Source organism: Diadema setosum, chromosome 7 (genome assembly GCF_964275005.1).
Source record: "Diadema setosum chromosome 7, eeDiaSeto1, whole genome shotgun sequence".
NCBI lineage: Eukaryota > Metazoa > Echinodermata > Echinoidea > Diadematoida > Diadematidae > Diadema > Diadema setosum.
Genome location: NC_092691.1, coordinates 24256937 through 24401115, shown reverse-complemented (window position 1 = coordinate 24401115; position 144179 = coordinate 24256937). Strand labels below are relative to the sequence as shown.

General features: G+C 37.6%; 4 protein-coding genes across 4 annotated transcripts in view; 3 read left to right on the top strand and 1 right to left on the bottom strand.

The window, feature by feature from the left end:
• Positions 1 to 26244, top strand: part of LOC140231128 (scavenger receptor cysteine-rich domain-containing protein DMBT1-like) — a 32163-nt gene extending 5919 nt beyond the window's left edge. The window contains exons 4-9 of the mRNA XM_072311280.1: positions 7680 to 8009; positions 9131 to 9448; positions 15183 to 15191; positions 21037 to 21357; positions 25060 to 25377; positions 25847 to 26244. Of these exons, the coding sequence (XP_072167381.1) occupies positions 7680 to 8009; positions 9131 to 9448; positions 15183 to 15191; positions 21037 to 21357; positions 25060 to 25377; positions 25847 to 26244 (1694 nt within the window). The remainder of the gene's footprint in view (positions 1 to 7679; positions 8010 to 9130; positions 9449 to 15182; positions 15192 to 21036; positions 21358 to 25059; positions 25378 to 25846) is intronic.
• An 8389-nt stretch (positions 26245 to 34633) lies between these two features.
• Positions 34634 to 40625, top strand: LOC140231127 (G-protein coupled receptor 54-like). The gene is made up of 3 exons (XM_072311278.1): positions 34634 to 35011; positions 36657 to 36792; positions 39925 to 40625. The coding sequence occupies exons 1-3, from the start codon at positions 34634 to 34636 to the stop codon at positions 40623 to 40625; spliced, it is 1215 nt and encodes a 404-aa protein (XP_072167379.1).
• Positions 40626 to 54304: 13679 nt separating this feature from the next.
• LOC140230467 (endophilin-A2-like) lies at positions 54305 to 113415 on the bottom strand. Its single transcript, XM_072310622.1, has 10 exons — positions 113226 to 113415; positions 97356 to 97424; positions 83643 to 83715; positions 83064 to 83207; positions 78942 to 79075; positions 74122 to 74188; positions 66022 to 66122; positions 64219 to 64322; positions 58497 to 58636; positions 54305 to 54555 (listed from the first exon to the last, which is right to left on the bottom strand). Exons 1-10 carry the CDS (start codon positions 113268 to 113270, stop codon positions 54359 to 54361), a joined length of 1074 nt encoding a protein of 357 aa, XP_072166723.1. The 5' UTR covers positions 113271 to 113415; the 3' UTR covers positions 54305 to 54358.
• Positions 113416 to 114067: 652 nt separating this feature from the next.
• Positions 114068 to 139677, top strand: LOC140230466 (uncharacterized). The gene is made up of 13 exons (XM_072310621.1): positions 114068 to 114190; positions 115627 to 115695; positions 116180 to 117078; positions 117752 to 117808; positions 118293 to 118534; positions 119251 to 119332; positions 130294 to 130491; positions 132810 to 132907; positions 133545 to 133725; positions 135176 to 135247; positions 136001 to 136105; positions 136980 to 137316; positions 138245 to 139677. Exons 1-13 carry the CDS (start codon positions 114127 to 114129, stop codon positions 139513 to 139515), a joined length of 3675 nt encoding a protein of 1224 aa, XP_072166722.1. The 5' UTR covers positions 114068 to 114126; the 3' UTR covers positions 139516 to 139677.
• The last annotated feature ends 4502 nt before the right edge of the window (positions 139678 to 144179 follow it).

Below are 144179 nucleotides of genomic sequence, written 5' to 3'. Positions count from 1 at the left end.
TATACGGCACTGGTATAAAAAATAAAATCGCGCCCCCATAATTATGATCAGTGCATGAAGAAGCTCTCTACGTCGCACTTACTGTGCGGACGTGAAAATAGCCCAGTACGCGTAGTAAACAACTCAGGCGACGCAAGCTAAAAATAGATTGACTTTACGCGCGCTACTGCGCAAACTCAGAACATGTTTTTTTCCTTTGAACGTCCGCGCGTCTAAAATCTAAAGCTCCCTAATGTACGGTGAAAGCGGCGCGAATCTTGGTTGACTTGCTCAATATCCGTCGGATTGATTCCCTTTTCAGAACAGTACAGAGTGCAAAATTCGTAGGGCGTACACGTGTATTGATGACATCCTTTGTTTTCTTTGTGTCCTTATCGTCTAAGATGCTGTTTATATAGATCAGTCTCTGTAAAAGTAGAGAACCTGTTGTTTTCAGCTTCCATGTTTAAATCTACCGCTGAAAGTCTAGTCCCACACAGATAAGTTGCTGGCATACCCAGCGAGAATCGAGAATAACGATTGTATTGAGCAAAGCATATCGCGGTTGTGGCGCAATCGCGTCGATAAGATGCGGGATTCAAGTACTCGATGATTAAAGTGAGGGAGCAAAAACAGATAGTCACATCGATAGTGGATTATCGTTTGCAATCGTTATATTTTGCGTGCACTATAACTTTTGTCATGCACTGCCGGCCTGTATCATAAGTATGTATGCTATTTTATATACATATATATTGCATGAGCGTATACGAGTATGACGATATGGACACAATTAACAAAGATTTATATACAGGTATAAATATATGCATACAAGAAACGCATTTAGATTATTTAGAAAAAACGGTGTTAAAAGGATAATTAAAAGTTAGCCCAAGACTAGTGCAGCACTAGTCGATATACATTGGGGGCAAAAAGATAAATCAAAGCATATATGTTGTACAAAAACTGTAAGCTTAGTTCATAATAAAACGCATACTTTATCATCAACCCTTTTAACAAAATTAATGACATGTTGAGATTTTTGCCCTTTGTGTATATAGTATACGAAATTGTTGATACTGCAAGTTTAGGAAGATTATAAATATCCATTATTTCTAGATTGGCGAATAAATGCCTAGAACTTGTTCGAAATGGAGAAGATGTACTTGTTCAAACTGCCATTTTCTGTGCAAGTAATATGTAATTTAGATGGTTTTGTAAACACTTCCATAAACTTCAATTCCATAATATACAGTGTGATTGTACAGAGAATTCATACAAAAACACGACAATATGTCTAGACACATGCATGATATCGTAACTTAAAAGTAAACCGATTTTGCGCCAAATGCATTTATCAATATATCAGTTTGTGGTCCTTCCACGTCAAGGTGTCATCAATTTGAATTTCTAGAAAAGATGAGACACGAACTCTATATATCTATAACTGTTTCAGAGGTTTATTTTGATTCTTTTTTTTTTTGCTTCATTTTGCAAGAACATGGTCAAGAGTATAAAATGGCCAAGAGTATCAGATTATGTAAAGACTTGCCGAAGACAATTTTTTGTTATGATTTCTGATCAAATTCAATGAGTGAACCAAAAGGCATTTTTAGAGCAAGAAAGACGAAAGAAGGACATTAAATGTCTCATGGAAGGCAAGCTGACAACCGTCCTTAATATAACTATAACTATAACTGGTTGAACGTTCGTTTTATCACAATCAATGGAAATTACCTTTGCTTGGTAAGACTTCCGACTGCTGAGTCTGCTGAATGCATGTATCGGTAATCAAGAGAACATTTCTACATCTTGTCAAGTTGACTTGATATAAGAGTTAGAAATAACGGATATGAATATGTATGTTAATCCGAAAATGAAATTTTCACGAAACTTGGAATACTTTAATATTCCGTACAAAGGTCTTTATGTCCTATTTAACTTTAGGTTTTAAAATCAACTTGAGTTTCAAGTATATATATTCAATCACCAAAAAAGAAATTAAACACTTTGTCAAGTTCATATTTTTCATAGAAGATTCAATGAAAATCATACCATATAAAAGCTAATTTAATTGGCTATCAACTTAGCTGGTCAATATAAAGGAAAATTTATTTTACGCATTAGTGAACACCTTCGTTTTTGTCCTCAAAAGCACATAAGTAAAAATTGCACGTGTGTGTATATATGTATATAATATATATATATATATATATATATATATATATTGTAACAAAATGATATTTATTTTGTGTAGTGTGTAGTGCATTTCATTTGGAATTTATGCGAAACCATTGTTAGAGCGAAATTTGTTCATAGAAATTCAGTAACACAGTGTAGTCGTGGTTACTTTGTGCTGATTTATACATGTAACAAGCTATACATTCTAAAAGAGTGTTTGAATTGTTCCTTTAAGTCAGTCTTCTGTATTGATGATTATTTGTCAATTAGTGGTTTTTGTGGAGATTCAGATAGTGATAAAAAGTATGGATGATAAATGCAGCGATAATTCCTACAATTAGTTCAGAGTTGTGTTACAAAGGTTTGACACATACATTTAGCATTGTGTGTGTATACGTGTGTATACAGGTTGGCCATATGACATATTTTAGACAATTAATGTTAACTAATTAGTAAACATGATCAGTTATGGGACTGAATATGGTGTTGATGTTTGATGTAAATGATTTCAATCAAACTGTGAAGAGTTTAAAGGGATAGCTTAAGTCTGTGTAAAAATAAAGAAAGAATAAAGGAAATTTTAGGGGAAATTGATAACCATGCTTATAATAATTCCACACAGGTACTAGTAGCAACCTGATACCATCCTCGGGAGAATTTCGTGCATAAAACAATTCTCGCACTGTACTCTATTCAAACACTCTGTCCAGAGAGGAGGAGGATTGAGACTGAACTTGTGTCTTGTACTCGAAAAGATGTTCCAAATGAGAGCATGTACACACTATACCTGTAAATAAACAAGTTGGTGTTCCGGTACATCGCCTCGGAGGTTGTGATGCATTTGAGTTCAGTACAAGATAAGTATTGGTTGGAATGAGTGCTGAATGCCGACGAAACTAAGATGCCCACCGGTGGTTCTGCAGCAGATGACAACTCATCCAGCAGCCTTTGCGAGCATTCTCGAGCGGGCTTTGCTGCACCGTGGGATAACTGAGTATCTGGACGGACGTCGGAGAACGAAGTTCAGAACTTTGGAAGGAACAAGTACGTCCCACGTACTTCCAGAACAGACGTCGGAGAACGAAGTTCAGAACTTTGGAAGGAACAAGTACGTCCCACGTACTTTCAGAACAGACGTCGGAGAACAAAGTTCAGTACTTTGGAAGAAACAAGTACGTCCGACGTACTTCCAGAACTGACGTCGGAGAACGAAGTACAGTACTTTGGAAATGAAAAGTACAAAACGACGTACTTCCAGGGCGAACGTCGGAGGACGACGTACTCTAGAAACGACGTCAGGAGTGAGAGTGAAAATTCACTGGTCAGTGTGTCGGGTGAATTAGATGTGAGAAGTGAGAATGTGCCTTTGAATCAGATAGTGTGAAGTGCAAGGTGTAGACTGGTGACGTACAAGTGGTGGGAAACTTAAGGTTTTATCCTCTTCATAGAGTGATCGTATATTTCGATCAAACGGACGGTCGGCTCGGTCTGCATAAGTGCCAAGGCCCCGTTGTTCGCTACAATATCTTTACTTTCTCGTGTTTGATAACAATGACAATGTCAGAAATAGAAGGCCCCAACAGTATCCCTACGTTACGTAGGTACTTTATTTGTTGGTACCAAACACAAGTTGGACACTCTGCACATCTATGCTGCGAAGCTGGATTTGTTTGGTTGTTGGAATAAAAGTAATCTCCAGTGAGAGATATGGCAGATGCCTTATTCCATCCTCGTCTTTAGCCGCGGTCACACTGGTAAAAGATCGAGATTTATTAAAGATCGCGATCTTTTAAGATCAAGATCGCGATCTTTTAAGATCAAGATCGCGATCTTAATTATCGTGATCTTTAAGATCGCGATCTTAAACTTTGCGATCTTTTGCCAGTGTGAATGCGGCTTATGGCAACATTATGTTCCTGTCATCAAAGCTAATAGCACTGTTAGGGAGTAGAGGGTAAGAGGTAGACTATGTCTTTTGACTATTACAGAATTATCATGCAATGCCACACAATTTGGCGTGTTAGATGAATATGATGGAGGTTTCATGAAAGAATTATCGATTGCGATGTTAAGTTAAGGAATATTAATGTTTCCCATGTTTTATTTCAGTAAAGGACATTACTCGCCATCACATACTAAAATTGACAGAGGTGATGAACACAAGTCTCTCATTGAGCTGTGTGCAAAATCTTCACCTGGCGTCCCTTTTTGACATGGAATCTCACAGAATAAGACGCGTCATTTTCGTTTGAATTGTTTTAATCTTGTAAAAACAACGCATTATTTGGGAAAGAGGTTGTGGTTGCTGTTAACAAAATCATCAACCAACAGCAGGATTTGAAGGATATCTCTGTGTGCGAATTTGCAGAAGAGTTGTGAGAAAATGATAAGACATTCAATTTGTGTGATTTCGATGAGGACATGTGGAAGTGTAAATTCGATGATTTTTTTTATTCATGTCCAATCTATACTCTTTACCTATAACTATTTTATTTAATGCGCTAATGTTAATCTGGATATGGTGTTAAATTGCCCGTTAGATATACACGCGCACTCACATTTTTTCGCAAGATTTTTTTATAACGTTTGCCGCTCGATATAATTATGTTCGAAACACTGTAATGAAAAAACCAAGAAGAATATAAATATCATTTACATTAAAGAGAAATGTCGGTCTAATGGTGATAAGGCTATCTTACCGCATTCCGTCAATATCTAATGTCACTTTACTTTTCAGTCGGGTAAATACGTCACTCGCTTTGTTCTCTGAAATTAATGGACTACGCAATATTCATAATTATGTTTTATGATTTGGGTTATTCTTTAACCATTAAGATGGCGTGGTATAACTCTCCTCTTTGATAGCAATATCGTAGATGAACCGATAACTAACGATGAGTCCAAAGGCCTTGTTTACCCATTCAGAAACGCAGGACGGTATATTCCATATCCATTGCGCCCCGACTGGACTACTGTTCATTATTCTGTATCTTGTAAGCGAAAATTGTAGTTCAGGGACAAAAGTCTAACTTGCCATCTCCAAGACAAAGGAAGACACATTAAAACCAGTTTGAAAAGTGATTTCTTAGAGTGAATACCATGATGCTGCATTGTGTTCTAGGAGTTGTTTTGGCTCTCTTCGTCGAAGGAGTAAGGACACAAAACGGTGAGTTATTCTGTACACTCACTATAGTAAGTGGTTTCCACTAATTGGTAAAAGGCTAACACCTACTGCGAGTAGCACGTCCTGTTGATCATGGCTTTAGGATGTACGCAGAATATCGAACCAAATCATAATTGGTCCACAAGACCCACCCTTGATGACATTAATTTCTGACTATGATTCACTTGTTATTTCGACGGTTTCTAACTGCGACGGTTTGTTATTCTCTGATGCCTTATTCCAAACGTTCGATTTTATCGGGATCAATATTCACTCGATCCAAATAATAAAGCTAGAGTTAATTCCTTATACCCAAAATAGGGGTTCGTGAATCCAAAAACACAATGAAGCCTGAAAATGAAATCGGGCTGGTGTGTGTGTGTGTGTGTGGGGGGGGTATTTATTTATTTATTTATTTATTTATTTATTTATTTATTTATTTATTTATTTATCTATTCATCTATTTATTCATTTATCTATCTATCTATCTATCTATCTATCTATCTATCTATTGCAAATCTTTATACAGAGTGGCCTGATCAGCGTATAAACAGCATATAAGATGGACAAACAAGTTTCAAAATGACATAAGGTAGACACACGTCAAGCATTCCGGTTATACTTACCACCATCATAAAATTGTGTTGCCTACTCCATCTCCACCCCACTCAAGGGTTATCTGCTCGGGTATTGTCTGCATTTGAACAAAATCCCGACATTTCAAAGGAGGGGCAAAATCAACTTTGACGGAGGGATATGGCTGCAGGCTTTTATAGACATACGTATACCCCCTTTACACATACAAGCATGCAAATACATACACCCCCGAACACACGCACGTGCGAACTGGAAAACTGTCGGCGATATCTTTATCGTTATTCCCAATTATCATCATACCAATAAATCAATAGAGGTGTTTCCCCCTCTTCCTTTGGCTCCTCTTCCTCCTTTCCTTACCCTCATCATCTTCATCTTCCTTCTTTCTTTTCTCCACCTTTTCATCCTCCTTCCCTCCTACTCTTCATCCTCATCCTCATCCTCGGCCTCATCCTCATCCTTATCAGCAAGATTTACCATGCACCCCCCCCCCCTCGTCTGACATGGGTGTATACCAACTGCAACAAATAAGCATCAAAATATATTGAACACTTGATCCCAACTTCCGCATCTCACTTGATCAATTTCGCAAGCAATGCAACTATAGAATGAAACAGAGTACTCTTGTGAATCCGGAGAATTCTCTCAAGCCGGAAAAGATTGTAAAGTTGAACTAAGAAATCTTAAATGTCAAAAACACATATGTCCATTATTTGTATTGACTCGAGGTATTTTAGATTCAATCTGCCGAAAAACAAAGACAACTATTAGGATATATGCGTGATGATTTACGTTCATATCTGCAAATATATTTGTTTTGTAACGACTTTATTGTCATTGAAAAGATTCTTATCCACTTGGATGATGACAAAAATTACAAAATTTGGCAAACACTTCATACATACCTATGATATATATATAGTTATATATACATATATATATATATATACATAATATGTATATCTATCTATACATACATTATATATATACATGTATATTATATATATACATGTGTATATATATATATATATATATATATATATATATATATGAAGAAATAAACTGGTAATGCCTTTTTTTTTTTGCCAATAAAGAATAATTTTATTCGACTCAAATTTTCAACGGTCTCCGCCTTCTTCAGGAGTCTTGACAATGACGGTATCAAAAGAAAGATACCGTCATTGTCAAGACTCCTGAAGAAGGCGGAGGCCGCTGAAAATTTGAGTCGAATCAACTCTTCCTTTATTGGCCCAAAAAAAAAATGCATTACCAGTTTATTTCTTCATTACTTCATGGAGCCAATACGTGAATTCTCAACATGTATATATATATATATATATATATATATATATATATATATATATATATATATATATATATATATATATATATATATATATATTATATATATATATACGTATATATATATATTATATACATATATATATATTATATATATACATTATATATATATATATATATATATATATATATATATATATATATAAGGGCGCGTGTGTGTGTGTGGTGTGTGTGTGTGTGTTTAGTGTCACCCATTTCACACCTTTTTGGGTTTCTTAATGCTATAGTAACTACTAGTATATATACTGCAAATTGGTCAGTGTGGAAATCCTCCAAAACAGCACCAAGACACTATAACTTGTAGGTCAGAAAAAGTGGAAGAGTATCGCTCAGACAAGATAATCAAACAACATAAGGACGTTGATGTGCTCCTAATGTCCTCCTATTGAACACACAGAGGGTGACGTCCGTCTAGTCGGTGGTCCTACTGATGCGATAGGACGGGTGGAAATATTTCACAACTCCGAATGGGGAACCGTGTGTGATGACAGCTGGGGCATGAACGACGCGGAAGTCGTGTGCCGTCAGCTCGGCTACAGCGGAGGCGCCATACGGTACGCCGACAACGCGGAGTTCGGCCAGGGTGACCGGTACCAGCCGGTCTGGCTCGACAACGTAGGCTGTACGGGACGCGAGGAAAAACTAATGTATTGCAGTCACCGGGGATGGGGCAATACCAACTGCCTTCACAGTGAAGACGCCGGAGTGGTTTGCGACACATCTACTGGTAAATTCTGTATTTTTATTTATTGACATATATTTAATTGGATTTTCTGTTTTGTTTGTTTTAATCGGTTTTCCCAGTTATAGTTGGTCTTAAAAAAACATCCGTATTTTAAACTTCCCCTAATCTGATTACTCACGGGACCTGCGGCTGTACAAGCTAATGCTTTTACGCAGGCCCCATCATATTTTTTCGCATCATGACCACAGTTTAATTCGCATGCATACAGACCTTGTGTTTATACCAAATCAAACTTCTGTACATTCCGATGAAGTCTCATCTAAATTATGTTTTGTATAATTTTCGTATTTATATACTTTATTGTGATATATGTGAGAAATATGAAAATAAATTGAAATGAAATGAAAAATCGACGGTATCCTGTCAGTTATCCTCAGCTTAACTAACATAGTCCCGTTGCTTGTTCCCCATAATCATCTCCATCTTGTATTGTACCCATTCGTGTAGGTACCCATTTTACTTTTTCTTTGGTACCCACTGAAGGTAAAATACAGTAAATAGGCCTAAAGATCTGGACTCTACAGGAGATCTTGATCGAGTCCAAAACTTGCCGGGCTTGTACGGCCGTAGATATGTTTTACCCTCTTGAGTTGTCTGGACCCGGGTGTACCATACCATATGTGTCTTATAATCATTGCAGTTCCACCGGGAGAACAGTACTTACTCAAAGTTACCCTGGTTAAGATCAAGATGATTTTACATGACGCTGTATCCTCATCATCTTCACTTACGCGACTATTGGACAAAACAAACATTGTTTGGCTATCACCTTTGATTCAGAATGACCAAAGGCTCGTTTCAACATGGAAAATCAAGACGGTCGTAACTTTCAATGGACCGAAATTCGGCATTATTAAGGCCTACTCTCTCGCACACCGTATTAGGTGTTACACACGATATTGTTCGTTTCATCTATGGTTCCTATAAAAGTCAATTTGTGAATTTTAAAGATCAATCAAACAGAATTAAATGATTCCCTGTCCGATGACATAGGATACGGAAGTCATAAACATCAATATGGAAGTGATATGAAATTATATTTGATCAGTTTCCCGCGATGGTTTTTTTTAACTTCCCTCCCCCCCCCCCCCCCTCCATTCCAGGCTACGAAGGTCAAGTTCGTCTGGCGGGAAGCAGTGTACCATACAATGGCCGCGTAGAGATCTACCACAGCGGTGTGTGGGGCACGGTCTGCAATGACCGTTGGGGGTCCAACGAAGCCAGGGTGGTGTGTCGTCAGCTTGGGTACCCGGGCGTTTACGACTCTCACACTTATTACGGACAGGGCACTGGACCTATTCATTTAGACGATGTCGTCTGTTCTGGATATGAAAGCGAGCTGTCCGACTGTTTGCACGATCCCTGGGGACAACACAACTGCGACCATTCCGAAGACACCGGCGTGCGCTGCTCCACATACAGTAAGTAGTGTTTTTTTTTTTTTTGTTTTTTTTTTTCAGAGGCGTATCACAGGAATTTTGATTGATAATCTAGAGCAGATAACAAATATTAATAATGATAAAAGTAGCCGCAAAAAAAAAAATGTCTGAAGAATATGCGATAAAAACTGGATCAAATGAAACTGTTGTAACACCTTTTATTTTTAAGTGGATGTTATTCGATGGCGTATTAAATGTCGGTGTTACATTGGTATTAAACGTTTTCTCGACAGCACACAGAAGACCACGATGACAATTGATATACATGAACAATCCAGCCTCTTTATTCAATCACATTGATGTTCGCTCCAGAATCATAATATTTCCGGCGACGATGGAATATACAAGATTAAACAGATACAGTATTTGATGTAATAGGTACTCCCTATCTGACAGTCATAATGTATCGCCCCTAAAGAGAGATGGCAAGGGAGACCAGCGCTATGTGTCTTTACCCGAAGAGGGTGAAAGAGAGACCCCTTTCCAAAAGCACATGGTCATATTTATAATACATGTATACTAGAAGGAGGGGCTTAATCTACGATATTCAAATAGTGGGATACAAATTATAATAAAACAAAGGTGTAGGTAAATAGTGACCACGGTTATCCATGGGTCACTGACACCAGTGACTCACATTACATGATGGGGATGATGGGGGAGAAACTTAGCACTGGTAGACAAAGGGGAGACAGGTTATCAAGAAATGTTTATGGGAGAGGTTAGGCTCCTAGGGAGGTAGGGTGTGTAGACTGACCACATGATGTGATGACCAGTCGGGTTAGACAAAATTCTGAGAATAAAAATGAAGGAGTTTCCCCTCAAGTCTGTAGTGGTTGAAGCTTAGGTTTTTAGCAACAACACTCTTCCATTTGATATATTACACTGTCAAACCTCTAAACTATTCACACCCTCCTTCTCCCCGCGTTTTATGTCTTTTATCAAAAGGAATGATATGATGCAAAGCATTAACAGGGATCCATATCTTTTTTTACAGCGATGTATAATCTCCATGAAAAGGCATCAATCGCATCAAATCATCGCTTAAAGATATCACGAATTTCATTCTCTGATAAGCTGTAAAGTATGATAATTCTGTCCAGCTTTCTCCTTTTTTTTTTTCAAATTAAGAGTTCATAGGCCTATACTGTGCCGGTTAGCACTATACCCCAACTCTTGATCATTATTACTCCTCGTTGCCTGATTCCAAACTATCCATTAAAGCAGGTTGTTACAGTTAGTCATTGATGTTTGAGAGCTAAGAGAGAAAGAAATTAAAGGGGGTGGCTAGTAACCGATCAGTGGGAATGCTGAGGGATGATTGTTCCAATCCTTGTTCGATTCATTTAAGAGTACATTATATATCTACTGTTGTATGAAAATTATTTGCATCAGAACGGTGTCATAATTATTCAAGTAATGTGCAGATTAATGCCCCGTCACTGACCAGGCACGCTAACCTGGAAACATTAAACTGCACATTACTTGAATATGAGACCATTCTGAAGCAAATAATTTTCACACAACAGTAGATATATAATGTACTCTTAAATGAATCCAACAAGGATTGGAACAGTCATCCCCCAGCATTCCCACTGATTCCCACTGATCAGTTACTAGCCATCCTCTTTAAAGGGGGAGACTGACTGAATAAACAACTTCGTTTTTTTTTCTGTTAGCATACTAGTATTAGAAAAGGGGAAGTCAATGTCTAATAAAAATGATCACTGTTTAAGATTCCTACTCAAGGGAACCATTAAGAACTAGAAATGTCGCTTTGGCGACTGGTATGCCTCCGCCATAATGCATGATTTTCCCAATAGGTCTAGATAGTACATGTGGACACTGTGTGATTACATTTTCACAAAATTGGTAAAATATTGGAATGACAAGTTTGTCACAAATGTGTTGAATGTTCACCTTCCTTGACGTAGGTTTAATTGGATGAATAGGAGAGCATGTATCTAGGGATTTAAGGACTTTAACTTGACTTTGACCCATTCATACATTTAGGCATTGAGTAATTTTCAAGGTACAGGTGTGGAGAAAAAGTGCAATTTCTGAATTGAATAGTAAATTGTTACCATTTTCATCTGGCCCTTGACCCTAAAATTCATAAGATAATTACTTTCAGGTAGAACATGCATAATATGTACTAAGTTTCAAGGTAACTTGAGCCACTTCCGAGATATGGAGGAAAAAGTTAGTGCAGCACTTTCACTTGATCTTTGACCTTTTGACCTTTGAGGCAAAAAGAGAAAAAAAAAAACTTTCCAGAGAATTTCTATTAGGTTACACACGCATACACCAAGTGTAAAAAAATAACCCTGCTGGCATTGCATAAATATGAGGGTAATAGTAAAATTTTGAAGGGTTGCACTTGACCTTTGACCCCTGACCTTTGACCCCATGAACCCTACATTCTCTAGATAATCACTTCCAGTCAGTACATGTATATACTATGTTCCATGAAGATACCTTGAACAATTTTCCAAGGTACGGAGAAAAAAAAGAAGTTTTGATATTTTTACTTTTCCTTTTGACCTTTGACCTTTGACCTCATGACTCAAGCTTTCACCAGAGAATCTTAATTGGGTAATACATGTATACACTAAGTTTCAAGAAAATCTCTTCAGGCATTCAATAGATATGGTGGAAACAGTGAAATTTTATGTATTTGACCCTGACCTTTTGACCTTTGACCTCATGACCCAAACTTTCACCAGAGAATCTTAATTGGGTGATACATGTATACACTAAGTTTCAAGAAAATCTCTTCAGGTATTCAATAGATATGGTGGAAATAGTGAAATTTTATGTATTTGACCCTGACCTTTTGACCTTTGACCTTTGACCTCATGACCCAAACTTTCACCAGAGAATCTTAATTGGGTAATACATGTATACACTAAGTTTCAAGAAAATATCTTCAGGCATTCACTAGATATGGTGGAAATAATGAAATTTTATATATTTGACCTTGACCTTTTGACCTTTGACCTTGAGCATGTGCACCCAAAAGTTGATAGGCACAACTTCACCCCCTAATACACATACATGCCAAGTTTCATTAGGATACCTCAACAGGTTTCGATAGTTACCTTGTCCACAAAATTCATTACGGACGGACGGACGGACAACCCGAAAACATAATGCCTCCGGCACCACTTCGTGGCGGAGGCATAAAAAAAAAATCCCATCAGAGTTAAGTGATTTTTTTTTTTTACTGCTTGCCAAAAACTTTGGAAACGCATAAGTGATCATGGTATGTCAAGCCAAAGCATGTTCATTTATTAAAAAGATAATAGATAAAATTACATCGTCACTTACTCTTCATGTAGCACTGCTTGATATTACATTCTGCAAGATTTAGGAATGCGCCGAGTAGGCACAGTGGTTTCTAGCTCTAAGATAATGGGTTGTATTTACACCAACAGCACTTGACGATACTAATTAGTTATTGAGTCATGCATTCAAAACAATCTTGCATAATTTAAGAGATATAGATTTATATACAGATAGATTGGCAGTAGTGTATTGGCTATTATCGTTAAGTATATATTTCCTTTTTAACTGGCACATGACGCGTCAACTTCTTTGATCCCACTACAAGATTAATCTTCTACTCTCTCTCTCTCTCTCTCTCTCTCGCTATATATATATATATATATATATATATATATATATCACTGTTTCTCTGTCTAACTATCTCTCACTTTATGAAAACAAGACACTTCGTCAGAACTGTCCATTGTGTTCCCATCCTTTTTAGGTGGCATGCAGGCTTGGCTGATATCAGTGATTGTGATCAGCTCTATCTTTTTCTTTGTGCTGGTCGTGGCTTGCATCGGCACTGTGTGCTCATCAAAGAAAAAGAGGAAGCAGCGAACCCAAGCTGTAGATGTCAGAAACGCACACGGCATGGCGACTACTGACGTGACCCTCTACCCCGTCGGCGTGCCCCCAGCTGGATCCGTAGCCCAACCTCCACCGAGCTACACCGCGACAATGGCGCCTCCGACTCAGCCACCTGCAATGATGGCTTCCTACGCGTACCCTCCACCTCAGCAATAAGCAGTGCTTTGCCGGGTGGACTCATCCACAATCCACAGTCCACATAGACTATAACATAAACATCCATACACAAAATACACTTACATGTTATACACGTGCGTCTGTATGCGTATTTTGTGCGTCCATCCCATTTAATATCAGAATCATACTCGTATTTGGGTTTTTTTTTTTTAACCTAGAAAACGTGAACATGTATTCCACATCTGTATTCAAGTGCGTATATTCTTATAACGTTTCTGAAATACGAGTCCACATGGACTGTACATAAACATCCATACACAATAATAATATGTTATACACGTGCGTTTGTGTATACATGCGTATTTTGTGCGTCTATCCCATGATCAGAACCATGCTCGTATATAAACATTGTTATCTAACCCAGAAAAAGTGAACATGTATTTCACATCTGTATTCAAATGCGTATATTCTTACAACGTTTCTGAAATATGTATAATTGTAAAGTTAATTAATCTGAATTGTCATCTGCAGCTTTTTTGTTTAACTTATGTTTGGTTTATTAAAATACATCCATGGATTTGATGAATCATCTATAATTAAACATTTTACTTATGTACCGGACCGCCAAAACTTGTGGCAAATGTTTTTACTAAATAGGTAAAACAATGCTGAACGAATCACGTTTTATACATGTACCTATTCCAATTCACATTAAATGCATGTAGAGTTTCTTATCAAAGATGTCTCCTATTATATAGGCCTACAGGGTTAAATTATGAATAAAAATTATTCAATGAGTTTTCATTGTTCTCCTGTCCGCACGACCGATTCAATGAAGTCAATAAAATCACTATTCAAACCTTTCTAAACTCAAGCTTATAGATATGGTTACCTACAACAATTTCCTAGCTTTATTTACAAAACATTTTAGTAATGCCAGTGTAAGCAATAATATGTATAGATCAAAGAGTTGAACACCAATCATCTTCTGAAATGCAGGTTTTGCCCTCTTTCATTTTAGGTGGATAGAATAGACCTTATACACTGAAGATCACAAAATAAATGTCGGCCCTATCATGTAGGCCTATATACGTATGTGTTCGTGTGTGTGTGTGTGTGTGTGTGTGTGTGTGTGTGTGTGTGTGTGTGTGTGTATGTGTGTGTGAATGTGAGAAGTTCAACCCATTCAAGCAGAGGATCTCATTTTACTTTATTTTCAAAGAACAGAAATCTCGATAAATTGATTATTAATGTATTGATAGTCTTAAAGGGAATGGCTAGTAACTGATCAGTGGGAATCAGTGGGAATGCTGAGGGATGATTGTTCCAATCCTTGTGGGATTCATTTAAGAGTACATTATATATCTACTGTTGTGTGAAAATTATTTGCTTCAGAACGGTCTCATATTCAAGTAATGTGCAGATTAATGCCCCGTCACTGACCAGGGACGCTAACCTAGAAACATTAAACTGCACATTACTTGAATATGAGACCATTCTCAAGCAAATAATTTTCACACAACAGTAGATATATAATGTACTCTTAAATGAATCCCACAAGGATTGGAACAATCATCCTCCAGCATTCCCACTGATTCCCACTGATCAGTTACTAGCCATCCCCTTTAAAGATGGAAAACATAAAAAACCGAAGTCTTGCAATAAATCCGTTAGTATTTAGGAAACTCGTGTGCGTGTTGAAAGTCCTCAAATAGGGTCATAACATTACTGCGAAATAACGATATCTCGTGTCTCATTTTCCAACGTGCGTGGACCTGGTTGTTTCCTTTTACTATAGTCTTATGTTTGGAGTTCTACACAATGAACTGAAATTTCGAATTTAAATCGGATCCTACAACGTATTGCAGTTTTGTCTATAATTTCTCGAAAATTCCACAGTGAAACCATAACAAAATGTTACTCTACTTCATTATATAATTATTTAAATCGGCTTTAATAACCAGAGTAGCATCTAGCATAGATTGCTTGCCTTTTCAACAGACTGGACAAAACATTTGAAAGAAGCTGTATCGAATTTCCACATGTTCCCATGAAACGGCATTATCGGTTATATGATCACACATGACATTGCAGAGAAGATAAGGTGGTATGTGACACTATACGTCACTTAACATTATTTTGTTTATACATTTTAAATCAATTCTCAAAATGACAGGAAGTGATGAAGCATGGCATAGATTCGAGGGTATTATATCAATATGACAATATTAGAGGGTCGACATGAAATCTTCAATTGGAAACTTGCAAACATTTTAAATCAATTCACAAAATGACGGGAAGTGATGAAGCATGGCATAGATTCGAGGGTATTATATCAATATGACAATATTAGAGGGTCGACATGAAATCTTCAATTGGAAACTTGCAAACTGTGTATAAAGGTGATCTATTATGAATATATCGAAACGTATACGTTTGTGTATGTGTGTGTGTGTGTGTGTGTTGTACATGAATTTACGGAATTATAAGAGGGGTGAAATATAATCATGTAGCTTGACCATGACAAGTAAGTGATACACCAACTTTTGTAAAATGATGAAGACCCATGATGTATGCAATTATTTGAGAGGCCCTCCTTGCTAACACACATACTTTGTTTGATAAGTACTTTATTTTCTGCAAATCAATATACATAAGTTACATAATAATGAACATGTGGGGAAATATACAAAATTAATTTAAAACAGAGTCGTTTGACTTACATAAACAACGATATAATAGGAAATTAATGATAATTATAATATACAGTATGCATGTCTATGCAGCAGGGATTACAATAACAAACTTAATCGCTATTGTAGTTAAGAAGCGATTATGCAGAGGGCCGCCATTGTAAGCATTGCTTGAAAAAATGACCGGCCCGAGGACCCACACATGCACACACACACACACACGCACACACATACGTAAACCAGCTAGTTTATATGTGATCCATTTGCACGTATATGCTTACACATAAGTCATGAGCCAAAACGTTTGATTATAAGGATGTTGAAAGTTTACAATACTATTGACAACGCGCATGTTTCGGACGGAACGCAAGAGCACAAACACGTACATACACACAAACATGGTGGAATATTGAGGATGAGATGAGGAGAAAGAAAGAAGGAAATCCCTGATGTCATTAAAAGCTGGGTTGAATATATATTAATGATTAACATTATGTCCGCAAGGCGGTGAGACAAGCCTATTATCTCCACACGTGATCAGCGGTTTGCCATTAAGCAATACATGCACTTAGTCATCGCAACTCGCAATCATGGTGCTACTCCGAGGTATTGACATTACGTTCATTGCCTTCCCAATCAGGGCTTGGTTGGGGGGGGGGGGGTAGTAGAAGAAGTTTTCTGCGTCCACAGAAATTGAAGACTACAGAGGTCTATTGTCTTCACACTTTGCGCCTTTAATGATTGTTGAAGAATAGAAGCGTTCCTTGGATGGACTAAATTACTTCGTGGGGAAATTCTCTTAAGATTTTATAGTACAAATTCTATTCACGTGGTCAACGTCAGAACTGAATGCAAAAGGATGTTGGGTTTTGTTTTGTTTTTTCCTTTTATTTCTTTAGGGGTCCTTTCAATCCATGATTAGACTGTTTTCTCAAGGAGCACGGAAGATCTTTTTTGTATGTATATCAAAGTTGTTTGAAGTTGGTGATCAGGCACCTTCCTGAGAATGAATATTTCAATAGTGTAGTCATCACTGTTCATACGATATAAAGTGCTCATATAAGCACTTTATGTTTCCCCGAGGACGTAAAAGATATTTTGAGAACACGGAGATAAGTCCTTCTTTATACGCATCTACGCGTCACTATATTATTCGTTGAAGAGTCAGGCATGCAGACCTTTATTTGTCCTGTCAAAAGAAGGGGTGTTGCAGGTCGAAATTTGATTTTGTATTCTGATATTCACCTCTCTTCACGAGGGACATTGAGGACATTCAGGAGCTTAAAATTCATGATCCGTTTGTTATGTTTTACATACCTGTCCATTATTTTCATTTCCAGAATATCCTCTTCTATAAGCGTAGCTCTACATTATTATCTGAAAGAATAGTTACAGTAATGATAATATATGCATCACACATCAACTTTTATGTCTATTACTGGGAGAACATGGTCATGGGAAGGTTTTCGGCTAAAAAAAAAGTTAAATATTTCTGTTCATACATAAACACAAATCACTAAGACAATGCCTCACTGTTTAATACAGTATATAGACTTGTTATCAGGCAAGTACAATGATCAGACGCAAAACTCTGTATATTACAAGTACATTTATTTCCACAATTTTCAAAACACTTTTAAAGGACTTTTTAATGCAGATCTTTGATTCTTATGAATTATTTATTTCTAGAATTTAAAGAAATTGCTTGATAAAACAAAGACAGAACATAATAATTGTTAAAAGGTCTACGTTGATACAAGTATGAAACACATTTCTTATAGTACAGACATCATTGTGCTATTCTCATCTATATAGAGTCATAATCATTTTGTGAAAGTAAACAATTCAACATAAAAAACACACCTAAGAAAAAAGCACCTAAGATTCTCCATAATTACGCTGTACCTTCAAGTACCACCAGTCGTTATGATCATCCTTGTTGCACTACATTTAACATCATTATGCTATAAGATCGAAGGACTGATGAGTTAACAGGCTTCAGTTGCTACCTTAACCCATCGAAGACTAGTCCTAAGTATAGTCGGGAAGATGTCTGTGGGAAATGCGTGTTTTAGTGAAATCAGTTTGTCCTCAATGGGTTTAAAGGGATTGTATTATAGTATTGGTTGAGGTGAGGATTCAGCTTAAAACTTTTTGCAAGATACTTAGAAACCATTGCATGAAATGTTAAAGAGCATACAATTCATAAGAAGAATTCGAAATTTATTTGATAAAAATCGGTTTTGAAAGGGCGGAGACATCCAAAAACAAAGCAAAACAAAGCGATCCTGATAAAAGGTGGGTCCCATATTTTATTAGGATTGTTTTGTTTGGGATATCTCAGCCATTTCAAAACCAATTTTCATTTGATAAACGTTGGATTCCTTTTAGAATTATATGCTCTTTAATATTTCTTAACAAAAAAATTTGGAACCTGAAGCCACATCTCAGCTGAAACTGCACCATCCCTTTAACTTAAAAACGTTTGTCTCTCAACCTAGCAACACTCTAAATTCCTTAGATTGAAAAATATTGTAGTCAGGGACCAATCTAAACGTTGGATTGAAGTTTTCAATCTAATAGAGTTAAAATTCAGTCTTCTTCGATTGAAACTTTCAATCCAATTTTGGATTGGTCCCTGACTACAATCTATTAGATTGACTGTCAATCCACGATAGGCTACCATTATGATTCCTTGAGGAAGGGGAACGATCAACACTGAGATAGGGAGGTGGACAACCTATTTGTTTATGATATGTTATTGTGTAATCTTCACTCTGGCCAGTGGTCAGTTGGTCCAAAGGTTATGTTTGCCCACAATGAAGACTGCTTGATGAGATGATGGAAAATACGTCATAAGAGTTAGGGTGTAGTTACGCACCCTCTTGGTTAATTTGTTTCACTGGTCAGTTTAAGACACCTTTAGCGTATATACTAGTATACAATACGTCATCGAGGAAAACACAACGGGGTGAGAACGCAGCATCGTGGAGGGAATCAACATGGCGCGTTTTGGATTCATTTGGGCTTTGTTGGCGATCACTGCTGGAACAGCATCTGCTCAAAATAGTGGCAAGTTTATCATTTTGTTTCATTTTCACTGCATGATATACGTGGACGTGGGCTTTTGTCTTGTTGTTAAGGCTAGGTCTGTAAACCAGCCATGTCACTGTAAGAGAAATTGAGCCATTGTTATAAGATATGCATGTGCCGTGAAACTAGGACGGCGAGAATATTAACGGACCCCATTTAAAGATGTTATTTCTGAAGTTGAATTCCAAACGGGCAAGACAAGCTTCTTTACCAATAGCCCCGCTTCTTTATAGACTATTACTTCTGGTTAGGCCTAATTAGGATGTAAGATTCTCTCAGCAATGTTTTTCGATATACAACAACGGAAAACCGACAATAATTGATTGAAAAAGCCACATCTCCACTTAGTTTCAATGACTTGTATAACTATTAAAGTGAATCCAGAGATTTGTGTAAATCTGTCTCAACTTTCTATTTGATTTACTTATTTTAGATTTGTATAATTCATTTTTTTTTTCGTGTTTTGTTTTGTTTTGTTTTTGTATCTATATGATTTTTCTTTTTACCTTAATCAGGCTTTGCTATTGAATTTTTTGTTATGTCACTATGTTTCTTGTCGTGTTTGTGAATGCTATCTTTTGTTTTGTATTATATTTTGTTGTACCATTTATACCATGCAAATTGATACCTGTATATACGAACTCACTGAAAAACAGTCCTTAGGCTGATAGTGTTTTTTTTTAAACCGTATAGAAATAAAACAAACAAACAAACTTATTAAACTAATTCGCTTTGCCGTTGCTTCAGATACAAATTGCCTTTTAATTGGTTATGTCTCTCATCTTCCCTTGAAAAGAATAATGAAGTTTACAGAAAATTACTCTACATTATTTAACTTAACCTATAAGAGTTCTTCTCTTACAAGTCTTCTAATACGATAAAAACTGTCTTATAAGATTAAATTTGTTAGGAAGTACGAATTTAGTCAACAATCACATTATTATGTGACGTCTTATACATTTTAATTTTTTATTTTTTATATTGAGTATTTTGTTCGATAATGCAAGAAAAATGAAAAGAAAAAAATGAAAGAAATCAAGTAAAGAGTACATTCAAACAAAGAGAGCAAAGTACAACGTTTAACAACTTTCAAGTTGAACATGACGAAATTAACGATTATTATTTACACCTTTAAATTCGAAGAACCTTCACAGTAAATTCCTCCATTACGTTCCGGTTTGTTTGCACAAATTACTACTAAATAATGATAATTTATGGAATGAAAGTATTTTTTTTTTACATTGACTTCGAAAAAATCGAGTGAGAAAATATCATAGTGAAAACTTGTGTGTCAGTCTTGATATAGCGAATCCGAACGCTACATGTCACAATCTCAGTTTTTAGGCGTATCATTATGGGAGTGTGTGTTGTATCACTGTTGTATCACCTTTTCATGTAATTGTGACCCTTGTGACAAGTTTCTTATCTTTCTTCTCTATATCAACGTATAGCACTTGCCACTTTGTTGTATTACAGATTAATGATTCACATCATTACCGCTTTGTAACTAGGCATAATGGGCACCGTTTTATTAAAAGATAAAATCGATTTTAAATTTCCTTACCACACAGGCTGCCATAGACTTACAGTTGAAATCAACTTTATAATCAATTTTAACTCTTCATAAAACAGGGCCCTGGTCATGTTGAAAATGTGAACAATGTCGATTTGACTATGAGAGATATTCATTATATGTTATTATGCCATTTCCTTGCTTTAAATGAGAATTGACGTTCTTGTCTCTCTCAGACGGGGACGTTCGTCTGGTTTCAGGCAATTCGGTAGACGAGGGACAGGTCGAAATCTACCACAACAACGAATGGGGTACGGTGTGCGACGATAATTGGGGCATGAACGAGGCAAATGTTGTTTGTCGTCAACTCGGCTACCAGTACGCCCTGAGACCCACCTACGCTTCGGAATTCGGCCTCACGACCAACCCGTACCAGGCGATTTGGTTGGACAACGTCGTGTGTTCGGGTTACGAGGCGAAGTTATCCTACTGCAGCCATCGAGGATGGGGCGTCACAAACTGCGTTCATAACGAGGACGCGGGTGTCGTCTGCGCAAGTACATCCGGTAAGAAATGATTTTTAATTGTTATTATCATTTTGAATCTATTGATTTTGAGCCCTTTCAGATTTGCTTAGAAACACGTTCCGTGCCAATCGGGTACATAATTATAAAGAACATAACAGAGTTGAATATTTAGTTTCCCCGCCGACAGTCGTTGCCCGAACAGGTTTCTAAAAATCAAGTTTGGTCGGTTTTGCTTTGCTCTGTTGTCAGCTTTGAGTGCGCGTAAAATGGAGCATGGCTCGCATTATTTTGCATGAACTTGAACCGCCGTGGACTGACTTAACATTCCCTGACTTCCAAAGTTTGGAACATGCTTTAGATTTAGATTTTGTGATAACAAACATGCAGTCATTGCAAGTGTGAAATCTCATGTCCCTTCTCTGTGTTGCTCAAAACGCACCAGATTACAATGCGGGACGTATTTTTCAGTGTGTGTATGTGGGAAGGGGGGTCGATGGCACCTCACCCATGCACCACCATCTGCTTCGACTGGAAGAGTTCTCTGGACAGAGTGCAACCCTCAGAAATTCATGGGTTTTGTTGTATTTCTTTTTTCGATTTTCCTTTTTCGGCAGAGCCATAAGTGCAGGTTTACCATTCATTCATCTTTTCTTTATTTTGTTGTTATTACATCAGATTCTCAAAGTCATGTAAAGTATTTGCGTATATCTTTCGATGAGCAAAGTGAATTGAAAACGTTTACCAAGACAGAGTCACGTGGTTTTGTTTGTTTGTTTGTTTGTTTGTTTGTTTTTATGCATATGACGTGCCTAGATATGCTTCATATAAGCTAAATGTATTGTCGAGATTCTTACTTCTGGAAGGCCGCCCAACTCGGGAATTTTGGATATTTCCGTTACTCTTCGGCAATCGCGTGTACACAATATAGACGCAATGCCCATGCTACGTTTACACCATGTGCCCGAAACGTAGTGCGCCGTGGGATTTGATTTGATTTATTTCTGCATTTTTCACTAAGTATATACAACGTAACAAACAATTTTCCAATACTAATCACATTATTTCCAACACAAAATGAATATGATTATAATCATTTAAAATAATGAAATATTGTATCGGTGAATTATAATCATACAAAAACAATTGGAAAATCACATTGCTTGTTCAATCGAATTAATACATACAAAATACAGGAGACCGTCGTCTTAAGGTGAAGCTTGAGTTTGATGGCGGCCTCTGGAAAAGCACATGGCTTGTACTTCTTTACAAATCATTTGATACATATCAAATTGTATAACCGAGTAGGGTATCTTCAAAATACACCAGTACAAAGGTGAGTTAAGGTGCAAGTGCATATTATGTGCAGTTTTGTTGTTTTATTATTGTTAATGCTAATTTTTCAAAAACCAGGTGGATTAATTTTCATTAAAAAAAAAAATGATACGCATAATCTCGGGATCTTCTCCATCTTCCCCTCCGCAGTCAAGTTTGTTTGTTTGTTTGTTTGTTGTTGTTTTTTTAGAGCAGTGAAAACATATTTCTAATGTGCTTGCACCGATATATATATATATATTTTATTATTTTTTTTTTTTGCACATACGCATTAGAAAATCGAATGACTGGTTGTGTGAAAAGCGCTGTTGTTTTCAGTTGGGTTACGCCGAAAATGCGAAGTATTACAGCCCCCTCCCCCCCCCCCCCCATCAACAACAACAAAAACAAAACAAACAAGCACACAAAACACAACAAGAGAAAGAAAAAAAAAAAGAATCGTCGGAAGTGTGACAGTCTAAGAGCATTCCCAATCGTGGTTACTTCGTGTTTGTTTGTTTTGTTTGTTTGTTTGTTTGTTTGTTTGTTCGTTGTTTTTTTTTGCATAATCGATCAAGTATACTCGTGCAACAGCAGTGTTCACCGATCTTCCGCGCTACGAGTGAAGCGTATGGAACTTGTTGGAAAATGCGTTGATTTCTGTGGCACGATAGATAATCAAGTAACGTTTTACCCATAGGCCTAGCTGCAATGCTGAACGGGGAAGGTTCTTCTGAATAAAAGCCGTTTGCATACGATTGAAATTATTCTGCACTTTTTATCTAAAAATACTCCAAAATAACTCATCAACCTGGCAAATCGTGTCAGCCAATAAGTTTCTTGATAGACCCTTTCAGTGTATCGTTTCAAGCTAAGTCCACATAGTGCGAAAAATGAATAGTGCTCTCCTATGTGACGTATAAGAACTATATTCTGGGCTTTTAAAAAGACTTGCTAAGATCTTTCGCGGCCTGTTCCGGTGGGATCTGTCCTGTGACGTGTCTCATCGTGCACGTTTATGATCAAGGTTTGACACGCTCTTAATGATTCTGCCAAGGCTTTCTTAGGATAAGATGGGGACATCTTGCAGCTCCGGAGCACGTATACGCCCACGGCAAGGCCTCCCAAACAAAATAGCAATCTTTCTAGACGATCTCGGTCATCATGGACACCCAAGAAGAATTTACTATGAACAACAACAACGCAGCAGCTCTACTGTGATTTTAGCAGCGACTGCTTTATCAACCGTTGAAAAAGAAAATGACATTGTAATCTTATTCTCAAATAATATTCACCGTAGATTTTGTGAGAATAACCTTTGCAGAAATAATGATGGCTGCAACTCGACCAAACCAGAGATACTTGTAGTTGATTGCAGCCCACGTACGTTCACAAAACAGATGAGAAATTATAAGGCACTGTGTCCTCGTAGTTTGTTTGTTGTTTTGTTGTTGTTGTTGTTGTTGTTGTTTAGTCAATATAAAGAGCACTTGACTTACCTCTTCAAGAGGGCAGGAGGAATCGTATCCGTCTCGTGTTATCGTACCTGTGTGTGTGTATTTCCGTGTCTTTAATCTTATTCTATTGTAAGTTCGATGTATTGAGTAGCCCACATTCTTACAAGCTTGTTTTTTTTTTTTTATGTGGGTCCCTCTTATGTATTGACGCTATTATTTTGAACAATATTTATTAGTTTACCAATAAATCATAAATATTTTTTTAATACATTGTACACGTGTACGTTTTGTTTCTTTTTAATCTGTATCGACAACAATAATATATCAGTGAAAATAAGATTTCATTTGAATTGAATTGTATATGTCAGTAACAATAAGTAGAATGTGTTTTTGTTTTCTTGAAAATAGTAAGTTTTGCGTGACTACATATTTGTATTTTTATAACGTTTTCCATATAAAACTTTACAAAAAATGTGTAATCTTCTAGGTGGATAAGGAATTGTCCAATTTTCCCCAAACTTTCAGTGATTATATAGTGTTTTACTAATATTGCTACATTCATTCAATCCACGTGCATAAAGGGATCGTATAGTTTTGGTTGAGACTTAACTTCAGGTTTTCATCATTTTTTTGGTGAGATAGTGAGAAACCTCTTATGAAATATGACAGAGTATGTAATTCCAAGAGTGATTCAATGTTTATTTGATGAAAAATGGTTTTGAAATGGACGAGATATCCAAAACAGAGCGATCCTAATAAAGTGTGGGACCCACATTATTTTAATTACGATCGTTTTGTTTTACTTTGTTTTGGGATGTTTCAGCTATTCCAAACCCGATTTTTATGAAATAAACTTTGAATTCCTCTTAAAATGGTATGCTCTGTACTGTTTCATATCCCTATTTCTCCACCAATACTGTACTATCCCTAACTGAGTTTCGTTCCCCTTCAACTTGCTCCATAGGATACGAAGGGCAGATACGCCTGGCTGGTAGTTCTTCGAGGGACCGCGGTCGTGTGGAGATCTACCACAACGGCGAATGGGGCACAGTGTGTAACGACGGTTGGGGATACAACGAAGCCAAGGTGGTGTGTCGTCAATTGGGTTACGTCGGTGTCGCGGACTCGTTCGTTTACTACGGACCCGGATACGGACCCATTCACCTGGACAACGTCATCTGCTCTGGCTACGAGAACGAGCTCTCGCAGTGTGTCCACAATTCATGGGGTTACAATAACTGTGATCATTACGAGGATGTTGGCGTACGCTGTTCCAATCACAGTGAGTATTTTCTGTGATCCGTCACATTTCATTTTGTGGATAGAGTGGTGCAAAAATGTATATCCGGTGCATGAATTTGAATAATGACCCGGTCAAATGGCGTCAATGTGATGTCATAAATCAATCAAACTTGAATTGTATTTGAACTGAGCTCCCCTCCCTTCCCTACCTATAGTTATTATTTTCCGATGTAAAAACTTGAATCCGTATTTGAGCTAAGCTTCCCTTCCTCCCCTACCTTGTTATTCTTATTTTCCAATAGAAAGCAATTCACTGTTATTACACTGTACCAGGTTAAATTCGAAACCAATAGAAACCAATTCACTGTTATTACACTGTACCAGGTTAAATTCGATAGAAATGCAAATAGCTACAACTACTGAACAATATAAGAAGTCCCAAACCTCTGGTGGATGATATGGAAATGATATAATGACGTTTTGTATCTGTATAATCACCCAATTTTCAGCCGGTATGCAAGCCTGGCTGATATCGGTCATCGTCATCAGTTCCATCTTCGGCTTCGTGCTCGTTGCGGCCTGTATCGGCACGATGTGTTCATCGAAGAAAAGGCGGAAGCAGCAGACTGAAACCGCTGTCGTGGAAGTCGGCGGGAACCCTACGGCAGTCACGGCGATGGTGGCCTCCCCAGCTGTTCAGCCCTACCCACCGACGGGTCCCGCGACGGCCACGGTGCCTGGCGCCCCACCACCGAGTTACAACATGGCCATGGTCCAGCCGGCGGTCCCTGCTGGACAGCCGCCGGTGATGATGGCTTCCTATGCTTATCCTCCCCAACCTCAGGATGGAGCAACTGCTCCAATCCCGCCGGGTGTCACTGACAACAAGACCCCATATCCGCAGTAAAATGTAGTGCCAGTGTTGAGAATTTACTGTTCACACGATTTCTACTTGCGTGATCATAACACCATTATATACAATAATTTCAAAGGGGATCTTTTGAAATACCATTCGAGTATCTTTTTTTTTTCCTCAAGCGGCCAATCAAATCACTGATCATCAGAATCAAAACCTACAAACAACTTAATTGTTGAATTAATAAGACCATCTGTACATTATCATTTTGTACTTCTCATCCCCCTCTTCTTTCAAAAAAGAAAGAAAGAAAGAAAGAAAGAAAGAAAGAAAGAAAGAAAAAGAAGTCAAAAGACATACGCTTTATACACTCCTATGCACTGATGTAATTAAAGCGGGCGTATGAACCAAGGCCCCGGAAAAAAATTATCTAAAAAAAAAAAACACACACAAAAAAAACACAAAACAGCGCATTGCGTATGCGAGCAAAACGTCTTAGACAACACTAAAAATAAGAGGTGAGTTTTGTCACACAATGTAAAAAGTGTTAGTACGCACTCACACACACACATACTAAAACAGCAACAAAATGTGGCATATCTCTTCAATACGTAATTTTGAAACAAGAACAATCCACAATGATTTCAATGATTCTTGAGTCGGTTTATAGTGTAGGCTCCTACGCTCTGTTGTATTTTTATATCTTATAATCATTGTCATGTGCTATGTAATGTTGAATACACTACGATTTAAAAAAAAAAGTCTCTGACATGATTCCTAAAATTGCGTAGATCTAGCACAAAGAAGAGTGGTAATCATGCACTTGTTATGCAGTTTCCAAGCCGATACTCTTTCAGAAGAATGCTCACGATTGTGATAGTTATTTTGAACACACATCGTATTTTAACATAAGAATTTAACATTCCTGTGAACAAGACAGTTAAAAGAACATGTTTCCTGAGGAGCCGTGTATCTACACTATATGTATTATAAACCATACAGTCATTGCCACTCGTTGTGTTTGCACTGTGTTTGATGATAATTTTGTCCTTTCCGCTCAGGGCCGGAATAGTGGAACGTTCATTTTATAATATGTTCACGTTGGTTTGATGGATAAAGTAAAAATTAAAAAGTCTCAACTTATAGTAATATCGGACATGAACTACAAACATGTGAAACAATAAAGTGTCACGTTCATGAGTCTAAAATGTTTACCTGTATAGCAGCACTTTTGCCTTTATCATTAAGGGCCTCCGACATTCCAAATTTCCAGCCCTTATATTTTACCTCAAGCTGTAACTTACCATGGTAAAACGGAGTACTTTACTTACCATAGCACTATGACAAGACCGCCGTTTTATGCACATCATGGATATATCAAATACAATTTTGAATACGCGACAAAAGCTTTTACTTATTTCCGAATTTGTATAAAGCACTTTTACAAAATATATTGTACAGACAATAAGCCAGTTCGGGGTTAGCTCATGTACAGATGGGTACAAATGACCTTTCTTCTTTCTCAGTTGATAGGCACTTCACTAGTCTTCAAGCAACAGAATGCATTAGCTTGCCCAACGTAACAATTCAGGGAATTCATCAGTCATGTTCAAACGAAGGATGTACTCGCGTAGACCAGGTGATCAGAATGATCCATTAAGTGACACTTCGGAAAACATCTATCTATTTTGCACTGAATGCAATGACAATTCTTCTTCTATTGATATTGCCAAGTACTGCTTTTGCTCCCAGGTGGATGTGATAGCAAGCACCACTTTAATACAAGGATTACTTGAATAATCATTGCATCACAGATGCTTGTCTCAGTGAATTTAAAAACCAACATGCTCTGCTGGTACAAATGACCTTTTTCGGCACATGCTCAAAGTGGAACCCCGAACTGGCTTATTTTTGTCGAGTGCAAAGACATGTCTTACATTCGATGATAAGCTATCTAGAAGCTGTTTAAATCCTGGAAAAAAACCCAAATATACATGCGATTTGATATCTCTTCATAAAACATGGAATAGGGCATTTATGAAATGAGAATTTTTGTATGGAGAATTTATATAAGCCCATACCTTGGTAGATGGAAATATTTTTTTTTTTTGTCAAACATTTAGTTGTGCTTTGTGTCACTTAAAAACAAATTTATTTCTTATCATATTCTGAATCTTTAGTTATCTTGCACAAATTGCAAAAAAAAAAAAAAAAAAATACAGTGTCATGAGGACCCGAGTACTACTATGTTACAAATAACGTCGTTTCTTGTACTTCATAGTCATGTTCTACTTCTTACCAGCATTCCTTCTTTTGTCAAATATAGTGATGAATGCAAGTGAGATAAGTCTTTCAATAAGAATCATTATGACTCTCTCTCTCATAAAGAAAAAAGAAACCCGAGTGAAAATGTCCACTCTTGAAGGAGTGAATAACAGAATTGAGTGAGTTTAGAGTGAAATTGGAGTGAATTCTGAGTAAAAATGTTTATTTTAACTAATTTTGAGGGATCACTAAAAGATTTTTTGAGTTATCCCTGAGGTCACTCCAAAATAAGTTAAAACACATATTTTCACTCCGTTTTTGTTTTTTTGTTTTGTTTTGTTTTTTGTTTTGTTTGGTTTTTTTTTTTTTTTTTAGAGAGAGTATGTATTCAAAGAATTTATATTCACAGTAGTATGATGATGATGAATTTTGATATCAGTGAAAGTGATTTGGTTGTGAGTACGGGGCGTAATAATATGAGATTACGGGCTTTGCGAATAAAATGGGAAACAATAATTCCTGGCATGCTTTCCAAGTTCATTTGGCCGGGTATTACAATTCTCGGTGTCACCAATACATAGGTGCCGTGCGCAGAGGAGCGTTTTAGATGCATTATGGGATAGCTCAGGAGAAAAACTTGCCCCGGTTTTTGGTTGCACATAGTACATGCGCTCAGATCACGTTCACCAGTGGGTATTTTTTGTTGACGATTTCTTCGCTTTTCAACATTACTCGTACTGTGACCAGCACATTGAAGCCTTGCAGTAGTGAATCATGACCGTAGTGACCACAAATCGGCAAAATTTATAAACTTGCAACTCTTTTAAGCTGAGTTGCAAGAAAAAAAAGGGGGGGGGGGTAACAACGGAAACGCAGACAAATACATGGTAACTCCCCTGTTTTCTGCGCATTGGCGATACCGAGAAGTACTATGCAACCTTCGGGCAACAAGAAACAAAGACCAGCAAAGCTGATTTTGATGTTGGTTCAGATGCATCTGGCAAAACAAAGCCATCACATAATATTGTGAGAACATTATACACGGTAATAGGCATAATGAGCTACCATCTGCCATGATTGACTGGTGCGATAATGGTATCAGCTTCCCCATGAGGAAATGAAAAAATAATGACCATGATGACTTTCCGTTTGATGGCTATTAATGGCGTCCTTCAAGCTAACCATGATTTCGTTGTTTGTTGTAAATGTTTATAGATGTTGAACCGCGATCCAAAGAGTTCGTTGAGAATAAAAAGATGAACCCAGAAGGAAAACGTGTCACACAAAGCAGTCTCTCGTTATGAGTAGTCATTCAGATTATTACGTAATAACTCTGAAATGCCATCGCCTGCAGAAATAATGCAGAAATGCGGAGGAAGACCTAGAATGTAAATCATTGCCTATAGGAACGTTCAAATGTCACTATGTGGTAAATGGTCAAAATGAGCCCATTATTACACATCAATAGTTTGAGATTTTACACAACAACTTTATGTATGTAATATGTATGTGTGTGTGTCCTGAAAAAAAAATAAGAAAGAAAGAAAGAAAAAACAGAAAAAAAAATGAATTCCCAACCTGTGATGTTCCATTATAAGAAGCATTTCTCGCGTTTTCTCCACAGTCTCACGCTGTCCCGTCTTTTGATTAATTCAGTGTCCCATTCTTACAGATGATTTTGTCTAATGATAGTAATCAAACATTCTTACTGAGTTTACTGACTGCAAGGGCATCATGCTCTGTATGGGTTGCTCGTCATCACTGCTTGCCAAATTGACCAAATTGGTTTTCAATTTCCGCAGTTTCTACTTGATATTATTTATACGTAATTAACCAAAAGTGATATACTTGCGCGTCATCATATCAAAGAGTACTCTCTAAAAAACAAAAAAAGAAAAAAAATGAGCGAAAATATTCACTCTTGAAGGAGTGAATACAAAAAAGAGTGAATATTGAGTGAATTTTGAGTGAAAATGTTCATTTTCACTCATTTTGGAGTGACCTCAGGGATCACTCGAAGATTTTGGAGTGATCCCTGAGGGCACTCTGAAACGAGTGAAAATGGACATTTTCACTCAAAATTCACTCCAGATTCACTCTTTTTTGTTATTCACTCCTTCAAGAGCGAATATTTTCGCTCGATTTTTTTTTTTAGAGAGTACGAGTGATTTTGTCTGGTGGCTCTGTTGCCCCCCCCCCCCCCACCTCCAAAAAAAAAAAAAAGGCTTACAATGGATTGTCTCTCTTTGAAATGCAACTGCCGTCGCAAAGGGCAAAGGTAAAGGCAAAGATCGTTTTGGGATTTTGATACCAAAGTAGGCGTACTTTGGAAAGAGAGCTATTTACGTGATGCTTCAGTTTCAGTTTAGTTTAGTTTCAAATTTCTCAAATAATATATAAACAGTACTTTGTGATGACACAAAATGGATAACATGTACAAGACAGATCTCATTAGAATAAACTGAGCAGAGAGAGAAAGAAACATCAAGGAATCCTACGAAAAGCTAAAGTTTGTAAGAATTGCAGGATTCCAAGTAAAAATATATGCATACCAAATGATTCGAAACTGACCAACAACAAAAATTCGCATGAAAGCACAACAACAACAGCGGAAAAGCATCTTTGTTTATCATTGTTTGACTGTGGATAATTTACTTACATGAGACGAAACATATTTCGTCTATACTGGGATATTTGAATTGAATTAAAACCACATAGTCACGGTTAGGGATGTCGTATCATGCATGATAAAACAATGTTTTAGAACGTAAAGGCACTGAATGATTAAGTAATGAGGTACTTTTACTATAAAGAATAGGAACTGATTTGCCAGAAATGTCACATAATGAGCTAAAACAACTTTCAGCGCTATATGAAATTAAAGAAACAGAGTAAAGAAAAAAAAAACACCATTACTTTTGGATAATCAATCACTGTCAATAGATCAAACAAGCAACAATGCAAAATGTTGGCTTTTCACAATGGTCAGGACCGGCGCTCGGGGGAAGGGGGGGGGGGGGGGGTTAAGGCCCCCTTTTTTGCATAATACATAGCAATACATGTATTATAGGTTTAAACCGTGTGGCATCTCTCACCCCCCCCCCCCCCCTCCCCCCGACCTTTTTTTTTTTTTTTTTTTTTTTTACCCCTGAAGTGTCATCATAAAAGTGCGGTAAAAAAAGTGCGGTAAGTTTTTATTTTTTTTATTTTTTTTTTTGTTCGTCAGCCGATCAACCCCAAAAGTGGCACCAGAAAAGTGTGGTTAGGGTATCTTTTTATGTTTTATTTATTTATTTATTTATTTATTTATTCATTTATTTATTTATTTATTTATTCATGCATGCATTCATTCATTTATTTTCATGTTTACCAGTTTGTCAAACACCGTAGGGCCACTAGAAAAGTGCGGCAAGTCTTTATCAAAATCATTGATAAGGCCCGGAAGTAGCACCAGGAATATAAACTGCCCCCCTACTTTTATGTTTATTAATGTCTTATATCATTTCGGTTTATAACACCACATATTTAACTCTGCCATTGCATGCATCGTCTGCCTCATCGGAGACGCGCCATTCATTTATATATATATAAAAGTTTGACATTCTTACAGAAAAACTAGTACTGAGAATAAGAGCAAAACGTTTCTTCAACTTGTTTTCCTTCTGTGAAAAGACCTATCTTCAAAGAGAGCTCTCGAATTCAGCTCAAAAAGATAGCTACAAACTCACTCCGCTATATTATGGACTAGAATTAAGAAAGAACTTATCTTGATATCCTACCGTTTCAACTCCAGTGAGACGTGCGTAAAGTGAAAATTTTCCCCAGCCCTTGACGATATTACATTACCGAGAAAAGTCGGAAAGCTGTAAATGAACTCGATGCTTGCACCGTTCAAATACCACCAATAGAGACACGATGCATTTTTCATTTTTCAGTGAAAAGCAGACATCTAACAGCATACTTGAATAGACACAAGATCAAAATGTATTCTTTGCAACGTTGCTTTTTTGTTGTTGTATGAATATCTTTGCCCGTAAGAGTCAACCTCATCAGAATAAGTGCAGAATATAAAATGTAGAGATAACTTCATTGCTCCCCATTAAGCAGCTTATCTCGGAGTTAGATGTGAAATACCGGAGATAAGCCTCTGTATAGACATTTTTTTCTGTCATATACCGACAAGTAAAAAGATGTGGGAGACTGTTACTATATTGTTCTTCATTCTAAATATTAGAAATGACCACGCAAATAATTTATTCCACGTCAACAAGAAGTCATGGCGTATTGACAGACTTACTTTGATATAAGGGTGAGTTGCTTGTCACCGTTTTTCCCTATTTTCCTTATTCAGCTTTTAAGAGCATCTTCCATTGAGTCAAGACAAGGTTCTGTTCTGATAGGAGCCAAGGCTCAAGAGGTAATATTCATTCGATTTAATCTGATTAGGGAGGAAGCTGCTTTAAATTTCTGACAGAAATCAGCCGATGTATTACGTAAGTTCACATCTCATGAAAGTTTTAGATTTTTAACGGCCTTGATAACTTTGTGCCATTACAAAGTAAGAGGGAATTAATGCAATAGATAGGTGCAGCATGCAAAATAAAAGCTGGTTGTAGATTTATGACATGCTTTTACATATCGCAGTCGACTGGGTTTATTCTGCGAGACTCAATATATTTCATTTTAGCTTGCACACAAACTTCATTTGTAACATACATCCACAGATCAAGGAATAGTACAGATCAAGGAATAGTAACAAAAAATATTTGAAAATTCAGTGTAAACAGATTTTAGATGTATGTTATTATGAACAATGTTCTGATTTCGTGCCATTATTTGCATACCCAAGTATTTTAATGTATTCTCAATTTGTTGGTAATGAAATAAAAACAACTTAAACTTGAACTAAAACAGTCTACAGTGTGTCATATTCATGTTGGAATATCAAGATAATAGGCCGAGAACTTAAAGAAAGGCAGATGCTTGCGGGGTAGGTCCTTAGAAGAAAAAAGTTGAACTCACTCACACACGCATACACACACTGCACGCAAGTACATCTGAACACACATACATGTACACACACACACACATACACACACACACACACACACACACACACACACACACACACATATATATATATATATATATATATATATATATATATATAGGTATATCATGTATATTAATGGATAAGATTTGGCAGATGCATGTATATTTCACACTCACTGACAGTGTTATTGTCAAAGGGCAAAGGGTAAACTGATAGCTGTATGGGCCCTTTTATCGTTTATGGATTACAGATAAATATATAGGCCTACATATTTATATAAGTTCTAATAATTTCCTTTTTAGGGGGCTAAGATTTAAAAAAAAATGAAATAGAAACTATTGTGATCGGGTCAATGGTGAATTGCAACTGTCTGTACTGTTCGCAGTTTTGTACTCTTAGGACTCCTTCTCATAAGATTTGTATTAGGGTCTATTTTGCATTATTACAGGCCCGACTCATAAACGCCTGCGTCATGTAACATTATACAATAAAATGAAAAGGTGAGAAAACACTTCAGAACATACTGCACATTTAATATCTTTACATTATGATTATGGAGATGGATTTTCAAATGAGTGTGATTGGCAGAAATTAATCAAAAGATCCAAACAAATAGTACACCCATTTTTTTTTTTTTTTGGGGGGGGGGGTGTAATTACAGTATTATTTTTGTCATTTTTTTTTTCCATTTTAGATTGTCTTCATCATATACTGTGAACAGAAAACTAAAGTTTGTCGAAAGCTAACGAGAAACTTGATCTTATTGGAGCATCTAGAAGGAAATCAAATTCGAAAACGCATGCGCGCGGTTAGAAGAGCACAAGCATGGACAAGTTATATCCCTGATCTAACAGAGCGCGAACGCACCTCATCTGATGGAAACCCAAGCAGCTTATTGGTCAAGGAAGAACGGAAGAGCAGTATACTGTACTCGGTCGTCTCACGTCTTGATATGAACTGCCGGCCTGACGACAAAACGCTTGGTGAAAAAAATAGTGTCTCTGCGGCAAGAGCGCCAATAAAGAGCGAAAGAAAAGGGAGAGTTGATTTCTCTGAGGATCACTTCAACGCTTCGACGACATCGTGCAGGGTGTAGTCCACATCTTATCAATCCCAGGCAGCATGAATATGACGTCCACAGCTGTCATCGAGACAGTCAGTTTCGTGGATTTCCCAAACGAAACGGGACATGAAGTTGACGATGGCGGCTATTCCGGCGGCCACGGTGGACACGGATACCCCATCATACCCGAAATCGCCCTTGTCATTCTCAGGTTCGTCAAAATTTTCGTCGACAGCGTCGGTATCGTTGGCAACACCGCGGTCATCATCCTGGTCGTGTTTTGCCGGGACCTGAGGACGACGGCTAACTACCACTTTCTAAACATGGCGCTGGCCGATGTCGTGCTTCTGCTCGAAAATATTTTGACGCAGATCAGCTACCTCATCAATTATGACATCTTTTCATCGTGGATGTGCGTGCCTAACTACCTGCACACGGTAAAGTCCTGTATCAGCTTTCATCGTTTACAATTTGCTTATTCCATTCAGTTCATGATCCTCGCTGCTAAGTAAACCTTTATTATAAATCATATTATTGATTTATCTTTTGTTAAGCATAATTATATGCATAACGTTGATGCTGGAAACTATTACAGTTTGACACACACATTTGTTATGCTGTTGTTATTACAGAATAACACAAGATTCAGCATGTTGATACTCGCCAAATATAAGTCCACTCTTATGAATAAATAGCTCAGTAATAGCCATACATGTTGGCACTTTGATTTTGTCTTTGTTGTCAAAATGGAAAGCACACATTTGCATTATGCTTACTTATCTTTGTCTGCTTTGTCGAGCTCTTGCAATTCCATTTTCTTATCAATTTTTACTGTTTCTCATATTGATATTTCAAGTGTATGTGTACATTAGATGCAATAAACTTGATGAATTATGATACTAGGGTATACTAGAAGGAAGCTAGCTCCGTGAAATCCTCAGGGTGGGATTTCACGGAGCACGCGAACGATTGCGCAAGATTAGTTTTCGGCTTCATTGTCAGAACACATTCGGAGAAAAACTTTTCCGAATGTTGGATTCTGTCATTCGCGTCCTTCGCAAATCGTTCGCGTGCTCCGTGAAATCCCACCCTCCGGATGGATGTATCATCTCCGGCATATCTTTCGTCAAATACGAACTATGATATTAATTTCCCACTTTTTTTCAGGGTTTTTATAATCATATTAACATGCGTTATCAGATAATATTTCTTGGACCCCATGGAAGAACAGATCTATCATGTTGATAGATCTGAAATGGGCTATCCACCGTTACATGTTATCATCATTGTCCCATGTCAACTTGTTTTCATTGTATTTTGACACTTCAATCTTGATTCATGTTTTAGTTATGTCATGTTCAACACTGTTTATCTTGTATATGATTTTATTGTTTCGGAAATAAAACAAACAAACAAACAAACAACAACCTTTTTTTTTTCAAGTTTGCAATATACTAACATGCGTTTAACAAAATGATATGTATACGATTGTACTTTGTATCAATCTTTCTTTTTTTTTCGTTATATAACCGAATGTATCATAGCATATCATGCTATCATTTTTATTTGAGTAAAAAAGTAACCACCTCTAAGGTACTTCCCTATTTTTGCACACAAAACATAATGTAATAATGATAATGTCACAATAGATTTTTTTTTTAATACATCCCTACACGACCTCCAAAAATTTTTGTTGCCAAGATATTACAACATTGCAACAACTTCATGTAAAGAAAATAACACTTTCATTGTTTTCATTTGTATAGAAAACAAGGAAATCAATAATAGATTTGGTGTGCAGGTTGATTTTGTTTAATGTCAACTTACAAAACTGAAAATCTCAAAACTTTAATGAGTGATCCTTTACTGGAGAAAATATTTTTCAAATTAAAATAAGCAAGATATCAAGAAGATATTAAAGTATAATAAATTGCCGACAATCTATATGAGCAAAGCGGGTAATATTAATGTCACTGAACATAAAGATACAAAAGTGAATCCTTTTAACCACACCAGAAGGCAAATAAGTGCATTTAGGCCTAAATATGATATTTTTCGGTCCGTTCCCGGATTATGTTGCAGATGACAGTCCAGACGTCCTCCCTGACCCTCTCGGCCCTGTCTATTGACCGCTACAAGCTGATCGTCCATCCACTGAAGAACCTGCAGGAGCGGACAACCATGTCTGTTCTCTCCTCCCTTGTCGGAGTGTGGCTGCGTAAGTGCACACTGAAAACTGCCGACTGAGCTACACTGAAAAACCTAGGTCAAGCAATCAGGAGGTCTCGGGTTCGAATCCCGATGGAAACCCTTTTTCTTTGCTCAAAGTTTCCTCTATCTATCCTTTTATTTTGTTCTGGTCAGTTTTCCCTAGACGTTTGTTTACATTATACATAAAAAAAAACTGCATCACTTCGCCGATCCTTCGCATTATCCCAGAGTTGATTTACATCATTGAATTAATGTGTGGGACACATACACACATTATAGCTTCTGACCACCCGAGCTAAGAGAATCAAGGGTTATGTGACAAACACTGTACTAGGGCTTTCTGTAGGTTATTCGGTAGGGCACCGGTCTAGCAATCAGGAGGTCTCGGGTTCGAATCCCGATGGAAACTCATTTCTTTGCTCGAAGTAGTCACGATTCACCATGTGTTTCTGGTCAGTTTTCCCTTTGTTTCTTTACATCTTCAATTCAATTTGCTTTCTTCAATTCAATTTGCAAATCATCTTCAATTTTCAAAACGCATCATATGCACAAGGACAAAATAGATACACTGGAACTGTTTAGCATTTGAATCATTATTTTCCTTCTGTATTTTTTTTTTGCTTTTTTTTTTCTTATTCATTCAAAATGAATATGTCTCCCTAAGTAGATAAGAAATCAACAGTGATTGGTGAACTATAGCGCTTGTCACACCCTAAAACAGTGCTATACGAATATCAAGATTAGACATAATTATCCATATATTCATATGGATGGGCAATCAAGGTGTCGCAAACTCAGGGATATCATGATACAAGTGTAATACGAAACGTGTTGATACTATTCTCACTATTATCTGGGGGACGTCACACCGGTTTATTCAAAAAAAAAATGTGATTTCGTAATTTATTATTATTATTTATTTCGTGGGTCGTTACATGGCTATTTTCGGTAACTTTAATTCGGCAAAAACTCGGTAACTTTGGCAATTTTTTTTATGTTTGTATTATGATAAGGAATCACACACACACACATACATATAGGTGTATATTATATATGTATATAATTATAAGAAGAACGAGTCTCAAATACGCCATGGATCCAACAAGGTTTTTTATTTACAAAATTTCCAGCCTGCCTCAGGCCTTCGTCAGTGTAGTGTATATATATATATATATATATATATATATATATATATATATATATATATATATATATAGTAGTTGAGCTAATGACGGGCCGAAAGCTTGACAAATAAAAGGGAGACTAAGATCGAGAGCAACGTCCCGCCTCAGTCCAATTTCTTTCAACTATATGCATCCAACAATGCGGCACCGCGTACGTTCGGGACCCAGGGAACTATTTCTCACATTATATATAGTAGTATATATATATTATATATATATCTTATATTGTAACTTTTACAATATATTCTAAACATATAATTTTTATATATTTTATTAATATATTTATGTAGATATATAATGTATATATTGCATATACTATATACAGTAATATATAATATATATTATTATATATATTACATATATATAGTGTAGTGTAGTATATATATATATATATATATGACAACAAAGAAAGTGAAAACTGACCAGGAACGAATGAGATATTAGTGACGACTTTGAGCAAAGAAAATGGGTTTTCATCGGGATTCAAACCCTAGACTTCCAGATTGTTAGACCGGTGCTCTACCGACTGAGCTATAATGAAAGCCCTAGAGCAGTGTTCGTGCCATCATGGTCTCATAAACCCTAGACGAACACTGTACTATAGAGCTTACCAGCATATCAGTATATATTAAAAGAAATACCTGTCTTAATCCTGGTTACAGTAATATGTCAAGTAGAGAAGGCCTTATTCAATCCCTTATCAGGCTAGTTTGATCATGGACCTGTATTGTAGGTCCATGGTTTGATAAAGAACGTGAAACAAACGAAAAAACCAAAAACAAAATGAATACACGCCAACAAATAGGACATTAAAAAACAAAGCATGTGGAAATATGCATTTTCACACTTTTAGCACAAAGTAGCAACCACACATACAATAAGCTAGTACGTGGTTCCACTTTTGCTCGTGAATGGAAAGAGTTTGGTATTAACATTCATGTTGAATTTTAAATTTAATGAGATGAGAATCTGTGATATATTGCTTATTCATGACTCTACCGACAAATCATGACACATGGTGCTTGCCAGCATATCCATCTCACATCAACAAAGTGTTCATAAAAGCCTAGTATTTGGAAATAATGATATAAAATGTTTGTTAGTGCAGTCAGTGGGAAAAAAAATGAAATTGATGGTTTCCCAAAGTGTTAATTGTCTGGACATTCTGGTCGCCTATACAGTAATAGTATCCGCAGATTTATTCTTTGTTTGAAGATGAGTTTCCCAATATTGCGTCTGACGAATCTATTGACATCACTTTGAAAGCGAGCGAAGTGCAAGGTCGTTTGGGAAACGTGCAACAATGAGCTGATTACCAACTGGCTTTTTAGATTGGGTGATGTTGTCACCTTCAAAGATCCCGCGACACTTCAGTCCAATTAAATGGAGACTTTCATAGGTTCTCAGAGGAGTTCCATTTCAATTTCTAGTAGTGATCATTGGAGGAAAATACATCTCTCTGTTCAAAAGGACATAACAAAGAATAGAGCAGCAAGTGAAACAAAGAAAACATACAGGTTCGTACATTATATTTTGACGAGATAGATGCAGTATAATTATGAAGTTTACCATTCTGTCTGATGATTTGATCGAGTGAAAGAGACCAGTTTACTGTAATGTGCGCAAATTTAGAGATATTTTTCGTCTAAGGGCGTTATAGGGGAAAAAAAAAGATATTTGGTAGAGTAAACCACCCAAAGTATTTACTAACTCTCCCAAATGAAGGTGGATTATGTGCATAGCCTTCGAATTCTATGCTGCTAAATCGATCAATGGATATTAAATTGAGAGCTAGATTTAGAAAATGCATTTCGCCGACATGAATGCGTTAATCTGTTGCTTACACTCTTTAATTGGCTGTGCCACCTTGCACGGAGGTAGTGTAGGACTTTGCAGAAAACATACCAATTTCATTGTTTGCATGTCTGTCTGTCTGTTTCTCAATCTCCAACCAGTGTCACTCCTTCTGCATGCTCCGGTACAAATATTTTCAACCCGGGTCGGAAAGTACTGCATGACGCTGTTGCCATGGAAACATGGCAGTCTCGTCTACAAGATCTACACACTGCTTGTGCTCTTCGTCATACCTGTCCTGATAGTCTCCTTCTGTAATTATCAAATCGCCAGGAAGCTGCGGCGAAAGCGACCAGGCATGTCGCATGGGACATCAGTAGTTACCTCCGCTGCCTTGTTCCAGCGTACTCATGACGTGGCCGTTTCAAACGCTGACGTTGAATTCCGGCCTCCTGCTTCAGAACCTGCCGTCCCAAGTGACGCAAAGCCATCGGCTGCTAAGAAACCTGGACGCGCTCGCAGCATGCGCCTGGTAATCACCGTGGCGTTACTTTACATTATGCTGTATCTCCCGTTTTACGCCTTCTACGCTGCATCAATCATTCCTAACGCCCTACCCCGGAAGCTGTACTACGAAGGCCACGTCTACGCGAGTCTATTGCTTCTGATCAACAGCGCCATAAATCCCTATATCTACGTGCTTATTGGCGGCAATTTCCGGCGCCAGATATGCCAGTTACTGCCGTGCTTACGTCGCAAGAAGACAGCGGACAATAAGTACATCGATGACTGTAGCAAACAAAATCAGTTCTCAAATGGTATCACAAACACCACTAGCCCGGACCTAGAGAAATCAGAATAGAGTCCAAAATATAATTCATCAAAATAGAAACTAACATTCCTCTGCACAGTGGAGAAGAAAACAGCAACGCTTTAATAAGAACAGCTTAAAGGGATCGTACAGTTTTGGTTGAGACCTAATTTCAGGTTTCTAACATTTTTTTTGGTGAGATAATGAGAAATCTCTCATGAAATATGAAAGAGCATGTAATTCTATGAGGAATTTAACGTTTATTTGATGAAAATTGGTTTTGAAATGCCTGAGATATCCAAAAAAGAGCAATTCTAATAAAGTGTGGGACCCACACTTTATTACGATCGTTTTGTTTTACTTTGTTTTTGGATGTTTCAGTCATTCCAAACCCGATTTTCATCAAATAAACTTTGAATTCCTCTTAAAATGGTATGCTTTGTACTATATTATAAGTTTTTTATTGGTATCTCGCAAAAAGTTAAAAGCCGAATTCTCATCTTCACCAATACTGTACCATCCCTTTAATCCGCAAGAAGATGAGACAACAAACCAAGACAGGAAACATACAAAATAAACAGGAGGTCAAAGATCTTTTTTGTCCTTCAGCAGCCTCTTTTGTGTCTCGATTTTGGACTAAATCGTTCGTCGGTATAAGGAACAATTCCTGATGGTGATGTAAACGTAGTCTTTGATACGCATGTTAGCATGCTGACAAGAAAGTTCCATGGCAGATCATTGGTCGAAGCAAGATGCCAGACATGAAACCACACGAGTGGGGCTCCACTACCAAACATTTCGCTGAAGTGATACATCCGCCAGCTTGACACAATAATCATGCGCTATAAGCAGCAATGGACTCGGGACTTACAAGTTACCATGGGCGTTTCATGCTTTGATGAAAATAGTTGGTTGGAAACATTGTTATTGCTTTATGACTTTTTGAGTAATCTATTGAGTAACTCAATGATCTGGAAAATCAGCAGAGACCAGCAGTTCATCATAGTTTTCTGTATAATATACAATATATCATATATAATGCATAATATAATATATAGTATATAGCATATAACATATAATATATATATAATTCATAATATATGATATAAAAAATGTACATATCATATACTATGATAAATCATCTTGGTAAGTAATGCATTTTTCTCTCTCACGCTCGCATTCAGATTTCTTCATTGTTTCTCTTTATATCCTTTTGCATTCAATGACTAAACACCCTTTGTTTTTTGTTTGTTTGTTTGCTTTTTGTTTTTGTTTGTTGCAATGCAGTGCATATCAGGTAAGAAGAAAGAGCGTGTATAGCACTACAACGATGGCAAAATCAGAGCGTTGTTATGATGTTGTTAGAAATAGTTCATGAAGCGACAATTTGCAAAGTTTGGGTATTTAAAAAAAAAAGGAATTACAAAACATTCGATCGGTCGCATAAAATTATCGTCGTGCACCAGAACTCTACAGTTAGGAACAGTCGTGATGTATTCTTAACTCCTGCAATTGATGTCATCATTTTATGCCTTGTGTTTTCAATACTTGATTGATTTAAGCAGTATCATCAGTATTCTGTAATTTCCGTGTTTGTTGTTCCTGTAAGCACAAATCACTTGTGTAACAATGGTGCATACTCTGTCATGATATTTGTATATTGTATATACGCTATATATAGGCCTATCAGTAATTGCAGTCACGCGTATAGTGTCGGATATTTTCAGTTTCAGTTCAGTTTCAGTTTCAGTTTATTTTATTTCGACACGGTCACTCACTTCAGCCAATGGCTGTTCCTCAGTGAGTCCGTGAAGAGGTAAAACAGATCAAAGTAACATGATACAACATTTTATACTTAGTATACATAACATGAGAGATAAAAACAAACACAATTATTATACACTGTAAAATCTACGACACATCAAAGAATACTACAATTTATACTGAAATAATACCATAAAATCACTTACGCATTAAAAGAAAAAAAATATGCATTTGTATATACAAACATGTGATAAATGAAAAAGAAACGACAAAATAAAAGAAAATAAAGTGGGACCATTCCAATATATAGACTTAATACACATACTCATCATAAAACTGCAAGTAATTATCTTAAAAATCCTACCTTTGTATAAAACGTATCTATTGCACTTTTGAATGCAGCTAGAGAAACACTTTGTTTAACATCGCTTGGCAAGCTATTCCACATTAGGGCACCACGATATGAGAAACTGCGTTTTTTAAAATTTGTGGTTGGTTTGGGTACATCTAGCTGGAGGGTTGTCTTCCTCAAACCATACAAATATTGTCTATTTTAGTGTATATATAGCCATATTATGAATACAGATATGATTGAATGATGTACTTGACGATTAATATGATACGCTGTGCACCATGGTTAAATATGCAGAAAAGAGACAAGCAAGTATTTCTTCATATACAGAATATGAAGAAACATCCTGATACACAGCTACCAACATAATATTATCATTCTCAAGGGGGAAAAAAAAAAGAACGAAGAGATTATTCTATAACATCGAAAGGAAAATATTGGCACTTAAATCAAATTTAGCAAAAAAAAAAAGTGTTCACTTCAAACCGTGATATTATTTTCTTATCTAGGATGAAGGAAAAAAAGCGTTCTTATGACTAAAACATATCAGCTGACGGCTTCTCATTTTTAAGGCGCATATACTATTACTTACCAGCATTCTGAATGAGCTGTATTAAGGTATGCCTTACGTACGTAGTCACCAAAAGCGTATAATTATGATAATCAGTGTCATGATGTAGGCATACAGATAATGTTATCAGAATAGATGTATTCTTAAATTGTTGAAACTTATTTGATCTGGGCCCCGTTGCAAGAAAGTTGCAATCAATTGCAAATAATTGCTAATTTTGAAATAACCATTCTGATTGGCTCAGGGTCTGCCCTATGAAGAAGACATACATGCAAAAATGATTTTGATTGGCCAGTGACAATCAGTTGCAAATTGCGTTTAAACGCAAAGTTTCTAGCAACGGGGCCCTGATCTATTCGTTTGTGTGAATTTGCAATAGGCCAATGTGATTGAATGAGTATAGTGCACATTACAGGGCTGTATACCGTATAGAATTAAACATTCTTCCCTCTTTCATGTCATTTCCTCTAACCACTACCTGGCACGTCATTATCTCAAACATTCTTTTTTCCTCATAACTTCTGTTTCATTTCATCTTCTCCCCCCCCCCCCCCGTTTTATCACTACTACGATGTCACTTTTCAATGCCATAATGAGGGAAAACAGGGATATAATGACGATTGCATAACAGATCACGACTTTCATTCCGAACATGATGTTAGCCAATGTTCGTGGTTTCCCGCGGTTGAATACACAATAATGTCTTTATCTATATGCACTCATATCTTTGGATCACTGAATGAATCACTTGTAATAGTAGCCCTAGTAATATCAGCCTACTTATTTTCCTCTTGACATGCTCCTGCCACATTACTAGACATCATGATTATTTCCCCTTCCTATCCATATAAAAATGTTTATCAAATGTTCTTAATGTAGAATATTTTTATCAATACATTACACACTAATTCATCATTTACACACTGTATATCTGTTTGAAAGGGTGCACGTCATGAGACCGACACCCACGAGTCATAGTACAACCTACGAGTTATACAGCCAATGAGTCATATACAGCTTACGACGATAAGCAAACAAGGCCCACGAGACCGATATACTAAACCCCGTGTTGTATATCTGTCGAACTCGTGTGCTATTTTTACCTAGTGTCGGTCTCATGGGATTTATTTGCCTAGTGTCGAACTCGTGGGCTGTAGGACTCATGGGTGTCGGTCTCGTGGGATGACCCCGTTTGCAAGCCGCTACGATGATGAACACAAATTAGTGTACCATAAAGTCACTTCAGTGTACCACTTTATAAAACTTTGTAGTTTGTACAAGTTAATTGCGATATTGAATATTACAAGTACTATGGCAGCATACAGACAGTGAGATATGAGTAAATTATTTGAGTCAGTTCCGTGGTAGCTGCCATTATAGCAACTATCGATTATTGCAAACCCCTTTACGAAAATGATTTCGTAATTTCGATTACAGATGTCCCAGAATAAACTAATTCGGAGTTAGCTCATGGGCACATTGGTACGAATGACTTTTCTTTTTTCTCAGTCGGTTAGGGGTACACTCGTTTTCAGAGCGACATATATGCATAAGCCTTACATAACAATTTGTGAGATTCATCAGTCCTGTTCAAACAAAGAATGAACTTGCGTAGACCAAATAATGACCAGAATGTTCCATCAATTAACACTTGGGAATGCATACATTTCATTTTTACACTGAATGTATTAACAATCTCTTTCTATCAACATTGCCAGATACATCGTGCCACTTTTGCTGTCATGTGGATGTACTGAAAAGCACAATTTGTAAGGATTACACGAATAATCATTACATCACAAATTCTTATCCCAGTGAATTTCAAAACCAACATGCCTGTTGCTACGAACGACCTTTTTTTTCTGCTCATGCGCAAAGTGAAACTCCGAAGTGGCTTCAAAAATTTAATTTCCTGGAAATCGTCTGGTATTTTTCAATTTATTATCTTATTTTCATCATGCAAGACGATATTATGATCTGCATTGTATATTACTTGTTGCTCATTCACTGCCATTATATATATATATATATATATATATATATATATATATATATATATATATATATATATATATATATATATATATATATAAAAATAACCGTCTCTATGAGCGCTTCAGAATCCCCGGACAGTATCATCCTTGCAGAATTATTATAAAATACTCGTGTACTGTATTATTGTCAAGAGGAGAGATATAATTTTGGTCTTTTGTGCGCAGAGATGATGGTAGTGTGTTGTTTGTAAATTAGATGTTCTCCTTGGTGCGTCTGTGTTCTGACAATGGTAACTGGTTGTGCCGAGGGAAACTGATATTCAACGCAACTTGTGCACTGTTTGAACTATAAGATTGTCCCTCACTCCCCTACCCCTATAATAATTGACCAGTACGCAGGACAAATACAGGCGGATATAAGCCCACTTCAAAGGTATTCTAACGGCGCAGCCTGATTACAGTGTACATGCAACGCCCCCTCCCCTTTGAAATAATGATAAAAATGCATAAAATTGAAAATAAAATCCATTCCGGGGAGCGTGAAATTCATAATCACCGAACGTGTACTGAAACCGCGTTTGCCGGAAGTCATCGTGTCGCCCTTTTAGGGAAATAAAGCCACCATATACGAGTGACATGGAAGAAGAAAAAGAAAAAAAAAATAGGAGGAAGAATTAGGGGCCAACGACGAAAGGGTGGAGGGAGATTGCACAGATATTCGTTGTGAGCGTGTCACGATACCGCTTGTAAACAAGCTGGTAAAAGTATCGCACACACAAACACGCACACACACGTATGGCACGCCATTACAGAAAAAAAAAAGAACCATATGTTATACAAAAAATGTATATCATGTTAGTACATAATCTACTGTACATGTAATCAAGGGGAAAATATTTTATATTCAACATGAAAAGTTTCACAATAAACAGTTAATATTCCGCAAGAATAATTGTTTGTATATTATACTATACCAAGAGAAACTATATATATATATAATGTTACACACACACACACACATATATATATGTATATATATATATATATATATATATATATATATATATATTATATATATATATATATATATATAAATATGCGTTTTGTTATATTTAGTGACCTATTACACATTTTTTAAACAAAATGTAGAATACAACTTTATTTTTATTTTTTTGTTGTTGGTGGAATGAGGAAATTTGATTTCTGAATCTTGGAGGTTGTATTTGGATGTACATGTATCTAGTATTTCCTGACAAGGGTCACAAAGAAATATAAAGTGCAGTGTCAAATCATTGGATATGATATGTTTGGATGTATTTATTATCCTGACAAGAGTCATGAAGAAATAAATGCAGTGTCGAATCATTGGAGAAGATATCAAAAAGTCAGTTGTCTGAAAATATGTGATTTTACAAGAGGAAGCGCATTCAAAAAATGAAACATGGAATTTCAATGTTATTAGATAATACGTTCAGGACTGCGGTGATAAAGGTAACCTCACCCCCTTGAGTTGGTAACTGTGCAATGTTGTACATGCACCAATCTAAATTTCTTTGGTACTTATCTCTGTCTCTGGAAAAAAAAAAGAGTTCATGTTTGTTGGACAGAAGTACAGTATAAAAATGTTGTTCCAACTCCTTTCGAAAAGTGTGCAGGCTTATTTTTACCATTTATTTAGACAACTTGATAAAAAAGGATCAGTATGTTTAACGAGAAATGTGTGTTCATTGTCCCTTGTGCATATTGCTGATCAGACAGGAGTGCATCTGTAGCATTGTTACTCTGTATAAAAGGGTTTACTTTTCGCGAATTTCGCGAATCACAGTTGGATCGCGAATTTAACAACACACGAAAATGTCTTTGGTGATAGTGCATTTACGTTGGACGTTGGCGTCACTTTGCGAAAACAATCTGCAAAAATGTATATGACCTTTCCATTTGCGAAAATATCTGTACGCAAAAATAACAGCATATACGGTAATTTGCCAACTCTGTGAGAATGGCACGAGGATTCACCATCGTAACATTTCATCATGAAACAAACGAGTGTCATCCAGTTAACATCACAGTCCGGACGACAAAATGAAGGTTACCTATGATATGCTGCAACCTGGGCTGTAAACAGCACTGCAGTATTTTGGGGGCTGAAAAAGCATTCTGCTATTTTTTTTTTCTTTTTTTTTTTTTTGGGGGGGGGGGGGCCAGAGAAACCATATTTTTACCTTTTCCTGCAACAGACGTAGTAAAACAACAATGTACTACAATTTGGAGACCAGTATTTCTGTGAAACTTGCATTTTTCTTGGGCCAAAAAACAAACAAATACAAAACAGTGCTGAATATTGAGAAAAAAAAGTAGCAAGTGGCATCTCTGCATTATTTGCCGACTTTACCTTGTGTCATAACCTTCTTAGAATTCATACAAGTTGTCAATGAAATATTTCCAGCATTCCTACAACAAAAATTTGTTTTCTAGTACATTCTGTATTTGTTTTTACTGAGCTTCACTTCTTTTTAAAAGAAACTTTAACGGCTGAGCAAAGAAATTGTCCATGTGAAATAACTGCAGCAATTCTGCAACACAGACTTTGCTCTTTTCTTGTTTGTGCTTTCTACTGAAGTTTGGTGTTTGGTTTCATTTGAAGAAACCTATCATGGCTGAGCAAAAGGTGGGGGGGGGGGGAGGGAGGAAGAGAGACAAAAACAGGGAAAATAGGACAAACAAACAGATAGCAGCACACTGACAAGGAAGCATAGTAAAAGTTAAGCTGCATAATTTTACGGTAAACACCCATGAACGCCGGAGAGAAGACACAGTTTCCACAAGCCATTTAGTGGGTAGATGCAGTGCCACTTTATACAGTACCATACAGTAATGAATGGCGGACAAGCCACCTCACAGAATTCCTCATTTTAGCCATGTAAACACAAGTAATATCATTAAAAAAAAAAAAATCACAAATCACTTGATCATCCATTATTCAATTTTGTCTCATCAATGAGGACTCTTGCAGTACACGGAAGTCACAAGAATGGGTGAAAAAAAAATTAAAAGTTACACAATGCACTCAACTTGTGTATGAAAGGATCATGTACAGCATACTCCATTATAAGACTCTGGAAATGATATCATGAATATTACATACATTAGGTGGATGTGGATGAAGGAAAAGTTGTATATAAGATCATAAAAACAAACAAAACTTAATAAGCTTTGTATCTACTTCATAGGCAGTAAAATCACTCCACATTCATGTACTGAATCAAAATATATGAAATTTACATTTCAACTTTTCAACTAAATTCCATCCAGACAAACCTTCGTAACTATTGACAATCACACTACTATTAGCACTTTTTACAGTGTCTCGTAGACAAACTGCACGGTTTACCATAATAAGATATGTGCCTATATGATTCATAAGAAAATAGAAAAATCTTGTAACATGATGGAAGATTCAGAAAGTTTTCTTTTCACTATAAACCTGTGTATAATGCAAACTCCCCATTTAAGTAGAACACAAAGAGTGTGGAGAAAGATCCACTCCTGTCAAGACATTCATATATTGTGATCTGTCTCACAGAGAAACTTTAACAAGCTCAGCCATGTCAGATCACACAATTCAATCAAATTTTATTCACATGTGACAGAATTGGATTGGATTTTGACCCCCTTCCCCAACCAAGCACTGCTCAAAACTCACATCCTTTCTTAACAGTCATTGACAACGGTCAACACATGTCTTTGGTGACCTCAACCACATCAAAAGCAAGTATTCTGAATTCGGTAACCATTACTGGACCTGCAGTTACCTTCAGGCTGAAATCTGAACCAATGTCCCCCGGACCAACTTCCATGACAAAATAAGATCCACATTGCACATAAATTGTACTTGATTTGTTCTGGAAATAAATGTAGACATCTCCTATCAATATTCTACTCTTCTTTTTCTAATCCATAACTGTCACTTCCATGGAAGTATCTTCAAATTGTAGTACACTAGAGAGATTTTCTCTATGCCAATTTCATAATGCAAAAGTGTAAAAAAAAAAAATCAAAAACATAAAAACAAAAACAAAAACATGGGAGTGTACAAAATGGCTCAACTGACTGTGATTCGGGCTTGGAATGGGTTTCATTTCAAGTCTTTATTTCATTTTTTTCCTATCTTTGCTGAAATTGCACAGTGTTTAAAAGAATAGCTTCTGACCTATCTACCGCAATTCTTGTTTCTGTGTCTTTTTTTTTCTTTGTCACACATTCACACGTTCACTGTACACGTCAAGACTTGACAAAATTTCAGAATTTCTCAAACTTCATGGACAAGAGGCATACTTGTTGGAAAATTTTCTCTACCGAAATAACACATGGCAGCGACTCATTATCGATTTTGCAAACTCCATGATATCCATGCATAAAATGCATTCTGCCAAAGAACTCCTCAGATGATCAGATCATGCACTGAAATCGTCAATACTAGAACACAACAGATTTATTGGATTTGTTTGAGTAGAGGCCTCATGAATTAAACTATAGGCATGATCATTTTTTTTTCCACTGAATTCATAACATGGGTTGTGTGATGAGGGGTGGGGGAAATAATGAGAGAATATTCAACAAATCATGCTCACCTCCCATCATTCAATAGAGTATACTAAACATTTTATTCAGGACCTGCCACTGTGCACACAAGTAAAGTTGTGTTGGTGAGAATAATTACAACTTCAGAAAACAAAAATATATATCTAATTATATCACTGCTCTTTATTGACCTTTGTATTTGTCCTAAACACATGAGAAAAAAAAATATGGTACGGCATAAATGGAAACATAGGTGAAATATTTTGACATTTGCAGCTCTACTGCAAAATGGGTGGAAAACACCTCTTGAAAATAATATACATTACGCAGTATGAACAGTATGAACAGTATGACTTTGGGTTAGATAAACCATGAAAGAGTATTTTCAGTTTGATTCAGTTAAATCCTTTACCCTTCTTTGAAAGGAAGGCTACCCATTATATACTTCTTCTTTTTTATAATCTTTTTTCATTATGTTAACATAAAACCTTTTCTTTATGAAAAGCTGACAATCATTCATAAAGCCCCTGATTTCCTTTCGTAGGCAACATATACAAACACATGGAATGGATGCCAAGTCAATTAATCAGACTACTTACAATATGCTATAACATATATTTTGAGATATGTAGATATATTACAATACACATTGAAGATGTGCAAATATACAGCAATGAACATAATACAGGTGAACACACATTTGAGTAAATTTGAGCAATGGCTACGATATCACTACATAATAACTATGATTTTAATGAAAATATAATAATATAAAAAATCATCTACATAATCATTGAAGAATAAGAAGCACGTATAAGGAAATTCTGCCATAACTAGCCATGGGAGAGTGGTGAAGCAAATTTTCAACAAAAAACATATAATATTGACTGAAATTGACATGAAAAGTGTTTTTTTTTTTTAGCAATACTTCTCTCCCTATGAACTAGATATCTACTGTAAGTCCTACTTTTTCTTCCTTTCTTCAAACTAGAAAACTTTGTAAATCCTCTTGAAACGGTTGTATAACATTTTTGTCCTTTTTTTATGCTTTAAAAAAATATAGTAATGTGTTAGCACAAATGCTAGTTGACAATCTGATAGACATTATCATAATATATTACTCTTTAATCCTATAGTACTTTCTCAATATTTTCTGTGTAACTAGAATTACTTCCACATGCCAAAAAATCAAACAAACAACAAACAAACAAATTGAGACAACCACTAACCAGTTGCCTCACCACAAGCAACTCATTTGGAAAAGTACAGGTGAACTTTTTTTGTTGTTGTCTCTTTACCATCAGTTATGATGGATAAGACATCTTTATGTATTTCTTGACAGACATTAAAACATCTTGAGTGATGACACTTCAATCCCACCAATGGAGAAAAGGCTAAAATTGGGTTACTACAGTAACAGACACAACCTATTCAATAATTGCAGGAGAATAAAATCCCCCTTCCCCTCCCCTCCTCCTCCCCCCCCCCTTTCCAAAGAGAGAACACATTCACTATCAATGACACACATTCTCAGTTTCAACTTGAGGTCCAGGCTGCTGAAATCGAGAGAAAACTTCTTCAATTGCTTGCTTTGGGAGTATTTTCAGGAGGGTATATCACAAGAGAAGATGTCAAAAAGACCCCCCCCCCCCCAAAAAAAAAAAAAAAAAAAAAAAAAAAAGCTAAATTTTAATAAAAAGCAGTCTTTGTAGTAGACGAGAGCAAAAGCATGAATACAGCAGGATGTCACGTCAAACAAGTGACAGAGGAGTTTGCATATCTGTCAGTAAGTCTCTTCAATCTACATTTTGCACATTGATGCCTTTCATCTCCAAGTTCAGCTACATCTACCAAGACTGGTAAAAAGGTGGACTTCAGAAGGATCACTAGTAAACAATTTCACAATGGAGGGGAACTTCATTCTAACGAGCTGCTTGGGAACACTGATATTTCCCCACTAGACCAGGTATCTCATTTTTATCATGGATAAAAAAGAAAAAAAGAATGTAAAAGGAACATGACCAGCATAATTACCTCTTTATATCAGGTATCTTGCTATATCAGACCTGGGTATAATGAGGTTCCACTTTTTAATCTCCTATATGTAAAAGAGATACATACAATCTGTCATGCATCAAAAATCATGTTTTGCTTTCATAGGTCAGCTGATGTGCTTCTGGAAAGTATTCTAAAATTCAATATACAAAACTATACAAAATCAAAATCAACAAAAGCTGTGTACATAATGAGAAAAACATGCAACATTAAAATAGAAAATCTGTGTCTTAAAAAAAAATATCCACAATTACTTTCAGCATGAGCAGCTCTTGAAAAAGTGATAGTCAATCCTGACAAAGTGTTTAACACATAAGAAATCCTGTATCAGGATGCTACAGTATAAAAAGGACTCAAATGACGGACTCCATCCACTATCTACATTCGAATAATGTCTTCTTTTGTCAGCGTCATCAATGCCAAGAGTGTGATCCCTCCCTTTAAACTGCTAACTAAATAAGACACCTTCTTTCTTGGTGCGAAGGCACCCAAGCAAAGACTCTGAAATAGAACAGAGGCAAGCAGATGTATATAATTCAACGAGACAATGGACACAATTTGAGACAAGTGAAAACCTCGCGTTATTCGGGGAGCATATAAAACCATCCTTCAGCATTTGAAAGAAAAATATAGAAAAACTAATGCCCTGGTACCACTTTGGTGGCATAAAGCTTATTGAAAAAAAAAAAAAAATATAAATAAGCAGGTGAGGGATGTATTTTTTTTTAATCTTGTGAGATTTAGACGAGTTGGGACTGATACGGTTAAGAAAGAACAAAGAAATGATGGGCTGCTACAGAGCCAAAGTGCTGCAGTGAATGGCATCAAACACTGAATTTGGATACAAAGAGACAAATGTTCATGATTGATTGGCTTCTCACAAGACACACAGTATTTTCTCCTCTCATTGATTCCTGCACAAAGTAGACCAACAAATCAGGCTTTATCTTAATGATCTGAATTAAAAAAAAGAGGTAAATGTCCCGGTGTTTGTCTGTTTGTCTATGTCTTTTTCTCTCTTACTTTGTCTTTACATGTACACTGCCAAATAGGACTGCTTTGACCCGATACAGCACAATGTATTTACTGTACTGGAAAAGGAAACACTTTTTAAACAGCTATCCTTCACTAAGTTATGATATCATCAAACTACATGGCACACTCGTTGACACTGGCGTAGACATAAGCAAGCCCCTAACGAGGTTAAGAGCATAAGAATGTGATGATTTAAACAAATTAAAAAGCAGCAAATTGAGAGAAAACTTATGTTTTCATGTTTAACCCTGCCCAAGTTTCGACAATTAGCATGCTTTGGACAAGGGTATGGTATTTCCATGCCTGTACAAATCACAAAAGAATTGTCCGCAGGAGAAAATACGTTCTGTACCAGGTACCACACACAAGTGTGTACACACAATCAGACGGATTTGTTTGAGCCCAATGAAATAAAACACAGCATAGAAGCCAACAATAATGACTCTCTCGGGAATAAAAACACAAATCTACAAAATTCATATAATGGAGAAAAGATGCTTTAAAAAAGGAATGTCTATATCTGTACTACAGATATAGATATGGAATCTATACAACAAATGAATGCAGAGAGACATTTTCTGAAACTTTTCATAATTGAAAATAAGCTACAAATGATTAAAATGACTATGCCCCCTTTCCCCTGCACACAGTCACTTCCAGGCTGTGACATGATTTTAGCCAGGCAAATCGTAATAGACTGTCATGCCCTTTGATACAAGTCTCTTGTTTCAAGAATGACATGTGACAACTATCGGGGTTGCATACTTGATAGTCTGTTTCAACTTCCACAGGAGCTTCACAGAAAATGAAACCACTTCTGTACAATTATTTGTACAGATCCAGTGGAATGCAGACACAAACATTCATTTTGCCTATGCATACACTCAAATGAAAGACAAAATGCACTAGGCCGAATGATGACCTACTGGATAATGATTATCCAGTAACGTCCAATCCAAGTGCCATATTTGATGAAATGATGACATTACCGATTTCAACCTCGACTCATTACCCCTGCCCCTTGTCTGATTTTATCCTAAACTTTCGATCGTGGTACTGTATATCTGACAGAACTCTAAAGGGATACTTCTCAATCTATTGCAGAAACAGAATATACACACAGAAAATGGACTAAACAAAACATATAAAATGCTTACAACACTCTCCACCAATAGACATGGAAAATGGACTCAGATTACAAACTGATACAATGCATGCTGCGGCATCAGAAGAAAAATCAAAGAAGATAGTTATCGACTTGATATGACGATGCATGGTGAAACCATATGCATCAAAACCCATTTTCAATTCGATTACGGTACATTGTATATTCTAGATGACATTAAAAAAACGGCCAACACAATTATGGAATTCTGGACATAAACTCTCTGCTGTTTTCCAAGGAAGGCGCACCTTAGAATCTACGCACCCCTCACAACGTCGAAATTTCCACGTAGTTCCGCGGGAAGTAGCCCGTCTTGCCGTTCAGCTCGCCCTCCAGCCAGTTCTCGTCGACCTCCTGGACGAGGGTGATGATGTCGCCGTCGTTGAAGGCCAGTTCCTCGTCGTTCTGGGCTTCAAAGTCGTAGAGGGCCTTGCAGATCTTGGTGCTCTTGGCAGAAGGGGCTGCTGTGGAAGACATCATAAAAATAAATCGCATAAAGGGAGGGTCGACAACGTATACATGCCAGCTCTACTTCATAATTTTTACTAATAACTTCGAAGGTGTGACATCTGGAAGCCTCCAGATACTCTTGTATAAAATGGTTTCTCCATGTAATTAAGAGTAAAATGATGCAATGGGATTTCCATAAACTATTGACTGCTTGCTTAACTGAAATGCTTACTCAGGGCAAAATTGTACTGACATATGGAACCATGATAGAGAAAATTCATCAAAACAAAAGTATTGAACAATCCATGGCATCACTTATAATCATTTCCATTTTATATTCTATTTTCTTTGGTTAAGGTTTTTCATGTGAGCACTGAGAAGAAAATTTTGTTTCAGTTCTTCTTTAGCCCTAACCACCTTTCCTTTCTCAACGTGGCATACTTGATCTTATCTGCATTTACAGGAGAGTACCCGTTGATTAAAACTCTATGCTATAATTCAAGTGCATGCAGATGAGGCACATAGAAAATCACTATAGTAAGTACAGGGAGAAAGAAAGTTACTTTGTTATGTGTACATTCTGATATTTCAAGTTTGTAAGATATTTTCATCTAATAGAGTTAACAGAAGTGGGACAGAAGGAGGTGGATTTGGAGAGTCTGTTATCCCTAGGATTGTTATCAGATCAGATTTCTAATATTATAAATCAACTACAGAGTTAAGCATATTATAAGAACACATCAAACATTACTGCACACAGGGCCATACATCTATCTTACCAGTATCTTTAGAAAAATCTGTTTTTCATGATTGCTGCTATTACATAGCAACCAATTGGTTAAAAATTTGCACAAAATCTAACAGAACTTAACAAAGTTAAGACAACTGTTAGGTCTTGCAGCTGGCTGACATGATTTTTCACTGAGCATCTCATCGTACAGACCATTTCTCATTCAAACTATTCATAATGTCTCCAAAATATGTCACTAATATTGTAATATTTTCATAAATCCAATATGAAATTTTACCACAGTCTGGTGACCGGCTAATTTCAGGATTTCTTCTTGAAATCACTTCAACTGACTTACAGACAAACCACTCTCTACACTTTCCCATTACTTGGCAAATTTTGTTTGTCTCTTGCTTACTGGTGCAGTTCATCGATATCACTTGAAACACTTAAATTTTCCAATCAGATAACACTGACAGCCAAAAACACATGCTGCAGTGGTTTCACATTATTAGTAATCTAGTTGCCCAAACAAATCCATTGATTAATGCCATACTCTGGCAGCCTGGTTTACAAAGAAGCCAGAATGTCAAACTTCACTTGATATCATGGGGGAGAGTATTAAAGATGATGATGCCTGAGTATTAACTACAGATTTTAAATCTACACCTTTTTCTTTTCCCTTTTTCTTTTTGAGAGGAAGAGAGACGTTTTGTTGGAAAAGAACCTCCTTACAGCAAATATCATATAATTCATGTGTTCAATGTACATCATCTCAATCAATCAAAATATTTACAAGATTGAAAAAACATGGAACTTGGATCTATACATTCATGTGAAAGTGGTTTTAAAAAAAAAAATGCGTGCCTTGCCAAAGTATCTGCCTTAGGGTACAAGGCATACATCAAACTTCGGACATTCCTAGTGGCACCTGCAGTACACAATACTAAAGCATTTCCACCCCCACCCTATTTACCATTTTCTTGCCATTATCCAAGGCTTGGGGCGGAAATATCAAACACTATGATGGAAGTAACCCACACTGTATGCATCAAGGAGAAAGGTAGTTTGGTGCTTTGCAATCACTAACCATTTTGTTATGGGTGTACAGTAATAAAGTTTTACATTAAAATGTAAGCATTTCCATACATTCTTCCACATTCTATTTATGCACATATGATCCAGATATTTTACCATTATACCGACTGGTAAGAGTAAATATCTCCTGTTATCCTCAATCATACCATTAACAGTTTCTTTTTGAGTCAAAAGTAATGCATAAGAGATGCCATTGAAAGAGGTACAATCAGATTTGCATTTCCCTGAAATACTGGGCAAATACATTTAGAACAAGACAGAAAAAGGACAAAGAATTTACTGACATCGGCCTAAAGATTGCCTTCGTTGCGCACAGCACGTTATACACACACAAATGGTTAGTGGTTGTTACAGTTAACTTGTGTGGTATGTCAAAACTTCTTTTAAATAGGTTTACTAATTATGAAACTCTGACCAGCAGGCACTGATACAAATTGTACCGGAAGAGCTGCATTTGAAGGCCACTCATTGATTAAAAAAAAAAAGAAAAGAAAAGACAAAGAAGAAGGAAGAATCACAATGTACTTCTCTTTCTAATTGCAAGGCAGCCCTGAACCACACTGGTAGTATTAATGAGTTTGTAGTATTACAGAAATAGGCAGAACAATAGATTTCCTGTTACTGAGCTGACGATAATGAAAATGACAGTTCGTGAAACTGCCACACTCGGATGGCACAAGGCCGCCAATACATTCCCTAACAAAGATGAGGAGCACACCCACAATGCACAGCAAAAACAGGTCAACCCCCCCCCCCAGAGTGGCACACAGGGAGGAGTGAGATGTTGTGTTACGATAATAAGTGATGTCTCACGAAACACAGACTTTCATTACACGTTGAGAGAAAAAGAGGATGACGTGTTAGTTCAAAGAGACTTCAAGGGAAAAAGCTTGATTCAACTCGCCTCTTTTTGACCTATATTTTTTTCCTGCTCACATGAGGAGAACATAAACATAAAAATGTCATCAGAAACATGGGTCACTTTCTTAATACATGAACTTCTTTTGTCACAGACGCACTCTGACTATTAAAAGGAAACAAATAATACCGGTGAAACTCATATTTGTATTAGTCTCCATGAACACAGTCAAACAAGGAATGTTTATAATATATGCACTTTGATTTTGCAAATTTCACAAGAGCAAAAATTCACAAAATTAAAAGGCACATGAAAGTTCTTATCCATACTATATGCAGTTAATACCAGAGGAAATTTGCAAAATTTTATGCCGTAAAAAAAAAAAAAAAATTTGCTTTACAGTAAGATGACAATGGTAAAGGGAGAAGTATTGTTCATACACGTTGTATATATTGCCCAGCTTAGACAAAGATACACATGGCACAGACTTTCTTTCATTCAGTTCCTTCTGCGATATGCTTTCACTCTTGCTCAGCTCCACACTTGTACAGTATAAAATTAAGAATATCACAATATACAAACAGTATTGGGCAAACATATCCACACACAGCTAAAACCTCCCCATCATACCCATTCTTTTACAAATGCATAACATCACTCTTAAATTTTCAGCACAGTAAATAAAGTGCAGTGAAATGAGCAAGACTTGATATGAAGCTACGAACAGACCCAATGCTATATCTTTTTACAACATTTTTTAACTTTGTCTAGTCACTGCTCAGATCACAGACAATTTGATTCCTCACCAAGAATGTACCCTAAAGATCTTCCCTGATGTATAGAAGTGACTCCCATAGTACAGATGTTCAAAGCCTGAGAACAATCAGTGTCCTTGCAACTGATTGACAAATTGCCCTGCATCAACGTAATTAAGCACTGAATTGATCAGTGTTTTAGTAGTAGCCATGATAAAAAATCATGGGCGTACATACTCGAGCGGGATTCGAACAAACGACCTCCTGATCACCGGACAGGCGTCATCTCCACTAGACCACCAAGCTTTCGACGGAAGAATTTCATGAATTTGAATAATCAGTGTCCTCTTGACATGCACTTAACAACAATTTGTCTAAAAATGCTTGGGAGATTTGCCGTGTATGGTGGTCTGCCCTAGTGTAATAATAAACGGGATCAAATTTCTAATATGGCTGATGAAACATGGATGTGCCCACAAGTGTGAACACTTGTCATATCACAACTCAACTCACCAGAGGGCTGGTAGGAGATCTGCCTGACCCCACTGTCATTGTCGCTGTCATCTGAGTTATGGGAGTTACTGGACAGGGTGGTGTTCACACTCTTCCGCGGTTTGAACTCACTTCGTGGTCTGTTCTCCCCCTCCATCACCCTGTCAGGTAGAGGTCACAGGTGGAGACAGAGAAACAAAAAATATGATAATATATATAAAAGTCTTGTAAATATGAGATTGACACCAATGTTATCTGCAAGCTTAGTACAGCACTATCCACGATAAATCATGCAATACTCCTCACAACTAAACTCAATGTTGATATTACAGTCAAATGCAGTTTTTTCTCTTCCTCCCCCCCCCCCCCCAATCCAATGACTCAAGAATCTTGCTATGAAGATGTACTATAGATGTATCAGGGTGTACTACTCAAAAAAAAAATGTACCACTAGTCGACTCTGAAACATAAATATCATGGATCTGCATAGCAAGACTTGGGAGTTTTTGAACTCTCTTTCAAAAACAACATAAAAAGGAAAACAAACAAACAAAAAAGCTGTACTGTAATATTACCATTCAGTTGAATGATATTAACTTCCTACAAGTGACTATCATTCTACATAATCCACAACACAATGGTGGTATGAAAAGTCAAGAATGGCACCAAAAACCAGATCATTATCTTTCAGTTGATGAAGCCCTCAGTTCTGAGTTGTAATTCTTTAATGATGTGAGTATCAGAAGTGTCATTAAATACAAGTTTGTATTCAACACATGTGTAAATGAGAGCAAACATTTTGATTTCATATTCTTTCCACCTAAATCCCCTTCAATTAGTAATCAAAACAAAAAGGCATCGCTCAACAAAATGGTTGAAAATTTCTAGGAAACCCTGATTTACTCGACACAATCACCTACTTAGTGACAATAACAGTGTATCTCAAATTTATGATGAGATCATAAGCTCGGTCAAAAAAAGCAAAGTGTATAGACTGTATTGCCAATATCAATGTGCAAAATAGTAGCAGATTATTGAAAGTAAATAATAACACAGCACACTTTGTGTTTTATAACCAGAAGATGGCAAACTAAAAGGGTTTGTGAAAACACTATTATTTACAACTATTATACTTACTTGCACATCCCTGGCCATTTATATTCTGCCACACATGGCAAGCATTTCTTCTATTAGATTTTACAACATATCATAGAAATCCCTCAGCCTACTAGTTTTTTCACTTGATAAACATAATATACTTCAGTCAAGGAGACTGCTACTTTCACCATTGATAGTTGCATCATAAATCAGACACAAGATGGCGCTTTAGCTTTAACTGGGCAGGAGAGTTGCAACTCTATTCAGTGTGGAAAAGAAAAACAATGCATATTTCTCTTTACCATTCCCTTCACTGTCAAATGCATTACACCACATTCCAACTTCCCCCTTGCTTTAATACTATGGAGTGAGAGGGTTTTGCACAGGGGTTGGGGGTCAGGTGGGTGTGCATACAAAACTTAATGGAATTGGGAAAACTGGATCTGTGGAGAGAAATTCCCCCCAAATCCTTTCATTCCTCCATATTTCAAACTTGTGAAAGAGCAAAATATAGTACATAATGCTGGCAGGATGGGGAACATTCAAATCTACAGCAGAAATGACAATATGCTGCAATACAAGGTAACAATTCTTTGTCCGTTTTTGCTGAAAAAAGGGGGGGGGGGGGATAAAGTAATGCAGGCACATAAAACCAAAGCTGTCACTACGAGAGGAACAGCCTTGTATTATTTAAAAAAAAAATGTGATGCACAGATACTTGGAATCTTTCTCTCACTTAACAAATACCATTGGAATAAAGAAAGAAAAAGGAAAAACTGCAGTCATGGTGTAAACTCTAAGAAATGAGTAAGTTAGTCAACTCATGTATGGAATGCCATATTCAGTCTTGACCACATTGGACATACTCATTTACTTCCTTCTTCCAAACGAGGAAGAAGGGCTTTTCAATACAGAATTACAGAAAGGAAAAGTAAGCCATGCGTATGATGGATCCCGCTGCACAAAGGCACGGGAATTTAACAATTGGTGAGAGTTGGAAACTTGGCACTCGCTGAATGTAGGATCAAATAACAAGATTTTCGTAAAAATGATTTTACATAGCTTATGAGAAAACGGGTCGTATGTGTTGATGGGGGACAAAATGCAGAGAATGCGTCATGCAGCGGAGGCGGGTTTCCAACGATCTCCCCATGCTGTGAAGGAGGTTGCAGAGAGGAGGGGGTGGGGAGGGGGGCGAGAAGTGCGAGAGTAGAAACAACTCACATGTTGAAATAAATGAAATCTCCTCTGCCCGCATTGAACACTCTGTAAACAGGAAGTTTATCAACAAACAGCACTCTCCTCAGCCGGATTTCATCTTGTGAGTCTTCCACCATGCAACACTGACAAAGAGCATGCCTCTCAAAACAAGCAACACACATGCCAAAAAGAAAAAAAAAAAAATCCTTGGGACAAGACTGCCGACAAACCGTCTTTGAGGCCAATGACATGCCCTCTGGCATTTATGATGCTTTCCGCATGGATTTGTGTGGTTGGCGGAGAGGATCTTGGATGATCGATACTAAAACAGCCTCAACATCACCTAAGATCAGCATCTCACATGCAAATCATGGAGATCCAGTCTATCTGCTCTTGCTATTCACTGGCGCACAGTTTACAACCTGTCATGTTAACCCACTGAGGTATTTATATTACACCCTCATGTATTACTATTCAAAACAACAACAAAGAACAACTTATGAAATATGAGCCAATGAAAGATGAAAGGCATTGTAAATCTATGCACAGTAGATGAAAGGATAACCTTTCCGCCAGACACAATTAAAATCAAAGGCACATTACACAGCTGAAGTTGAGGATACATGCCAATACAAGAAGTATTAAGCTGCATTAGTGTAAAAAAGGCACACTCCCAATAATAAAGCTCCCAGTTCAAGTCTCGCCAAGATGCCATGATGTTCACAGTTGGGTTTCATAAATAAGGGGAGGTGTTTCTTTTTTTTAAACTCATGAATGGCATCAAGAGCCTACTGTTTTCTTTATGTAAGAATGAAAACATAAAGACAATGCTTATATTTTGTTGAACTTCTGAAAAGAAAGGAATGCAGGGGGAAAAAAGGGATAGCTATCTTTGCATGCTCCTGTTTTCACTAATCAATTCCCTGCAGATATCTAATCATGCGCTCTATTGTATACCATTATTCAATTACAGTCTTCCAGAGCGAAAACCAAATTGATGTCCACACCCATCCACTGAGACACCACTGGAAAAATTACATCCACTGATCAACTCAAATTATTGAGTTTATCTCTATAATCATTGTGACTACAGATCTCACAAAACTTTGTTTATTTGTTGTTGTTGTTGTTGTTGCGGGGGGGGGGGGGTGGGGCTTTTCCAATCATAACGATAAGAAAATATGTTTTTGTGAAATATATCCTTGTCAGAGTGGAGACTGCATGCACGAATGTCAGATGTGGACTGCCCAAATACACGACATCACTGTAGCAACATGCTCTGCTATGCCATGCCCCGATTTTTCTACATTTTCCTGTCTGACATATTTCTATCAATCCATTCACAATTCATGCTAACCAGCAGGATACACACATCACATCGGTCTGCTTTTCCTGGTTGTTTGTTTGAAAAAAAATGTTTCTCATTCAACCTGCCTCTTCCAGACTTCCAAACCTTTCGGACTGAAAAATAGGGATGATTCGGCTCATAAGTAGGAAAGAGCAGTTCCCATAGGAGCGTGTAGTAAAATTATCAAGAAAAATAGGAAGTTCCTATTGAAACAAGAGCTAGGAATGGTCAAAATTCAGATTCTTTGATCCAAATTCAGAATGATTGGGAAGTCTGCTCTCCTACACCTAACTGTCCTTCGTGTGCTTACTTTATTAATTACTCTCTATTCCTGATGTATGCATACAATGCATTGCATGATGCACACTATGCAATAAAAAGACATACACAAAAATCAAAACCTCTGTCTGAAACACTATCTGAAATTTCCATTCTCTTTGCATGTTGGTAAACATACATATCAGTGTCAGTCAGATAACCTTTAAAAAGAGTCTGTTTTCATTTGCAAGTCATTATTTCAGGTTTGCATCGAATCCAAACAAAGAACATTCTCTGTAGTTGTGACAGACTATCCACACAATCTCAGAGACACTGCAATTATATGCACTTGTATTGGATTGTAATTGAGTGCACATCACACTGTTAACAAACAATAGCATTGTGCAACATTTTGTGCTAAGTTCTTTCAGATGATAGAGCTTAATGCTTGCTGACAAGTAAAACATGTGTTTTATGATACAATTACCAATCCTGCAAAGTATTATTGCGTGTATTTCCTAGACCGCAAGCAGGTATTAGTAACTTATCTGAGCAGGAAACAATTTGGAACCACAGGTGTCCAGAAAGGGCAAGAGTATGATATACTTAAGGGGTTGCAATAGAATACCAGAACCACTTTTGGGATAACTTACTGTAAAAGTGGATATTTTCGCGCGACTAATTTTTTGCTTTTATTTTCGCGCTAGTTTCGGGTTGCGCGAAATGTGCAAAAATTTCCACTTTTACAGTAGTTTGAAGTTATGGAATGGTACAAAATGCCTGCTTTTACAGGCCCTTCCTTACTACTTTCATCTTAACCCCCCCCCCCCCCAAAAAAAAAAAATCTTCATGTTATTGTAAGTTTCCAAAATGATGACAATCATGATTGGAAACTACTTAACACGACATCAAGTAGGATGCTTGTCAATGGTCAATACAAAGTCAAATGACCAACATGAGTTAGTTTCGATTACAAAAGAGTCTTGAATTGCCTTTTTTTTTAACACTGAGGAAAATTGAAATGTCCACTTTCAACATTTATTTGATCAGGCTTGCTTTGTATCAATTAAACTGCTAAGTTACCGTTATTAAGACAGAGGTGTGGTTAAGTGAAGATATCTGATTGATAATTTCATGTACAGACTGCAAAATATATAAGCCACATTTTTTTTTTTTTTTAACATGGCAGAAAACAAGATTTTGATACATTTGTTACTGAGGTTTCTGTTCTAAGCAAATACATGTTACACAGCTTATAAATGTTTGTGCAATGTATACATGTGTGAGGCTGATATCGAAAGTAAATCATAAAGACTGCATGATGTACATATCATTTAAACTCAAGTTCCCTCATCAGATCACAATGTGCAAACTCTATATAATTCCCAGAACAAATGAATTGGGTCATTCAGCTGCTACAATTTGCCAGTGTATGAAACCCATCAGACTCTTAATATTGTTTTGCTTTACTTTTTTTTTTTAAAGGGCAATAATGACTATGCTTCTTCCAGTCAGCAAAGCAGCGCAGAATAAAGATTTTCCTACATCCTACAGAAAACGATAATGGACATTTATCCTCTTGCACTATCATGGGACTGTTTGTTTTTTTTTCCCCGCAACTCAAGTAAAACTCAGAAAAAAAAAAACAATTTAAGGAAGGTAAAATCTGGGGGCTTCCTTTGTAGAAGGCTTCGAAGAACTTGAAATAGGATGAAACCATGGTCAACGGCTACAGCTACCCATGGCCGTGGCTAAGATGCTCACAGCTGATTGCCCAGTGCTGCGCTACTGAAATTATCACAAGTAACCTGGTACATGGGGGTTGCCATGGTAACCAACCTGTCTCCTAAGGCGGATGTCAGCTGACTGAGGATCTCCTGGGCTTGTTGGTGGAACTCGATCTGGGCATCTACCAGGGCCTGGAGTTGTCTCACTTGTTCCACCTGCATGCAACACGTGAAACACACAAGAAACAGATACCAGGGCGAGTGTTCTTTCACTATATCACAAAAATATCCTGGGCTAGGGCAATTATCCCGGACGCTTCCCCTGGCCCTAATCCTAATCCTAATCCTAGCCCTAACCCAAACTTCTATACCTGAATCTAACCCTAACCCTAATCTTTACTCTTACCTTACCCAGGGCTCCACACTAACTTATTTTTGGTGGCCCAAAGGCAAACATCTGACCTTTTTTGATGGCCCGATCAGGCCACCAAATTCTTCATTTCTGAAATTTTGGTGGCCCGACGTGCGTTTTTGGTGGCCCTGGGCCACCGGGCCCCATTAGTGTTGAGCCCTGCCTTACCACTAACCAGTATTTAGCTGGGGGGGGGGGGGGGGGGGGGTAATTACCCTCTAAAAAAGTCCTGATAAAAGATGGGAGCCGCCTTTTATTAGGACCACTTTGTTTTGCTTTGTTTTTGGACATCTCGGCCATTTCAAAGCCGATTTTTGTCAAATAAACTTTTAATTCCTTTTAGAAGTGCATGCTCTTTAATATTTCATAAAAGTGGTTCTAATTATCTCGCAAAAAGCTACAATCTGGATCCCCATCTCAACCAAAACTACACCATCCCTTAAAGCATGCACTCCCTTGACTTGTTGGTGAAGTTTCAGTTTACTTTCACTTTCAATCTACTGCTAGCTGTCGTGGCACTCGCAAATTAATCTTTCAGGTCTTCTTCATTCCCTTTACGGTGACATCATAATTTGTTGGAAATGTCACTTCACTTGATAAATGAAATATGCTGATTGCTTGCATGGCAGCTATACACATATGCTTCACTGTAATGAATACATTCTTCCAGTATGAACAAGTGTTCTATGGGTATATTCCACCATAAAGTGCCTATAATAATGCATATTTTATCATTCCACAACAGGACACCAAGTCATGATTAATGTTGTGGACAGTCTGTCGAGTCTTTTGTATCCTATACGAAAACCAAACGAGAAACATCACTGAAGACGAGTGTTATCCCCATCCAGCAATACTGCCCTATGAAAGCAATCAGAGTTATGAGTAGACTAACACATCTCTGTACCAATACTCCACTGATATGACACAGTTTCAAAGCACACAGTGAAGTGACAAGTCATGAACAACTGCAGAATTCTTTCCCTTCCTCTAGCCCTTTATGAATTTTATTATCCACTCTCCTATCTCCTCTTTCATAAACTGATGTCTAGATCTTCTTTCAAAACTGCTGACAGAGAGCTGTTCTCTTCAATAACAAAGATATCGTAAAAATCACTTCAAGTGGGTACTCCAGCAGTATAAAAAATGAATAAGTAAACTGAAAGTGCTTCTCTAAGCATATCGATCGATCATGCATGACCAAGATAATGAGAATGAAATGAGTTGGATATCATTGGTCGAGAAAGCAAACAAAAATAAAAGGCAACTATTAAAAAAAAACAACACTTAACATCTATAACACAAATCTTTGTTTTTGTCTGAATAGCCATTAAAACACCAGAGTCTTCATCCTTCTCCCTTACCCCCCCCCCCCCCCCCAACCCACCATACGAGACCACAATGTAGTTTTATTATCTAGGATCTAGCCTAGCCTCAAACTTGTCAAAGTGATATGTCACATTTCTCAGGCTCGGCGGGTCCAGCCAACGACAATCCACTCACGTCACTCTCCAGCAAGTTGCGCATGCCGCTTTCTACGATGTCTCTGGACTCCTCGAATTTCTCCTCTGCCATTCTGATCTCCTCTTCTGGTATCGTAGAACCTGTTCACATACACATACGACAAACAAACACACACACAAACACATAAAAAGAAATAAAGAGATGATGAAATATGTTACGCAGAGTGAATTACTTGGCAAATGAAAGTTCATGTCGTGAAAAATATGATACAAAGAATTTTTGGCATTCTACAGCTCCATTTGTCTATGCAAAATTGCAATAACATTCATTTAAATGAATTGGATCAAGAATATAAGGATGAATAAAGTGGATTCACAACTCAGTTACATGCATGTTCGGCAATGTTAGAGACGGCAGTATTGTGCCACAGAGGTGAGGCGATCCTGCCACTGCCAACACAGGCGTAAATGGTCCCAATGTATGTATTCTGTGTATAAAAGGGATGTCACTAAAGTGTGTGGCAATGTGATTTCAAGTAACATTGTGCAGGAGAGCAAGGCTGACAGGAAACACCAGACTGTGACTGTACACCATTGTCAAGAAGGGATGCACCAAATACTGTATACGCCATATATTTCGCGAGTCTACATTTTTGCGAATTGGGAATTCCCGACGATTTTGTGAGTGGTTAAATTTGCGATCGTGGAGTCCTGTACTGAATGGAGAAATGTACATGCATACGTCACATTCACATCGGGATTAGAGTCGATACTTTCGCGTGTCTTTATTTTCGCAAATAGCACCCGACTCGTGAAATTCTTGAAAATTAAAACCTCGCGAAATATTTGGCGTATACGGTAATATGATTGCATTATGCAATTAGTTCAGAATGTGCCTGTTCCATAAGTATTTATTTTATAGCCCACTGAAATGTGAATTTGTTTTGATGGGGGGGGGGGGAGGAAGAATTGACCAAATTTGCTCCCATATTTGTTCATATGAAAAGGTTTGCATAAATTGAGCCCCCCCCCAAAAAAAAAAAACAACAACAACAACAACAAAACAAAACAAAACAAAACAAAACAAAACAAAACAAACAAACACTGTGCACAGTATCTGATCTCTAGCCATGTGAAACTGGAATCAAGCTGAACTGTGTATCCACATCAGACAGCAACAAAAGGTAGTAGCAGCTCATATGCAAATTAAGAGAATCTAGTGGCAAACCTGACTCACTGTCACATCTTGCAAAATGACTTATGAGAGGTTGACACAATGCCAATGAGTACCCTTGTTTCATGCCTATGTTGAAGGTAATCACCATATTGATAGAACAATTACAGTTATGAGTGCATGAACAAAGAATGTCCCTGACATTAACATAAACATTCCATGAATGATTTAGTATTTTCAGCACTGTTGAAACAATGGATGGATATGGGGAGGCGAGGATTTCCTAGAAATATAAAGATGACTACACAATTCTTAAGTTGTTGGCAAATCACATGGTCTAATATGTAACATGTCTCTGGGGTCAAGCTGCAATTTGAAATGATTAAAACAAAAAGTAGAGTACATAGATATTAATTGCATGGAAAACGATTAATGTTACATGAATTAAGTTGATGCGATACACTGACAACTAATCATCAGTACCATCAAACATAATCATACATTAATGTGTACAATATACAGCTTTAAACTTTGCAATACACAGACTAAGTATCTCAGGCACACTATACAATGTTTTATCACAAATACAGCAAGGCTCTGCAATATTTTGCCATCCAGTAGAATAAACTATTACTTGCAACAAACAAACAACAAAAATGCCCAGTAACTCAAACATGGATACTACCACACAATGATACACAACAATCATGAAATCATGATAATTATTAGCCTTCACTTTTTTTTTTCTTGTTTAGCAAATCACTGAAAGCTGAAGCATAAACAAAATCAAAATCATGACATCACAAAGTCAGCATGCAATGTACAGAATATCTGGTATGTAAACTAGAACACGCAAGGGATTATGTAAGCTGAACTTTTTGTGAACTACATGAGCATATTACACATGTATTTTTTTTTTAAATCTCTACAAAGGGCTTATAGATTTACATGTAAATTGCACTCTATAAAAATTGTTTATTACTATATCGTCGCTGGGGTGACAAAACCTCGTATCTCAAAATCGTCAAATGTTCAGGAGAGCGAAAAAACATGGCGGCCAAAGCACTATAGTGAATGGGAAAGCCTTCTCTTTGACATGTCATGGTGGCTTCATTTTTGGAGTAAGACAGTTAGGATTTGGCCAAGACATCACTTGACCCATTATTTGACCATTAATCTAAAAAAAATTTTTTGACATTTTTGAGATACGAGGTCTTGTCACCCCAGCGACGATGTATTTAAGGTTTTCTGTGACTGCTATGCATGTCAATAAATATTTCACCAAGCAAGTCTTTGCTACCCGCCTTTATTTGTGAATGTGTCTCTTAAAAAGCTAATCTGCATATGTACAGTTTGTAGTAATTTGCCCACGTTGCTATCACATACTTACACCACATCATGTTAGCCATCCCCAAATGTCTACTACAGTTAGTTGTCCACTAAAGCCAACATATGTGCTAGTCCATATAGAGAGATACTTCAGGCGTAGATACTACAAGTAATTGATGTGCAAAGGTTTAGCCTTGCTTCCATGAACAACTTGCCGGTGAAATAATTTGCATAGCACGTGTTTCGTACTTCATTGCTGCGATGTAAAATAATGGCACGCTTGGGTTTTATCCTCCCATGTCATTAAAGTAATGTTAAGAGGGAAAGATTATAGCGCCTGATCCAAATAAGATGGAAAAATGTATATTCAGTTTGTGCTATTTTTTACAGCTGCATCACATCGATGATGGACTGGTATGTTCATTTGCATTCATTTAATCTCACATCTCTTAAAGGGGATGGCTAGTAACTGATCAGTGGGAATCAGTGTGAATGCTGGGAATGATTGTTCCAATCCTTGTGGGATTCATTTAAGAGTACATTATATATCTATTGTTGTGTGAAAATTATTTGCTTCAGAATGGTCTCATATTCAAGTAATGTGCAGTTTAATGTTTCCAGGTTAGCATGCCTGTACAGTGACGGGGCGATTAAACTGCACATTACTTGAATATGAGACCATTCTGAAGCAAATAATTTTCACACAACAATAGATATATAATGTACACTTAAATGAATCCCACAAGGATTGGAACAATCATCCCTCAGCATTCCCACTGATCAGTTACTAGCCATCCCCTTTATATTCAAGTAATGTGCAGTTTAATGCCCCGTCACTGTACAGGCATGCTAACCTGAAAACATTAGACTGCACATTACTTGAATATGAGACCATTCTGAAGCAAATGATTTTCATAGAACAATAGATATATAATGTACTCTTAAATGAATCCCACAAGAATTGGAACAATCATCCCCCAGCATTCCCACCGATTTCCACTGATCAGTTACTAGCCATCCCCTTTAAGGTTACTTTTGGTGACCTTTAACATTGCCCTTTGATCTTCCACATCTGCAGTTTCAGGCAACTAATTGATAATTCATTGTCATCCTTCAGAGGACTGAACACTAACCCAATTTTTCTACTGGTCCAACCTGCCTGTCGGACCAGTAAGTACTCAGTTTTTTCCATGTTTTACTGATCCATTCCTGGAAAAAGTTACTGGTCCGACAGTAATATCTTTACTGGTCATGGACCATGAGACTAGTGCCAGGGTGCAGCATTGTATTAGAGAGCATTACCACTGGACATTCCTAGCTGAAGTAATGGCTGGAAAAAAATTGTATAACCAGAGCATAGTGATCTCTGACCATGAACCATTATCATGTTCATGCAAATATTACGGTGCCTGCTCATATTACCCTTTCTTCAGTAATGACTGGAAATGAGCAAAGTACAGTGACCTTTAATCTCGAGCTTTCATTGTGACCTTTGATGCAAACAGTGACAGGGTGTGTATTAATACGTTAATTTTTACCCTGTCCACCAAACAATATTACCACTGGATACTCCTACCCAAATATTGACTAAAAAAAAATAATGACCTTTAGCCTTTCACAACATCTGGTAGATGAAAATAATTGGCTATTGGCTATCTATTTATATACCTTTAACCACATTAAATATCACTAAATATTCCAAAATGCAGTTACTATTTTTTTTTCAACATGATTATAACTGAAACAATATGACCATTGACCTTGCAGGATTTGGCCCCAAATTTAATCCATCTATACTTCATGTAACATTTTTTTTTGGGGGGGGGGGGGGCCCGGTACAATGTGAGTCATTTGAACAGCTTTTCTTGAATTGCAATGACTGGGGCAGACAGGCAGACAGACAAACAACCTGAATGCATATTGCCCAAGGCACCCTCAATAGGCTCAGACATGAAGTAGGACAGGAACTGGTCCCCGTGATGACATTTATAGACAATGTATTCGCCTACATCCTACTTTCCATGGCCATATGTGTGAAAGCTGGAGAGGTTTTGTTATGTGCAACCAATCATACTCATCATATCATAATATATTACAGCTGCTAAAAAAGTTGATAAGGAGAAAGAGAGAATGACAGAGTGGAGGTTGGGAAAAGTGAAAGAAAAAAAAAAAAGGAGAAATAACTTAAGGAGTGATCATGACAGCCTTCACCGCTACTGATGCAATTACCGAATGGCAATCCTTCACCTCTACTTACACGGTAAGAATTTGAAGCATTCCCACACTTTCATGCAAATCATAATCTAAGCATCATGTATGAAACATGTTGTAAAATGCAAATCATTGCAAAAAGTCTAACCACACACCAACTTGACTTACGGTTAAATCTGGCACCCCACCTTTTTTTTTTTCCGCAGCATTTCCTTATTCAGAAAATTCAGTGCTTCCACAAGAATGCTTTGATGATAATGACACAACATTTGTCTTATAGGTCACCAAACTCTACTCACTTGTCCAGAAATTATATTTAAATGAATATTCAATTAATCATACAAGTTTAGAATTGGTACAGCCTTTTTCTTTTGCCAAGAGTAAGTATTCCTAAGATGTAAAACTTCCCTCTTATAATTCAATTTACTGTAGACTGCCTTGATTAAAGTTGTTACAGTTCTAGCCCCAAAATAGATATTTATATAAACATCATAGAGCAGTGTATGACTTTTAACTTTGGCTTGGTGCAGATATGAACAGCTGACATTGTAAGCAGGAAAAGCTATAAAACTAGAAAATAGCAAGCCTACAGTATATAACTGATAGTATCCAACCCATTGTGCATGAGCTCCATTTATTGCCAGGCGAAAAGAAGTGAGAGACAATAAATTAGATCGGATCAGTTTCATGCAGGTATACAGGTAGCGAACATGCAAGTGTTAAAACAGTTAGAACAACGATAAAAGGGGAAAAGCACATTGAGTAACACTCATGTGACAAGTTACCTCCTGAGATGTCAATAGAGGGCGACAAACAGAGTTTAGGGAAAGGTGGAAAGAGAAACACAGCTGAACTGTTATCAACAATCATATAAGTACAGAAATTCACATGCATTTGCAAGGTGAAAACAGTACTTAATCAATGAGAATCACATGTAAAAGATTCAATCTATATAGATGCTCAACTGTCAAAAAAAAAAAAAAAAAATCAACATAATCCAATGCAACTCTCAATCAGTTTCCAACAGCAATGATTAGGAAATTAAACTGAATTGGCATGTGTAATGAATTGTTCATTAAGTATCTCTAGTTAAAAGGGGATGGTAAGTAACTGATCAGTGGGAATCAGTGGGAATACTGGGGGATGATTGTTCTAGTCCTTGTGGGATTCATTTAAGATTACATTATATATCTATTGTTGTGTGAAAATTATTTGCTTCAGAATGGTCTCATATTCAAGTAATGTGCAGTTTAATGTTTCCAGGTTAGCATGCCTGTACAGTGATGGGGCGATCGTTAATGGCCCGTTAACATTAAACTGCACATTACTTGAATATGAGACCATTCTGAAGCAAATAATTTTCACACAATAGATAAATAATGTACTCTTAAATGAATGCCACAAGGATTGGAACAATCATCCCCCAGCATTCCCACTGATTTCCACTGATCAGTTACTAGCCATCCCCTTTCGGGAAAGGGAAGAGGGATATTTCTGTGCACTCAAGACGTGATGACCAATACTCTCACTTTATGGGACATCCCAACTGAAGATTGCCGTGCAACAGATACCTCAATAGTAGAATCAGGCACGCAATTAATGTACATGACTATCCCCTTGCACTTAGTCAGCTGTACTTGAGATTTTACACCAAGATAAGAATGAGTACAGCACAAGCTTATGAAACCAAAACGCTCATTCTGGAAAATGTAGGCAAAATTAGTATGACAAATTTATTTAGAGAGCTCTTTGTAAAGGGATATCAATTTTCAAGATCAAGTGATAACAATTTCCAAACTCCTTCCTACCCCCCCCCCCAAAAAAAAAAAAGAATCAACACTTACTTGATTTTTGGGAGACCTACTTTAATGCCCACTACTGTAGAGTGCACTATGAAATAGTCTATGTGTGGGAAAAGACTAAATACCACAGAATACATCAAAATTATCTAAAGTATGCTTGAATCCTTGGTCCATAAATATTCTCAGCCTTCTGTGTCACTGCTGTAATAGCCATGAAGGTAAAAGGTATCCATGCAAGGTTTTTCTTTCACAACTAGTCTGAACTGGGCGAAAATTCTCTGAGAAAAATGAGCACACTTTTAAAATAAATATCGGATGGAGGAAGAGAATGAACGTAATATGCACTATATCATTTGAGGTGTTGTCATAACGACCGTCACTAATGATTCACGGCCAAACTATAATAGCAAAATCCACTGAGATAAATTTTCCTCATCATGGCTGAGGAGATGTATCAGTTACCTTCTCAAATTCCACAAACTGCTCATTATAGAATACATGGAACAGACTACAGTGATTTTACATTTCTGACTATCAAAAACACTAGCACTCTTTTGTTCCTTGTTGAGAGGAAAAAGCTATCAAAAAGCAATGTACTTGCAGTGCAACTATTACTGATGCAATATATTCAAACGATGCAAACATATCCCTACATCAGGACGCAAAAGGACTACAGCTTGATTTGCTTGACTGCTTCACAGTGCTCTCAATTCAATTCCATCCCTTTTATCTAAACCCCAACATGCAAATTCTCTTGAGGAACTTCCAGCTTGAAAACAGACTAAATTTCTATTCCCTGCATCAATGGCGGATACTAGGACTGACAAAAGATAAACTTTATTCATAATTCCTTTCTTTCAAAAATGTTATGGGAAAGTATGTCACACATTTTCCTTTCCTTTGCTTTTCTCTTTTTTCATGAAGCTTTTCAGCTTTCCTAAGAAGATGTATGTACAGAAATCTATTAAAATTTATCTTGCATAATGCTTCCTGTCAGTGTTCATTTTATTCTCGAGGATTTTAGTGTCCATCATCTCAGAGAATGGAAAGAACCGAAAGACAGAGACAAAATCGAACAGAATACTACATGAGAAATAGTCCTTAATAACATCAAAGTCCATGAAATGATAGAAGTGACACATACATATTACTAATGTGGGCATTTTACATGTTTAAGAACAGTAACAAACATTTGAAGAGTTTGATTGCAAACATTAACCAAATTCTTGTAAATTTGAGATATTTGGAATTAAAGCTGTTTAAAATCAAACAAAATAGTAAAAAAATAAATATTCATGTGATTTTTGTTTTATCACAACTTTTATTACAAGAGATAACAATGGAAAGGATTCATTTCGGTCTATGTGATGATTGACCTTCTTTAAAATGTTTAAAAGGGCACTTAAGCCGTTTCGCAATCAAACTCTTTGGTTGCTGAGAAATGGCACTACTGTAATGACCGACTGATAGATACTTATGGAGTCTAGGTCTTATGCTTGGTAATGACTGCTATGCAAAACGATTGTTTACTGACTGTCTCAGTTTTGACAACTGGACATCCTTGATAAAGAAGATTCTACGGAATGACAGCAATTCATCTGATAACTGCAAGACCTCTTCGTACCTTTCTGCACTTTCCTCTTCTTGCAATCGTAGTCTAATCTGCGTCCTTGCATCTTCTTGCGGTGTTGCTGTGACCAAAGACCAGAGAAGAAATAGAACATCAAGATTACGTTCCTATCACTTGCACCTTCTGCATATGAGAATGCAAGTGGTGCTAAATCTGAACAAACTTTTAATACAAATGTGTGTGAACACCCTTGCAGCTCAATTGATGATATTCAATTACAGGTATAGTGAAACCTTGTTATTAACATCAACTAGGTCAGATATAGCAAGATACCAATAGAATGAGGTAATATTGCACATACCCTTCCTTTTACATTCTTGTTTTTATCTCTGATACAAGATACTTACAAAACAACAACGATATAACATATTTCAGTGTTCCGAAGCAGCTCGCTGAACAAGATTCCCCTTGACTGCCTATATTGTGATGATACTAGTGAATACTATTCTAATTGCAACTGCCCATTAAAAAGATGTTCATGGCGCTTTATGGAGAAGGAAATTTGTAATATAGCATTCAAAAGAGATCAGAGTAACAGTCCAACAATTAAAAAGGTTTTTTTATTCCCCATTACTCTGATATTAAAAATATACTATCACTTGCAACTTGAACATCACTTGAATTTTTAGTGTCCACAGTTATGAACATAATACAGCCCTATTCTGAAGTAATGGAAAATCATTTTCTAAACTTTTGTATCACCAGGGATTGCTTTCATAAAAATATAAGAAAATATTACTTCACATAAGCATTTTACATCTTTTTTTTTAAATTTTTCATCAATTACGAAGGTGGACATGGTTATGAGCAAAAGAGTTATGAACGTAAGATTCAGTTTTTATTCAATATCAATGTCAAAGTTATGTAGCTATTTCTTAACAATTCTGAACTATTCTGTCTTTTTCAGTATAAAAACACAAACTACTAATGATTTTATGTGTTGTATACTAGATATTGTTGTACTTCCTTTCATCTCTTCCTTATGTTCATAACCTGGACACCACTGAATCTTATGCGTCCAACAGTTATGAACAAAATGACAACTTCATAAAATTAAAACATTTATCTTAAAATTAATCTTGTAAAATTAATTTGATCTTAAGTCATTATTTCTTTAGTCTTAACTAGTTTCTTGTAAGTTTTGATGCAAAAGAGTAATCTGTTTCTTTAAAATAACCATTAGTAGTGTCCTACAGTTATGAACATAATCTTTTTTGACAACAGCAAATTCTTACAGTGAAAAAGAATAAGAATGATTACAACTTTAGTTATGTTATATGTTGGTCCACTCCATTGCCTTTGTTTATTGAAATGTTGTTAATGGGGATATGATATCAATTCAGGGATGTTTGCTAAATTTCTTCAGCACAGGTCACAAAATATTTGTTCATAACTATTGTCCAAAATGGATCCAATCACTATGCTCTGGTAAAGATGCAAATCCCTGAATTTCTGGTATATGATGATAGTCATAGCAATTATCAACTAATATATCACTGAAGTTTTTCTGAAACTGCTTCCATAAATGAATCAAAAAAAAAAAAAAAGGAAATGGACATGGAGTTATGAACAAAAGACACTTGATGTTTTGATATTTGATTACATGTGCACTGCCCATGGAACAGCTCTTAAAATTGGTGTGTGAGTAATACAGGGTGTAAGGAAGATTGTAAGGAGAGAATCAGTTTCATTCCACGAACTTCATTTTTGAACCCATGATTGAAGCCATGCACATATTTTTTGGGACATTTCATTGTGGTCACATGCTGCAAAGATTTTTCTTTTCTTTTCTTAAAAGTTCTGAATAATCAGTTCAATATTGCAGGACAGGTCATTCAAGTTTTCATGATAAATGCCTAACGATTTCAATTAATATCAGTCATTCCCCTGAAATATATAACTTCGCATTTTCAAAACTGTAGCATGTCATGCAGCAATACATATGTTCCTCTTATGCCTGAAGTTGGGACCAAATGGATAACCAGGTATCTAAGTAACTGTGAAGACCTTCATTCACTATCTTTTGTAGCTCTTTGTAAGGAAGGAGGAATAGTTACAAAACTGAAGAGTGTTAAATGTTGCATAAACATTGTGTTGACAAAAGTCTTGAAGTGGTAACAGTTGAACAAGCTTGAAAAAACCTCCTAGGAAAACTAAATTCTGTTAACCCTTCCTGCCCCTCCAACTTTGGACAGTGCGTACAAAGCTATGGGGATTTCTGTGTCCAATTAGCACTCCAAACACACAAAGAATCTAGCTCCTCCTTTTTCACCCTACATGGACAAAGGAAGCCCTAATCCGCTGTTCACTTGCCACCATAGCCAAGCACACACTTTAATCTCTTCCTTTTTGAAGACTTACGAATAGCAGGCATACAGTTTGAAAGAGCTTTACATAATCCCCTTCATTACCAAATTCAAGTGAGGATTTTCTTTATGTAGATGGAAAAAAGAAGGGGGCAAAGATGCTGTGGCTTTATATACTTGTGTGTATAGAGTGCAAGGGTAATGCAATTTCAAGGCCTTTTGGTACATTGCATGCATGTTAAAGTTAATACTTCACAGCTATCAAACAACAACAACTGTGACAAGTTCCCACACAGTGTTGTCTTTCCTGTTGAGATACACTCAAACCTGTACACCACGGCATTGCTAAGTGTAACTGACCTTTTCCCAATTTTATTCTGCTGGTAGGATAAATGAGAAGTACCTTCTATTCTACACTATGAGCATAAATTTGATTTAAAATGGATGTTCTGCTGAAATTACCACATGCATTACACATAACAAAATCAGTATTTCACCTCCCCCCCCCCCCCCCCCCCCCCCACGAAAAACAAGGCAATTATACAGAGAAAGACGCAGCAGATATGTACAGCTGATTATGTATTGTAGGATGGCTGGCTCATGTTAATCTACTCATTTCGCATTTTATACTGCTTGCTTGATACCTTTATTAACATCTCATGTGAGATAAAGCTGATTAATACTGAAAATCTAATCAAATCAAAACTAACAAAATCTTACAAAAGTCTTTTAGAATGATTACTTATACAGCCATGTTGATACTCAGCTGATCACATGTTCTCTAGATTCCTAACTGCCTAGAAATGCAAATACACATTTTGTGCTCATTGAACACTGTGTGCATCTTCATACAAGGTCCCCTTTCAGCATGAGGCTTGAAATAATTACTCAGTTCAGAAATGGCAAATTGCACCTCACGTCCTACCTACCATAGAAACACCAGACATCCTCAATGCAGATTGTTTCCTAACTTAACTCTACCGAGGCTACTTCTGACTGCTGTCACTGTTCTACAAAACAGGTCCCAATATGTGAATATGCAGATAAATTTACAAAGCAATCCCTTTCTTGACTACAAGGACTTAACAATGATGCCCATTGTTCCTCACATAGAACATCCAGTAATCCATGCAAACTGAATGCATTTATGTGCATTACACTATCAGAATACCAGAAGAACATAGAAACTCTGGTTACTTTGTACAGTACACATCTGCTTTACAGCAAACTACACACAGTCACCCACCCATTTCTCTGATGTCATAAGCAAATGCATCTAATGTTAATCAGGCCCTTTTTGTTTACTTACTGCTGGGGAATATCTCAGAGTGGAGTTTCTGCTTTGATGTCAGAGTGTAGGTGTGTATATGTATGTATGCTTTAAAGGTAGGGGATACCTTTTACAGAACTCCTAAAATGCAGCAAAACATTAAATATGAACCTCAGTGGACTTGTTTAGGCCACTGCTTTAGAAATTTGGAAGTCAACAGTTATCTACAATTTGAATAATGCACAAAACTCAACCACTCAGTAGTTCTGTGTGTCAGCCACACTTAAGCCTTTTTGTTGCAGTCTTCTGTATTTTTTTATCTATAAACACAAATCTAAAAGTATAAGAGCTGATGTAATAACATATAGAGTGTGTGGCAAGAATGTATATAGAAATGTTTGTAAGTTTTGATGAACTTTATTCACAAAATATACATGATGGACACACATGCAGTGCATGGGTCTGCAAAGGTAGCCTAGTAATATACTGGAATTTATGGTGAGCCCAAAAAAAAAAAATCAATTCAAAATCTAACGGTCAATAAAAATGTACTAAATGTTACCTTCCACTTTCAATACTTTATGGGAGTTTCTAAAATGATACTCTCTTCAACATACCACTGTGTTTCTACAACTCTTCATTTAAGGCATGCAAATGGGATTCCCTACCTTTAAGGCGTGTATGTGAAGGGGGAGGGGTGGGAGGAAATATGTACATTTCATATGACTGATAATAGCCCCTGAAATGCTCTGTAATCATAATTGCTTTAATTGCTGTGTCATATGTAATCATAATAATATTGCTCAGACTGCATCATAAAAGGCTAACGTTACTCAGTCTTTGAAGATGTTAATGATAATTGCATTCCTTGATATGAAGAAATGCTGATGTTTCTTAATACCTACCCCTTGCACACACAGCAAGGGGGGGTGAGAGCTCCAGTCATTGTATATTATCGATAAACCTGCCTTGATTATATATCCACTCGGATTGTTGCAAGAACAATGGCCCACATCAAATTAAACTCGCAAAATCGACACTGATTTTGTCACTAGCACAAACTAGAAAAATATGGGCAATTTCTTTAGCGCCAACTTTGTCAAAGATGATGCACACTCATAGGGTGACACCAAGCTGAGCTGAACAGAACCCTTTCATTGATCAGCATGACACTATTGCCATTCTCTACAAACCCCCAACCCTCCTTGCGGCTGTCTGCTCAGCCAGGCAGCTCTTACCGCGATCTCCTTCAGTTCTTTCTGCTTCAGGTGCTCGAGGGGGTCCAAGAAGTTCTGCTTCACATTGAAATCCAGATTGTCTTTGATGTCGGCTAGCTGCTTGTAAGCCTCTCCAGCTTCCAACAGAGCATTACCTGTACAGCACGATGTGGAGGGGGAAGGGGGGAGGGGTAGAGAACAGAGAGAAAGAGAAAGGACAAACAGACAACAAAACAGACAGGAAGACAGACAGGTGGGAAGGTAAAGAAAGAAGACCATATGAATGGAAAACAGAGACAGTCAGACAGACAGACAGATAGAGACAGAGACAGAGAAACAGACAGACATATAGGTAAAGGGGGGGGGGGAAGAGAAAAGGCAGAGAAGAGAGGACAGCATTTAAAATGCAGAAAAAATAGCAATGTGGGTTGGAGAAGCATGAACAGATAGCGAAACAGGAACAGCAAGAAGGAAACTATTAATCCATCATACATTTTCAACTTGTCTTCCATTTCCTCAACTCAGCAGTTGTTTTTTTTTTTTTTTTTTTTTTTAATCTAAGCCATTCATACTGTGAAGGAGGAAACTTTCGCACTTTAAATCACATTTTCGCACAAGGCTAATTTCACAGAACTTTGCATGCTTATAAAACTTTGTAGATGAGAGCATTATTGTACGGAATTCAGTTTTTCTAAAAAATATTTGTGTGTTACTAGTACAGTGATAGTTTTGTGGATCATGCAATTCTATTGAAAAAAAAAAAAAAAAAAAAAAACTTCTTTACCACATAACATTTCATACTTTCAGCAGTCAAAGACATGCTCACCTTATCATGTGAGCATTAATCCTCTTGATGTAAATTACAGGGAGAAGTACTTAGACTGTCTGATCGTCGAAGCTCATCTTTGTGCTAGTTTGATGACATTTCATCACAGCCTTTTTACTATGCTAATATTTGAGATATGACATTCTAGCTTTTAACCTTGACTTTGTGAGGATTTTCCTTTTATCATATCCACAAATTCAAGTCAAGGATAAACAAATTATCATATCAGACCACCTGAAAACATATGACATCTGACAGTGCTATGAGGCAAAGACATCCTAAAATTTGTTTGTACCTTTACATGGACAAAAAAGCAGATACATCATTTTAAGCACAGCTACACTAAACATCTTGACTATCTCCTTTAAAATCTATGCATCATGATCAAAACAAACAATGCAATAGACACAAGTCTCAATACAGATTGATTTGTCCCCAAGTCCTTACCATTTTATAATGTAAAATATATCAAAACCACAAGTAATTTTGACTTGTTCTATTCTTGACTGTGCTTTTGCCAATGTGCAAATGTTTGCATTGTTTAAAGACTGGATACCATAATGAGACCATGAATATCTATTTCCGAGGCCTGGTTCATGCTATGACCAGAAATTTTCGACAGTCATTGGAAATTACATGCAACCAAATACACAACACATGCAAAACTGAACATCTCTGATGTGAGTGTGAAATCCTCTCAAAATGAAGTGTACGCTCTAGTGCTCTTTACACACACTCATATACCAGGGAGGTGCTATATGGGTAGATGGAGTGGCAACTCTTCATAATCCATACAAACACGTTTGGGTTCTAAAGCATTATACAGCAGGATGTCTGACATTCCTCTTCGCTTTGAAGTCACACTTAGTGCTGCTCTAGCTCCGAGATGAAATTTGGAGATGGGAAGAAAATGTTTCATATTTCATTGAATTACAAGCTGTATTTCAGCACAAATTTGAATGAAATACTAGAATTCATTTATAACAGTAATAGGAAGGAATACATCATGAACATCGTATGTATTTCTGTACTCCTCCTATTCGGCAAGTTGTAATAAAATGAAAATGAGGTCCTCTTAAAAAATGAAAATTTCTCCAAGATGCTCATATTTGCGCATGTTAGTTTTCCTTCTCTTAACCTGGCGTATTTAATTTGTCAAATAAAGTACTCCATTAAAGTGTGTTCCAGCCAGTGTTTTTTTTTTTTCTTTTGCTGTTAAAAGTGTATTTTTACAGTGCACTATATTGGTTTGCTGCTCCAATTCAAAGCACACACATTTATTGTTGCTGGCACATTGAAAGACAGAGTGAACTACAGCAGGGGAAAGTCTTTTCTGTTGTGAGAGTGCTAGTCTTGATTACTGATCCAATGCTCTCTTTCGTCAGAGCAACTTGGTACCACCTGTAGTGAACTTCTCGGCGGTGCCAAGCACACTACTGAGAGTAGTACAAACACTGTAGTTCTTCTTCCATATGTAACTCCTTCCTGCTCATATCTCAGTTTTACCACTCATACCTCAGTTTTACCACATGGGCAGTACATGTACATGTAGACATTGTTCTGTATAGAGATTGTGTTGTTAAGCAGACACGTACCTTGTAGCGATCGAACCCCAAACAATGATTTCTTTACCAACAGTGGTCTTTATTTGAAATATACAGTCAACATGGCTCCTCCCCATACCTTCCCTTCTGCTGCAGTGCAATCTAAATCACCTGGCAAAGTGACTCTACGTGCACAGATGCATGAGTGAATGACTTGTGGGTATGACAAGAGGAAACATGGCCTCCACGGAATGGTTCCTCAGCTGACAGTACACTGTTTGCTTGTATACGCAATGTGTATTTCACAATCATACATTCCTGATGCAGGGCTCAACATTGGCGGTGGCCTGGTGGCCCAGGGCCACTAAAACTGATTTCGGGCCACCAAACTGCCAAAAAGGTTATCTTCTGGTGGTCTGATGAGGCAACTAAGACTTAAATTTGATTGTTATACTTCCCCGTTTTGAGCCATCACATTTCTTATGGGGCCATAAAAATTTCAGATTTCAGTGGCCCATTCTACCCCCCCCCCAAAAAAAAAAGTGGGCCAAAAAAGAAAAAAAGTTTTGTTTCAAGCCCAGCTCTGATGATGACATCCTAATGGCAGTAAAGCAATAGTACAATCAAATTTGAAAACATTGCTGATGTCTAGTAATGTATGTGGAAACATGGTTTTAATTTCATTATGTTGTTCTTTTCATGGAATTCTGAAATGACATCTAAGAGATTGCTTTTGAAACATTTGAAACACAGGTTTACAAACTGCTACTGTGATTATTACTGTGAATTTTAGATACCGTGTATTAGAAAGTACTTATCAAGAAAAGGATATCAAAAGGAAAATGCTGTGAATGTGGGGATACATCAACACCTGCCACACTAGGCTCAGTCTCAACACTACATCTCTCCAAGAATTGCATTGCTTCTACTCAAGGAAAAGAAAAAAAAAAAAAAAATTGCTGCCACATGTTCAAGCACATTGTACACCTGTATGTAATAGCTTGTCACCTTACAATATGTACAACAGCTGTGTAAATGAATAATTTGGTTTGTATAATGGACAAGAGAACTAGCAATGTGGCATATACAATCCTTTTCTGCATGGTCTCAAAATGTTTGAACGTCAAACCTAGACCCCGTTTACAGTGCGAGGCTCGGCCGCGGCTCGGCCGCGGCCGTGCCCAGCCCCGCTTCAGTGTAAACGCACAAAAGGCCAAATGCGAGGCCTTGGCCTCGCATTTGGCCTCGCTCTGGAGGTGGTCTCGGCCGCGGCCAAGCCGCGGCCGAGCCCGGCCTTTTCTTGGTGTAAACACAAACTGGGCCAAATGCGCGGCCAATTGCGCGGCCAATTTTAGTCTGGCTTCCAAACCCTCTGCCTGTATCTTTCGCTATTCAGGATATTAACCCCCTCAACGTCGAAAACTAGTATAGTTTAAGGTGGTTTTGTCCTGCAAAGGATTCTTTCCTTCGGCAAAGGCCTTTGCCCGAACGGCGACTTCGTCGCCACGGAATTCATTTGGCAAAGGGTCTGAAAACCAGACAATACCAAATTGCATTTGTTTACAAGCAGAGCGCCACTACGACAAAATATTGAAAGGTTTGAATCAAAAGCGCGGCCGAGCCCAGCAGTGTAAACGGACAAAATTGCGAGGCTCGGCCGCGCAATTGAGGCCGGTCTCGGCTGCGGCCGAGCCGCGGCCGAGCCCAGCCTCGCACTGTAAACGGGGTCCATTTCACGGGAAGCACTGCAAGGAGTAAAGAGTACTGGCTTACCAAATAATGAGTCTTCACTGAGCTCCCTCCCGTGCTTGAGAAATGTCTCGCCAAGGTTTCCCTCAGGCTGCGGGTAGCGGGAGTTCTTCGTCTGACCTCGCATCTTTGAAACCGTGTGTGCCGTGCTCAGCTTGGCTCGTGTGACTGCGTTGAAAAAGACATCAACAGACCATTCTGGCTACTGCATCTTTCGGAGTTCAAGATATTCTTACCACAATGTCGACTACATGTAATTAAGGATTTAGATGATTCATATCTTGATACAAACTACCCATTATGACACATATGCCCTTGTAGCACAGTTTATAATTCTTATCAACCTCAAGAAAAATCTGAGAAATATTTAAAGTATAACGCTCCTGATAACTAGTGATTGGCATAAAATAAAAAAGCATTTGTTAAATTCGAGGCCAAATCATTTCTGTTTGAGAAGCTCTTTAATGATCTGCAAAAGCAGAAGAGAGCGGCCTGACCGCAGTGATGCACTTGATATACAGATGTACAATACTGACCCCTTTACAACAGGTGCCACAAGAAGAATATGTGTACAATGTAGGAAAGCAGAATATGAAGACTTACGTGGATTTGGCTGGAGAAACTCTGTTGTCTTGGTGATGATTTCTTCCACTGCCACCCCAGTGGCATCAATTTTCTGTGAAGGAATTCAAGAAAAATCATTCCTTTTTACTTCTTAATTGGTTCTTTCACATGCATGTCCTCAGAACACTAACACTCAGATATTACCATGAAAAGAAAAGTTTGCATCTAATTTCTAATCACACATCAAAATTATTTACCGACATACAATGTAATTCTTGTAAAATATATACATTGTATACTCAGTAACTACAATTATACTGTTTTATGACTTGTAGCTACAAATGTGTATATCACTACACAATCTACATTCTTTATCCGTAAAAAAAAAAAAAAAAAAAACACTCCGCAACAAAACTAATACAGGGTATCTGTTTTCTGTCTTTCCAACTTTCTTTTGCAGCTACATTTGTACTGTACATGTAACTTGGCAAAGCCTGATGTGACCCTTTAAGTTACAGTCAAATTACTGGTAAGAGTTCAACAGTGTCTCTAGAGAGAGAGAGAGGTAGACTGGGGATGATTCCCTCAACTCAGATGACTGGTTCTGTGAAAGCAGTCAGTGACATCGAGGTACCCGAGAAGACCCCCCCTAGTCTGAGGCGCCCTGCGCGTAGTACGCCTCTATCCACTTGATTGAATTCAATCACCCACTTGGCGTGGCGCTGTGGAATATTGGGCAAGATGATCCACTTATGTTTCACCGAGGCTGATCGGGTACGTTCCCCAAGTGGGAAACATTGGCGTGTGACACACAGTCAAGGTGGTGGAGACACAAACAATAAGGCAGTGTGGATATGTATCATTTACATGTACGGTCCAAGTATATTCTCTGAAAATAGCCAAATACACAAATAAATTGCAAAGCCAAATATCATATACAGCTGTATCATAATCATACACTAGAATATCAAATAGCAGATGTGAAATTTAAGATGAGAAAACCACATTATGACATTTCTGTGGAATCTACATTAGGCACATTTTCTGTTGTTGCTATGTGTTTCATTTTGCAACTGAGAAATGCTTGTATTAATAAAAAAAAAGTCTCATTATATACTATTCATATATTATACACTGTAAACATTTTGTATAAGTTTTGGCATGCTAGCCAGTGCATAACACTTTTGGGTCATGATAGAAAATCAATATTTTGAATAGACTATATTCATGATACAGTACATGTATGTTCCAATACTATTTTTATTCAAGAGCATAAATTGGATGTTGCTTACTTTTTTTTTTCTTTTTTTTTTAAAGCTGTACATGAAAGATTTCTACTGGAACAATGGCATTTTATTACAGTTGGGAAACATTGTCTATAGTAGTACAAATATTCATAACAGTTTGACTTGATTTAATTGAGTTCTGAGATAATAAAAACACAAGACTGATGATTTTTTCATACAATGTGAAATGCAAAATACATACAACTGTAATATATACCTCTTTCTGCCAAGCTACATGTAGGCCTAGAAGAGTACAATTTCTCTGGAAATCCATCTCTGAGTAACAGTACAGGCCTAAATTGCATGTTTCACAGCTTGGTTTTAATATTACCCACAAATTTGCAAGTTAATAAATAAGCCTACATTGTATGATTTGCAACATCAACAGCACACCAAAATATTGCCTGCCGTAACAATCATGGAATGTGTATCATCTCTGAAGGCGGAAAATTGCTTACTTCGCAATGGTGAAAAAGGTTCGTTTGTACATCATTCTGTCTCTGTGGTTCTCTCATGATCACAGATTACACAACTCACAGCACTGTCTTACAAGCAATTTGTAAACAAAAATTATGCTCATGAAATGCGTGCATGTATGACATATTCATTGGATCAGGGGCCCGTTTCAGTTTCATAAAACTTGTCATCAGTGACAACCGCCACATTTCTATGACAAATTTGCTCTCAGCCAATCAGATGCAAGGATTTCAGTAGCTTGTCACATCTATGACAACTTGTCACTGATGATAAGTTTTATGGAACGGGCCCCAGGAGGGCAATATCACAACTATCCACTTTAATACATTTCTGCACCCAGGTGTTTCAGTGACTGTACAATGTACCCTGAGAGGTCTTTTTTTTTTTTTACCTGCTTCCTTTGAGTTGTTTTCTTTTTGTCCCCCCTGTTTCCTTCAGTTGTTTTCTTAATAGTGTTACATGATGGACATAAATGTGATATTTTACGAGCCATTGTTCAAACATTTTGTTTGATACCTACAGTAATAAATCTTCTGAAAGTCTGGGGTTATGATTTTATTTTTCTCCAAAAGATGTCTCTACCACTGCCTTGTATAACGGATGTGATATTCATATCAGCAAGTATAGTCCAATGGAGAATTCTGTCCACATGAATCCAATTGAGGTGTCCTGTACACGTGCAGTGTTAATATATTTAGCTCCCAAGCCAGTGGCAGTAAAGTGTTTGGCTGATGGTACAATGTTAATCATTTACTTGAATTAATGGCATGCAAAATGCATACCTTCAGACTAGATAATAATTCAGTGAGAGAAATTGAAATTTACCATTGTGATGTTCAGTGGATGTGTATACACATGTAAGTCCTACATGTAGTAGGATATGTATGACTGCCTACTACTACACAGTGGCCACTATGCAATCCATACCATGTATGAAGGCACAGGGTTTTGTTCATTCTACACTCCAATGGATCAGGACTGAATAATTAGATAGAAGCTAAACACACTTCAGGGCTGTGGGGCATTCAGTTTGAAGAAGTCTCACACACAAAAGACCCATAGACACAGCAGAGGTACACAAGTAGAATGACGGTGCACAAAATGCTCAACCCTGTGGAGCTGTGTGAAATCTTGTTGATATTGGCTCTGGCCAAAATAGGTTCCCAGAGGTACCCGTGTTATTGCTACCATAAAACTTACAAAAAGTTAGTATAGGACCTACTATGTGTACTAACTTTTTGTAAGTTTTATGGTAGCAATAATAGGTGCCTACAGCTAGCTCAGCCACTGACACGCACGCATGCAATGCTACACGTATAATGTAACCCCAAATATACTGCATTTTTATTAACCGACATTTACCCCATCTGTACAGTATGCATAATATCTCCTTTGAACACTATTACAGTGCTTTTGAAATAATGCAACAAATACTCAATTTTTGCAGCATGACCTATTTTGAAATCACAGTATTTTGCTTGCTTTTCTTTAAACATGGGTCCATCGTTAATTTGCCCCATCACATCCATCCTCATAAAAAAACTGAAAAAAAAAGAAGATAGGCCTACCTGAAGCCTACATGAACAGTCCACTTGTAAAATGGCATTGTGCCAGAGTAATGCTACATGTACTTTGATGACTCAATATCAGAGATAATTATTGTCTCACTTTGACAGCATAGTGAATACAAAATTTGATATATTACCTCAGAAAAAAAAAGAGTTTGGTTACAGCTGTATGTCATGTAATTATTCACTGTTTCTTTCTTTGCCTTCAAGTTATTGAGTGATATACAGATGTACATGTAGTGGTCACCAAGCTGCCCAGCAATCTTCAACATTTCACTTTGCTCTTTTGCAAAGAGAGAGAGAAAAAAGGAACATGTCAGATGGATGAACAATTAATGGAAGGCCAATCAGAGAACTTATTGCCTGCAATACTCTGGGAGCAGGTGGATAGAAAATTGTTAATTTGCTGGGATGCTCACTTTTTTTATACAGGTACGTATGTCACTGTGTGTGTGTCTGGCACGCCTTTCAATTTTAATGCCAATGGCTTTTACCCCATGTGGCTACCACACACTAATTACCATCAATTATATCCTACAAGTTAAAACAATCACTACAAGATGACATTTCCAGCCTCAGCACATAAGCTCTATGGGCCACCATTCCCTTCCCGAGGATGTACACCTAATTAGCCATAAAAGACTACACGTTACAAACAAGGGTACAGCTATGTATATTCTCTCCTCATGTGTAAACTGTAATTAGCTATTAAAAGACTACACATTACAAGCAAGGGTACAGCTACATGTATAATTCTCTCCTCACACCATAAGATTGTGTCTATGGTTTTGATGTTTATGAGCAAAAGAATTATGGCCACAACAGAATCAGCTCCAGAACAAACTTGTAATAAACAGATGACACTTTTCTGCAAATGGACAACAACTTTCCTTCAATTAGCTCCAGTGGGGAAGTACAATTTGTAAAACTTTACATTTCAAGGACTGGCACACAGTATAAGAATGACTACATTTGTACCTGTCAGCAATAACATGCAGTTGTTATCTGTTATACGTATGGTATACGTACATGACATACACTGTACAAACACTGTACCGGTATGTGACTGCTGCACAATAGGCATGGTTTCCTTTGCAGAGGTGTACATACCACCTCAACATTTTGTTTCCTACTCAGGAAACTCCATGTATCATGACAACTGTGAAAGTTGAATCTCCAAAGTACAATTGTACAGATTATACATATGTACAACACACACAAATGCATTTCATGGGCAATGCACATTTGGAGACCATGCATCAGGGATTGACAATTTGTATAAGATGTACAATTGTAGCACTTCTTATAATTCTGAAAAAAAAAAAAACCTAACAAACAGAGGCAATAATTTTGTACCAAGGAGGATCTAGTTCATGGGTACTGTAAGGGCAATTTCCAGTGAATAACTTTTTGCTCTCGGAAGGGTACCAAGATGAATTTTGTATGTTGCTAATTTTACCAGAATCAAAATATATCATAGTATTACACACACCATACAAGACAAAAACATGTTTGTTTGTTTGTTTGTTTTTTTTTATTTCTGTGTTAGTGTCATGTTGCCCTACAAATGTAAATGCATGAAAATTTCTTCACCATGAAAATGTTCAATTTTACAGCGCATAGCCTGGTGGTACAATGCAAATTTTGCAATATGCCTTTGGAATTTAAATTTCAACTAAGAGCAAGATAAAGCGCAGCAGTGTCAAATTATCTTGTCTACACAAAAGGATTAAAGTGATCATAGCTAAAGTGCCCCTTCCATGTGACCCCCCAGCCTAGATTGGACACACTGGGGACATGTCACTCCAGATCACGTGAGAAGATTTGGTCCAGTTCATTACTGTCCACACAATGGACATGGGCTTATCTGACCACGCATGGTACACGATGTGCAACCTGGGAAATGTTTGCCTCCCTGGTAAGACTGTACAGTCATTTGAATTGTCTACCGGTACAGCTCCACAGTACAGCTTCATGTGCACTTGTAGCTGACATTGCTATTCTGAGCAAATTGTAAGCAGCCACAAAGCAAGCAAACACCAATACATGGTACTATTAAACACACCTACTGATATAGTGGCATGTATAAATGGCTCACATAGAACCGTACATACAATAGGCCTATACTGAAGGTGTACAGACCATACATTTAATTGCAAATTATATTGTAAAAGCTGTTACTTCGCAAACGAGGCAGTCACAAACATTTTTGAGGGATCAATGTTTTTTCAATTTCAAAACAATCATGATACTTGATCTATGTTATTGTACCATTACAGCTTGTACAGTGTATGTACACTTTCATTATCGAGGCTGAAATTGCAGTTCTGCAATATTGGATGGTGTGTGATGTGATCACTATACATGTTCATGAACATGCAGGCATGCACATCACTCCTATCCCAGTAGGCTCTTCATCAGAATGCACAGTTTTGCAATATCTTGGTGAATGCTGTTAAAATGTCTTACAGTGTACTTGTATCTTTCATATCATGTGAAATCTTGTGCCATCACACTAATCTGACCATTCACTATTTGTATATTAGCCTCTTTCAATGTCACAAAGATTAGGGCAATAAACTGCATTTCTAAAATAGTAATATGGATCCCTATAATCAAATGATTAGCTGAGAGCTATCATGTGACCACATCTTTTAATTTGCCACAAGGCTCACTTTACTTTTCATGGGGCGTTACAAATAACTTGTACACTATTATGACCAATACTAATGACCACTTGTCTGCATTGTAATTGTTTGTGTGTGCAGTTCAGTTAACATGGAGCTGGTGCTGGCCTGGAAATCTTTCAAAGAGGGCTGCCATGGAATTCAAATCATGTTACCATTTTATAAAACAAATGATGCACATTACACATGATGTATTCACACATTTTGTAGTTGGGTGCAAGGAAAAATATCCAACCTCCGTAAATTTTGAATGGTATAAAACACACTATACTTAGCCTCCTGTGTTTCCATCTGTTCCAAAGAATGGATTTTCAGATGGGTAATTCTCACCAATGCCCTGTGTCGTGTACATTATTTGCTATTTATATGCTCCAAGTATTAAACACATCCAGCAGATGAAGGGAAGCATTCACTGGTCCCTTCATTTTCACTACAAATGCTATTCATATTCTTTTCATAGTTGAATCATGGCAAATTGGGCAACTCATTGAGTAACATTACACCACATCCATAAATGGAATGACACATGCTCAACCGCAAGGGTCTATTCCTCACACTGAATTGGACCCAGACATTGGATAGGCCCTATAGCATTTCATCTACAGTACGGTACATGATAGTATCCCATCATACTGTACAAGTCTGTCATGACAATGTTCTGTTGATGATACATGCTAGGTGTTTCCTTTCTAATATGAATAGATAATGAGACATATGACCCAGGGGCAGAAGGGGGGGGGGATTTTGCTTTAATTATCATTCCAAGGCTCTTGTGATACATTTACAGTGTATAGTTCACATGTATACAACCAACACATGATATGTATGTACCACTTAATTTGCTTACATAGTTTTGTTTTAGCCAACTCTCAGAGTCTTCTATCAAAACAAAAGTGCACCGAAATTGTACTAGAATATCAATACAGAAGTTCATTGTACATGGAGGCTTCAAAATGATCGTCACATAGAGAAAACATATAAGTTTTTGGAGTCCCATACAGAATTTTCATGTACAGCATGGCATTTAGAATTATCATTTATGACTCTTTCAGCTCAAGCGATGATACTTGTATCAACATCAAAATGTTTTGTGTACACTGTAGAAAAGGAATGAGAGGCAAAGTTTGCAGTAGCACAGAGAAAGTATCTACCAATGATGAGCTTCCTTCCTACGGATTCCGAAGCCAGGCCTCGGAAAGCCGCGGGGACCACAGGAAGGAAAGATGACAAATTCTGTGCACCAGGTCATCAATTGTACCCTTCAGCTTCACGATAATATATTATCTGCATGTAACTGTGGCTTACTTAATGGCTTGGATTTGATAAATTAGGGTTGCAATGTCAAAGCAATGACCAACAATCGTTTCACAAGTACAATGAACAAAATTATGAAAAAAAAAACAGAATTCATTTATGTACATGTACATCGAAACTGCTACCTTTATTCTTACATAAAACATCATTGTGCACAATATTGCACCAGTATGTAAACACTGAGAAGGCTGCTTACTAAAACGTCACTGTCATTTTACTGGAGGCTTGGTATCATTTGATATTAAAGTATCATGAGCTTCTGCATTAAACGAGTAGATATTATGTGGTTATTATTTTTTTTTGTGTTATTTTTTTATGTGACACATACAGTGTAAGCACCTGAATTAACCATTGAAATATAAATGTCCCATAAGAATACAAAATCATATGCATGCCCTGATATCACATGCTAAAACTTACTGAATATGCTTTTCTGATTTACATGTGTATGTAAACAACTGCTCCATAAACTGCCAAACTTCGAACTTGAGCTCCAACCTTTGCTCTTCATAGAAGCCTTCAAGCATCACAAAAGCCATTGCGCTAATTTTACCTATAGAACACCGGCTATGCTAGAATACTTTATTCAATTTATACAACTTTTTACAGTACTTTTTTTTAACTTTAAGAACTTCATTACATATTCAGTTGATGTACGTGTATGTCCCAAAACAAATGGCTGACTTGCCTTGTCATGAATACACACACACACAAAACAAAAAACAAAAACACTGTCAAGTGAAATTTCCATGATACTGCTTGAACTGTTAACTAGACTCGGAATTTGTCAAGACTGACAAATTAGGTGATCCGATTTTTTTTTTTAATCAATGATTCGTGTTTTCACCTGAGATTAGGGACATTGGTCGTGTGATGTTTGGATTCTCATTTTGAAAAGGGATTCAGACCTGCCATCTTGGGTACCGAATTCCGTATACACTATCAAAGAAGCAGAATGAAGTATATTTGACCTTTGACCCCACTTTGCACCCCCAAGATGGCATCTGAGCAAAAAGTAACATGGTCTTTGCGTGTGCAAAATATGGGAAAGATAAGACATGTATTCACCAAGATACAGGATGAAACATTTATGACCTTTGACCCTAATTTACATACCCAAGATGGTGTCTGATCAAGTAGTTGTTATTTTATGAAATAATGTACGTAACATTAACTAAACATGTGCAAAATATGGGGTTGATAGGGGCTATTTTTCTTGAGTAATTGCAAAGAAAATTGGAAAAAGAAAGAAATATGAAAATACATCGAAGATAATCTTTAATTTCAACCACTTTTTTGGACGTGATCCCGACAGTATATGAAAAACAAAGGGAACACGTACGATAGCGCAAAGTCTCAGCTACAACATATTAAAATCTGGGAGAAATTCACCGAAGGGTAAGTGAGCTAGTGCTCGATAAAGACAATCATGTCAATTTTCACATCTAGAAAAATTCCCTCCCATAGAGATAACACGTCATAACGAAGATAAAGAAAGAAGTACATATGACCTTTGACCCCGATCTGCACAGACAAGATGGCATCTGAGCAAAACGTGGTTATTTTGTGAAATGATCCTTGTAACACGGTCTTTACGTGTGCAAAATATGGGGAAGATAGAACATGTATTCACCAAGATACAGGATGAAACATTTATGACCTTTGACCCTAATTTACATACCTAAGATGGCGTCTGATGAAGTGGTTGTTATTTTATGAAATAATGTACGTGACATGAACTAAACATGTGCAAAATATGGTGGTGATAGAGTATCTTTTTCTTGAGTTATTGCAAAGAAAGTTGGAAAAAGAAAGAAATATGAAAAGACATCGAAGATAGGCTTTGATTTCAACCAAGTTTTTGGACGTGATCCCGATACCGTATGAAAAAATGAAGGGCACACTAACGATAGTCCAAAGTCTCAGCTACAACATATTAAAATCTTAGAGAAATTCACCGAAGCATAAGTGAGCTAATGCTCGAAAAAGATAGTCATGTCAATTTTCATTTCCAGAAAATTGCACTCCCATTAAGATAACACGTAAACTGGTCAAATTTGACAAGATTATTTTCAATCCAATATCACGAGGTGATGCCGTCATCTAATCAAAATATTGTTATTATATTAAAGAAAGAGCATTTAGTAAGCTACAACATACTGAAATCTGAATGAAAATGGGCAAAGGATAAGTGAGATACGCTCGAGTGAACTTGTAATTTGATGACGTCATTTTGAAAATTTACTCTTTTTATTTTATTAAGAAATTTGATATCTTTTAATCATCTTTCCAGCATCGCCAACCCATGAAATGACATGTACAACTCATCAGCTTTCAGAATATGTAAAGAAAATGGGGGGTCACCGTCCTTTCTGACGAGTAAAATCGGATTTAAAATTGGCGGTTTTTTGGCATTGTTGCACTGTATATCGCCATTGACGCGCGCGCGGAATTTCAACTTTGACGGGCCCGTATGACGTGATATTGAGTTGGATTGACTTGAAACTTGGTAGACATATTCCCTGACATTTCAGGCAGGCGATAAGTGTGAAAAAACGGGAAATTTCTATTGCATATGAGCTGTGCGTGCGTATATGCGCGCGCGCGTACGCGTCCGTAAAATTTTTTCAATTTTTCAAAAAATGCTCTAAATGGTCTGAAACGTGTGCAAAAAAAAATTTGAGCTCGATTTGAGCATACAAATATTTCAACGCGCGCGTACACACACGTTTTAAGGTATAGATGAATTTTGAGAATATGAGTAGAATGCGCTTGACTTGAAATATATGTGACATAAATTTCATTGAAAAATTCCATTCCATTAATGAGATATGATTGAGAATGTGTTTTCATATAATGACGTCATTGTGACGTCACGGTCGACTGATCACTTTGATTTTAGTTCGATTGCCGTCTTTGGGAGACGATACATATATGGTATAAGTTTGAAATTGATAGGAAGAGGACTTTCTGAGCTAATCGATGCACAACTTTTGGGGAGAAATAAGAAAAAGAAGAAGAAGAAAGAATCCGTACAAAAACAGAAGGTGATCCGAGAGGATACTCGGATCACCTAATTATTAGCCTTTATCCCACATCATTAATCAGACCACAGGCCACATAATGCCACATCATTTTATTTCACTTCCATCCAGTCACTCTACCGCTCACACCACTGCCTCCAAATGGCAAATTGTACAATTGTTGTGGTGACCCACTTTGAGAGACTTTTAATGTACAGTACAGTTCAGAAATCCACTTCCTACAGGATTTACCACATCTAAATGGACATGTGATTGGATGTCATCTCAGCTGGAACAACCTGGTGCTAAAATGAATACAAGGAAGCGTTTGTTGCTTTGCTTTAAGAGGTGTGAATCTGAAATCACATAGTATGATTTATTATTATGTAGCAGCCACCAGGCAAAGACTTTGTTTTTGCTGTAGATGATACAAGTACATGGTTGTACACCACTTTAACTTATAATATCATACATACATGTACCACCACTACCTTGTACATGTATGTTCATCTCGAAAATTCCTACCAACTCGACAAAAGGTCAACTTTTGTGGTATAGTTTGTCAGTTTGATGCTTTGGAACGATATATCACTCAATGCAATCAATCGAAAAGAGCAATCTACTGCTTGCCCCTGCATACCCACTTGCAACCATCCATGTGCCTGTGGCTGATGCTGTACTGTTATTGATACATTGAAATCAACAATTTAGAAGTAATAAATATTGAATATAGGGCTAGGCCCATCACTAAAATGCACATACAGACGTGAGTTCCACACAAAATTTATAGACTCAATGAATTCTGTAAACGACAATCAGGCATTTCATGGTTTTCGCTTTTATGAAGTCATAGTCATGCTACAGATATTTCATTGGCATGTGCTTTCAAAGTACAAACATTTTTTATTTGAATAAAAGTTAAAGTGGTCCCCTCTAAGATGAAGGCTGGCATACATTGTACACACTCCTGTGTAGACTTTTTGAATCAGGAACAGCAAAGAAAATATTCCAGGGGTATGCCATGATGCTAGTCATGGTCAAACAAACTGCAATGACATATCTGCTCACTTTTATAATTTGCATTCATTCAAGTGTCATACACATGGAATGAACTTGAAGTGTGGAAACTCTTGCACATTTCACATGATGTGATTCATATATGTAAAAGTAAAAAAAAAAAAAAAAAACAAAGAAAAGAAAGAAAAAAGAAAGAGTATTTCACACCACTACTGGTATGATGTCAAGACTTAAATATGAAAAAGAAGTGAATTTGTCTCCGTCAACCTAATGAAAAAAAAAAAACCAAACATGTAAAAATGTCAGTTTTCAGAGTAGTAGGTCAGAGATTCCTTGGGGTTTTTGTTAACTATGCTTTAATAAAAAATGAGCGATTCTGATTAAGTGTGGGACCTACACATTATTACAATCGCTTTGTTTTACTTTGTTATTGGATGTTTCAGTCATTCCAAACCCGATTTTCATCAAATAAACGTTGAATTCCTCTTAGAATGGTATGCTCTGTACTATATCATAAGTGTTTTCTTGGTATCTCGCAAAAAGTTAAAAGCCCAATTCTCATCTCCACCAATACTGTACCATCCCTTTAATCTGAGTCATATAACAGTATTGTCTTGCTAAATACACTGTATATTCAGTTGTCATTGTCTCCCCTATGCATTTAATACATAGGCCTACACATAGATATAGTATGCATACACAGATATGATTTTTTTTTCTTCCTCTTTTAAACTTGTGTGGAATATTCTCTCTCAATCTTTCATGAGGCAAAAGGGATTCGAGCATATTCCTGAAGTGTGTTGCAAAGATCATATTGTGGAATGTTTCTCCCTGTGGCTGGAAGTAAAAGGTTTTTCTGGAACCGCACAAACAGCGGGGACAACATTTTGAGAACTACTGTAGCTCTGTCACCACCATGATTCCCCACTTAATGCAGTCGTCAGTGGCTGATATTTTGCAGGCTTTTTTTTTTTTCTTCTTTCTTTAGAGGTAGCCTAAATTGAGGAGCCATTTCCTCTTCGCAAAAATACCAACATCCTCATCGGTTTCCTTCTCTCTTGAGAGTAGCATGTATTATACATGCCATCAACCACATCTACCAAAGTGTCTGCTGGCATGGTACTGCCAGTATGAGCCACATGTTCAAATATACTCTGAGGGAATGATTGATCTTCCTATAAACAGCAAGAGACTGTACACCTGGTGTATTTCCTGGTGTTCATGATACTGACTGATATACATGTAATTTGTGAAATCAAGATCTCACAAATACATTGCTTTCTGTACAACAATTGCACAGTAGGCCTATATTGTCTGAAAGGTTGGAAATAATTTTCACCTGAAAGGGGGAAAATTGCTAATTTTTCATTTCATCACAGTGGTTTTCGATAGCCAGTTCAACCATCCGCAAAATAGCATTACACGTCCTACCTCTTAAAATACATGACATGTACAGAACTATATAAAGGTTCCCTTGATATTTCATTCTGTATCATACAAATTACACTGCATTTGGAATGATTACCATTCATCTTCAAAGTAGTGGCTCCATTTAATACTCAAGATTCACAATAATGTATGGTGCAAGATTTGACATTAGCACTTGCCCGATTGCCCCGGGCAAGTGAAAATTAAAGTCGGGCAAGTGTTTTTAAACACTGAGAAAAAATGCTTGCCCAAATTGGGCAAGCAAAGAGTTTTGAAACCACTATTCTTTCACACTCTTCCCCCCCCCCCCAACCCACAAAATCAACCATACAGAAGCCGAAGTGATGCAACACAATTCACTTTTATTTGATTTCCACCCATACATATGCATGCTGAAAATCGCCCAATTTCCCAATATAAAAGCCTTTTGTTACATTATCAACTTCCAGCAGCGCGGCATGCCTCACACAAGCAGAAACTAGAGCATGCATTTTAGAGCGCATAACTATGCAAACCTCGAAAAATGGGCAGCCTGAACTCCTAAGTTCATTGACCCAAACTGTCAAAATATCAAAAATCCTTCATAAAATCCATGAAAATTCAAGGATCACTACCAAAATTTAATCATCTGTTCCTTATGTCATTCTCATCCTTTTCTGTAAAGTTTCACCCATATCCCTTCACAACTTTTTGAGTTATTTTGCACACAGGCAAACAAACAAACTAACAAACGCCAATGTAAACGTAACCTCCTCCCTTGGCAGAAGTAATAGATTATATAACACAATGTATTCAGTTGATTATTCAACACTCATACTGACTTACCATATCAACAGACCCCATCTCTCATGACACAATTACAGCAAATACAAGATCTTCAAGTGGAAAGTAGTAGTGATAGGAAGCTGCCTACTTATGACTTGTTATTTCTGTCTGAGTGAAATGTACTCACCCTCTCCATTTCCACGAAGTCCGAGTCATATTGAGTCTTTTCAGCTCCTCCAATCTTCTCACTGACAAACTGTTGATATGAAAAACAAAAGAGAACAACAGAAAGTACTCATTATTTCATAACATGCACTATTTTCTTACTACTGATATGAAAACGTTGTGATTATGACAATGATAGTTATGATAGATATTACATAGAACACTATACAACTACTATTTCTATTACTGTAAAAGTGGATATTTTCGCGCGACTAATTTTTTGTGCTCGGCGGGGAAAGAAAAGTTTCGCGTGTTTTTAATTCCGTGGAATCAAGACTTCAACTCCAGGAACATATGGCAAGTAAAAGTATTCGCGTACTTTTATTTTCGCGCTAGTTTCGGGTTGTGCGAAATGCGGGAAAATTTCAACACCGCAAAAATTTCCACTTTTACAGAACTACAAATTACTAAAACTACAACTACTACTACCACTACTACTACTACTACTACTGATAATGATAATGATAATGATAATGATAATGTTAATGATAACAATAATAAGAACACTAATCATTACTATTAAACGTTATTACCAATGACATAATAATTAAATGCCAATTGGTATACTGTACACTCTGGAATGCTTTCTTTGCCCACTGGCACCTACATACACAATATGTCTGGAAACTTTGTCAATACAGGACACTTTATTTCAGTTACAATTATAGTCTACGGTATACAGTATGGTGATGAAGTCACTGCTACACGAAATCTCCACTGACAAGCTACTAAATCTGCATTTGATATTCTCCTTTGAAATCAAATAAAGAAAAACAATTAGTTTTATCCTGTTCACATCAGACCATTGTACAGTGGTAAAACTTACACAGATCTATGATGACTTTGAAAGGAAGTTAATTGCATCTGCCAAATGATCAACTGACATACGATTGTATGATTCTTGGAAATGGCTCTAACATTTCAAATACCCAATGCAAAACTTATAAGGTAATGACATTAGTACCTCACCAAATGTGGAAATTTAGTTGCAACCAATAAATATTGCTGTTACACTATTAAACAAATGTTCTTCCCTGACTTCTGTATCTGATGTCCCATTTCATTGGCATGTTTACCACTGTTTGATTTTACTTTAAATAAACTAGGTCAGTCAACATGACCCTGGAGGGGAACTTCACTTCAAGTGTAGGTACAAGGACTACTGCATACATGTATACATAAATGTTATCACGGTGGGTGTGAAAAGGTACCAAACTGTTTTTATTGCAACGTCTTTGTTGCAATGGTCCAAGGTAAATGACAGTCTAAATGTACGTGAGGCAATGTGCCATAAAACACAAGTACAAGGAAGATATCCACTCTACACAGAATTTAAGCCAATTAAAACAAGAATTCTTCATTGTATGTTGCTGTTCACAGGCAGTTTAACTTTGATATGGATCACAAAATACATCATATAATATACTGATTGATTTGCTCATTTACAAGTTGAATATTGCAGGACAGTCTGACAGTGTTTTTTCTCTGGCATCATCAAAAATTGCAATGACAAACTAAATTTGGAAATTTGTTTGTATCTAAAAAAACAAAAACAAAACCCAAATCATCTGGGTGTATGTGTGTGTGTTATTAATCAGTAAAGTGGTGAGTTAGCTCATAAATGGTATGCCTACGACAGAGCTCACTAAACATCAAATCTGTAATTTCTATATTTTTCTGGTATTGTAGTAGTTAAACAATAATCCCAAGGGGGAAATGGTTTTTGATAATAATCCTCGCTATGAGGAAATAGCAGACCAGTGTTCAAGGCTTACTATATGAACAGGACACCACATGTACCTGGCTATGTGCCAGTGAGATCATAATTATGGCTGTACTACACTGGTACATAAACGGCATTGATAGGCCCATGTGTGCACTGCACACATTGTATGCAGAGGTTTCAAACCCAGAATATGATGGATGAAGTACTGTATACGCTATAATTTTCGCGTACATGAATTTTCGCAAATTGCCGCTGTCACACATTTTCGCGAGTGGTTAAATTCGCGATTGGGGGACCAGAGAAAATATGAAGTGTCAAAGAAAGTGTGAATTTTCAACTTACTAGCAAATAAGAATGATACTGTTTATACACTGCATGAAAAAAAAAAAAAACTTACCAAACTCTGCCAACTAGTACTAAGTAAGTTAGAATTCAACATTTTTGAAGCTATTGGGTAAGTATATCGCGCTAGATTTCTGACGAGTGGTACGAGGGGTACGAGTTAATTCAGCGGCAACCAGCTGGAGCATACGAAGCCCCGGCCCCTAAAGTTGACATACAGTACTTGTAAAGACGTAGCGGCATGCAAACGCAAGAGCTATAGCGCACATGTAATCAAGGGTGACACGCCGCGCGTTTGTAACGTTGTGGCGCAATGAAAAAAAAACAAAAACAAAAGAAAGTGGAATTTCTCGCAGAAATGGTATTGCGCCGTCTACTGTGCGAACAGCGACTGGGCTGTGTATACTAGTAGTTCAACGTTGACGTGCTATATGTACGTAAACAAGCTTAGCCAGTTTATATGGTCTGTTCGGTAAGCCGTGACATGGATTACTAGTACTGAAATGTTCGTATCATCAAGGCAAGGGATTCATTTTGGAAGGTAATATTTTCGCATGTTGTTAATTTCGCGAATAGCTCCCGACTCGCGAAATTCGCGAAAATAAAACCCACGCGAAATATATAGGGTAAATTGGCACCTCGTCTACACCCACCCTGTCCACTATCCACCTAGTCTAATGCCATCTCGTCTAAACCCACTTCGTCTACTACCAACTCGTCTACCAACCATTTTGTCTATATGCCAATTAGTCTAATTGTCATTTCGTCTACTAGCCATTTTATCTAATGTCCAATTTGTCTAAGTCACATTTCGTCTAACACCCATTATGTCTATTGACCATTTCGTCTAGTAATCATAAGGTCTATGAATAGAATAGTCTACAGCTCATTTTGTCTAATACCCAATTGGTCTACAACTCATTGTCTAATAGTCAATTAGTCTAATAACCAGTCAGTCTACTGCCAACTAGTCTACTGCCAACTGGTCTACTCCCAACTCGTCTACTCCCAATTGGTCTACACCCAATTGGTCTACTCCCAACTCGTCTACTCCCAATTGGTCTACTCCCAACTCGTCTACACCCAAGTGGTCTACTCCCAACTCGTCTGCTCCCAACTAGTCTACACCCAACTTGTCTACTGCCAACTCGTCTACTCCCAACTCGTCTACTCCCAATTGGTCTACACCCAACTCGTCTACTGCCAACCCATATCTACTGCCAACTAGTCTACTCCCAACTGGTCTACTACTAGTTATATATATATATATATATCTATATATATATATATATATATATATATATATATATATATATATATATATATACATATATATATATATATATTTTTTATTTAAGTTTACTTCATCCATTTTCTTTTTTCCCAATTAAATAGGTTGAACACTCTTGGTGCCCCATTTGGTTTAAATTTTTATGTTCTAATTATGACAATTTTTTAGGAAAAAAAGATAATGTCACAGTGTGAAAAACTTGCTGTGTTATTTTTGTGTTGGATGTGTAATTTATATCAGAAGCAATCATGCAGCATTTATATGTCCAAACTTCAACACACCATCCATTCAACTTTGATACACAATCATAAGTATGGTAAAAATGAAAAGGAACACATTAGAAGTACATTATCAGTATTCTTTATTCTGTGTGCCACATACTGATGTATGTAAACGGTTAAATGCACAAAAAAGGTTGAAACATATACACAAAAATATGATTCATGCCAATATATAGCTACTACTAAGATGAATAATTTACTTGCCTGCAATGTACTCAATACACGTTTCGCAAGGAACCTTAAATAAGCATATATATGTCCAAACTTCAACACTCCATCCATTCAACTTTGATAAACAATCATAAGAATAATAATCCATCCAACTACACGCCCACATCGTAACAACTAGAATAGTCTAATATTCCTCGCGAAACGTGTATTGAGTACATTGCAGGCAAGTAAATTATTCATCTTAGTAGTAGCTATATGTTGGCATGAATCATATTTTTGTGTATATGTTTCAACCTTTTTTGGTGCATTTAACCGTTTACATACATCAGTACGAGCCAGACAATAAAAAATACTGATAATGTACTTATAAAGTGTTCCTTTTCATTTTTACCATTCTTATGATTGTGTATCAAAGTTGAATGGATGGAGTGTTGAAGTTTGGACATATAAATGCTTATTTAGGGTTGGAGTTGGGAGTAGACCAATTGGGAGTAGACCAATTGGGAGTAGACAAGTTGGGAGTACACCAGTTGGGAGTAGACCAGTTGGTAGTAGACCAGTTAGGAGTAGACCAATTAGGAGTAGACCAATTGGGAGTAGACCAATTGGGAGTAGACCAATTGGGAGTAGACCAATTGGGAGTAGACCAATTGGGAGTAGACGAGTTGGGAGTAGACCAGTTGGTAGTAGACCAGTTGGGAGTAGACGAGTTGGGAGTAGACCAGATGGGTATGGACAAACTAAGGGTTGGACGATATGATAACTAGACAAAGTGAATGTAGACTGAATGACTTGTAGATGAGGTGGGAGTAGACTAACTAGTAGTAGACAAAATAGATATTAGACGACATGGCAAATAGACATTGTGAGTGTAGACGATTTGGCTATTAGATCAATTGTTTTGTAGACGAAATGCTCCTTAGACGAGTTGGGTATTAGACAATACGGGTAGTGGGCAAAGTGACTATTAGACAATATGGGTACTGGACAAAACGAGTTGTAGACCAAATGGGTATTAGACTAATCGGTAATAGACGATATGCCAGTAGACCAATTGGAAAATAGACGTAGTGGCTGTAGACGAGGTTACTATAAACCATATATAGCGTATACAGTACAAGGTGTATTGTACAAGGTTAGAGAAACAATGTTCTTTTCTGATTAAATGCACACAGGAGTGTGTGCAAACATTATTGCCTTTCTTGCCAATGCTTTGTGCAATTCAAACTAATACCTCACTTGTAACCTCACTTGTAAATAAAAACAAAACTTTTACTTGTCTTGTTTGAAAAGTGTCAATGTACACAGTATCCTTCTGTGTCACTGTTCAGTCTTTGCAGAGTATGCATATTCATTGACAAGAAAACTGAAACTGATTTTAATAGTAAACCCCAGGGAATACAACAGCTTCTAGACAGTTTATGATCCACAGATGTAAAAGGAAGGTAAAGATGCTAAGAGCTCTTCATGCAAGATGACATACAGTGCACACTCTTGTACTTAAAAACACTGTATAATTTCTAACTAAAAATGTACTGACACATACATGTATTCCTCTGACTTTGCCGAGGACTGCACATCATTATGTATTATTGTGCCTTATTCTCACCAGTAGCACAATGTCCTTGAATTTTGACTCCAAAATCAAAAAGCATTACAAAAAAATTCTTCTTCTTTTTTTAAAAATTATTATTTTCCCCGCGTTCACATGCGGAGACAGCCACAAGAGATCTTATCTTTTTTACGACTGACCGTTCACATTGGTATCAACTGTCCCCGAGCTGTGGGGGCATTTTGGGGCTTGGAGCGAGCTCTGCCACTTGAATCCAGGCATAGCCCATGTGCACATCTGATGACCACAGCTGGATGCTATCAATTGCACCCCAAGGTCACTCTCCCCTCCAAATCTTGTCCCCGTACCCGACTTGCTTCGCGGGGATGAGGGGACAAGTCCCACCGAGCGTTCACATTATGGTTTTTGAGGAGAAAGTCCCACAGCTCGGGACTTTCCCCGTGTCGCGGGGACCAATGTGAACGCGGGGATAGGGACACTGTAACTCTGCGTTCACATTGGTCCCCGCGACGCGGGGACAGCCACAAGAGATCTTATCTTTTTTTACGACTGACCGTTCACATTGGTATCTCATCTGTCCCCGAACTGTGGGGGCAATTGGGGCTTGGAGCGAGCTCTGCCAGGCATAGCGCATGCGCACATTTGATGACCACAGCTGGACGCTATCAATTTCGCCCCAAGGTCACTCTCCCCTCCAAATCTTGTCCCCGTACCCGACTTGCTTGGCGGGGATGGGGGGGGGGGGGACAAGTCCCACTGAGCGTTCACATTATGGTTTTGGAGGAGAAATTCCCACAGCTCGGGACTTTCCCCGCGTTGCGGGGACCAATGTGAACGCGGGGTAAAACTACTGGTCAGTACACCTTTTATGCAGAATCTTGATAAGCAACACACAAAATAAAAGAGCTTTTTTTCTGATTAAGTGCTGATCACAATAGTACAACATCGACGTAGATACTGAACAGTATTTGATACTGGGAGGTGATTAATTTGGTATAATTACAAGTGTAGTTCATGCTCCGTTTACTGTTCTTTCATCAAGTCATGGGACAAAATGATTTTGAAAGCAATCAGAAAAAGATAATGTAAACTTGTGGTAAGTTGAATGAATCACATCAAAGAAAACAACACTGTACAGTCTCGCGAGGACCCAAATTCAAGCAACTGCAGGGTTGACTTTATTTCATATACCGTAATGTGATATTTTAATCACGGACACTTCCTAGGCAGCCCCATCTTTAGTGCACCATCTAATTTAGTAGTATCACAAGCCCTCATAAGGGAGACCACATTTTCATTTTCTGCCTGTAAGCAGAACAGGATGGTTGCATCAATGAATATTAAATACAAACCAGTAGTAAACTATGCATGCATTTTTTAACTTTTGAAGTAGTGTTAAACTCACTCAGCTACTTTAAACTAAATATACAGATAAATGCAGGAAAGCAGTTGTTTTTCAAATTTTTCAGAGTGTGCCTTTCTATGGGACAACTGCTATCATCATTTGAATGACCGGTAGAAAAAAAACCCAGAATCTTACAAAATAATGGAAAAAATAATGTTGTAAATGAGTTGAATCTGAAATTTTAATAGGGTATGAGAAGTGCCTTTTTCACCCCCCCCCCCCCCCATCCCCCACCCCATCCCCCACCCCCCGCTGGGTCTACCCCACAAACGTGATTCATTATGGGAGGCAAAACTCTGCACAAGCAAGTACAATGTTAGTTGCCACAATTCAGAAAACATATTGAAAATGTGCAGGACTGAAGATTCAGAACAAAATTTATGTCATCCCCCATTCTGTTCCATAATGATACTTGTTTGCATTACCAATCTTACTGCAAACCCACAACTTCATCAGTACTATCTCAAAGAGAAAAGGAAGAGCATTTCATAAAACATATTCACTACACAATGAGCATTAGTTCCTCCATGTACTCTTTAAATCAAAGACCATGAATTAAGCCATATATTCACAGAGTTCACAGCCATAATTTTAAGTACAAACTCATGTTCATGTTACTGTGCAGCCCCTCTGCAGAGCATGAAAAGTGCATTGTACAATGCCCGGTTTATAGCCAATTCAGTTCAGCTCCATATTGCGCATACCATGTTGCTACTTTAACTCATTTGTCAATGAAAGAGCATTCAAGTTGATCTTGATTAAAGCCTGATGGCATGACGAAATGCAAGAAAAATACATTGATGGTGGGTACATGTATTACTACAGGTTCATTATACAGTTGTCAGAATTTGCCCTACACTCACACCGTGTGTTTCAGGTGCAGGGGATGCACACTACAGTATTTGCCTAGTAAGCTCTCTCCTCATTCTTGCAATATATTGCATACATACATTGCACAGTGTAGGTACACCAAAACTGTGCTTTTTAAAACCAGGCATAGATTACCACTAACTTTACAGCATCGCAAACATTAAATGTAGCTAAATTGGAAGGGCCTTATCACTGCAATATCAGGTCATTGATTGCACAATGGCTCTATAAACAACTGCAGAATGCAGATTCCCAGTTACAGGTTGCTATATGTACAGTTGTATGTACAGCACTACCTGTATACACTAGCACTGCATGAACACTCTTTCACAACTTAGCGTCATGAAATTAAAAGTGACAAAGTATCAATATCTTAACATGTACAATGTAAACAAGTAATTTACTCAAACAGTACCACACTCACTGCAGGTTATAACTATTATCATAACAGAAACTTTAAAAATTTAAATGTTTTCTTTCATGTCTATGAAGTATGCTGTGCTCTTTAAATTTTGTCCAAGTAGCAATCTCTCCATAATTAATCAAGCATAGGTAATTGATTCCATTAGATAGATATGGTTTGCAATATTTCTGACTAATTACATATATGTAGTGTAGTGAAAATTTTACCACTTTGATGATTGTGGGCACATCAAAAAAAAAAAAATAATAATAATAAAAATCTTCACAACAATGCATTATACAGCACAATGAAATACAATGTCAACTGTCCTTTCAAAGAATAATATTTGTGAAGTGTAAATACATGTATCTCTCAAAATGGACATACTTTTTTTTAGGAAAGCCATTTTAACCACAGTGAAAAAAAAAAGAAAGCATGTAGCAATTACGATGTAATGCACTTTGCTTTCATCCTCTCAAATCAAATTCTGCCTTGCAAAACATATTAAACACACACTTGTAAACTACAACAGTATGATAAGCAAAGTTTTACCTACCTGGTTTGCCTTGCTGAATTGCTTTTTCATGTCTGTGTCTAGATAAGTATCTCGTGCAGAGACTATAAACGTCAAAAAATATCGTTTTGGGGGTTTGTTTCCACATTAACTTTCCTACGAAGCTGGTCTCTGCAAGATCCAAGAAATCTTGGTGCTATAAACTTGCACAGGTCCTAGTAAAGTCAGTCACACATGTCCATAATGCAGAGTGCATATCATATGCATGACCTTCATTTCTGTAATGGCTATGGTTGTGTATAACATCAGCCATCCTGCAGCAGAGGGGGGAAAGACCAAATTAGAGGAAACCCCTTCCCTAAGCCGCTCCGCAGCAGCTGATTGGCTAGCCACACTTTCTTGGCTCCTTCTACAAACTGAATGACTCACAGGATGCAGCAGATATGTACTTCAAAATACTTTCAAATATAATGATTTGTGGAAAGTGTGGCTTGGAATTTTATTCATGAGTAGATTTAAATTCTGTCACCTCACTACATGTACTTCAGGGCAGCCATTCACATAGCTTTATTACACAGACAGACACTTGAATACCAGCGATGCTTTTTATAAACTACACAATTTGTGTAATGCTGTATGAAGATATCAAACCTAGACAAGCAAAAAACAAAACAAAACCAGTTATTAAGAAATTATGGACATGAAAATGCAGAGAACAACAAGGAAATGGTTTGCTTCATACGCATCTTCCTATCACTTCAAGATCTTTTCGTCTAGTTTTCATCTAGTTTCTTCTTAACTTCCCATTACTAGTCCCACTATTCCTCTTTGAATAAACAGCCTGAAAGTGAAACCCCAGCAAACTACCAGTACACTGCTGTACATAGTGTTGCCGGAACAACAAAATGCAGAGCACCGAGTGATAGAGAACAAACTTGTATGCAGTTCATTTCTAACTCTCTGTTCAAGGGTAGTAACAATCAATTCTGAACATGTCTGACAAATGAAAGAGACTGCTGAATCATCAATCTTTACTCTGTCTACAAAACAGACTTCATCATAATGTCAGTGAAAAATCTTTTAACTGCAGTATTTACAAAAGGGTGAATGATGACCACAAATTTTGTAACTGGTACACCACTTTGTGGTGCTACAGAAGCTTGCATCCATTGCTGTTGTTCTTGTTGCATCCACCCATACAGGTACAACATAATGCTGCACTTGTATGATTTTTATAACAATTGGTATGTTGATAACATTCTCTCTTTGAGGTCTCTTCTTCTGCAGGAAAAATGTTTGAATATTTTATGACAATATCAAGAGGCAACCACAGGTGAAAATGACTTGCTATCAAGACAGTGTTACAGGCTAAAGGTCAGGGGTCAAGATTAAAGATAGAAATCTACACTGTTTATACTGCAAGAATCATTTAATACTGTATACATGCCAAATATTTCGGGATGATTTTATCTTTACTAATTTCACAAGTCGGGCGCTATTTGTGAATTAGAAAACATGTGAAAATATTAACTCTGATCCTGACATGAATGTGACATGTTGTACATGTACGCATACTTTTCTCCATTCAATACTGTAGTCCATAATCGCGAATCCAACCACTAGCAAAATTGTCGGGGAGTCCTGATCCGGGCGCCTGATCCGCAAAAAGTAGACTTGCTAAATATGTGGCATCACACAGCAATGTATAATTTGCCTTAGATACCAACATGAGAAAGTTCTTACATCTACTTCAATGTAATAATTACATACAAGCTGATGTAATGAAAATCCAAGGTCTATACCAAAATTTTCAACTTAATTTTTTTTTTCCAAGGGAAAAATGACAGATTTTGATCAACATTCTGAAATTACAATGAATTTGGATATATAGCAATTCTTGGGTATGATTTGGGCATGGATATGTCCTGGAAATGCAGGCACATACAGTACATGTAGCTCCTCTGGCAAAGGTCATCTTTTTGATAGACACAGACCAGGTGGAGAATATGAAATGTGAACAGATGACAGATCAAGATGGATGGGATGGAATGACAAGGGTTAAGGAGAGGCATAAAAATATTTTAAACATCATCAGTAATGTCTTTCAAACCTCTCTGAATGTCACCTATATTGTACTTTGTATCTTCAGTGAATGATGCTTTCAGCTGAAGAATCACAGAATATACATTGTATTTTGAAGGCCCTGAGTACTATAGGATGCCCCCCCCCCCCAAAAAAAAGTGTAGTTGATATCTCCTGATGAATAACATAATACCTGTTTCAAGTACAGTACTGAGTGACAGAAAATCACAGCAATTTGTGCAATATAAAACAAGTTGTGAGTGATAATGAATGTCTGAAAATACTCTGCAATGTACAATTTCAAAAATGACCAATCACGTTTAAATTTCTTCTCAAAGATCAAATTCAAGGAAAGTGCTGTGCCACACCGTTTTTAATATGCAGCATGTGTGGCCGTATGTGAAGTAACGCTTCAGGATCCTAGAATGAACAATGGATATCACATGTACATTTGTAAATTGTATGATGGAAAAAATTGAAGACCTACCTATCTTAATATCCGATACAAAATTGTATGAACTGGACTTGTACTGTCACTGACTGGTAATTTGTATATATTTTATCTCCCATAATGACCAGGATGACATCTCATAGCGATTTGTACAGTATCCAGTGGAAAAGACACTCTACAAATATCAACTATTATCTATTATTATTAGATTAAAGCTACTATATTGTATAACCTCTATGTTCACCACAAAAATGAGTCACACAGTTGACATTAAACAAATCTGCAGGAATAATTTCATCATTTCAATCTTGTCAAAATTTGAATTTTACTCACACCACGTCAACAAATTTTTCTATTGCCACTTGTAAACTTGAAGAGCAATGGCCCTGTCTCTGAACAGTGTATTATAGATGTACACTAGGACTAGGGCCAAGGTACACTTGTCTGTACCCTATAACGTAAACATTTAGTTAGGAACAGTGCTGCGTAATTTATAGAGACAGTTCTAGACCTTCTAGATCTACAAATATATCACATGCATCACTCTTCACTTTGAACTATCACTCATATTCAGCAGTAACGCAAACCAAAATATTTTACTGACTAGACTCTATAAGTTACAAATTTTTATAGTAGAATCTACATTTAGCAGTTATAACACCAATCTTCAAGAAAGGGGATAAAGCTGATCCATCTATTTACTGATCAGTCAGTCTTACTTCTACATGTATTTGCAGCACAATAATGGACCACATCATTAATTCATAAACACTAACATAATGCATCATCTGAACACAAGCAAGATACTGAACAAACACCAACATGGATTCAGGAAAAGCATTCACATGAAATACAAATGATCTCTACTATAGAGTACACCGAGACTCCAACCTCAACCACCTTCTGATCTGGAGATTCTCCCGCCTGAAACCACTAGCAAATGGGAGACTCCAACCTGATGTGCGCCAAGTTCCTTGCAGTGGGGGTCCAGGGCCTGCTTACGGGCCCCGGAAGCTTTAGGGTTCTAGATGCTCTCTCGTGCTATCTGAGGCTTATTTTTCAACATACATATGTACGATGATGTTCAGTAAGAAATCATTTCAACCGTGAGACACAGAGCCAGGGCGGGAGAAATTATATCTCAAGCGGGAGAACGGGAGATTTTGTAAAAATGGGCTTTTGGCGGGATATCTCCCGTAGAAAGCGTGAGAGGTGGAGTCTCTGAGTACAGGACCATGGCAGAGGAAGTAGACCACTGGAAGCAGGTCGACTTGGACTTCCAAAAGGCATTTGACAAGGTTCCCTATAAGAAGAGAGTACTGGCCAAACTACATTCATGTGGCATAAAGGGGAAACCACACAGGTGAATCAAGGAATTTTTTACCCACATGAAACAAAAGTATGATGGTGGAAGGGGGAAAATCAGAATGTGTCGCAGTGGACTCAGGGGTACCACACGGAACGGTTACGGGTCAACTCTATTTTCTGTTGTTCATTAATGATGTAACAATTTACCAAATGGATTAAACTCCACCTGCCGACTGTTTGCTGATCAATGACTGCATCAGTTATGACCAGATCTTGAACATATGAGATGCACAAAAGCTGCAACGAGATCTTGATACCTTAGCTGAGTGGCAAGGTAAGTGGCAAATGGACTTCAATGCCTGAAAGTGTCATGTTTTACCTATCACACATGAAAAAAAAAAATAACAACAACAACAACAACAACAAAAATCAAATATCAGCATTCACTAAATGCCAACACACTGGCAGAGACAAAGTACTACTAGAATCTATTGAACACATAATTAATATTTGGGTGTGTCTAGTCTGTGTAGACATCACTGTCTGATCAGATTTATCATGGAATAAGCATGCAGACAGAACTTATGCACGAGCCAACAGGACCGTAGGATTCCTGAGGCAAAATTTACACGACTGCACCAAGAAACCAAGGACATGACCATGTACGTAAAAGATTCTTGTAAGACTATTACTCAACTATGCATGGCGTAGGTCCACTGCTCAACAGTTTGGGACCCCAACATTCACACTCAGATTTTGAGACAGACTCAGAGTCAGACTGGAACATGTCATAGTGGCTGTTCAAAAGTACAGAGCGGCGATTCTAGACACTGTAGGTTGTAGCATCACTGATATGAAACGTGAGCTGGGAAATGCTGCAACACCCAAGCAGGGTAGGACTAGAAATGTAGGATGCATCGGCTGCCACTGAGTCGCGGTCGCCTATCCATTGTTATCCAAGACAAGTACAAAAAGCCCTGCCTCCGGTCAGAAGGGTTCTCTGGAGGTCACCTTTCACAAGTTTCATCCCAATCGCCACAAAGACAACAAAAACTGCTACAACTTTGTACAAGTAAATTTACCAATTCATACCATGGCAAGGACTATCACACTAGAGTGGAAAGCACTGCCATCACTGTCAGCAGTCACTTCTACACTACTCTGACACTACTCACTAGTCACCGACATTTCAAATAAGGATTCTTTCAAAACAGCAGCTGCAGCAAGCAAAGCAACCGACTTCTACGTGTAGCTCTCCGCACTGCTTAGTAACACACCCATGATTGGTACTGTGTCATGATTGGCACAGCCTAGTATTCTTTGACACACTGAAGCTCATAAATAATTCATAGCCTTGTTTGTATTATGTTTGAAAGATGCAGCTTGTTTTCTCTTAAAATTCACAGTAAACAGGGCAGCAAAGACCAGTAAAGCTTCACAAAAAGTTTTTTATCTTCATGACCTCTTGCCAAACTAGATTTCAAGCTGGAAATTAGCAGGCGAGTTAAGACGCGGTCCTCATTTTGGACTGCTATTGGCCAGTTGTTGCGCACTGAATGGTGAATAGTCATCTTTTGTGCCAGTGAAGTTGGTCATAATGTTCAGTCAACATTAGCCAGATTACAAATGACTAGTGAACTCACAGAGATATTTACATACAGCTGTACACTGTCAGCCTTGCTTCCAGACAGCGCTGTGCCATGATTGGTACAGCTACAATGTGCATGATTCATAGGTGATAATGTTATTGGGTGCACATGAATGAAGTTGTTTTACAGCCCATACAAATCATGTGTGTGTATCATGTACCAATCAAGGACGAGCTGTACCAATCATGGCACCACAGAGAAGGTAACATAAAAACTAATTTTTTTGCAAAATTTCTTATATAATTTTTATATTTTTAAAATATGCATTTAGAATGTCACTTTATATTGACACACAATGCTCCAAATTTAAAGACACACTCGAGACTTCAATCATCTATTTTGGAACTATAACTAAAAAACCGTTAAGTGTACCAAACCTTGGCCGTGAATACTCTACTATTGTACTGGAACATTTTGGCCCCTCGCCTGCATCATGGGGATGTCAGACAGTATCATCCTAGGCTACAATTTAAGATTAGTGATCCTGAATAGACTGACAGGCAAAATCGTGAAATAGGCCCCACCGCAGTGTGCGTGCACCCGTGCATAAGCAAGCAAGGTTACTGGTTAGGTTAGGGTTAGGGTTTAGGGAATAGGTAGGGTTATTATTTAAATTGGCCATTACATTAGTCAAGGGACATTAGGGAGTCCTTCCGAGAATAAAAAGTTGAAGACCAAAGGAAAAAAAAAAATGGGAGAAAGGGAGGATGAGAGATGCTATGCTGTGGAAATCGGACCATTTTGACTGTATCATCAATCTCGCGTAAACGCCGTTTGTGTGGGGCCGCATTCACGAGTATTAGTACCGACCCCCTATAGGTTCTAGAGGTCTAGCTATCGCATAGGCCCTACTGTGGAAAAAAGCCCCACCACCGTGCTTATCTACCGATAAATGCCACACAGTCTGACAGTGGGGCTGAATTCACGAGCCAACGTAGTACTAAACTGTTAAAGTAAGGACACACAGCAGTGAGTGGTGGGGCCTAGAGTAGAACTAACGTTAGATCTATTTCACGAGTAGATAATGAGAGTGAGACTCTCTACATACACTAACAGTTACAGAGGGCCTTCCCCACAGGAATAGATCTAGAGCTAGAGGGCTAATCAACCTAACCAAGCATCCAAAACCAAGTAACATTATTGTCATTAGATCTCTAACGACGTTAAATTTTAATTTAAGTTTGACTCTAAAGTCAACTTCTACGTACAAGACGACAAAGAAAAAGGAGAAAGAAGAAAAAAAAAAAAGAAACCCAAAGTTAGTAGGCCTAGATTTAACATTTACAGTAGCAGTAGTAAACTTAATAGTATAGATATCTAACTAGCTGCTAGTTAGTGTTCTACTCCATCAATATGTCCATCATGTCCATTCTAATCTAGATAGCTAGCATGGCTAGACTAGTCTAGGTGTCTATTAAATGAGCTAACGCCCATCTAACGTAATGCCTGGTCATGGAAACTGACAATTGTATGACATGGAGAGTAATTAAACTGACGACATGCGACACTAGCTAGGGCCTACCTAGACAGAAAGATCCGTCTGTCCGGAGGACTCTTTTATATTTGGCATGCCATTATAACGCTGTCCTCCGTATACAGAGCCAGTCAGAGCCAGGGGATATCCGTGAAGCCAGATGCAGTCTCCGCGGAACATTCCCCGACGGACAGATACAGACCGATCTTTCGCCTCGGTCAAGGGCCTACCCTGTTTATAATTTATTCCATGATTCAGGATCTAGGTTAAAATGTTTAATCTAAATACTTACCTGATTTGCTTTGTTAAGTTGCTTTTTAAATCCGGCAAACGACATACTGGCAGCTGTTTATGGAAACAGAAAAATGACGAAGTACAGTCCAAAGAATCGGGCGTAGACCTCGTTACCAACGTTTACTAATTCACTTCAGCATAGGTGGGACTACATACAAAGAGTTCATACGATCGCAACACCGGTAGTTATTGCTATGCTACGGCATAGAGGTAGTGACTAACTTCGCACTGTGCACTCATGCACGCACTGCTGTTTCTAGTTCGATGGTAACACTGCACTGCACTGCCTGTGATGCTGGCGCTCTGATGTCCTACGTGTATGCATGTTGTGTGTGTATGTACGATGTGATGAGCGAGCTAGCTGTGTCGACAAAATTTTTCCTCGATAGAAAGCGATAGTCCGTGATTATCGATAGATGTATATTGTGCTATCGGAAATCTTGTATTCCATAAGACCCTTTTCAATTGGTCAAAAAGAAATAACCATTCTTCGTTTGTCCAATCATAATTGCTTTGGTATATTTTGTTAGATTCTATTTACACAACAACTGATTAGCTAAAAACAGAATAATAGTCTACTCTTGTCCAATCAGAAGCTGCAGTATATGTTGATCATACTGTCACCATTCGCGCCAACTTCAAGCTGCTGTAGCCGCCCTGCCGCGGGATCTTCGCGCAGGACGAGGGAAAACATATGGATTTCCTCTGTCCGTGAAACTCCGGCTGGGGACGTGCTGCTGTGGTATAACCAGGGGGCTTATCCTATGCATCGCATTGCATGCGCAGGATCATAAGGATTTTTTAAACCAGCGCTTCGTTGGTTGCATACGATCTGACTTCTGTGTTAGCGCTGCTCTGGTAGTGTAAAAATCACTTTGTGAAGAATTGAGTGATTCGTCATGATGATAGGTGAATGTGCAATTGAAGAAATCATGGATACGAAGAAGAGGTCTCTGAAATCTGGTGAGTAGCAACATTTTGTTACCATGCGTAACACCGACCGTGTTAGATCTAAGATCCGAAGTAAGATTAAGAATATCATATAGAAGCGCCTAACTAACTATGTTAGTTAGGCCTAATAGTAAGATAAAGTATTACACAACAGAGCACTAACCTAAGTTTATGATATTTCTCATTAATTAGAACCTATATGCTTGGGCTTTTTAGCTGCATGGAATTGAGTAGAGGTATCTACGTTCTATACCCTGCCTGGTCGATGGCAATATTGCATTATTGGATTATTGTAGGTGTTGACAATAGCTGAAATTTAGTGCTGTTGACGTTGTTTTGACAAATAATCACACAGGTCACAGCATCTGTGAGTGGTGAGTGACGGTGAGTTGAGACCATGTGTTATGTGTGTGTGAGGCAGGTGTGAGGGACAGTCGGCATGTTTCTACTGTGTACTGGGGACACCTCGCATCACCGCAGATTTTGCATTGTCCCCCGCATCATCACCTCGTATTTTACGACAAGCAGAACTGTTTCTACTGAGCGATAAATATGTGGTGATATGCGGTGATGCAGAAAGATGGGAGAAAACTTGCTGTGAACCGGAAGTCACGTATTTTACAGATGTGGTCGCAGGTCGCACGGTATAGGAAGGTAAACAAAATGATGAAGATTTTACAAACTAGATCAGGACGTGAAATGTGCATTTATATTTTTGCTTTTGTAAACTTACTAGCTGTTCTCACTGCCAGTCAGAGAGTCAGGAGTCACATTTAATCTGCTGCTTGGAGAAGGAGAAAGTGGCCGAATGTTTCAGGAAATGCAACGTCTCAAACTAGAAGAAGCATGCAAGTCTACCTAACGGCATTCTGTTGGCATTCCGCTACGTTTTGGCATCCAAAAATGAAGTGCCCCTCTGGTACACCGCGAATTTCGCTACCCGGTGTGTTTCTGCTGAAAATCGTCCCTCGCATCACCGCGCATCGACCACCTCAAAAGGTGGACAACGGAGCACCTCACATCACCGCGCATCGGCCACAACCTGATCTGTTTCTACTGAGGAAAAATTTGAGGTGTCACCGCGCATCGCCACACATCACTGCGTATCACCGCGAATCACCTCGCATCGCCTCAAATTTTCATCGCTCAGTAGAAACACGCTCATTGTGGGGGTAGTGGGACCAGACCTGTTCACAGTTCATGCAAGATGAAGAGTTCACACAGCTCATAGGTAGCTAGTGTAAGTTAGTGCATAAAATTCTTGTGATGAAGACAAGTTTTTATCTACAGATGAGGTTGGCAGTTCCTGAATACCTTGTATTCTGTTTTTGTTCTGTCATGTTTCATAATGATGAGCGAAGCATGTCCCATTATCTTTCTGATATTACCAAATAGATTTCTTCATGTGTGACCGACCATTTGCTTTTCCCTCTCACTACTTAACGCAGGTGCATGCACAATGGACCCTGCAAAGGAGAATGATATCGTCAGTCCTCCAGCCAAAAGACTGAAGCAAGGTATGTTCTCTTCATGAATCTATATTGAATATAGTTAACATGTTTTTGGTTTGTTTTTTCTTTTCCATTTTAGTAATTGGCAAAATTTGTGGCACTTCACACACTTGGACTATTGCTAAAAATGTAATCAGTGAGAAATAACCACATGATTTATTAGTAAATGTGAGTATTATGCTTGGCAATCTACATGGTCAGTTTTTGTAGAGGCTTTTACACTTTTCCTCTGATGAAATACAATTTGTAAAGAAGTTGGAGGAACATTTAGAGATCTAGACACATAGTTTGATTCTTAGGCATTCTATGCCACTTACAGCACAACCATTTGGTAGAGATTGAAGATGATCCCCGAACATTGGAAATTGAAAGCAATTTCTATTTTTTGTTTTTTGCCTGACTAATTGATAGTTTTGGCTGTTAGATTATTCACTTTGAAAATATCTGTTTGATACATAATTAGAGTTTGTTTTACTGTTTCCCATTATAGGTCGACTGCCATTCAAACCATTAACATCTCCCAAACAAGTCACCCTGCCTTCAAGTCCATCCCATCAACTCGCGAAGAAGGGTAAGAATTCTGATACCCCAAGTCGCAGCGTCAGCAAGCCCAAACAATTAGAAAAGAAAACAACTCCGCTCAAGAAAGGTGACACGTCATATTCCAAGAAGCAGGCTTCCACCAAAGGGAAACGTATCAGTTTTTCTGCAGAGAATGCCACCAAAACCTCCAAGCAATATGAAACTGGTGCAGCCAACCTGGAGACGGCCGTTAGCTCCAGTTCTGAGGATATGAAGGTATCGGAGAAGGTTTGTGATTCAACCATGGCATGCAAGCAAGACTGCGACTCTTCCGCATCTGCCAAGAAGACCCCCAAGACGGCCTCGCTGGATGGATTCCTGCAAACCACACAGCAGCCGCAGGTGTCCACCTCCGACATCGTTGATCTCATGTGCGACGCTGATGATGAGATGGAGGAGGTTGGTGAAGAGCCTGTCGTTTCCGCATCCTCGGGTTCCGTAGACAGAGATGATGCCCAGCCAATTTCACTGGAAGAGGAGACGAGGGAGGAAACGGTCTCTGCCGAAGAGGAGGGTGATGTTTCCATCAACACCAGCATGTCTTCTGCCATATCTCTGGGACAGACTTCCTCCTCCGAAGATGAAGAGAGCTCTGATGAGGATGACGAGGCGGAGGAGGATAAGGAAGATGATGATGACAGCAATAAAGGTGATGGTGAAAAGCCCACTGCGGAGAAGCAAACTCTCAGCCCAACAAAGCAGTCAGAAGATGACAATGTACAAGTAAAGGGGGCCAAGACCACTTCAACTGTTGATGTTACTCAGGGTACACAGAATAGTAGCACTCTTTTGAAGCCAGGCAAGAAGGTTGGTATATACTTTTTTTCTCTTTTAATGGAAAGCCATCATGTTGCATTTACTCCGTTACATACTTGTGATAAATAATTTTATCCCTCCAAAAATCTAGCTTTCATTATTTTAAAATCGTATATGAATTTTGTTATACTTTCTATTGTAAAGATCATTGTATTTTGTTGTCTTTAAGAGACTGATTCACTTGATCCATTTCCAGATTTGTTGTGTCTTTGTTTGGGAGTACAGAGTTATGAAACTGAATCTTGAAGAGAAGGTTCCATGTAATTGTAAAAAAAAAAATTAAAAAAAAATTAAAAAAAAAAGTGGAATGGTTTAAACAATGTGGTAGATATCCTTACCCAAACTCGGCATAAGTCAATGGTGCATACATCAAATAAATCAGTCTAAGCTGGTAAAATAAAAAGGCCCAATCTACATTCATTGCCTAGCGTCATTCGTCTGTATACACAGAAGTTGAATATTGCCTAAAGTCAGTGCTTTCCTTAGTCCTGTGAAGATCAACCTACACATAGTTGACTGTTCCCTTCAAATTCTGACACAGAATTGATTGTTTCTAAGTTACGTTATTTATGTGTTGTGCCGTATTACTATTTACTTCATTGTAGGTTGTAATGAAAGCATGAGTCAATGTATCTTCTGTTTTCTTTTATTTTCCTCGAATCAGAAGACAACCAAGGCACTTGAACGGGAGAGAGAGGCTCAGAGGAAAAGAGAAGAAAAGGTATAAACAAAGATGAAAAATTTTATTTTAGCAGACACAACTGATACTGTTTATTATATTGTCACTTAGCACTTGCAGGATACCAAGAGGAGGACAGCAATTTTGCAGTTTGCAGAGAAATATTTTATCAACATCGGAAGGTGTTTTGAAGCCACTTTTCTATAAGAGGTGCTACAAGGAGACAAGGTTTTTCTAAAATTCCCACAATTTGCTGATTGAATGAAATAGTTCTTTTACTAGCAGCTGCTCATTGTTTTTAGGCTGTTATTTCAGTGCCAGTTCATGTCAGGTACTCCATTTATCGTGAGTAAAGCTGGCAAATATTCTCTTGCATTGCGTGTGACTGCAGAAGGGAGTAGATTTTCTGGAAACTTATTCAAAGAATGCTGAAATGATTTAAAAAAAAAAAGAAGATGCTTGTACATATACAATTATTGTCAGTGTGATGAACATGCAATTTTCGTCCCTGTTTGCCTCCACCAAGGCGCTGCAGAGGGAGGAGAAGAAGCGCAAGCTGGAGGAGGAGCGCGAGACAAAGAAGAGGCAGCGGCTGGAGCAGCGGAGCCACAAGGAGCAGGAGAGGGAGGCCCTGCGGCAGCAGAAGGCGGAGGAGAAGCGGAAGAAGATGGAGGAGAAGGAGCGCAAGAAGGAGCTGGAAGACCGGGAGCGGCTTGAGAAGAAGAAGGCCAAGGAGGCGGAGAGGCTGAAGAGGGAGCAGGAAGTGGAGTAAGTCTTGACCAGCGATTTCGGTCAAACTGAATTGAAGCAGGCCACATTGGCACTGACCCACACCGCACACACAAACTGACCTTTAGCAATTCTGATCTGCATATAACAGACATGATATTCTGTAGATTTATATCTGTTCAGTTTTTTGTTTTCTCAATTCTATACACATTTTGCTTTTTCCATGCATCAAAATCACTTGGAAATTTTGATTTCCAATTTTTTTAACAAACCTCAATATCATCCCAGATATAACTTGATATGGACTATTCTGAATGGATGCATTGTGTGGATTATGTGTCGTAATGGAATTCCATGTAGATAAAAGCCATTCCTTTGGTGCACTTTGATTGTGATGGATAATGACGACTACATTTTCATAGTTGCAAGATAGGACAAATCCAAATGAAACAAGACAAAGTCATCTGATTGTGTGGCAATTGTATTATTACAAAGGATATGATAAATGCATTCAGAGAGTTTTCCAAGGTGTAATTTGTGATTTGTTTAGCTTTGGAGTCTGTAGAAACTATGATGAATATGAGAATGCTTGCAAACTTGTAAGCCTCATTGGAGCAGGAGCTAAACACGTACACGCACAAACACAGACACACATAAAAACAATTGTTCCAGGGAAAATATTACAGCAAATGAAAGATGAAATGAACCCAGAATGACTTAACTTAATGTTCACACGTATTTAAATTCTTTTCCAGAGCAAAGCAGGAAGAAAAGAAGAAGAAACAAGAGGAAAAGCTGAAGATTGAAGAGGAGAAGAAACAGAAGGAAGCAGCAGTGGTAAGATGCCAAGAACAGTTTTCTTGTACAGTGGACTCCCGTTATGACGAACAAGGTTATAACGAAATTTCGTTATAACGAAGTAAAACTTCTGGTCCCAAAATTATCGCCATTGAAGTCTATGGTACAAAATTCGCTAATAACGAACACGGTTATAACGAAATTTTTGTTATGATGAAATCTTTCTGAGCACCACTGACAAAGAAAAACAAAAGAAATGTGCTCCGTTATAACGAAATGCGAATCGCTTCCAGGCTTTCAAGTGGCCCTACTTTTCCTACTTTTCCTGCTTTTTTGCTCAAAATCCTACTTTTTCCTACTTTTTTGGGTGAAAAACCCCACAAAAAAAGAAATGTGCAAGGCTACTTGAATAGTTTATATTCAGAAATGATGAGTAGACTCTAGTTGCAGATTCTTACTGGTGGGGAGAGCCTCTTCAGCATGAAAGAGGGATATCACACACCAATCAACCACAAGACTGCTGCCAGCCTCAGCTTTTGCTCCTGTGCAGATGTGATTGATCCCACTGATATTGCAGCCTAGGATTTGGAGCAGTGCTCAACCAGCTCTCATCATCGCTCAAAATTACCAGGTAAGCTTGCCATATACTTAAAAGTAGAATTTGACATGTGACTTCCAAAGAATACAACTGAGGGAAGAAAGCCACCTACAGCCAGTTTTAATGGATGTAGAGTTCAAGCATATCATGTCTCATGCATGTGCTGGCATGCAAATCCTCAGAAACCAGAAATTTCCTTTGCTAAAATATGGTTTACTTCGTAAATCGTAAAGGTCATATCAAAACAAGAAATGACACCTTCAGATCCCCTTTGCCTGAAATCCTATATGTTTTGATAATAATCAGCAATGATTGCAATATGACAAACTCAGTATGAAAACCAAGTAAGTTTTTCACCACAGAAACTAGACCTGGTTGATGTGAGGATGAGTAATTCCCAAGAAAGCATGGATTGGTAGGGACCCATTTGCATGAAACTTGCATATTACTGAGGCTATTTAAAATTAAAAGCACTCGGGGTACATCAGTTTGATCTTTTGGCAAGAGTTCAAGAAAAGAAAATGTAAGTTGCCAAATCTGTAAAAGTATAAAACTTTGAAGACTTATGAGGTTTAAAGGCATAATTTACCACTTGCAGATGAAACAAAGACCGAGCATTAGTGCTTTAGAATAGTTCTTAAATGTGAGTTAGGGATAGAAACAACCACTGTAAAAATTTGAATCTGTATAATCGATGTTAAGTGTTGTTAAATACACAAAATATGAACAATAGTTATAATAAAAATGTTTTCAGACTAAACCGTTTACAGTTACAGTTTATTCAGAAAAACACTGATATCTCCTTATATTTTAGGCTTTATCGCAAAAATTCTATATTTCAGGATGTTTTGTGATACAATAGACCTACACATATGCATCAAATGTGATATCTTGAACATTCTTGAAATCACTGCTCCCAAAGGTAAACTGGACCTATGACTTGTGATATCTATTTGAATCATGGGCAGGTGGTAGATACGACTACTAGAAATCTTCCTTGATTCATCTGAAGTTAAACAGCTGAGGAAAGTTAGGTGCTGAAAAATCAGATGAACAAGAAGAAATGTTTAATTAACAGATCCCACAAATTGTAAACAGGGAGTGAGAACAACAGTAAATTACTTATTACTTAGCCATCGTGAAAGATGAAGACTAATAGAGCAGAAACCTCTTTATGGACAATCTTAAAAGTTGATGGCTTGTATACATCTTACAAGTATTGTTTAAGAGGTTGAATTGCATCATACTAAGTAGGTAAGACATACATGTACATTACCTCAAAGAACTGAGAAGAAAGTAGGAAATGAAGGGACTTCACGGAAAACAAACACAAAAATGATATTTCAGTATCGTTTAAAGATTGATTGAAGCTGAAACCATGAGATGTTGAAGTTCACTTCCTGATGACACTTACAAACTATCAGGAATATATATAGAGAAAAGCCATCTAGAAGCATACCTGAGAAAAAAACCCAAGCATTCAGGAAAGATAACGAATGCATATTCCACAAATATGAGCAAGTGTGTGAATGTTTTAAGTTGAACTGCCAAGAACAGTTTGTTAAGTTTGGAGGAAACAACTTGCAGAAAAATTAGAAGCCATGATGTCTTTTTATTCCACAGATCTTGCAAATTTTAGTTAAGGTTGAACATCTTTTTATTACCCAGCTAGTTTGAACAAGATGTGAGATAATGGTAGAACAGAAATCTCATAATGAAAGTGGTCAAAGTGTGATGGATCATTTGAAGTGACATACCCAAAATATTGAACCATCTGAAAGAGTCTTGGTAAAATGTGAGACAGGGAAACTTCTTAAAGAAGAAAAAAGTGAATGGATGGATGTGTATGTCAACTGTGTCAACATACAAAACTGTAAGTTGAAGGTGAAAACCAACAGAACAATGGAGAGTATCAAAATTGAAAGGGCACAAATACACTGTATTTAAGGGGGATAAATAAGAACTGTATGGTAAATATACAGATCTTTTAGAGTGTATTTGCTCTCAAACAGCCAAAAAGTTTGTTAATTGGAATTTTCTGAGAAATCAGAGAAGCTAGCAAGGACTTAAATGGTAATGACAGTCACTGTTTATTTATTCTTCAGATCTTGCAAAGAGTAGTTTATAAGATTAACAAGCTGAAATACTGAGCCAGCGAAATATCTGGAGAATGAAAGCAGAATCCCAACCATGTAAAATTTTGAAGGCGGAAGGATATAATATTCTCAAAATATATGAAGTTTGATTTCAAGAATATTGAATGAACTTAAAAGTGGCTGGAATAACTGCAAAATGGAGAATATTCCTGAAAAGATCAAATAGCTGTATGTGTATTCAGCGAAAGGGTCATGATGAGCTGAAAAAAAAAAGTTGAATGTAAAGAATTATTAACTATCTCCAGTAAATGTGGCAAATATTGCAAACAGTAGAAAGTCATTGGAAAATACAGAATGATTATTTTCTACAACTTTCTAAATTAACAAATGTAAGTTGATTCAAGAATACATGGAATCTAGCATCAACAGAACACCAAAGAAATGAAAACTTATTTATTTGTTATCTACAGAAAATTATAAAAAAATAGAGTCATTTTTTGCTACCTATAAAGTCGATAAGACTACAGACAATAAGAAACAAAAAGCAGATGTGCATATATGCTCCTCACATCTTCTAAAGTGGAGTCATTTGGTTATATTACAGTCTTCTGTTACTCTACATCCAAGAATACTACATTTCCCTGATTGATACTGAAATGTAAAGTATTTGCTTTTTTTCTCTCTCTCTCTCTTTGGATGTTTTGAGTTATATTGGTTAAAGTGTTTCAAATTGAGCTTGCCTTATGTTTCCATCTATATCATATGATTATGAAGATAATCTTTATCACTGGAAATTCAGTTGTGGACACTGTGCCAATAAACTCACAGCATCTGAGTGTGTAGATTTGTAGTGGGCCAGGATTTGCAAAGTAAAGATGTCATTGCATTGGTTGATATAATTTCACTTTGTAAGGCCTCACTGTCATGAGACAACCCATTTTTCATGCATGTCTTGCCAGAAATGTAATATGATATAACATGCTCTCAGAGACTAATACTGAGCACTACATATAAGTAGTTTAAATGATCCTGTTATTTGAAATGTTTGAACACATGTTAAGTGCTTACATGTATTTGAAATTGAAAGTCTTTTGGAAAGTAAGTATATTGCTTATCTCATGGTCGTTCAACTGGAACTTGAAAGCATACTAACTTTGTCTTGAGTATCACGTGAATAGCTTTGTCAAACATCCTATTTCCAGTCTTCTTCACACTTTTAAATGAAACATATCTCTACAACTTCAAATGAATGTAGATAAAAGTGTCATTTTTTATTGCCTTTGTCAAATATCCTTATTTCCAATCTGTTTTACATTTTGAAATGAAACACATATCTTCACAACTTAAAAACATTCAAATGAATGTAGATAACAGATGCCATCTTTTAAATGGAAATGTATATTTAACATACCTATGGCATAAGTGTATAACTTACACACCATGGAATGTTTATGTCATATTTTGTGGGATGATATGTGACTGTGCATCACAAAACTAACAAAAAGTCGCATGCACTGATTTTGTATTAGGACTGAAAATAAATGATATGGGCCAATCCAGCCAATCTTGAGTTTTTCATATTTTCTGAAAGAGCAAGTCTTCTTCTATATTATACTAAAGTTTGGGATCATAAAACGAAAAGGAAATTGTGTTGTTAGCAGTTTTTTCTGGAACATCTTTTGGTAGAATAGTGTGATTAGGTGTTTCTCATAGAGTCCTCTTTTCATTTCTTATAAATCCTGTCAGTAACTTTAGAAAGGATGATGCTACTGCTTTGAAAGTTGGCATTGATCACCTACAGAATGTGTTAATAAAGCATGCACAGCTTAATCTTATAATCTCTTCATTGTTGTAGCTCTGGTGGTTAACATTCTGTTATTTGTTCCATTCATTGCACAGCTAGCACGGCTTGATAAAGATTGAGCGCTTGAATAAATGCTATACTAGTACTTCAGGAGCCCCTTTTCTCAGTTCACATTTTCCGGAGTGTGTGCTTTCATTCCAATATTAGGATAGGTTAGGAGAGTCCATTTGAATTGAGTTATTTATCATTTTCCATCTTTGAGTTTGCTTTTTCAGAATCTGCTCTTAATTAAAAATCCATGTTTGGCAACTTTTTGATGGTGTTGCAATGCAGGATCACATATGATAGGTGTTCATGTCAATCACAGAATTATGTCTTTTCTATGCAAGTATTGTAATAAGTGATCAAGATTCATATTGACTGTATGGTTGAACATGCATTTGTGCTTGTTTCCTGACATTGTTTTAATGAACGTCTGCCTTTGTTGTATTTTTCAGGCTCTCCCAGGAGCAAAAGTGAGGCTGAGGCAGCAGGGTTGTGAGTACAAATTAAGATTCACATGTAACATCAAGAGTTCTGGTGAGTATCGACGAAAACTACTCCAAAAAGCCTGCACATGTCCTGATTTATTCCTACTTTTTTTTTTTCTTTAATGCCCTACTTTTTCCCTCTCATGTCCTACTTTTTCCTACTTTTTTAGAAATTTTGTTCCTACTTTATTCCTACTTTTTTACATTATCCCGCTTGAAAGCCTGCGCTTCCGAAAATATGTAGCGGAACAAGCCTTTATAGCGTCTCTGCATGGGCGAACGCTTCACATCCCTGTGTATGTGTTCGCTCCTTGTGTCCTGCATAGTTTCCGAGGGGGACTTGCATTAGGCCCAAAAAAAAAGTGTTTGTTTGCCCTTAATTGTCAAACCCCAAGAGGGTCGGTAGGTCGTTTTGTTTGTTTGTTTGTTGTTTTTTTAAAATACCCTTTTTACCCATGTAATTTTGTAACTTTGGCAGGGCATCTCGTAATACACTCATCCTTCTGGCAATACTTTGAGTTCCAGTTCAACTTTGTACAGGATGTGGCGCAAAAAAATCCAAGGGATTCATTCAAATTTACGTCTTGCCAGGGCCCGGTAGGCAAGGCAGAAACACTCACTGACAAACACTTATAACGTTCATCTTTGTTAAATTTTGCAAACAGCTCCAAAACAGTACCTTCCAGTGAGATGCTGGCAACTGAGCTCCAAACAGTTTTGGAGCAATGGCAGCTGGTAACGGATGCTGCAAAAGTAGCCATCTTGGCAGTCGCGCTGCACTTCGCTGCGGCCGGTACGGTAGCTAACTGCGACCAGCAGCCCCATACGCATAGCGTAATGGGGCTGCGGACTGTAGCATTCAGGATCATGACACGGTAGTATCGCGGACAAATATCAACTTAAAATCGAAAAATTTCTTCAATTTGAAGACTTACCAGTGAAGTTAAAGTATTGACAACGGGGTTCGTGCAACGTTTGGTTCTGCCAATAGTCCTTTTCTGTTCAAATTGATGACTTAATGTGACTCGGTCGAGAGGAACCTGGGAGAACTACACAGAATTGACGGCCAGCGCATGCGCACACATCACATGCGCACAAATTTCAAATCCATCGACTGGATAAGATGTCTGTGTGCGCATGCGCTGGCCGTCAATTCAGTGTAGCTCTCCCGGTTCCTCTCGACCGAGTCACATTAAGTCATCAATTTGAACAGAAAGGGACTATTGGCAGAACCAAACATTGCACGAACCCTGTTATCAATACTTCAACTTCACCGGTAAGTCTTCAAATTGAAGAAATTTTTTGATTTTAAGTTGATATTTGTCCGCAATACTACCCTGTCATGATCCTGGATGCTACAGTACGCAACCCCATTACGCTAAGCGTATGGGGCTGCTGGTTGCAGTTAGTATGGTAGCTAGCTAGCTAGCGCACTACCTATGCACGTGAGCCAAAAAAGTAGCTGGCATGCAATAAAACGTAGCCTGCGGCCCCGCGCAGCCCGAACACGATTACGACGGGTCGATGAGATGAAAAAACATTTTTTGGACTTTTTTTTCATTCTTTCTTTAGCTTAAAATGGATAATTTTGGGTTTAAAACCGTTCATAAATTTGCAGAAGATGAAATTTGTGAAAACAAAATAAATAAAAATAAAAAACCAGACCCGAAATTTCTGTGATTTTCGGTCGGTCGCGAAGGGCAAACAAACCATTTTTTTTTTTTTGGCCTTATTGTAATACGATAATCTGAAATTAAACAAGGTTCGTTGTTGTATTGTTTCGAAGGTACTTTATTACAAAACACACAGATTCTTATACACCTAAATGTCCGTTGGTTCGGAAATGAAATAGGGTTTGTTATTACGAACATTTTGGCGTTATTCAAACAGTTCGTTATTACTAAAGTTCGTTAAACCGTCAATGAGATATGGTTCTTATTACGACGGTTCGTTTGTCAGAAAATGATAGGAATTCTAAACTTTCGTTAATCGGAACATTAAAAAAGGTTTTGTTAATCCAAAGGTGAAAAAGGTGTGTCCAGTAACAAAACTTTGGAATTGCAAGCTTCATAATCGTCTTAAGATAACCGAACCTACGAAATAACTAACCTTTTTCATTTCTTTTTTATGCCTCCGCCACGAAGTGGTGCCGGAGGCATTATGTTTTCGGGTTGTCCGTCCGTCCTTCCGTCCGTCCGTAATGAATTTTGTGGACAAGGTAACTATCGAAACCTGTTGAGGTATCCTAATGAAACTTGGCATGTATGTGTATTAGGGGGTGAAGTTGTGCCTATCAACTTCTGGGTGCACATGCTCAAAGTCAAAGGTCAAAAGGTCAAGGTCAAATACATAAAATTTCACTATTTCCACCATATCTATTGAATGCCTGAAGATATTTTCTTGAAACTTAGTGTATACATGTATTACCCAATTAAGATTCTCTGGTGAAAGTTTGGGTCATGAGGTCAAAGGTCAAAAGGTCAGGGTCAAATACATAAAATTTCACTATTTCCACCATATCTATTGAATGCCTGAAGATATTTTCTTGAAACTTAGTGTATACATGTATTACCCAATTAAGATTCTCTGGTGAAAGTTTGGGTCATGAGGTCAAAGGTCAAAAGGTCAGGGTCAAATACATAAAATTTCACTATTTCCACCATATCTATTGAATGCCTGAAGATATTTTCTTGAAACTTAGTGTATACATGTATTACCCAATTAAGATTCTCTGGTGAAATTTTGGGTCATGAGGTCAAAGGTCAAAGGTCAAAAGGTCAAGTAAAAATATTAAAACTTCTTTTTTTTCTCCATACCTTGGAAAATTGTTCAAGGTATCTTCATGGAACATAGTATATACATGTACTGACTGGAAGTGATTATCTAGAGAATGTAGGGTTCATGGGGTCAAAGGTCAGGGGTCAAAGGTCAAATGCAAGACTTCAAAATTTTACTATTACCCTCATATTTATGCAATGCCAGCAGGGTTATTTTTTTACAATTGGTGTATGCGTGTGTAACCTTATAGAAATTCTCTGGAAAGTTTTTTTTTCTCTTTTTGCCTCAAAGGTCAAAAGGTCAAAGATCAAGTGAGAGTGCTGAGCTAACTTTTTCCTCCATATCTCGGAAGTGGCTCAAGTTACCTTGAAACTTAGTACATATTATGCATGTTCTACGTGAAAGTAATTATCTCATGAATTTTAGGGTCAAGGGCCAGATGAAAATGTGACCCGCTACAACAAAATGATCCTAAAGTCGGGCGAGGTCGATTATTTGAAAATTGCATGATATAATCCCCTAATCTTTCTGCTTTAAATTGATGTATAACACGTTTTATAAAGATAATCGGCTGCGGAGATATCGATGTTTAAAAGAGAGCATGTCGAGACGTCTGGAAAATCACTGTTTCCAGAAAAGCGCCCTAAAAGTCTTCCTTTCGACGCAATCGCGATCAAGGGACACGCAAGTTAGTTTTCACCTCTGGACAATAGAAGGTAAGCCCTAGCAACCCCCGAAGAGTTCATTCAAGCACATCAGCGTCGGCGGTCTCATCACCAACCAATCAGTGACCAGGATGTGAGAAGCGGCTGAGCATAGCGCACCCCGCCCGCACGCACCAGTCGACTGGGCAGTGTGCGAGCTTCACGCTTCGGTTAGCAGCAAGCAGCAAACTGACCAATGAGATCACTCTGGTCGTTGTTAGGGGCGGAACCTATCTGTGGCGCTCAATCCAAATTTTCGAACAAGTTTCTGCTTCGTTGAAACGCCAAAAAACATGGCTCAGAAAAACTATTTTTTTTTTATCTTTCCTTTGATCATTTTGCTTCAAAATTTCGACAGGTGATAGAAGACATGTTAGACTCCAATAATATATCAAAATCAGAAAATCGTAAGTTTTGACCAATTTTAATGCTCTGACTTCAAACTCGATTTTCACGGCTTCGACCGTGCGCGACTTTAGGACCTTTTTGTTGTAGCGGGTCACAAATGGTAACAATTTACTATTCAATTCAGAAATTGCACTTTTTCTCCACACCTGTACCTTGAAAATTACTCAATGCCTAAATGTATGAGTGGGTCAAAGTCAAGTTAAAGTCCTTAAATCCCTAGATACATGCTCTCCTATTCATCCAATTAAACCTACGTCAAGGAAGGTGAACATTCAACACATTTGTGACAAACTTGTCATTCCAATATTTTGCCAATTTTGTGAAAATGTAATCACACAGTGTCCACATGTACTATCTAGACCTATTGGGAAAATCATGCATTATGGCGGAGGCATACCAGTCGCCAAAGCGACATTTCTAGTCATTATTTACAAACCTTCTTTGGAATAACAAACCTTATTTCATTGTCGGATTAAAAAACCTTCGGAACAGTGAACCATTCTCATTTTTTTCATTTACAAACCTTCGGAATGACGAAACTCATTTCATTTTCCGATCAACGAGCCTTCGGAAAACGAACAATGTATTTATATCTAAATTATGAACTTTCGGAATAACGAATCGTCGGAAGAGCGAAGCTTGGATTCCCGGGAATGGCGAAACTTCGGAACAAAGAGTCTTTCGGAGTAACGAACTTTAGTAAGAAACGAATCTTTGGAATAGCAAACTGTAATGGAATCCTAAACTGTTATTTTCTATACGACTTATTGTGTGACAAAAACAACTTTATGCCCTTTTAAATGTAATATCCAAACGAAATTAAAAAGGTACCATCCCATTTCACATAGCTTTCCAGTGTATGCTGAGTATTTAACAGACATATGATATATGCGTGGTGGTTACCTTGTTTTTGTTATATATTGTATTTGTTCGGTTATAACGAAATTTCGTTATAACGAAAGAAAAAGGCCGGTCCCGAGCATTTCGTTATAACGGGAGTGCACTGTATAATGTCTTGTGACCATTTTAGACCAGGCAAAATGAAGTTGAATATAGAGTGCTTTCAAATACAGCACTTTGGCGTGACCACAATATTATAGTGAAATGTTTTGCTGCAAGTGGAATTGTAATTGACGTAGGGCATCTGTAGCTTCCTCAGGAGGTGTTCGTGAAGGTGATGCTAGGCTAAGGCAGACTTTTTGGTTCAACTGTTTTTTGCCTTAGAAGCACATGCCTCATGACTATGTTTTCTGTGAAGAGAAAAACCAAGAAATACCGGTAATTAATGGCATATAGTACAAGGTATATAAATTCTGCGTGCACTTCATCTGTTTGTGCATTAATATGATAGGCTTTATACACTCATGCTATTTGCTCCTAAATTAGCTGGTGCAATGTATCAATTATATTTGAACATCAGCCCCCATGCACTTACATGTGCATACATGAGGTACAGACTACATGTAGCTACAGTACGTTATCACAGATGTATGGGCGGTGGCTGCAACTGAGTACATGCTGGAGCCATCACTCGATGTTACATCAATTGCATCCAGCCATGTATCATTTTAAACATGCTGCCAAAAGATTTTCCAAATGTTGTCCTTTCTTGGAGTCAGTAGAATTGTTTACGTGACATTATTTGTGATATATATTTATGCGTAGTGGTATCTCTCATAAAAAAAAAAAAAAAAAAAAAAAACCAAAGTCTTTACCCACAAGTACCTCGAAAGCTCAAAGACTGCTTATACGTTAATTCGCTTTGGTGTGAAAATGCAAAAACAGCATGACAGTAAAAAAATAATCTTTTCTTCCCCTGCTTGTTTGTTTGTCTTGTTTTGTTTTGTTTTGCCCCATTATTATGACAATATAGCATTGCTTAGGCTCATGTCTTTATGTTTTAGTTCTACTGCTTTCATTCCATAGAGTGCAGGAGCTTTCACTGGTATTGTAGTAATTTGCATATGTTCGACATATCAGGCTCACCTCTAAAACGCAGATCTGCCTTTATTCTGCTTTTCCCCTTGGGTTTTACAATGACTACTCTCATATATCTCTTTGGGTCTCATTATATCTTTCCAGCTGCTGAAGAAAGAGAAACAGTCGCAGATGTTCAAGAGTTTCTTCAAGGTCCAGGCCCCGGCTCCGGTCAAGAAAACCGAGGTCACTGGCCGCTTTGCTCCTTTCGAGGTCAAGGAGGACATGGTCCTGGCACCATGCCGACGGGTGGACAGTAAACAGATAGATTTTACACCGCTGGAGGAAGCTTTGACCTCGCAGGTAGTGGACTTTGTAGTTCATGAAGAAAAAAACAAACAGACTTAATATCTTAGAAAACTGTAAAAGTGGATATTTTCATGTGATTCATTTTTCGCGCTTAGCTGGGTAAGAAGAGTTTCGCATGCTTTTAATTTCGCGGAATCAAGACACCAGCTACTGGAATTTTTGGCAAGCAAAAATATTCGCACCAGTTTCTGGTTGTGCGAAATGTGCGGAAATTTCCACTTTTACAGTAGGATATATTCTCTTATTATAGATCATTATAATTGTGCATCATTCAAACTGTTCTAGGAGCTATTCTCATAAATATAATTGTAGTATTGCATCATTCAAATGAGTAAACAATCAATAAAAACAATGAAACTTTACAATCCATGCAAGAAATTATATGCAAGAAATTATGTGCAGTTCAGTGTTTGCATGCATCTTCTTGTCACAGCATTTGAAGTACATAATGTCATTTGTGTCGCACTTTGCAAATCTCAACCACTTTTACAGTGTTTATTTGATGACTTAGCATGCCATCCTTTGTCAAATGGAAAGAGTTTGTACCTTCAATGAGAATAAGAGAAGGAAGACTTCAATGATCCCTGAGTTCCGTTTTCATCCTGTCCGCACGTTGAGCTGACTTGTGACACATGATACTGATTTACATTTTATAGACAAATAATAGAAAGTGAAATGTATTGCTAATTGTCCCCGCCGAACGAGTTCGAGCAGGGGACTATGAAACGGGCTCCGTACGTGTGTGTGTCCGTCCGTCCGTCCGTCCGTGCGTCCGTGCGTCCGTGTGTCCGTGTGTGCGTCCGTGTGTGATCAAAATCTTCAATTTGCTACTTCTCTGTCATTTATGAGCCAATTTTGATTCTGTTTGCTTTATATGATAGCACTACATGGGAGCTTTGAAACTTCTACACAGAATTTCAGTCGTGACCTTTGACCTTGACCTTTGACCTATATTGTACATTTTGCTACAAAATGCTACTCCTTCGCCATTTCTAACCCGATTTCGATTCCGTTTGCTTTATATGATGGCACTAGGTGAGGGCTTCAAAACTTCTACACAGAATTTTGACCTTTGACTTCTTTGACCTTTGACCTTGATTTTTGACCTATATTGTACATTTTGCTACAAAATGCTACTCCTTCGCCATTTCTAACCCAATTTCGATTCCGTTTGCTTTATGTGATGGCACTAGGTGAGGGCTTCAAAACTTCTACACAGAATTTTGACCTTTGCCTTCTTTGACCTTTGACCTTGATTTTTGACCTATATTGTACATTTTGCTACAATATGCTACTCCTTTGCCATTTCTAACCCGATTTCGATTCCGTTTGCTTTATGTGGTGGCACTAGGTGAGGGCTTCAAACCTTCTACATAGAATTTTGACCTTTGACTTCTTTGACCTTTGACCTTGATTTTTGACCTATATTGTACATTTTGCTGCAAAATGCTACTCCTTCGCCATTTCTAACCCGATTTCGATTCCATTTGCTTTATGTGATGGCACTAGGTGAGGGCTTCAAAACGTTACACAGAATTTTGACCTTTGCCTTCTTTGACCTTTGACCTTGATTTTTGACCTACATTTTGCTACAAAATGCTACTCCTTCGCCATTTCTAACCCGATTTCGATTCCGTTTGCTTTATGTGATGGCACTAGGTGAGGGCTTCAAAACTTGTACACAGAATTTTGACCTTTGCCTTCTTTGACCTTTGACCTTGATTTTTGACCTGTATTGTACATTGGCTACAAAATGCTACTCCTTCGCCATTTCTAACCTGATTTCGATTCCGTTTGCTTTATGTGATGGCACTAGGTGAGGGCTTCAAAACGTTACACAGAATTTTGACCTTTGCCTTCTTTGACCTTTGACCTTGATTTTTGACCTGTATTGTACATTGGCTATAAAATGCTACTCCTTTGCCATTTCTAACCCGATTTCGATTCCGTTTACTTTATGTGATGGCACTAGGTGAGGGCTTCAAAACTTTTACACAGAATTTTGACCTTTGACTTCTTTGACCTTTGACCTTGATTTTTTACCTATATTGCACATTTTGCTACAAAATGCTACTTCCGGCGGGGACATATATTACGCACCGCGTAATTTCTACTTTTCCTTGTTTAAAACATGGGTCAAATTCTATTTCTCTATGGAATCGAGGGGGAAATATTAGCTATGTATGATAAAGCAAGACATGTTATACTAGTCTATGGTATGTTTTGGTTACTTTTCAGTTGGGTTTTTTTTCTGTCATGTGAGAGCTCTGGACATACTTTTGTAATTTTTTATTTCTGTTTCGTTACTTCAGGTCGACTGCCCTCTCTATCTGGAGCAGTTGAAGTCTAAAGACTACAAGCCTGGAAGAGCTCGACGCACACCCTGGCCACAGCGGCCCACCGAAGAAACGTTAGGAAACATTTCCTTGTTCAAATGGCAGTTCCACAACATGACCAATTGACTATAATAAGAGACTAAAATCATACAAATAAAATGAAAGAAGTTTAAATCATACGAATGATACATTCTATGAAAGAATTTTTGATAAGGAGACCTACATTAATGATGTAAACAAAATGAGAGAAGTTTGACATAAATTGGACATAGAGTAAGGAAAAAATATTTACAGTTCACATGTTTTCACCAAATATATGAAAACTGGTAGAGGTGATAATGACATCACCTTGCAACTCTCCCATTGGCGTGCATAATAAGATATCAATAAAATCATGTGTTTGGTCAATATTTTGGCAACTGTAGTAACTTTTTCAAAAGTTATTATTGGTTTCTGAAACTTCTGCTATTCATTTCCTCTGCCTCTAATGTAAATCAATAAATCACTGTGCTGTTTACATAGTTATTTTAAATGTTTGAGACTTTTGAAATCATGTTTCTTCTTGTTGAGAACCAACTGAGGTACTTCAGGAAATATCTCAAAACCAACATTGCAGTGTTTCAGCAGCTTCAGTAACTTCGGTTTGACATGGTAAGATGCGTACCAACACCACGATTGCTGAATGATCACAATTGTTTGTTTTTTTTACAGCATGGAAGTTGATGTCCAACCATCGGAAGAGCAATCCAAGAAGAAATCCAAGATCAAGAAGCCTGATCACCTCAAGATGAAACTTCTGAAGTTCCATGAGAATTATCGCCCAGCTTACTACGGCACTTGGCAGAGAGAGACGTCAGCTATTACAGGGCGCAACCCATTCAAGAAAGATGAGGTAACAATCAATTATTTCTGGAAATAAATTCATTTGAAAAGTACATTTTACATCTTCTACATTGTGAATAAAAAAAAAAAAAAAATACATATTGCTAAGCAAAAGCTTTTCCAATCCGTAGAATATCAATGTTTAATTAAACATTTTATGCAAACTGAGACTTGCTTGGCTGACACAATTTGCCAAAGTAATGAGTTGTTTTGGAATATTTTGAGATCAAAAGTATAGCATAATTTTTGGTTGCAGTAGACAACTTTTATTCCTGAAGCACCCTTCCCAATCAGAGGTGAGTCGGTAGAACACTGCGTCATGATCCATTTTGCCCTAGCAGTACTATTTTTCAACAGGCTGCATGTTACTCACTCTTGCTTGGAATTTTCAATTTGTAGTCGATTATAAAACAGTGCATGGCAACCACGGTCAGAGATTATCTGAGATTACATATTTCTATTTTCATCAAATAGCTACCAAACTGAAATTGTATTATCACAGCCTTAGTTTTAATACTCATTTCTCATGCACACTTGTCAATTTTGTTCTAAAATTGACAGTTTCCCTGGGCATATGGATACTACATGTATGTTTACTTCTAAAGGACAAGTTCACCTTCATTAACATAAGGATTAAGAGAATGTAGCAATATTAGTAGAACACATCACTGAAAGTTTGAGGAAAATTGGACAATCGATGCAAAAGTTATGAATTTTTAAAACTTTTGTGTTGGAATCGCTGGATGAGGAGACTACTAAGGCTTGTGATGTCATATGAGTACAACAGTATAAAGAAAATGTAAAGAATATTCAACATATTTTCACTTTTTTTCGCATAATAAAAGAGCACTTGACTTGCCTCTTTCTAAAGGCATTGGGAATAATATTACCCATAACATATGTCAGTAACGAGTCAAGGGAATGTGTACTTCTTTCAAAAGATTGAATTTTGTGAAATTCTCTGTATATTTTCCTTATATTGTTGTATGCATGTGACATCATGCACTGCAGTAGTCTTCTCATCCAGCGGTGACTGCACAAAAACTTCAAAAATTCATAACTTTTGAACGGATTGTCTGATTTTCCTCAAACTTTCAACGATGTGTTCTACTAATATTGCTACATTCTCTCAATCCTTATATTTATGAAGGTGAACTTGTCCTTTAAGCACTCTACCAAGTGTTTCTAAATTCTCGTTACTCAGACTCTTGTGAAAGTAGCAGTCGGGTCCTGAAGATAGTTGGCTTGAAAACACATAACTTCCTTTGTTTTGTTCCTTTGCCTTTTCACTTGTAAAAAGCAACTATCATCATTGGCTGTTCAATCCTGCCAAGGATCCGTTTTAGACTCTGCTAAAGCTTTTGAAGATATCGAAATGAAGACTGTGATTGGAATGTTGGTCTTTCATTCAGAAACCAGTTTTTAGCAGCTTTTGTTGTTTGCTGACTCTTTGTAACTAGGACGTGTTCGACTACGAGTTCGACAGCGATGATGAATGGGAGGAACCAGGAGAGAGTTTGTCGCACTCTGAGGTAAGTTAAGTCTTCAGGGGAAGACCCACAATTTTTTTTTTTTTTTGTTGTAGCTTTTCAAGAGACAGGTTTTGATGTTTTGTGGACCAGCTGTATCATCATCTCTCTCATGAGCATAAACTTTGCAACAAAAATTGTCGCAGATACAAACTGATCTTATGTAGCAAATGTTATATAACTTGATACTTCAAATCTGAAATGTTTTCATTCATTTCATTTCACTTTCAAGAGAGCTAAGCATCAGAGCCAAGCTGTTTTTTGTTCATATTTCCCATACTTTCTCAGTCAAAATGCATGAAAAAGGCATATACATAGAAGTCTGTAGGGACTGATAAGATCTTAGATGATTAAACAATTAACTTACTGCTCCATAGTGTATTTTGTGTGTTTAATTTGTGTGTGTGATGCCATCTTGGAAATTATTGTTCATACAGTTTGTGTGTCTTTGTTTCTAATTTGTCATTGAAATTCTGTCAAACCTTCCTCCTGGTCTACATGACATGATTGATTTTCAGCAGATAGATCCTGACAGCGTACTTTGTAAAGCACAAGGTCATGTCCTGTACGTGGTATGACATTTTGAATGTCTCAATGACAAAATACCTTATGCATGACAACTTAGATAGGATTCAAGCATTAAAATATAACATATACAGTATACTTCCAACTTTGTATGTTTACTGGTTAATAAAGAATGAAGATATCAACATATAATTTGTGTAACTCTGTTGGAAATGTTCTATTTGTGTGTAGGGAGAAGATGATGATGGAGAAGGAAGTGGAGATGATGAGGAGGATGAAGATGGCTTCTTTGTTCCCCATGGTTACCTGTCTGCTGGAGAGGGAGGAGACGATGAGGTATGTTTTCAGTAACGGTACTGATGAATACAAAAATTAAGTTCCCAAAATTGATCATCTACTGTATACGCCATATATTTTGCGAGTCTAAATTTGCATGAATCGGGAACTCCCGATGATTTTGCGAGTGGTTAAAGTCACGATCATGGAGTCCTGTACTGAACGGAGAAATGTACACGCGTACGTCACATTCACATTGGGATCAGAGTCAATATTTTTGCATGTCTTTAATTTCGCAAATAGCACCTGACTCGCAAAATTCGTAAAAAATAAAAACCTCGCAAAATATTTGGCGTATACACTATATCTCTGCATATTTTATTGTTTGGTTAAAATGAAGTTTTGATATTTTGAAAGAAGACTGCTGTCTCTTTTTTATAAGAGGAGTCCCCTGTTTTTGGAACTTGTTAACTGTTTTGTGATTACCGATTAAAATGATTTCATTTCAGGTGCAGATTCTTTGTATTTCAGTTATTCCCTTATTTATTGAGAAATGCTTTGTGGAAAATACTAAGATTCATCTCATGTCATATATTCGCTCAAAAGATGGAAACTATCGATTTAACAAAAATAACAATGACGGAAATTTCTTTTCTGAAAATGTATTGAACTGACCACATCTTGTTAATTGAATGTTTCTTACACTCTGCATTCATAAAAAAAGAAAATTAAAAAAAAAAATAAATGAATAAAAATTTGGACTAAGAAATACTTATTCTGTCCCAGTGAAGTGTACCACCAGGAATGGTTCAGCAGGTCATATTGTACAAACCTTGAGAATACTTTCACTCTTTTCTCCCCTGCGCCAAAAGTGCCAGAAGTATTGTAATCTATAATCTGTTACTCATTGTAATTGCTATGATGTGTTTTGCAGGAGGACAGTGACAAGTTGAAGGCGAGGCAAGCTGCCAAGGCCAGGGCGTGGGACAATGAGCTAAAGCGACGCTGTGAGGCCCTCAAACCGATCATCATCACCCTCCTCGATGTTGCTGCCACCAGCAAGGCCCGTGAGGCTGAGCGCAAGAAGCTGGAGGCGTACCGGGCGGTCCCCCTTGGTGATGCGGTTCCCATACCAACCAGCTTCTCCATCAAACGAGACAAGGCATGCGAGGAAAGCTCGCAGCTTGGTGACGGGAAAGCCTGCGGCTCGTCCAACCAACAGAGAATGATGGGAGGGGTCAGAAACAAACTCAAACCTGTCCCAGACGAAGGTACATTTTTGTATGCAGTATTTATTCTATCAATGTATGTCTACTCTTTTCTCTCTCTCTCTCTGTATTTATCCATCCATTCATACTCTTTCTGATCTTGGCCATTTTGAGAACTCTAAAGCAAACCGAATCGTACCGTACCATACCTGTGGATATAGCAACCTCATGAGTTATTTTCAGACTCAAGTCAGAGAGGTCAAATGTTATGTAACAATGGGGTCATGCACATGGTGCACTTAAGACTTCCTTCAGGTGTCCCTGACAAAGAGAATCAACTCTTTGTATTATGACGTAGTGCGTGTTACGTGCATTCTTCTCAAATCAACTCGTAATGCGTTACGCTTCTGGACCAATTTGAACGCTCCGTGGCATGGTACGGTATTGTACACTTTTGGAGCAGGTCGTGCGGGACCCGCGAAATGACTGATTTTGTAACGAAATATGCCATGTGACACTTGGCACCCCATACAAAACTATGGTCTTTGTCCATGGTTTAAACCTTTGTGAATTCGGGCCATTGAGTTCAACTGTAGCAGTCAATATCTTCTCTGAGCCATGTATTATCTCTTTCAAGCTCTTTCATTCATTATCACAGATGAAAAAATTAATGCAGCATTTCAAACTACTATGCACGTTATTTGCTGTATTCCTTCATCAAAATTGATAAAATGTTTCTAAAATGACAGATACGTTTTCCTGAAATTTTATTCTAGCATGTATGTACCGTTTTCCCATTTTTTAACCAAAAAATAAAAGATAAAAATGGCTTTTGAAAAATGTTTTTGCTGTGCATCAGTATGACTTTTATTATGCAGATCGAGATTGGCAGCTTTCCAAATTATTATCCACTTTGCAGAATGGCTTGCCTTGAAAGGTAAGAGCAAACCGCAAAATTCTGATATGATCTATCCATATTGTTTCTTAATAGCAATGCCTGACCTGTTGCGCATGGTGCATGGAAACATGGCAGGAATCAAATCCCTGATCCGGGAATTCAGAGACCACTGGCGCAGGAAGCAGCACCATGCTAACTGGCCCGGATCAGCCACGCCCACTCCAGCGCCAGAGTCCACGTCTCCAACAGTGAGTGGTCAGACTTCCTCCTCAGCGGCAGGGAGTCCTGTTGGTACCACGTCACCCAGTGTAGGCCAGTCCCCAAGTCCAGACCCCAGCTCTGTTGGTCCGGCATCGCCCCAAAACCTGGAGCATGTGGCTCACCTGATCTCCAAGAGGCAGCTGGATTTGAAGATCAATTCCATCGCCAAGCGAGAAAAGCGACCTGAATTCAATAGAATCTGCTGGTACGTGCACCAGCACGTTCTGGAGGAGTACAAGCTCGTGGACTTGCCAGTGCCAACGCAGTGGGTGAACGGTGTGGGAGTGAGGGATGGTACTGCATCCCCCCTGCCACCAAGAAGCATCACAGTGACCCCTGTTGCAGCCACAAGCAAGCCCACTGTCAACAAACCCACTGTTCCGATGAAGCAGCCCAACCCTAATACAGTCAGCAGCTTGTTGACTGCATCCAGGCAGTCTAACCCTGCAGCTGCTGGGAATCCGCACCTCGCCATCCCATCAAGCAGTTTGCACTCTGCCTTCAACAAGGTAGGTGCCTTTCCCAGTGCCTCCAGTGCTGTGCACCTGCACCCCAATCCTACCAATCTCCCAGGGGCACCATTCATCCAGCCCATCAGCTACCTCTCACCGGGAGGTGCCATCCTGCAGGCAGGACTCACCCCTCTCCAGGTAGTGCCAATCCAGATGCAGCAGACCCTGGCACAGGGTCCTTTCCACATGAGCAGTCTCCTTCAGCAAGCCGCTGCCACCAGCATCATGGCCAACATCAACGCGCGCAGCATGAACAATCCCGCAACCACCAAGACTACCAGTAAGACCTCCCCGGTGGTTGCCACGCCCTGCAGCGTCCAGGGAATGGAATGCGCCCCATCCTCCAAAGCGGCTGAAGTCAAGCTTGCAGACAATCTCCCAACCAAACCAAAGGTGTCTCCAAAGCGACTAGATGCTAGCATCGCCAAGCTTTACGAGAGTGGCAAATTCTTGTCACCGGTGTCCCAAGAGAAGAGTAAACCGGTCAAGAAGACGGCCACACTCACCAATTTCTTCAGTGTGAAGACTACCAAGCAGTCCTCCACAGAGGTTCCTGAACAAGAAACAGATCCCAACACATCTAAAGAATGAGACCTTTTCTTACATACTGCAAAATAGCACAGAATCTCTTTACTGCTCCTCAAACTCTTGTGTCTGCTATTCTTGTGTGGAAACAACCAGTGTCTCCAAATTGATAGTATATGAAATACTACTTGATCAAACTAAAAATGAATTAACCAATCAATCTGAAAGGAAGAATGGATTTGATGTATTGGTTATGTGCAAATACAGTATGTCCTCTAAATTTCATGTGCTGCTTACATTAAAGTAATGCTAATTTAACTTGTTTAGGATGATGTCATGTGCATATTGCATATGCCTTATATTTCCTGAGCTTTTTATTGTTTCAGCTTTCGCAAGTCAGATGCTATTTGCGAATTTAAGAACAATAAAGAACCATGACTCTGATCGTGACATAAATATGACGTGCATGGGTACACAAAAGAGATGTATGATAATAATGTACTCCACGATCACAAATTTATACACTCGCAAAATTGTCAGAATGTTCTGTTTTGCCATATACAATGTATTCCCTCTGTTTCCTTCAGAGCAGTTCTGACTACATGTATTTTCTTTATTGACTATTCTGGAGTTATTAAGACCACAATGTATGAGACTAAATGTGTTTTCTCTGATGACTATTCTAGAGTTATTAAGACTACAATGTATAATAGTCCTTGCATAATTAGAAAGCAGCTTGCTGCCTACTCCTTTTGCTTGGATAGGGTTTGAATTAACACATTCTAGGAATGGAATGTATTTTTTTAAACTCGTATTGGGAACTCTGATTAGCTGGTTGAAATCTACTCTCACCAACCCTATGTAATAGAGTGAAAAGTATTGTATAGTTTTCTGAGATTTGATCATACAGTTGTATTGATGATGATACATTTCTTGATAACCCCTCCCTCAGACATGCATTGAAGAAGGGTTTCAAATATGTAAATCTTACGATTTGTAGGCAGTTTTTGTTTTGTTTTTTTCTGACTCGGGTTCCTCATTATTCAATTACTAAAAAAAAAAAAAAAAAAAACCATAAAATACATATGTGTATACATTCACATTGATACGTTTTGCGCAGGTTGGGTCTTGGAGTATCAAGGCCGTACCTACAGGTTAACAATGCCTGTAGTGTGTAGCTACACTTCCTCCAAAGTACATGTACCTCCTTTGAAGAAGTTAATTTAGGAGCAGAATGGCCCTGGTGCATACATACTGTTGACTAAATTCCCTTTTGCGAAATTTCATATTATTCTCATCTCAGATTCTACACTTTTAGTTACTCTTCTTCAAATGATTTCTTTATGATAAGTCGCCAAACATGACAAGGAGATGTACAGTCAAACTCGGATACCTCGACGTCGGATAAGCCGAATATCACTTACCTCGGGGGCAAAATGAAAGTCCAGATTGTTCCTATGGAGTTTCCGTCTATTAAAATTCGCGTAGCTCGAAAAAGATAACTCGAAGTTCGGTTACCTCGAAGGGAAATCTAATGTCCCGATCTTAATTAACTTATTGTTTTTCCCAGCATGTTGCTCGAATCGAAATTGTAAACATCACTCAGCATCTCCGATTAAGCGCGCGTGGACAGCGAAGACATGTCACATGTTTTCACACTCGATTGTAAATATTCTGAGACCAGAACAATCGCGCGCCCAAGAAGAAATACCCGATACACAGCTGACAAGGAAAATCCCCAACACCTACCAACACACGTACATGGTATGCACATAGCACCCGTGCCAATGGAGTGTTTTACGATATAGCACTACACGCTGCCCCATCATTTGCTTTTCTTTAACCACTGTGTTTTGATTTTTGATCGAGACGGTCATACCGTGCGCGTAGATTTCTCAACCGTCGGGGCGCACCTGCTTACGTTTACACAGTGCCTAATACGGCACTGCATTTACAGTTATACCTTTGCCATTAATCACGCTCCACTGTCAAAACATCAATCTACCTCGTAGTGCCTTTTTTTAAACTATTTTTTTTTTTTGCCTTTCACGAAGTTTACTTCCCCGAGAACGCAAGCACTGAAACTTTTTTTTTTTCTCCAGCAATGCGATTATGAAAATCTGGAAGTATAGGCCGATCACAATGAAGAATAGAATACACAGGGCTCCGCACTAAGTTTTATCGGGCCACCAATATCATTGATTTTTATTTTCTGGTGACAAAAAAAAAATCAGGAAAAACATTAGAAAAACTAAATCGGTCCTACTAAACATAGACAAATTAATATTAAGCATTATTGGAGTGATACAGATGTCCATGTCTAAAACAAATGAATAGAAAATTCAATCATCTTACTCTGTGTTTAAAGATTTGACAAATAGGCGTAGATATTATAATAAAAGTTGATGTCCATATATTGAGGAGGTCAAAACTTACGTTTGAAATGAGAAAATGGGAGCATTTGCTGACATTTGTTAGCATCCGACATTTGTTTTAGCATTGTAAAAAGCCGAAAGTTACCGTTATTCATTTTTAAATGTAAAAGCAAACAACCGACATTCATTTTAGAATCTTACGGAGCTGAATGCTATCCTAATCCATTTCCAAACGTGAAAGCAAACATCCGCTATTTGTTTTAGCATCTAACTGAGCGGATTAATACCATTAATCATTTCCAAATGTTAAAGCAACAATCTGCTATGTATTTGTGCATCGTACGGAGCAGAATATTACCGTTATTCATTTCAAACATCCGACATTTATTTCATTATCGAACGGAGCCGAATGTTACTGCTGTCCACTTCCGAAAGTGAAATGAATCATCTGACAATTATTTCATCATCGCACGGAGCCGAATGTTACCGTTTTTCATTTTTGAACGTCAAGACAGACATCAGACATTTTGGACTATGAAACGTATAGCTGAATGTTACTGATATTTATTTTGAAATGTACCGCAGCAAATATCCAATATTTTTTTTTTATCATCGTATGGGGCAGAATGTTACTGCTGTTCACTTCCAAACATGCCAAACGTAAAAGCAATCATTCGGCATGTATTTTAGCATCTTCCGGAGCTGAATGCTATTGACATTTACTTTCGAACGTAAAAGCACACATCCGGCATTTATTTTATCAGCGTACGGAGTTGAATATTATTGTTATTCACTTCAGAACATCAAAGCAAACATTCGACATTTATTTTAGCATCTTCCGGAGCTAAATGTTATTGCAATTTACTTTCGAACATAAAAGCAAACATCCAGCATTTATTTCATCATTTTCAGGAGTTGAATATTATTGTTACTCTTTTCCGAACGTCAAAGCAAACATCAAACATTGATTTTACCATTAAACGCAGCTGAATGTTACTGTTATTCATTTCGAAATTTAAAAGCAAACATCAGACAGTTATTTTAGCATCATATGGACATGATGGAGCAGAATATTACTGCTATTTTCTTCCGAACATAAAAACGATCATCTGACATCTATTTTAGCATCTTTCGGAGCTGAATGCTATTGCTATTTACTTTCAAAAGTTTAAGGAAACATACGACATTTATTTAACCATTGTACGGAGTTGAATGTTATTTTTTTCATTTCCGAACGTCATAGCAAAAATTCGACATTTATTTCAGCGTCTTCCGGAGCCGAATGTTATCCTTATTCATTTCCGAACGCAAAATCAAATATCTAACATTAGTTTTAGCACAATACGGAGCTGAGTCTTATCGTTATTCATTTCCAAAAGTATGAGCAAACATCCGACATTTATTTTAGTATCATACCGAGTCGAATATTACCGTCATTCATTTCCACAATTAAACGCAAAACTCTGACATTTATTTTAGCATCTTACGTAGCCGATTGTTACCGCTGTTCATTTTGAAAAGTAAAGGCAAACGTCCGACTTTTTTTTTTTTTTTTTTTTTTGGTGGTGCGATCGGGCCACCAAAATCTTTATTTCTGAAATTTTGATTTCATTTCCGATTTTCACTCAATTCATTCATATAAAAGTTGATTCAATTCAAATTGACAAGCATGCAAAGAATCAGTAGGCACTATAACAGACACCATGTTGAACATCGATAACGTTGAACATCGATAAACATCGGGTAAGTCGAAGAAAATTCGACGTACGCGTACCTCGAAATTCGCGTACGTCGAACCATTTTCTTCAGTCCCGACGAATTCGAGGTATCCGAGTTTGACTGTATTCCTTTTTGACAATAACTGCACACACTTAATGAAGTTCCTAAAAGCATGGTATGTGAAATTACCTTTTGGGCCTTAATACTTCATAGTGCCTGCCAAATGGGAGTAAATACACACACACACAAGGAAAATCTGACAAGCTGTGATTTATATTTGAAGTTATTGTTCATTTTGATTTTCTTTTTCTTAATTATCCACGTCGCAAATCTAGATCTCCCTATTACAAAATGCCAGTAAGACTTAAATCTATCTTGAAAAAATCAGGCAAGTTTATTTTAGCTTTGAATAGGTTAGGTTTTAGTTTGAGAAATTGTTGTGTGGTCACAGTTATTGTATTGTTTGTTATATAGATGTCACTTCTCATACTAGCAGATGTTGTAGATATGTCATTTCATTTGTAGATTTAACAAACCTGTTATTTGTTTACACCTATGTACACATGCTTATTATTCTTAGGTTTAAAGTTTACTACGTAGGACCCCGTTCACAGTGCGAGGCTCGGCCGCGGCTGG

What these genes read in the sequence shown, in the direction of transcription:
- LOC140230466 (XM_072310621.1), top strand. Translation starts at nt 114,127, where the DNA reads ATGATGATAGGTGAATGTGCAATTGAAGAAATCATGGATACGAAGAAG. An exon ending in AGGAAGCTTTGACCTCGCAG is followed by an intron (nt 130,492 to 132,809) that starts GTAGTGGACTTT and finishes TCGTTACTTCAG; the next exon opens with GTCGACTGCCCTCTCTATCT. An exon ending in ACCCATTCAAGAAAGATGAG is followed by an intron (nt 133,726 to 135,175) that starts GTAACAATCAAT and finishes CTTTGTAACTAG; the next exon opens with GACGTGTTCGACTACGAGTT.
- LOC140231127 (XM_072311278.1), top strand. Translation starts at nt 34,634, where the DNA reads ATGAATATGACGTCCACAGCTGTCATCGAGACAGTCAGTTTCGTGGAT. An exon ending in TGCCTAACTACCTGCACACG is followed by an intron (nt 35,012 to 36,656) that starts GTAAAGTCCTGT and finishes ATTATGTTGCAG; the next exon opens with ATGACAGTCCAGACGTCCTC. An exon ending in CCTTGTCGGAGTGTGGCTGC is followed by an intron (nt 36,793 to 39,924) that starts GTAAGTGCACAC and finishes ATCTCCAACCAG; the next exon opens with TGTCACTCCTTCTGCATGCT.
- LOC140230467 (XM_072310622.1), bottom strand. Translation starts at nt 113,270, where the DNA reads ATGTCGTTTGCCGGATTTAAAAAGCAACTTAACAAAGCAAATCAG. An exon ending in AACTTAACAAAGCAAATCAG is followed by an intron (nt 97,425 to 113,225) that starts GTAAGTATTTAG and finishes TCATATCAACAG; the next exon opens with TTTGTCAGTGAGAAGATTGG. An exon ending in ACATCCGCCTTAGGAGACAG is followed by an intron (nt 58,637 to 64,218) that starts GTTGGTTACCAT and finishes TCTACCTGACAG; the next exon opens with GGTGATGGAGGGGGAGAACA.